This window comes from Blennius ocellaris (genome assembly GCF_963422515.1).
Source record: "Blennius ocellaris genome assembly, chromosome: 2".
NCBI classification, from domain to species: domain Eukaryota; kingdom Metazoa; phylum Chordata; class Actinopteri; order Blenniiformes; family Blenniidae; genus Blennius; species Blennius ocellaris.
Window position 1 is genome coordinate 7,299,788 of NC_137651.1, and position 144,179 is coordinate 7,443,966.

Consider the following 144,179-nt stretch of genomic DNA (forward strand, 5'->3'; position numbering starts at 1 on the left):
CCAAACCTATTAATATGTAATAAGCAAAGGTACAAACTATAAGAAACTGGTTGCATTCAAATGTGCATATATGGGAACACACATTAAATATGAGGGTTACTTTATGTCTGCACTGTGTGGTCTCTCCACAAAACAAATTTCACATCATACAAGCAGACACATGCTGAGGACACAGACTGAAAGGAGGAGGAGTGGAAATCACAGTAAGAGTAAGATTACAAGGATATCTCCCACTGGCATTGCAATATAATCCATTAAATAGCATTAATGCTCTTAATCTACATAAAAGCTAGTATTAAAGAATATCCTCATTGTAAAGTAGCATTCACTGTAGACTTGTTGCATCAACATGGCTATGACTCTAAGCTATGTTTGTGCTTTCACCACTTGTGATTGATCCTCATGTGCAAAATGATATGTCTTGATAGTGCCAAATCAGTGCGTTTGTGTGTGTGTGCGTGCGTGCGTGCGTGCACATGGTGCATGGTACAACTGTGCCTGCCAGCGATCTTTATGTATACTTATGAATTCACTCCCCCCAGTGCATATGCCTTTGAAGCTCAGCAGGGTAGTCTAATAGCTTTTAATTTTAATTAATTTTCCCTCTCTATTAATAACCTATATAATTCCCTAAGTGGTACCAAGTTTTAAAGGTGCTGCATTAGTCATTAGCCAATTGCTGGGTAATGGGAAGGCTTTGTGCTGGTTCAGCAGAAACCTGAAGTTGGCAAGTTCATACCATAATGTCTAAATAAGCCTCGGAATTTGAAGTCACTGTCTTCAGGGACGTCTACGACGAGGAATGAAACGTTGATAACAGCAAAGTGTATGAGTGAGAGAGGCTATGACAGGACCAGAAACTGTACAGGGGAAAGGTTACAGTAACTAATATACTTCTTCTGGCTCTTTATTACAAGTATACTAGATAAAATCTTTGAACTCAGTGGATGAATCACTTTTAAATTTAATTTATACGATTGCCAAAAATATAATGGCAGCTAATGGTCTGCGTTTTCTGCATCAAACAAAACTGCCTGCAGTGATTCTGGCAGTATATCTCCAAACTTTCTTTTTTTGGCTCTTGGTGTGATCAGTAGGGATGGAAAATCATTGTAGTGGCGCTTATAATACATCGCTCTATGTGTCCAGATGACACGGGACTAATGGACTGTTAATAAAAATGTTGTCAGAAATATGAAGTCATGGATGAAGCTAAAGTATCTAAAGCTCAAAATGGAGAAGACAAAAGTGAGGAACCGTCATAAATTTCAAAGCTGATGGGGCGAGGTGTCAAAGAAAAAAGTATTTTATCACTTCAAATGCACTTTCAGTACAGCCATTTTTCTCTCTGAGCAGCAGAGAGAGGCACACCCTCATAACTAGAAGGTTAATACACTCTGATGCTCTCAGTCGGGCATACCGCAGAAAACAATTCATCAGCTGTGGTTCATTCAAAAAGTCTTTGCCTGAGTGTTAAGACCAAAATGAGAGTGTCACTACACTAAGTTGCTGTTAGTTGTCATACTGATTTTCAGATTCTTAGATTAGTGCCTAAAGCCCAACTTCGCCCTCCACCTGACCAAGCTTTTAGCTTATGAACGCTCACAGACCAGCCAATTCTGTTTTGCTCATCCAAGTCTCTGAGAAATGTTATGGGCAATGTTTTCGAGGTTTAGGGTTAAGAAGGTGTTCTCTATAGTTCTGAGAAGCTAAGATATATCTGTATAGTAAGCAAAATGCATTCATTCAAACTTAAGACTCCCTTTGTAGAATTTATTGAGAACCTGAAAACACTGACACAATAACTTCAAACAGAATGAACAGCTGCATTTGGTTGACTGATGAACAGTGTTATGCTTTCTATACCATATGAAATGTTTTTTTTTTATTATTCTGCATACAGTATAGAAACTCTTCAAATGTCTATTTGTGTCTATTCACTCAGTGTGACCATGAACATGCAGGTGTATAAACCTGAGATAAGTGTAAGATATTGATCTTAAACCCTTTTTTCTGGTCTTGGGATAGTGATACCTGGGTTGTTTGGTTGTTTTATTGTTGTTTGTATGTTGATACATAGTAATAAATAAAGTTTTAAAAACACAAGCTCCTGAAAGACAAACAAAAATGTGCTGATTATACTCATTTTGAGTGAGATTCTGAAAGCAAATATAAATACCACACATACATTTCAAATACGTTTAGTCTTTTACCCTGATTTCTATGTAATGCTTTGCAAATTAGTATTTTAGTTTTATTTACACCTTGATAATATGCTAATCCATTTATTTGTTTTCTATTTCTTATTGTGTTTCAGTTGCCTATAGTTTTTTTTTTTTAGGTTTTATTGTGTGTATATAAGGGATGGGGTGGGGGGAAAAGGTAGGTATCACTGTATTTTTTTCTAGCCTTTATATGCTAAATAAGTAAAGTTTGATTGAATTCCAACACTTATTGATTAATCATCTTCAAATGTATTGAGATTAAAAAAAACAACATAAATTAAAGGATAAAGAAACCATTTGAGATTTCCTCTTGGTTGCACAGCTTATATAATAGTTTTAAACTGATAGTTATTACACACATATCTAGTAGATGTGTATGTTTGCAAATATTGTTTGATTGTTTTTATGTTCCTTGTGAAGCACTTTTCGATGCATACATAATCAGAAAGATGTCGTATGAGGATAATTTATTTATTCGAGGGAGCCCTATAAAAGCTTTAACCTTGTGGGTGTAAATCCTTAATTTTCTAAATATGTAAAAAGATATTTGTAAAATGCTGTTGGTATTTTAACTCTTTGTATGTTTTCTTTCCTGTGCCTGGCAGCAAAGACCTGCCTCATGCTTTCATTTGGGGGGGGGGGGGGGGGGGGGGTTTCCTAGGAATAATGCCTCTTGTTAGGAGCATTTCCTCGTTTGTCTTTGCAGAAGTGTGCCAACTAATGTACAGCAGAACATAAGGTCACAGCAGACAGACAAACAGATACCTAGAGATAGACAGACCGAAGGACAGATATATAACACATATAAATAGATAGATATAAACTATACATTTCCCCCCGCAAAGTTATACCGATCCAGAAAGTGTGTTGTAGCCACCTCACTGACCTCCGCCAGCATCTCGAGCAGTTACACTCCCACATTACAGACCCGCGCGCGCGCGGTGGGCACACAAACTTTGACGCACGGACTTTAAGCGCGCAGCAGATGCGTCAGATAGAAAAAGACTGAACTATGCGGGATATTTCGGAGTGACTACGAAGACATTTTTGGGCTCCACGGAGATAAGAAGTCCGGCGCCTGTGCCCCATGTCTGACCGTGAACGGAGCTATATTATCCTCCACCTGCGGCTCAGTTGCTGACTTGACTTCCACAGGAGTTATTTTAACACTTTTTGGCGCACGACAGAACATCGTCTGCGCCAGGCACGGGAATCAACACGTCTGGTCTGTCATTTGCGGTTTAAAAAAGTTTTCTTTGGACCAAAACTTTTCTGGTCTCGAAATAAAAAGGGATTTTCTTTCGTTGGAACGCTCCAAAGTGAAACTTTTTTTTTCTTTAACTTTACGCATGTTTTACGCACCATGAAAGGACCGGTGTTTTTCCAGATGTGGATGGTTTTATTGTTGTGTACTGTCACCGGGGTCGGGAGGGCTCAGGTTTCTTCCACTAAAGTCCTGAGGAGCAACAACAGGAGAGACGGTAAGACAGCGTCGTTTTTTTTTTTTTTTTTTTTGTCAAAAACCACACGTGAAGCTGTCTCCTTAATACAGGGGCTGATCCAGACATTTTTTAGTTAAAGGACACAAGATGTACCAAGTGTGAAAGTTTGGGAGGCACATACAAGTCAGTGACGTCTCCCCTTGATATTTACAGTACTAAATATATCGTTGTTCAGTATGTGTATTCATTTTTATTTTATTTTGCTTTTGTTGGCGGCCTTTTTTGTTTTATAAAGATGACATGTCCCCTTGGCCACATTGTCTTCTTCAACATCCTCAGTGCAGTTTGCGAGATATTTTACAGGATCCAAAGCAGATTCATTGGTGCAGAGAAAGAAAAATATCTATGACATAGCGTAACATTAAAAAAAAATGTCTTTTCTTTTTTTTTTTTACTGTGAATCTATCCCCCATCCTTCCCTCCCTCGCCCACCACCATGGAAACTCCGCCCCTGGTTGAATGCTTGAGTAGTTTGTATAAGACAGAGTTTGTCCTGAAAGCACCCCAGGGTCTAGATTTGTTGTGATCCAATGCTCAGCTGTAACATTGATCTAAGGGGATCAATAATGCCTTCAAGATATTTAATTGACCAACAAATACTGCCCTTGCATTGACTGATTTTCCCGTGGCAGCTTGCAGTGCAGTGCAGTCATCACTTTTCTTGGACAGGTGACTGACATGGCTCGTTGTAAGTGCATGGTGATTAAATTGAAAGCTACATTTGAAACTGTAAAATATAAAAGCGTGCATGCTGTTTATGTCTCAGATGTTTGGGTGCTTGTGTCCTTTTTTTGTGGGCGACTGCACTCCCTTATTTAAACTAAAATCTGCAGACTTTCTAAACCTCTTAACTATATAACTTCCTGGAGGTCTGTCATGCTTACCTTTCACTTGGCCCAAGGGCTAAAGTCACTGTGCTGCAAATTTGATTGGACACACACGAACATGCAAGCATGCAAACACACAGAGGTTGCTTTTGGCTAAAAAGCATTGAAATACCACTGTATTAGGTTCTAACTTGGATGGCGCCCCTGAGGCCTGTTTTGCTAAACACACCTGTTAAATAAGAGGAGGGACAGGAGGTCATGCCTTTTTCAGTCTGACTGTCCACACATTTAACAGCCTGCACATTCCAGTAAGATTGTTATCAAACCTTATGGTGATGAACTAGTTTCAACATCTTAAAATCCTGCAAGACATCTGTAGAAAAATGGATTTAATATGAAGAATACGAAAGAGTGGCAGTAGCACTGCCACACAACAGAAAGACAGGGTAGAAAATAAGTGAATGATGACAAAAGAAAGGCTTGTTGCAAACTAAAAGTTGATACTTCTTAAAGGCAACAGCTGCACCAACTGTCATTGGCCAAAGTTCCAAATGTGTGAGAAGAGGGGGGAATAATCCCGCCTGCAATATCAAATGAAAGAAGTATAAAAGCTTCATGTTTTATTAACAATAGAATTGTAAGTACAGTATGTTACGTTTCCCAACATCTACTTATTCAGTTGAAAATCTTCTTGGCAGTTCCTTGTATTATATGAGACTTCCAGAATGCACTTGAATCGAAATACAGTATTTGCAGATGTAAAAACCATCAACCACCTGCATTAAATGAATGTTGTAGAATTGAAATGTATTGCATAACCGTTGTCCCCGGACAACAGTTATAACGAAGGCATGTTTAGATCATTTTGAACACATAATGCAAATGAATGGTTTTCAAACAAACCCCCCAAAAAATTATTCCCCACTTGGTGTTAACTTGTAATGATTTGACCTGTGTAACATCTACTTAACCTTTCCAACAGTTTCCTACAAATTTCTGATGGCAGTGTTATTTATTTATTTATATATTTTTTGTTCTTGAAGTTGATTTAAGAAAAAGTGTTTCAAGGTGCCTTGCCTTTCCAGTCCCTGCATGCTTTGTGTTCGTCGCATACCGATTCCTTTGTTCCTGCATCCATATATTTGGCAGGAATACAAAGTTTTTTCCCCAACTGCTGTTTCAAACATTTGATTCCTTTTGGGGCAATAGTGCTCTTTCTTCTACGCCCTTGAAGGTTGGCTTTCAGATTTTAGAATGTCTTTGAATTCATTTTTAAATCATTGCCTTTTTGTTGTAATAAGGTCATTTCTTCTCTTAGATCACTTCTTTATCTTTGCAGTGTTTGGTACTTCACGTGAACACCTGCATCAATGGGTTTTTATACCTGCAGCAGAGCTGAAGTAAAAACCTCCTCTATGGCAACAATACTTGAGATTTCCGTCATGACTTGCATGAAATCAGCTTTATGAATTCAGTATTAAGAGAAACCACACAGAGTTGTTCTCCAAGCTTCTATAGTAACATATGAATGTACCACATGCATGCAGAATTGATGTAAAACTGGTGACATAAAAGCTTTTTCTCTTAAACCCATTTAAAACTACAGATATATGCCTACCAATATCATGTTTCATATCAATTACTCTATTTTTGGTACTGACAAAAGTGTTTTTTTTCATGCTTCAATGTTTAATTCCATGTAGGAGGAGCAATGCCAGTCAGGTACAGGATTTTTAAACAGAAACAAAAGCAACAACTGAGTGCAAATGATGCACAAGCTCGAGGAAGTGTAGGGAGACAAGACGTTTGCTGGGGAAAATAATTCAAAACATCTCATGTTGACATCAGGTCATATCTTGCTTCGATGATCCAACATTATGTCATATCTGGTGTCAACAGGCCAGACGTCAGAGGCACAATAGCATTGAAAATCAAGGCAAAAAAAAGAAAGAAAAAAGCGAAAAGGCCAACAGCTGCACCACTTCTGAGGTGCTGCTGGCTGGTGGGAACTGCAGTTGTGCTTTTGAAGGAATAAAACCGTGTGACAACAGCCCACAACAAAACATCCATAATAAAAAGCTATGTTTGCAAAAAGCAATACATTCCAGTTAATATTATACTGTGCCAAAAAAAATCAATGTTTAAAATGTTAATCATGTTTGTTTTATTATCTTATATATATATATATATATATATATATATATATATATATATATATATATATATATATATATATATATATATATATATATATATATATATATTGAAGTAATTCTAAGATTGTATTGGCATTATCAGGTACTCACATAAGTACTGGATATCACCAAGTACCTAAATGTCAAAGTGCATGTTTCGTACTCAGTAATTAAAAGGTTTTGTTGCTGCACACACAACATGTGCACAGTTGTCTAACAAAAACACAGTGAGACAATATGAACAAAAACAAAAAGCACTCACACAGAGATACTAACCCAGGCCGCAATCACACTGACTGATCTTTGTAACTTTTAAATGAAGCTATATCAATGCTCAACTTATCATTTATGAACCAAATATGTTTATTTTTAAACAGCCAGCTTTGATAAAACTGCTATTAACAAGAAGCTCACATAGTAACTTTGCTCAATACTGTTGATTGGTGTTAAGATGGGAAGTTATTCAATAGAGATCCTCGTAAAATGTTGTCAAACCAATTATATGTTTTGATAATATCTTATCAGACTCACACAATCAAAATCTTTCATCTCTTCATGAGTTGAGTGTGAAGCCGACTGGTGGCAGCTCCTTAATCCACTGCATATCAACAGTCATCAGATCATATCTTTATTTGTGTATACGTATGTGCATTTGAGCGTGTGTTTGTTTTGTTTAGTTTTTTGCCTTCACTTTATGTGGAAATTGAGCGCTTAGCTGTGTTATTTGATTGACTGGTCCTGATTAGAGTTGTTTCCATATCGAAGCTCTGCAGCTTTCGCTTGTCCTTTAACCACTGCGAATGTGCTTGTGTGTGAGCCCTGGTGTGTTCCAGTATGTGCATGTGCGGGTGCATAAATGTTCTGACAAAATGTCTTGGCTCACTTCGAGGAATTCCCCTCAAGGTCTTTTTTTTTTTTTTCCTGTGTTTGTTCAGCGTTTTTTCCCCATTCTTTTTGCCTGCTGTTGCAGTGCGTCTATGTGTGTGTGTGCATTCAAAGGGCAGGGTTGGGGTGGAGGTTGGGTTTAGATGGAGTGACAAAGTGTATTTGTTGGAAAGGAAACACAAACAAATACACATGTAAATACAGAGAATAGAGTCGCTACTGTTTGGGCTTTCTGCTCTTAGTAACTTATCAGCTCGAGTCAAATGAGCAGATGACCCAGATAGCAGAAACACAGATAGATGGGCCCCCCACACAGAAATTCCATAGTAAAACATCACAAACTGTCATTCGCAATCAGCAGTGTTGAGATAACTTGGGAATATGCAAGTACAGAATCACTCAACTTAAAATAAATAAAACAACAACCTGCTTTCCTGCGCCAGTTTAACATAATTTTTCATTTAAAATGTTTTCATGCCTGTTGATGAATAATATTGTCACAATTAATGACTTTGTCCAAATAATGGCAATGTCATTTAAGCAATTTCCTGTAACAGATGAATATAGTTATAATCTCTTGTTTAAAGTGTGCAATGTACATTAGAAAAACTTTACTGACAATTTATCCTTGACCTCACATGTATGAGAAACATGAGTGACACACACACAAACAGAAAAAAAATGGAGGAAAAAAACATGATGGAGAAACATTGGTAGTGAAAGTAAAATGTATGATAATATTTTGAACCTATACATTTTTACAGTCTCGGAGCAGGCAAAACTCATTGCATTTTAATTGTATCTTAGTTTTTGAAACATTTTTCAAGTCATGTGCTGTCATCTGTTTAATGCATCACTCAATTAGCCATTACCAACGGTTCCCAGCGACTTTCCAAACGGGGCTTTGTTATTGCAATAATGGTACCTTGTCATTATAGTGTGTCACTGGTGATTATTACAGCAAACAGATAATTATGTTTGGGCTTAACCACAGCGCAAAACAAATTTCCTGCAAACTTCCAGAATGTTTTCCAGCTCTTGCCACAATCCTGCTATTCCAAGTAGTGTCCTCTCGCCCCCTTTACCTAAATAAAGTCTTGGACCAGCACAGGCATACTGCGCTGCAGCGGCTCAGTGCTTCTCATATATTGAGTTAGTAGGGATACGAGAGAAATGTCTTACCCAAAAGGGTCAAAAAAGTAACTTGTTAAATGAAACTCAACATTTCCTTTGTTAACAGGTTATAACATTATAGGGTGGATAACACACAATATGATTAAATATATACATCAGGGTTGTGGGGTTCTGGAGCCGATCCCAGCTCACTTAGGCCTGGGGCAGGATATACCCCGAGACAGGTCACCAGTCCACCACAGGGCAATCAGACACACTCACATTCACACTGGCAGGACATTTAGGGTCAACGATTAACATCACATGCATGTGGGAGGAAACCCACGTACACATGGGGAGAACATGCAAATTACTTGCAGAAAGGCCCAGCCAGTATTTTAACCCATAAGATTCTCACTGTGAGATGACAGTGCTAACCACTGTGCCACCTTGCAGCTCATGTTAAAGTCTCAGCTCTATAAAGGTCGTAAAAGGCCTGTGGTGTGCAGCTTTGTCTAAAACGTTAAATAACTTATGACCTGATGTGTCAAGTGTTTACATAGAAGAAGCCTGAGTGGTCTGTTGTAACTGCTGTCTTTGATTAAGCTTTTTAAATGATGAAAATAAATCTGAAAAGGATCAAAAGATATGGATTTTACATGAAAAAACTATTAATTTGACAAAACAAAGGAAAAGGGTTTTATAGTGCTTTATAGAACAAATGTCGACTTGTCGGCAGTGGAATTCAAACCTGTGAATCTCTGAAATGAAGCCTGCTTTGCTAACCTCTGCCAAATACTCTCGGCAGCAACATAATATGAATAGAAGTTAAGAAAGCTTACATATCCCAGGGTTATCAGGTGAGCAAAACCATACCCTCATCTTGGATAGAAACTTGTCAATATTCATTATATGTGTCATGAAAGTCCGATTAGTTTTCGACTGCAACTCGCTGCTCCAAACAGAGGATGTGACCTCTATGCTTGGTAGTGACAAAACCTCAATATGTTTTATTAAGAGTCCAGGCATATCCCTTCGATTCATCTTCTTCTTTCTTCCAATAATTCTTCTCTTATCTGTCGCCTTTCTCTCTCAGTGGCGCCTTATCAGTCCCTGCCTTGGTACGTATCACTCAATCTCTCCAGATCCTCCACTTCCAATCGCTCCCTTTCTGATTTCTGCCTTTTATCCCCACATCTTCCCTCCATCTGTTTCAGCTGTTTTTAATCAAAAGCTATTTCATCCTTCTGCCTCGTGCACAAATATAATGCGGCAAACTATGTTTCAGACATGCACACCAGCATACTTCAGACCAAACAAAGGTACCTGCATAGGGATAATACATCCAGCCAAAGTTAGCCTGTAATGATGTTGGCATTTTAGCATCTATTGTCCATAAACCTGAAGGACAGGCAAACAGTTTTTGAACGTGTATGCTGAGATAATGCATCATGAAAGTGAATATACTCACAAAAGCATGCTTGTGAATCGAGCAGTGATTTAATTAAATCGTCACTGTTTTAAATAATGCACAGTGACACAATGAAGTAGTTTGCCCAAGAAAATGATTAAAAACAGTTTAATCAACATTGGAATGGTGTTTTAAATGGTGTGTGATGTGAAGAGAAACTGGGGTTCAATCACTGTTGTTTGATGTCACTTGATTTCTCTGTTCTGGCTCTGATCGGTGTAGTGATTCATGAGAAGGTAAAAATGATTCAAATGTTTTTGTTTCCTCATATTCAATAGAGGGGTGACAGCAGGGAGGAGTGTTGCTGAGGTTATTGGGAATCATGAGTCACATTGAGGACACCCGATGCAGGACTGCTCCCCTCCCACCCCTCCAGGCTGAGGCATGCAAACACAATTGCAGGATCTCCCTTTCAAGGGAATCCCCAAATAAACACTTGTCACCCCACACATGCATATACACAGCATTAGCCAACATAACCCCACCCAAAATGTTTGGCGGAGAGTCTTTTCCTCCCTTTCAGACAGGAAAATAGGGAGGTGACTGCTTGGACAGCACTAGGAGCATGTGTGCTGTGTGTGTGCTACACAAGGGCAGCAACACGTCTTAGAAATTAAGTGGACCCAGGTGTGGATTCATGTACTGGAGAAGGACAGGCCTTATATGGTGGGTCAGAGGAAGGAAGCTTTAAAAAGGGCAAGAGAGGGAAAAGGTGTGTAGACAGAGATATGCCAAGTTAAAAGATATGTCCCTCCACTTTTCTGCCTTGTCAGCTTCCAGAGAGTATTACCGTAGTAAGTCCAGCAGCAAGCCAAATGGACAGAGCATAGACGAGGAGATGGAAGGAAGCAGAACTGATGGAGAGAGTGGAGGAGAAAGATAAGGATTTCTGGAGAGGAAGAGAAGGCCCAAGTTGAGTACCAAACATAAGAAGATTATCTGATCTCAGTATCTGATCAAAATAATGCCAAAAGGAAAAAAAATAGGTTTCCAGGTTAGGTTGTTTCACTCTTTTACCCTTTAACTCGAATACATTCTACAGCGTTGTCATCACAGAAGAAAATGAACGTTTTAATGTTTTCATGAGACACAGCCATTTTCAGTTTTTAGACAATGTTACATTTGATGCATTATTCTGGAAATGTGAATATTTGGTGCCCTGTCCAGCAAAGGAAAATTATCCCACGTTACAGATGTAAAAAGCCTGGTGTAGTCACATCCTCATCTGCTTCAATTTACAAAGCGATGAGGATCATCACGGTTCACCATACAAGTAATAAAGTCTTTAGTAAATTTAGCATCACATATAGGTTAGGTATTGCACAAAGCAGTAATAGTATCACATGTTAGTAACACAAGAGTGTACTGTGTTACTATGGTAAATATGTATAACTATCCTGTTAATTGTGTGTGGCTGCACTCTCTTCCCACAGTAAAGAAACCATGTTTTGATTCAAAGTGGAGTCTTCATGTTTTTCCTGTGTGTGTTTAGGTTATCTTTGGGTACTTTACTTTCCACCCACAGTCCAAAAACAGAATTGTCATGTGATGTTTTGTAGTCTAAACCTGAGTGTGTTTGGTTGTCTGTCGCAGCCGGAGAGTTCTCATGAGCTGTCTTTCACTAGGATCAGCTACAGCATGGTCTCACATGACCAGAGGTTTAATCAAGTAATTTTACTCGATTTAAGTGTTCTCTGAAATTCTCCATGATGTGCAGGTCGAGGACAACAATGTCAAAGCAGATGTTGACTGTCAACAGTTCCAGTATAGAAATCACCTTGAATATGTTGAGAAGAGAAGATCAAAAAAGTGATGACAGTGAGTACATTCAACCTGTGCAGGCAGTTGATCCTTGTTCTTATGGTGATATTTTTGTTCTGGGCATCTCTTAAGGAGATTTTTACTGTCAGATTTGCTGAAACTTGTTCAATCAATCAGGAGATATTAATGATTAAGACAAATGTAATTTCTTACATATTTCTTTCCACTGAGGGTGCCAAATTAAGGAAACAATAGTTTAATATTCTTAGCTGGAGGTGGTGGTGTACATCCATCCATCTTCAATACCACTTTACACCACTTATGGTCAAGGGGAAGGAGTCTGGAACCGATCCCAGCTGAATGGGTGAACAGACATCCTGCCAGTCTGTCACAGGGAAGATCTTGGGAGGAAACCACAGTATGAATAAAAACCTCTGGACGCACAAGGAGGACATGCAAACTGTATACTTAACTAGATTAAAGTATTGTAGATATGTTCCATGAAAACACACTTTATTTAATGTGCTTTTCAATAAAAAAAAAAAATTATAATTACTTTTGTTACTTCGGAAGTCTTTATTCTATTTAGTATGTTTGCTAATTTCGAATATTTTAAGGATGCTTTAAAAATGTTGGCTTATTTATTGTTACAATCATATTAAACGACACGAGGACATAAAATATTTACACATGTACTTTTCCTCTTTGAAAAGAAGATTGTGATTTAATTGTTGTAGGTGTAGATAGTTGTTCAGAAGTGTTGGGGAAATAAAAACCGACAAAGTTATTTGTACTGCAGTTACTTTCATTAAAGAGGCTTTCTTTTACCGACGACCATTTTCCCGAATGACGTGACGTGAGTTACACAGAAGAATTGTTAGCGACTGGTGTGTGCCGACCTTCTTTGGCCGCAATCTCTCAAATTACCAGCCAATAAAGCACTTCTGAAAACGAGCTGAGCCGGGGACACGTCGGAGGGGAATTAGCGAGCAAGTGCGAGAGACGGGGAGACAGATGTTTGGTCCTTGTAGAGTTTAGGCAGTCTTGGCAGCAGAGTCAACTGAATGCCACTGGCTGCAGATAACAGAGGAGCAAAATACAGAGGAGCAAGCAAAGGAGGTAGAAGGTGTACAGAAATAGAGACAAGATCAGAATGGAGAAATGAAGAAAATGAGTCGTTGATGAAAGAGGAAAAGATGAAATGAGTAAGATGAATAGAGTAAAATGAGGAAAAAGGGGAAGTATAAGTATTTGGAGAGGACAGCGGAGAGTAAGGAAATGGGGGATGAGAAGAACAGGTGAGGTGAGGTGGAGCCGGGTAAAGCAAAGGGAGAGATGCTGTACTCTGCCAGTATATGCAAGGTTCACAAAAAACGCTGACTGGCAGATGAAAGAAAAAGCAAGTGAAAGGCGTCGACCAGCGCGAGATAAAATGAGACAACACAAATAAAGTGATGGATATGAAAAGAGACAGAGCAAAGGTGTGAAAAGAGTGATCCAGAGTGCAGGGAAATGTGAGTGGGAGGGGACTGCTGAATAAGCAGTGAGAGGCAAGTAAACAGGAGATTGAACCATCAAGATAACACATATGGAGAGACAAAGTTTGAAAGGGTTGAGGAAGTTGGTGAAAAGAGTCATAGCACACCACAAATGCCACTTACTGATTAATGAAAATGGAAGGTAATAAGAAGATGAAAGCAGTGTGTACTGTGCGAGCTGTCCACATCGCCTTGATTCTGACCCTATAACAGCAGTACATGCTTGGGGGAAGAAAACTGCTGATCTATTTGTGTGTTACAGATACCAAGATAAAGAGAAGGCTGTGTTTGTGTTGGATAAGAATAGTGGTTAAGTGCAGGGATACTTCCTGGCCTGCTTGTGAAAATAGCACACGGAACAAATGAATTGTCTAATTTGACTTTTGTTGCTTCCAACTTGGCTGGTAAAAAATACTTTCAGCTAAAATAATGCAGATCATACGTTCACCAACACATAGACTCACTACTCACTATTAATTTATAAAATCGAATGTGATTCTTTACAATGGTGTCACCATAAATTCTTCCTTTATAAAAGAGATATTGTGTTTTGCTTGAGATTATCCTGTTTGTGTTCATTTAACTCCTCATTTTTGGCATATCTTAGCCAATGTAAATAATATCACAAGTATGTCTGCTGAGTGTCATTCTTCTTGCAGGAAGGCCTCAACCCCAAAGCTGATACCAAATGAAATGAATCAGTCGTAAATTGTGTCCTGTGACTTGTCTTAGCGATTCATTGATTTAAAAAGAAAAAGCATTAAATCTCTCTTCCAAACATTTGGCAAACTTTAAAGTCTCTGAAGTCATTTTCACACTGACCTGGTGACTTGCTGAGTTGGCAAGCAGGTACTGAGTGTGGATGTGTTTGCTTGGTATTGTTTGCAGCGCCGGGCATGTCCACCTTTCACAGCTTGTAGCAGGTCAGACTCAGACAAGCAGCTGTATCCCCAGCGGATGCTGTAAATGTGGACCTGGCTGAATCATTATCATAAAGTTATTGCAATGCAAGAGAAAACATCAGTGTAAGACACGGGTATATAGTGTGGAAATCAAGACTTCATTATATCAGGTGAACATGTTATAACTGATCATTTGGAGCGTTGCAACAAGGATATGGGTTTTGATAAATACAGGAACTTAGGTATATCACATTAATGTGAAATATTAAAGTGAAATGTCTTTTCGACACAAGATGATATGTGCAACTTGATGTGGCTTTCATTATTAATCCATTTCCCAAACGCATCATTTTATTTCAACTAACAAGTAAAAAGACAAGTTTTCACTTGAAAATGTTGTGGAAACACGGAATTAGAGATTTGCTACAAGTTGTTTTCCCCCAGATTTTCCTCTCTTCTATCAGACCCCCTCCACCACCACGACAGGGACACTCATGAAGCTCTCCCCACACACTGTTATTTATAGGACTGGGCTAATAATCAAGTATATAGCCAAGTGGTGGAGTTTATTTCAAACATCACCAATTTGGAGCTATTCTGGATTTGAAGCAACAGACACCAAGAAAAGCTGCTCTGCAGGACGTGTCATGGTGTCGCTACGACAAGCGGAAACCAATTTCCACTTGTATTTACAGAAAACACTGCCAATGGACTTGGACAACATATTTACGTCGACCCAGTTGAGACCCAGTTGGTCGAAGCTGAGGAGGTTTCCATAGTCTGGTGAGCAATACAGATGACTTAATAAAGGTACAACTATCGAAAATGCAAGAATAATGATATGTATGCTGTGTTCAGTACACAGAACACGTTATGGTGGTTTACGCGAAAAGATTGCCCACAGCAATGTATTTGCGGTTTAAAGAAAATCATCAAAAAAAAGGAAAAAAGAATCAGGGCGCTTCTGCTGGTCCGTCGGGAGGAAGAGATTTTCCATTAAATTCTGAGAACCATATGCAATAGATGTGTGTTGCAGGTGTGGTTGGCAGCAGATTGCATGATACCACTTCACTTTATTGTCTTCCTCCCTGTAATAATTCATCTCCCAACCAAACAATGTAGACACACAAAGCAATCCTATACAACTCTGAGGTCTATGGGATGCAGTTTTGTCTCAAATGGCATCTAAGTACAGGGAGTACTTTCCTCCCTCACACTCCCATCCATTGTGAGGTGGAATTTTTCCAGTGAAAAAAAGAGTATTTCTCAACTCGAATATAGAAAATCATGCAGACACCAGAATTTACAGACTTAAACATATATTTAACATTACACATCATACAGTATGTCTGACACTTGCTTTGTCCTGATCTGCAGCATTTTGACTTATTGTAACTCATATCTTTGTTTATCATTGTTGGCACAAGTGGAGATGTCAGCAGCTGAATTAACACTGAAACTTTATATAATGTACTTTATCGTGCCATACACTGCAGTGCTGTTGTACCCAACTACATTAATTTTTTTAATCTCTTTATCAGACTTTAACATTAACTCCTGGTTCACAGCTTGTCAAGATTTTGATGAATAGTCATTCCAATAAAAACTCAAATTAAATGAATGCATCACCATGCAGCTTTGTTGATAACCTCACCAAGAAGCCCCTTTAGGTCTGCTGAAGCATGAACCCACCCAAAGTTCCCATCTTTCTGTTTTTATATAAGTATCCAATAGTGAAGCCTTGAGTGTAAACACAGCAAGTAAATAATGTTTTACTAATACAGTATTTCTTCACTACTTGCCTGCATATTCATTTATCCACTTTTTCCTCACCATCATAGCTTCCATCAACCAGATATTTTACAACAGAAGGCCAGGATACTGCTACTGTTCTTTTGCGAGCATTACATGCCAAATCTTCCATTTTATGTTGATGTTCAGTCATGTTTTTACCATTTTCAAGATAAGCGATCTCATTTTTGTTAAGCACCGTTAAAGTACACGAATAAATTCGTCTGTGAACACCTGCGGCATTTTTATAGCTAAAAAGCAACATTTAGGAACTAGAGTACCTTCATTTATTTATCATGAAGTTCGTGAGGAATAACATTTCACTGGGTTACATGTTAATGCTAGGTTCTGAATGTGGAGAACTAAACTAATAATGTCCATGTGACAATTGCTGATTATTATCAGCAATTATTATGCTGACAATTATGCAGATGCTGCACATCTGCATAATTGATTTTTTTTGTCCTTGTATCTAACTGGATGTTACTATCATTGTAACATTGGCTTATGACAACCGAAATCATCAAATGCTGAAAGTCACATTACAATCAAGGTGAAGAATATTAATCCCAAACCAGCTGTTTTAACATGGTGCATTCACATTTTGAATAATGCTGTAGTGAGTTTCCAGCTATGATTCCTTTTCTTACTGTCGCTGCAAATTCAAGACATGTGTACTTTTTTTTTTTTGTATAATCCCTGATGATTATGGCCCAGTGGTCCACAGGGCTGGCAGGATGAAAATCCGAGCTGCCAGTGCAGTGTCTATTAAAAAAACAACATTAGACTTCATATTTACACAAAGAACTCTGGTGTATAACAATGCCAGTGAAGTTGCAGCTGGTGTGTTAATTACATTGATATCCCCTCAGGCAAGGTGGGACATTGAAACTGCCTCTCTGAAGAGATTGTGAGGGACATTTAGAGGATCTGTGGTAGTCATTTGGCAGACCTTTAGATTTTTGTTGAATAGAAGAGAGAGATAACAGATCTACATCACACAGTTAAAATGTGTATAAAAAAATATGCAAAATTACTTTGTATATTCTTTTTTCCAATACCAGTTTGTTAGATTATTTTTTGTAGCTTTACATGCAGGTTAAGTTATTTTTCATCATGTAAAGGCTCTCTCTGCAGCATCCAGTCCCTCCACTGATTGAAGTAAATGCCTTTGTTTTTTCTCCTGCTTCTTCAGGCTTTCCCCCTAAAACCTCACCTTATTGTGATTAGCTGTATAACTACAACATTTATGGTTAGTCCGTATGTATAGACCACATGGCTATTTAAAAACATTGTAACAATCTGACATCTGGACATTAAATATTGGAGAAAAAAAGTATAATCTTTAACGAGTAAAGCAGACAATGAACAGTCGCTTAGAACTCAACAAGATTTAAATTGCTCATGACACTATATTTCATGTTAATTTTATAGTTTTCTTTTATTATTTTCCCATAACAAATAATTCTGAAAGGCATATTTGCCTTCTTTAGACATTAAATGTTGACATTTACCATGTTTAGAATTTAGCGCCATTGAAATACAAAGACTGTGGAAGAGTGCAGAAGAATGATGGAGTGACATCACGGCAAGAACACTTTCTCTCTGGATCAAGCAGGAATAGCTGTGTTGTATTGTTGTGGTGCAGGTTTTTGTAGATTCTCTGTTTTCATTTTTTATTAAGCCAGCTCGTTGCGTGGCAGAGTTTCGCTCGAACACAAGCAGATGTAGTAAGCCTGTTCACAGTTCCTGAAGATGTTGTTTGAATCAATTTCAAAGAATGGATCAGCTGTTGTAGTATTACACTAAAGTAAGGTACAATGAGCAGCCATACCGCTCGTGGGAGCTGGTGCAGGCTGAGGGTCCTGCTCTGGGCTCACAGTGCATCTTTTTTAGATTGTGAGAGGTAATCCCCACCCAACACACAACCACACACAACCACACACACACACACAACTCTGCACGCATGTTGTTCATGCTGTTTAATTATTATAACCCCTGATTACAATAATATATTAATATTTGCTAATTATAGTTATTTATGCAACAAAATGATTGTGTTTTACGGCTAAATGAATTTGCCACTGAAAACAAACAGTTAAAATAACCAAACCAAAGAATCAAAGAACACTCTTGCCACAAAAAGGAATAATGTCATACTGCTATCCAGCTATGCATTACTTTTTAGTTTCTTTTTTTTTTAATTCTTCCCCACTTACAGGTAGCATCGGGCTGATGATGATCTCAGATGACTTGCCAGCTCATCGCAAGGCAAACATGACAATCACTCTTCTTCATAACTACTGGAAATTTAGTGACACTAATAAACTTCAAGCACATTTTCTCGATGATGGGAGGAAATTGGAGCACTTTGAGAAAATCTAGGTACTCACAGAAAGAAGATGCAAACGCTACACTGAAAAGTCGTATTTCCAAAATGTGCATTTTTTATTCTTCTTGAAATTAAACTTGCGTTTGGGTGTCCTGACAAAACCTTTCCTGTCACTCACAATTTGGTTTGCCAGAGCAAAAAGGAATGAGCACCTTCCCACAACAAATCAGATTTACTGCAGACAATTTGCACAGCAGGTCAGTCAATAAAACAAAAAAATTACCAGCCTCAAGTTTGTTTTTGTTTTTTTTAAGGGGACAACACAACAAAGGCAGTGCAGCGTTGAGCAATTGAGTCATCCGTTGTGTGTGCAGGATTATCGACGGATCCCCTTTAAGAGTGAATCCTCAGTGTAGTAGTTAATAAGTGCAGGTGAATCGAGAAGGTGAAGACACAGAGGAATCACAACTTCGGTATATTTACCTGCTGAAAACAAAAAATGAAGTACAAGATACAGATCCCAGAAAATGGTATGATGCCAGTTTGTTTCTGCGAGCAGGGCAAAGCGAGAGTGAGAACATGACAAATGTCAAAAGTGACACTGCAGAAAGATGAGAGTGGGAGCTGCTCTCACCCCAGGAGATTCGTCCCTGCTGAAGGAAAGAGATAAACACTGTGTTTCTGTCTTTTCTGTGTGTGTGTGTGTGTGTGTGTGTGTGTGTGTGTGTGTGTGTGTGTGTGTGTGTGTGTGTGTGTGTGTGTGTGTGTGTGTGTGTGTGTGTGTGTGTGTGTGTGTGTGTGTGTGTGTGTGAGACAAATCCTCTGGTGCACTGAGAGCTATGTCTTTGTTACTCCGACAATAGTGCTCTGACACAAATGAAAAGGATTCCTTTTTCCTCCTCTGTCAAACACTTTTATCTTTCCTTCTCCAACTGTCAGCGTTTCTCCCCGTATTTCCCTCACACTCTCTGATTCTCCATTTGTGTATCTCAGCATTTCTCCTGCTGTCTCTCTCCCTCTCCTCCTGTCTCCTCTTGTCTTCATTAGCTTCCCCTCCTCCCGTTTTCATTTCGTCATTAACTCTGAATTTTTGGTGTCTGAGCCACAGTGAGGAGGAGAGTGTCACAACCGAGAGAAGCTGCGAATACAAATACAGAGCAGAAGAGTAAGAAATGGGGACAGGGGACATGGATTGGAGGAAAAGGAGAAGGCATTGTTAGTTGGATATCAAAGGCCAAAATGAGGGCGAGTGGCAGACAGTCATGTAAAAAAAAAAAAAAAACAAGCAGAAGAGAGAAAAAAGTAGAAGAGGAGGAGGAAAGAAACAGATGGAGAAGAGTGTTATGCACTACCATGGAGCCTGCAGCAGGATAAGTGATCCCAGTGGTAGATAGAAGGTCAGATACACACTGACTGTAATACCACTACTTAACCTTGGTGTATGACTACACTCACACACACACGCACACAATAGTGCACTTCACCACTTGCCTCCTGACAGACAGGCATACAGAAATGCAAACCCATACACACGCAACTGATGTGAGGCAGACATACTGAGAGCAGGACAGATGTCAAAACATCAGCATCTGCTCAGCATCACACACATAACGCTCAGAGCAAACACTCACACAAACGTATATTGAGCAAACAGCGTCCAAGCAACCCTGGGAGGGATCAAGGCTGATTTTTTTTTTTGATACGCTTGTGCTATCCCAGCTGGGACTTTGGCGCACGCCCGCGCGCACACACACACACACACACACCCAGCATTAGCCGGATACCACACTTTCTCATTTAGTTCTCAGAAACTTAATAGTTGCAGGTATTGGGGACATAAAGCAGCAGAAATATGCAGCTTAGAAATTTTAACCTATTTGTTCATGTCAGTCATCAAATGTACCTTATGTAGTTGCTGCTTCACAAGGTATTAACTCGTTCTTTACGAGCACGCATATATCCAAGTGTCAGTACTCGTGTATATGTACTGTATGTGTGCAATGCAGGGCTAATTGATTGTCCTAGTCAGCCCTGCTGTTCAGACTGCAGTGGCTGTCAGCAGGAGCCAACTGCTTCTCTAACAAGCTCCACAAACACACACATTCATGCTCGCACAAGCATTTACATTATGGCATAAAAACTCACATGCAAGCATCTCAAGGGTTGCCTGATATGCATGGCATTTTAAGAGATATTCTTGACTTTAAATGACAGACGTTAGATATGCGTGGATGATTCACTGATCATTTTTCACATGTGGCACCAACAGAAGCTCAGCTCTCAATAAAAGTTTGAAGAAGTCATTACAAACGAGATGAATTACCAGTTTTTAATCTGTTTCAGGAACAGTGACTGAGTTTTGGATGCCTGCGGAGCTTTAACTACTGCTGTTTCCCAAATGATCTTTGTTCGTACTGTTGTATATACAGTTTCTCAAATACCATGGAAGCTAATGCACATAAAGAGAGCACGCTGCATTAAGCCACACACACTTTACAAGTGCTCCCGCTCTAACAGGGAGGGTATTGCTGATGAAGTGTCGGTAAATACACTCCTTCACAGTGGAAGAGGTTACACAGGGACAAGCCCCTCTCATCTCTCATCCTATGGCTTTCTCTATCCTTCCCCTCCCTCAAACCCGCCTCACAATCTGTCGTTACAACTTGAGCTGGCTTCCCACACCTATCTGCTTCCTCCTTTTGCTTTCTCTCTTCATTTGCAGTCATAGATTTTTGGTTTATCATCCATTCACCCATTCATCTCTTTCTTCTCCATGTCCTCTCCTTTGTCTCTGTGTCTTCTAACTACACTTTCAGAGGATTATGTTTTAGCTTTTTCCTCAGAGGCTTGCTGTCAGATCCTGTCCTTTCAGCAGCACTGTGATTTTATACAATAACCTTCTTGTGCTGATGACGACAGGGTGTATTTTCATTGTATGGCTGTAGAATTGTCAAACAATGCACGAGTGATATTTGTGTGTTGTTCATTATCATACTGTGTAAAGTTCTCAGGGTAGGAGGCATCTCAAAGCATAAACTGATGAATCAACTTTGATAAGGGAAGAAATGTCTTCCAAGATAGAGGAGTAAGTCCAGTTGACCATTTACAATTTGTTTTGAGATTTCAGTGTTTTCAATGGTACTGGGAAACTCATTTTCCATATGTGACACGTGAGTCTACGATTGGGCTGCCGTACCACGGAAGTTCAGGGGGCATGAAATTATATATGTATCAATAGTTTGAGGTGAAATCAAACAAACTTGCTATCCAAAAAAGCTGTTGTTGTAATGAATGTGTTGATGTCTGCATTGATTATACATTTAAGCTGCAAGCTCCCAATTCGATTTTTGCATGGTTATGTTTTCTGCTTTCCTCCATGTTTATGCCAAAGCCCCCCCGTGTCAGCTTGTGCGTCCCGCCTCTGCATTCGGGTCTCAAGGCTGCCACAGTGTCTCTGCTGACCTGTCGTCGGTGCTGACTCAGGCATTGCCGGTCTCCCCCACCTCTGCATTATTCAGTGAGCTTAGCCAAGGTGTTAAACAGGAGCAGATCACAGCAGAGGATGGGAGCATGCTAAGTGGGCTGGAAAAAAATTAGGAAAATGTAGAGACGCTATAGCTTGGCAGTGCGACACTGAGGTGAGCTTATAGAAAGAAGACTAAAGGTCTTTCTTGTTTCCAATCATAGATGCTTCTTCACTTGGATTTAAGAATATAGATTGCTGACGCTGGCTAAAACACTCAAATCCACAGTAAATGGGTTTGTATTTTTTCTGCTGATGAATGAATTTGGTCCCTATGCAAAACTTTAGAAATGTATCAAAAGATTTCAGAGGCATTATAATATATAAAAGCAAAAGTATAACAAATGTGCATATCTCAGATCCAGCATCACCATGCAAGAGTAAATCAACACAGTGATTCAATACAGTTTCAATGCTGGACTTTCCTTTGTTTTTACAAATATGACATTATTCTTAGTGTACGTTGAGATCAATTGGAAAGTTACAATTTTAATTAAAACTCTCTGTTGCTCATAATGTCAAATTTAATTTGTCTCCATTACAATATTTACACACATCACAATACATATAGTTCTGAAAACATGTCTTATTTAAATTAAAGTTATAACCCTCATCGATTACTTTTTATCCCTATACAAATTTCAATTGTTTAAAGGAAAATATGTACTTTTAAACAACTGTACATACACATACATATAAATACTAGCAAGTACTTATTGAAAAACATGCTGCGATTTACAAGAACATCTTATCATTGTCACTTTACAGCCACATATTTTGTATGTTTACTAGCATGGAGCAGATCATCCTTCTTCTTACTATCCATTAGGCTAATTTGCCCCCGTCAACAGGTGTTCCGTCACAGATGCCTGGGAGCCACTTTGCAAAAGTTAAGTGGAGGTTTATGCTAATTGAAAGCCCAAAAGGACTCTTGAAACCTGCTGGTAAAGATGTAAGGACCAGCTAGAAAGCTCCACTGCCAGAGGAAAAATATATATATATTGTGAGTCACTGCTTTCCAGTGAGGTTTGGTTTTGTTGTTGCCTTTGAACTCGACGGAAAAGGTGAAATAATGATGACTTCACACAAATCGGTACAGATCACACCAAAGCAAGGGAAGCACTTTCACAAACATACAACATCACTTCTCAGCCAGAAAGCGTCTCGTGTCTTTGCTTATTTATGAATCCAACTTTCTGGTGGTGCCTTTACAGTGTTTGATGTGTAGAGGTTTCTTGGGGCTTTTCCTTGTTTTATCACAGTACAGTATAGTGTGGCCTTACTCAAATCAACTACACAACTTTTCTTTCTTGGGTATGGCCCTATTTTCTCACTTTTCCAACCTCATTTGTCCTCCTGTACCTCACTCAATTCACTGTCCTTCATCCACAATGATTTTGTTTTAATCTTCTTTCTGTCTAATTATTATTTTGACTTGTCTTCAACGGAATTTTGTCCTGTGTCGCCACTTCCTATTCCCGGCTTTGCGAGGTCATTTGCGTTGAGTCACAGACAGCCTTATAGCTCAGTACACATTGCTTTGGTCCTGTCACAGCTGTTTGTCTCGTCTCGTCTGTCCGTGTCACAGGGCATGAATTACTTTCAGCTTCAAAGGAATATGCACGCCCACATGTTCACGCACACTAAATGCACTTACAGAAAATCTTCAAAGTTCTCAAAGAGAGACATGCCCCCCCCCCCCCCCCCCCCCCCCCCGAACACCCACACTGCACACAAACTCTCATGCACATGCTGACACTGTCGCACCCACATTGAGAGACACAAAAAGGGTAAGGCCTCCTATGAGTGGATAATGGAGAGAGATGAGCACCCTACAGTGTTTTGGATTGTACTAAAATTGGCCCCAGGCAGGGGGTTATAAGGACAAGTGCTCGGTCATAATGAATCTTTACTTTTACTGCCCCTTTGCACAATACAATTATACACAGATGGAGGGAAAGATTTGGGGATGGGAGAAATGGGGGCGTGACTGTCTGATTTTACTGTCATTTCACAGCAAGATTAGTCAAGATACAGGGAGAACAAGAGGTTTTTTTTCTTTCTTTTTTTCACGTGGGTAGTAAAATGTGTGAGTCATTGTCTATACAGGGGACCTTCAATTTTTCTTTCTTTTTATACCCATGTGATGTTTAAAAAAAACCGCTGTGTTAGTTTCTTTAAAGAGTCTTTTGACACCCTCAATACAGTCAAATTCCTGGCCCCAGCACTTTGATCTCGGTTAACTCCGCCTCAGTCAATCTCCATGCTTGTCATTTTATCTCTTTGTCCTCATCGCTGTCGTGTTTGTTTCTAGAAATCACATTCTTCTTTACAACTATAACATGTTCCTCCAGACATTTCTGAATCAGCCTCTTTTTCTCTGAACCAAAAAGGAGCCTTTGATTTTATACAGTTGCTCATTAAGATAATAGCTGATAATAGATTTAGCACTAACAAGGGTATTGTATGTATTTTGTATTTTGTATTTTGTATTTTTTGTATTTATTTTGTTTCACCAAGCTTTTCTCTGTCTCTCCTCTCCTCTATCCTCTCACCCCAACCGGTTCGCAGAATGCCGCCACCTCTGAGTCTGGTTTCTGCAAAGGTTTCTCCTTGTTGAGGGAGTTTTTCCTTTCCACAGTCGCAAACACACCTGCTTGCTCATGTGGATATGTTGGGCTTTTCTATTTTCTCTATAACAGCAAATTAGAATGACTGTAAAGTATTTAAAAATAATAATAATAAAAAAAATAAGATAATAGCTGGAATGGTGATGTATAGATTAAGACTCAAAATAAAATCTTTATTCTATGGATGATGACAATACAAATCATGTTGTAACCAATGCACCCAAGCATTTAGGACTCAGGCATCTGGGAGGCTGTTCGTCTCGTCTCTCTTGCCGTTTGTTGGCAGCTATTGCTGAATGCTGATGTTTGGACATAGGCTGCTAATGTTTGTGTGACATGTAATTTTAGTTTGATAGATTTGAAGGGGAGACCAGAGAAAACGATTGCCGTAGTCCAGACAGGAGGTGACCCAGGAGTTGAGCTCTATGGCCGTGCTGACAAAGACAATTGATGTTGCATGATGTGATTGATGTGGGGTTGAAATAGTAAAGCAATATCAAAGTTGACAGCACGGCTCTTGACCTGAAAGGAGTGGGAAACAGAAGAATCTTAGCATTGTTTAGCAGAGTAGAAGGAAAACCAAGATTTGATGTCCTTGTTCACAGCCACAGAGGAAGTTGGATGGAAGGGTGGAGAGGTGGAACTGGGTGTCATCAGCAATAAAGCCGTACAGTATATTGATGGAAAATATGCAGATAGACTATGAAGAGAATTAGACCGAGGACACAGCCGAGAGGAACACCAGGGGAGAAAGGTAATAGCTTGGAACTCATCCATCCATCCAGTGTGCTCAGAGAGACTTGATTTGAACCAGTCCAGGGATGTATAAGATAATTCAATGGATGCCACTGTGTTGAGGATGGAGTGGAAGGAAGTGTCAATGGCTGCACTCAGGTCAAGGAAGGATCACAGTGGGTGAAAGTCCAGTCAGCGGGAGTCAATAGGTCATTGGTGAGGTTATTTTGATGAGGGTTGTTTAATGAGCTCATACCTATAAAACTGATTAAAAAGAACCAGCATTCATTGACCATCAACATTTGACTGATTCTTACCATTTTTCTTTTTATCATATATTCATGACCACCTGACCACTCGTAGATGGTGAACAAACTAATACAACAGCAATGTTGTGGCTAATAGATGGGCATAAGGTATATATATTTCTATATATGCCCACACTCATGTACAGCGGCACATTCGCGTACAGCGACACACCCGCAGGCCTGTTTTTTTTTCTATAATTCATGCGTATAGACATCCCAGCTGCCTCGGCACATATGTAACTCTCAGCTGAATGCTTATGTGGCCTGCCTAATGTACTGGACATGCCGACCCATACCCTCTCCTTGACCACACATTTTCCTTCTTGACCATCTCAATAGTTCGACCCGAAAGCAACTGAAATGCTGCTCTCATCTCCATTCTTTATATATTCTGCTTCCCTCACCATGCCATCACTCCACCCCAGTATCCAAATTCTTACTTTTATAAGAGATTCCAAAAAACACATGCAGCTTCTTTGCCGAAAAAAAAAAATGAAAGAATCTAATTGGTTTTTAATAATGAGGAGTCAGGAAAAGAATAAGCTGAAATGCATGAGTGAAATATCAACCAGAGCAGGACCGTATTACAGTGGTATTTCACAATTATTTTCAGGATATTAGCACAAGTTTGTCTTAGTCCCATATGCATTCCAGCATGGCAATATATGTCAAATATTCATTAGTTTAAGCCAAAAAAGTAAAAAAAATAATTGAGACTAAGTGTTTCTAATGTGATCAGAAAGAGCGCAACACCAAAGCAGAGGATATGGTGCAGGATGGAGAGAACATGGCAGGGGAATTGAAGGAGAAGAGAAGAGATGTTGGGCGAGAACCGATGCTGACCAAAGCTGACACCCCTCGGCATGCAGTGTTCACCCCCAGGGCAAGTGTGTGTGCGTATGTTGTTTATGTCTTTTTCATGCCTCCATGCTTGTGTGAGCGTGACTGAGAAACAGGGGAGAATATTTAAAGCTGATTTGTCATGAGAGAGTGGCAAAACAGTGGAGCCAGCATCGGCTTTGATAAGCGCGTGCACAACACACACACACACACACACACACACACACACACACACACACACACACACACACACACACACACACACACACACACACACACACACACACACACACACACACACACACACACACACACACACACACACACACACACAGTAACTGTATATAGGCCTCAAGCTAACATTTAACCAGATGGAGGCTTTGGTTATTTCTCTCAGGGGGAAAATACTCTGAGGGCGACACCGACCCATATATAGTGACTAGCAGATGTGCACATACATACCCACTATACACAAACACAACAAAAGATTGACACACTCATGTATGGACAGCCGGACACACACTGGCATACATGCTCATGGTGTTTAGAAACAGTTCCATTGCTAATGGGAAATGTTTTACGCATGGTTACCAAACACAGATGAATAAACACTTCAGTCAATAACCCAGAATAACAGCGAGTGGATAAGTTCTAATAATAACGATATAGAGGGTTGTTTTTTTTTGTTTCCCTTCCAAGATCAAAGTTCAGCCGCATTCTCGATGATGCTTTTGAGCCAGTTATTGCCTCACAGTATGAGTGCCTTTGGCCTAAGTTTATGCAGCATACAAATAACTATGTAGAATGCTGACTGCTTTTTTCGTGTGTTACTTCTATGCATGTCAGACATTTTATGCATGTTGTGTTTGTACTTGAGGCGTGGTACCATGGATTGGACCAAAGCAGCACAAATTCATGTGGAGAGAAAAAAATAAATCCCACTTCAGTTTACTTTGTGATGCAAGTATGTAGCAAACTGATTCCTTTTATCACAAACATCTGTATGTCTGGCTAAGTATGATCATGTTGTTCTGGTAAAAGTTGGTAGATAAAACCACCTGAGAGTGTGTGATCCACATTAAAACAGTAAATAAATCAACACATTGGCAGTATTAGTAATACAGATATTCTGCAGATGCTGACACACACACACGCACGCACGCACACACACACACACACACACACACACACACACACACACACACACACACACACACACACACACACACACACACACACACACACACACACACACACACACACACACACACACACACACACACACACACGCATACACACATGCCCTTTCAGGCAGCTCCTGGTTCAATCTTTCCCAAGGACACTTTGACATGCACTGGACAAGAAAGGGGATTGAACTGCCTACCGCGAGACTGGAATACTATATGCTCAACTAACTGAGACATTGCTGCCCCTGCTTAATACAGATGCCTTTGGCCCATGTTGGATTGATGCCCAAATTGATCTGCATTAGACTTTTGAAGTGGAACCAGACGTGCTCCTTCACTCTTGTATTAGTATCTTGTCACTGCTGACAGGATTTGGCATTTAAACCTCTCATAACCATAACTGCAGGTGTGTTTGTATTTGCAACATTTTGAAACTGACAGTAGGCAGAGGAGTTAAGCTTTACATCCATATATAGTCATTAGAGTTATTACAGTTCAACTATCTAATCACAGAAAAAAGTTCCATTTGTCAACATCTGTGACACCAGCCTCTCAATCATTGAAAACACACAGTAATATTGAATACCTGATATATAAAGAGGGAGAAATACACGTAAGCATTGCATGTTGAACAATGTTTCATCAATAAAGAGAAAATAAATCCAGTGCAGCAAGAATGATTGTAGTTAAAAGGTTTAAGGAGCCTTTTTTGACTATTTGCTAGGTTTGCTTGATTGGATGTCAGCATTCCTATTTCCACTAATTTCCTTTCACAAGTAATCACACCACATTGTGTTAATTCAGCCTAACCGGTCAAATTGCGAAATGTGTGGGTTTCATTTTTGAGTTGCCTCGACAATCCAGTTCCACCTGTTTCCATTCACTGTGCTAGATTATGCTGACCATCTCCTTAGCCATAACCTCAGATTAAGTGGACAGATCCAAGCTTGTTCGGAACCTTGTCGCCTCATTGTCTGCCAAAAAAAAAAACTTTACATGCACATTAAATTTATATGGATTTTATCACATTTGTGTAAGAACTTTGTTTGTAGAATCAAAATGTACGAAACCCTCATTCTACAACAATATAAAACATCTGCTTCTTAAGATTAAGAAAATAGGAAATTAACAAAGAATGCAAACAGAAACACTGCATTTCTCTGGGGAGTGTATTGCTGCTAAAAGTGAATGTATGATGTACGTGCCATTACCTTGTGTTGTGGCTTATAAGAATTCATTTTGAGAAGATGAAAGCCAGACAGGATATGTTAGACAGGGAAAGGCAGATGTAGGAAATGGGGCCACCTTGTTATAGGTAATGTCCTGTGGGAGTATGGCTCGGAGTGGGAATGTGATTATGCAGACTGTCACTCACAATAAGTAGTTTCTGTTGAATAGAGACTTGGGGGGGGGGGGGTTAAGTTCAGTATTAGTCATGAATCTAGTCATCTATGATGTTGAAAAAGCAATATTTAATTAGAAAAGCGGTTGGAAATTTCATCTTTTTCTAATTAGCTTTTTTTTTGTGTGACTTCAGGATATTATCTGGTTGTTGGGGGTTTTTTTTCCAGTGAAGCACCATGCTGCTGGATGATTAGAGCGTGATTGGCGCTTGGATCAGAAATAGATCTCAAAGCCATGAAGAACATCACACCCTGGCTTTAGAGGGGGGACGAGCCAAGCTTAATTAGTCAGGATTTTATCCACACACAACCTTGCAGCAAATACAAATACACCCATATAATCGATCAGATTTTTTATTTATAAGCGCTCAGCCACAAACACTTTAATATGCCCCGCACATACAAATCCAACACAAAGTCACGAAGCGTCATTGTCACAGTTATTTAGGTGTCAGATCAGGAGTCTGAAAGCTTAATTGCCAGAGTGAGACATGCTATGCATGTGTGAGATACAGACTGAGAAAGTGTGAGTGTGTTTATATGCAGGCTGAGAGTCAGATCGTCTTTGATATTGTCAGCACAGCATTACCAGAATATCAACTTTCTGTCATGGTTTGTGGGGATAAATATTAAAATGTAGGTTTAGTGCACAGGTCCCACTATGCACCAAGTTTTAGTGACACAGAGTTCAAAGTTTTGGGGCTTTGATTGGAAACACACATACAACATGGCATCTTTGGTTATCAACACAATTAAAACAAAGACATTCAAAGCCCAACAAAACATGAAGACTGAAATACATTTTAGCACATTCAAATTTAAGCAGTTAACTAATTTGTTATATTCAATAAGAGATCTCTCGGATTGTTCATGATTGTACATTGTCCATACTTTCTCATCATTTGAAAAGCATTACCATATTCAATATTTTTTAAATATCTCTTAAAAAATCCCACTGACTGTACAAGTTTGTGTTTGAACAACAAAAAAAAAACAATTTTATTTTTTAATTTAAGAACATTTGGAGCAATCCCATCCAAAGCTGTTCTGATTTGTGGACTGATGATTAGGAATTATTCGAAATCCTTAAAACAGGATGAACATTGAATTAGTTACCTTGATTTATGAAAATGCATGAATAGGCTGTAAATATGTAAATAAAGGAAATAACTCAGTCATCAATTTAAGTTACAGTATTACATGGACTGACAATGTGCCTCATCAGAGGGGGGCTAAGAAACATTGAAACATTCTGCTGAATGGGGGGGGGGGGGGGGGGGGGGAAACCAGATAGGGCTAGACCTTAAATGGTGCATTCTAATGCATTCTGGACGACTAAATACAGCATTGTGACATGTAGATTTTTCTTCTTCACAGTAATATATTTCCTTTCGTCGATATTTTTGCTGATGTAGCCGATATATTATCTTGCTTCGTTAAAATGTTTTTTTTTTTCTTTTAAGGTTAAGGTTTTTCTTTGGTGATTATTTTCACTTGTAACTGTACCTGTATTTGTACCTGTACCTGACTCTCCTCACTTCAGACTTCACTACATGTACTTGGTGATGGCCCCTGTAGTTGACACATGACTTCTATCTGCATCCCATTCACCTGTAGACTGTGAACTCTGAAATAATTTCTATTATCATCTTATTAGTTCTTAACTGAATATTAGATGCTTATTTGTTATCTGCATTCCACCTGTAACTCAATCCCAAGGCTTTAGCATGTCACAGTCACGCATTAAACTGATGATGGAGCAAGCGTGATTGTCAACACTTATATCAAAATCAGCATTTTCACAAGAAATAATATTTTATTCTTCAATACAAAAACATGAATAATGTGCAGTTATCCAAACGTGTAAACATTTTGGAAATGAAAAATTAGATGGATCATATGAATTGACCAATCACGTTGCTTTTTACTGGGCATAATACAACGGAAGTCAGTTGTGGGATGTGTACTCGAGCCGATAATTTGCTCTATTTTGGCCAAAACATCATACGTTTTGGCCTAGTCTATCTCACAAAATAGATTTAGCTCCTAATGGGACTTTCAGGTAAAATACACAGAAAATTGGCAGAAGCAGCATCAGACTAATGTAACTAAAATTGAGACTATTTTGGGGAGATGATTTACTTGAACAACATGTTCTTACATGCCTGGTTAAATCCAGTGATAGCTGGTTCCACATTTTCATCTTCATGATGGATGTCAGAGCTACCAAATCTTCAGCTTGTAGATTATCTTTTGTACATCTGTAAAGTTCATATTTAAAATCATCCTGATTTTTGTCAAAAGTCTTAGAAAAATATTGTTTATGTATAATTCAAACAACCCCAAAAAATGTATTTCCAAAAGAATCTTTGAGGAAACATTTATTTAAGGCATGCGCGAGATAGGAAATCACAGTATTTTACTGCATGGCCAATTATTTTTAATGCATACGATAAACCCACAGACTAAGTTGTCCGGTAGAACCAATATTTATTTGTTATAAACCATACTGTTCCGGACTGGGTTATCCAAAAATGGTATATGAGCGAATCAAAGTCATCAAACCCCCAGTGGACAAAAAAGAAGCAGCAGTTACTTTGTAAAAAATAAAGAAGAAACTCACTGCAATTTTTTTGCATTTCAAGCTCTTCTGATTACTGTTGTGAGTCAAGTTTGACACAGCTGGTCTACATTGTAAAAACCATTTGTACTTTAAAGTAAACCACAGAAATTGCATGCAATCACTCATGAAAAACGTAGGCGATCTGTACTCGCATGTTTTTATGTTGACTTTCAGCCAGTGAATTGTGCTGTAATGTGAAAGACGTGCAAGAGTGATGCTGAAGTATTTTGTCTTTCTAAGGAGAGTACACAAACCTGGCTAATAAAAACCTGCCATAAACCAATACACTATCAATCGTGGCTCCGATCTTAATTAATGGGCATAAAATATAGATACATCACATATGTTGGCATTTATGGCCTGGAATATGCATTATGAATTTAAATATATGTGAATATTTTACAGTAATTTTATTAAAATGCTCAGCTCTGATGCAGTTGCTGTTTAATTTTAGTTGCAGTGGGCTGAGGTATAACACTGAATAAAAATTTACCAGATCCCCCATATAGTCTGCTTTGCTCTCAGATGTAACAGCCTGATCTTAAGTCTAAAATAAAATCCTCCCGGATACAAAACTGCCAGTTTCTAGAGCAGTTATTTTTCTGTACAAGATCTTCAACTCAAACTCTTTGCTTAATTATTATATCATTTGCATTAACTTGCAGAGGTGTCACTGACATCACTGCATGATTTATATTAAGGTCAATGGTGCGAGTGTGGAACAGAATCCTAAAAATCTCCTGCAGCTCCAACATTTGCATTTAAAAAAAAAAATCATTTTAGTGTATCGCTTTTTTCTTAATGTCTACTCATACATTTAGCCTGGGTTGGGGCATCACACACACACACACACACAAACACACACACACACACACACACACACACACACACACACACACAAACACACACACACACACACACACACACACACACACACACACACACACACACACACACACACACACACTTTTATGACTGAGTGGACCGACACAGTCAGGCTTCTGATCAGCAGGGTGGAAGAATTCTATTACAAACATATTCTGCTCCAGCACACATATACACATTCACATGTGTCGAACGGCCCAAAATTGAACATACATGCTGTCATACATTACAACATGTAACACATTCTTAGTTGCAGTCGACTGCTGAAGCTTGAATTTAAAGAAGGTGTGGCTGCTGAGGGAATAGAGTGGGATCGACGGAAAGGGGCAGGAGGAGGAATTAAGTGAAGTTTGCAGTGAAGAGGTGGAAGAGAAGGCCAAAACTTCATCATCATCTCTCTCGGGGGTGCAGGCTGCATTGCCTTGATTATGCATTCAGCTCTCAAGCAAGAAAGAAAAAAAAAAAAAAAAAAACACCACTCAGAAAATACAGCCCTGTCAGCCGACTTCAGCACAAAGCCTGACCTTCTCCCTGTGTGTGTGTGTGTGTGTGTGTGTGTGTGTGTGTGTGTGTGTGTGTGTGTGTGTGTGTGTGTGTGTGTGTGTGTGTGTGTGTGTGTGTGCGTGCGTGTGTGTGTGTGTGTGTGTGTGTGTGTGTGTAATTTATTCTCTAATTCTCAATAAGTCAACACTTGCATTTTGTTTCGTAACTCAGAATTAGACTCATGATTGCATTGATTAGACAGGATTAGATATTCAGTGGCTGTGATGGTGAAGCTCATCAGTACTGATGAGCAATTACTATACTGTAATCACAACTTTCAGCAACATAGCTAATAAGCAAATCCAAGTGACGGATAGTTTTAAAACATTTTCCCGAATCAATTGGTGAAATAAATTGAAATGCAATAATTGACAGATTTCTTTTATATTGAAGTGTTCTAGAAAATGATGATACTAAACCAATTAATGTCTTTTTACATATATCAGTCTGACAAATCTGATCGCGGGGAAAGAGGTCTTGTGTGCATACTGATTCTATGAGTTCAAACTACATTTTTGATGTTACATCACAGCACTTTTATCTATTTATTTGAGACTGAGATTGACACTGACAGTCAATTACTGACTCCAACATCTGCCCATATGTTGCCCTATCTGACATGAATACAAGTCGTGGAATAAATGTCTGAATTCAGAGTTCTTGCAGATTGTTTTCACTTTTAATTGTGACTAACTATAGCAGAATTGAAAACACCCCCCAAAAAAAGCTCTTTGTTATAAGATGCTGTGATTGTTTTGTCAACCATCACAATTTGTTCCTCTTCATTCGGTTTTCATGTTTTTACATTTTTAAGACTTTTTACACATCAACTTTGAGAATAAAATGTTCTTGTACCCTAACCCTCCACCCTTTACACATGAAATGCTCCACTGCTCTTATACAGTATCGGTCACATTTACAAATGCACCCATCTGTTTTATAAACTGTGGTGAGAGTTAACTGTGGGCCACACACTAACAATCCCAAATCACCAAATTAAAAGAATATGCAAACGTCACACAGAAAGGCCCCAAAGTATGGACTTGAACCTGGAATAATTTAGCTGTGGGATGAAAGTGTGAACCACTATCTTACAGTGCAGCATTATATATGAATAAAACCTATCTTTGTATTTTGAGGTGTCTTAATTTTTTGCCTTTCTGTAAAAATGTTTATTGATTGATACTTAACTATTGTTTGTGCATGTTTCTGGTATGGTGCTCATTATTACTTGCACCAGGACTAACTGATTAGTTGTAACCACTAACACACAGCAATCGTCTCACTGCAGACTTGTACCGCAAAGACGAAAACGTCACTGTAACCATGGTGGGCGGAGCCATCCACAGTCCACGCTACCCCAACGCCTACCCTCGCAACCTGCTGTTGTCATGGAAACTGCTATCGCCACCAGGCAGCCATATACACCTGGAGTTTGACGTACAATTTGGCCTGGAGGAAGCCGACAACGGAGTGTGCAGGTAAAAACACTAAATCCAGAGAGATGAAAATCACTGGCGTCGATGAAGGAGAGACTAGAGGATTAAAGGAGGAGATAAAGCAAAGCGTGTGCCAAAAAGTTAAAGAGTATAAAACAAACCTAAAAGAAACATGACACCTAAAAAGAAGAAAAAGGGATTGAGATAGTGTGCAAGGCCCAAAAAGAAGAGAGCGAATTACAAGCAGCGACAAAAGCAGAAAAGTCAGACAAAAGGAGCAGTGATTAAGGAACGAGAGCGTGAGATGGAACAGGGAGACGATCGGATATTGTGACAAAGAGCACATGGAAGGTTTATTGGTGCAAGTCGAAAGAAAAGTAAAAATACATTGAATGTATTCGCTAATGTTTTGGAATCATTGCGTCAACAACTTCAAGGGCGTTAATGAAAAGAACACTGAAAAGCGTTTGGTAGAGGAATCACTGTAAGGGAGATGGATAGCTAAAGTTTGCTTTCTTGGCAAGAAGTGTAAGAAGTTTGTCCTTGAGGGCTGAAGGGAGAAATAGACTTTTTAATCCCCATATGCAACTCGGCCGTCTTTGTAAGCACTTTCCTAAAAAGACAAAGAGAAGCAGTTGGGGGTAAAATAAAAAATAAAAAAGGGAGGGGTAGAAAGGAGAAACAAGCCTTGCCCACTTTTTGACATCGCACTTGTCACATTAAAAGGCATGTTTAAGTGCATCTTTTATTGTTGGTTGAGACATGTACTTCAGGGACATTTCAGCAAAGTTATTTAAAAAGATAAAGAATAATTTGCTGTTGTCAAGCACTATTGTTGCAGAACGGTAAATACTGCTGGGTGAGATGTAAAATGGGTCTCATCTACTTCAAATCGGCAAACAGAAATTCTGCTTCTGCATGAAACCGTCACGATGGTCATAAAACAAAACACAACACAACAATGAAAACTGGGGGAGTCATTGCTTTGTTTCGCTCAATGCTGTGCTGAGAACAAGGACCCACCCTAACTCACCAGCATCCCCAGGCTTAGGCCCCATTTACATGATGTAATTCATATTCATATAAATAGAAAACATTCTGAATATTTTAAGCGTCTGTTCACACAACAGTGTTTAGAGCCACTATGAAAACGTAACTTTATAGTTTAGTTTGAAGTTATAGCAATCTAATCGCATCATCTGTCCATACGAATTACAGTGTACTTACCATTGTTACTGTTAATAGCATATTGTTCTCTGCACACATGTGCAGTTTCATTACATAAACAACCAATATCACCAACTTGTGGCTTGGCATGCCAACCACATCATTTCAGCTTTTCTGCTATTGCCGTGTAAACACAAAACTTTTCTGAAGCAACAACGCAGAAACAATATCATGTAAAGTTGGCCTCAGAAAGTGTATTTTAAAAGAGTATTGATTTCTTTTTTTAATTTAAATGTTCTACGTTAACGATGAATCTAAGCTGCATTTAGTTTCTGTGGAGGAAAATAAATACGTTTTCACAAGTGATCTGTCATCATGTTGGAACTCTCCAAAACTTCCCGGTGTCGGACTCCCAGTTCGGCAAGGTTGAGATATATATCACGTATTTTTACAGTGTGATTGGAATCTTTTCCACCTCCCACTTACTCATGAGCCCACAACTAGTCTGATCGGCAAATCAGTCAAAGTTAGGATACTAATGTATTTTTCTAAGGTGAAACCTGATACAAAAGAAACATGTCAGAAATGCCACTGTAGGCATGTTTCTATGCCTCCTTCAATAATCGGAAACCAAGCCTCAGGGTATTAGAAAAATTTGCACTCTTGCTCTGACATCGGCCGTCGTTATTCTTCCTGGCCGTTATAATGATGTATTCGTCAAAGTAATTGCCGAGATTAGACACTGTGATATTGTCTCACCCAGCAAGAAACACAATCAGACAGGTTGTAAATCACACAAAGTTTAGCAAGATTAACAAAACAATTTATTTGGAGCACCCATCTGAAATGACTAATAATTGTTCATGGCAGAAGAAAATAGCAAAACGTGAAGTGAAAACTGTCAGTAGACTGTGATGGATGTTTGATGGGATCCAATTATATGACTGTATTTCATCCCTGAACATTCTCAAGCCTCATCAGTTAAACTAGCAAAGTCAGATACCAACAAGAGGAAAGACTGAAAATATATAGCCATTCTTCTTAACAAGAAGATTTCATCCATCCTGTCCAATCATACAAATGCAAGAAAAACACATTTCGCCTTCCCTTTTATACTCTTGACTTAAACTTTTTTATTCTTCAACTTTCATCGCACGCATTCATTTGTTTCACCATCTCTTGTCCTCTCGCTCCAGGTATGACTTTGTTGAAGTGGAAGACCAATCGGAGACCAGCACTATAATTTGGGGTCGCTGGTGTGGGCAGAAGGCACCACCGAGTCTCAACTCAAAAACCAACATGCTCAGAGTCACCTTCAAGTCTGACGACTACTTTGTTGCTAAGCCGGGATTCACAGTCTACTACTCCCTGCTGGTGAGAGACCTATACACGCGCACGCACGCACGCACGCACACACACACACACACACACACACACACACACACACACACACACACACACACACACACACACACACACACACACACACACACACACACACACACACACACACACACACACACACACACAGAGTTGTCTTTTATTTGAGACGTAGCGTAACAGTGACTAACCGTGTTACCTGTACTTGATTATAAATTACCTGAAATGGTGGAGATTAAAAAGATAGGTGAGGAAGGAGAAATGAAGAGGAAGGATCAAGTAACACTGTCAATAAGTGTAAAATGTGCTCCCCAACTGGTCTTACCTCAAACAGCATTAGAGGAAAGATGGTAGGATGAAGGGAGGAGGCAAGAGGTAAGGAGGAAGGACAAACCAATGAATAAGGGGATTAGCTTTTTCATTCTGTCAGAAGGAGGAAAGAAGGAAGAGAGGGACTCTGATTTAAAGATGTTTTCCCACCCGATAATCAGAGGGGAAATGGAAGAAAAAGAGCAGCCGAGACTGAGAGGCATTTAAAGACGTGTCCTGTCTTCCTCTTTTTATGAGTGCAGAAGAGAAGAGAGGCTGCATCACAGACGGGGTTGAACTGGTGCCAATGCTTATTATCTTCAGAAAAACAGAGAAAAATAAGGGGTATGAGCACAGATGGAATAATGGCTAAAACGAGTGAATGAAAAAGAAGAAAGAGGGGCTATAGTGACTGATATTCTTTAAATTTGAGTGTCATTTTTTGTGAATTCATCTGTTCTCAATACTGCATCTAACAAATGCTCGAATTGATCCTATGGCCTAAAAGCAGGGAACGACCCCATACAGATTCCACATATTGCATCACAATGCTGCATTGAGACACACCAACCCTTGGTTGGACTGTGGGAGTACGCAGAGAAAACCTAAGGTATCTATGCACAGGGAGAATATACCAACTCAGCACAGTAGGGCCCCGAAGAGAAATATCCAAACAAGTCATGTGAGGAAAAAACTTCAACCAAACGCCTACCATGTAGCCATTTAAATTTGAATTCCATTGATAAATCGTATAAATACATTCAACACGATTTGTTGTCGCCATTCATACAAAGGCAAATCTTTCAGCCAATACATGAACCTAATGGGCCCTTAAATAATTCAACCAAAACCAAATGGTATCAGTGTTGCCACTTTCAAACTAATATGATCAAAATGGAAAATCACTTAATCGGATGTTTTCCAAAATGTACCTGCTTACCTTCTACTGCCAAGTAAACAACTTTCTTATCTTCCACTCTCAGACTCGCTTCTGCCATCCCTCCCTCCTCAACCTTTGTTATTTTTCCCCTGGTCAAATAATCACACCTCTGTGCATTTAAAACAGAATCCAGTTCTTGAGGCTTATCTCATTTGATCAATTTTACCTGTTTTTTTCTCAAAGAGCTTCTGTGTTTCAGTGTGTGTCTTTCTATCTTCTGAAAACACATACACACAAATGCGGTTTTCCCCTCCAGCTAGTCTGAAGCACCGTGTGTGGCTTAATTTAGCAGGTCTAATTTGTTCTCTCCAGACCTGTCGAACAGATAAGAAAGGAGGAGGAGAGGAGGCAAAAAGAGGAAGCGAGGGGTGAGCTAGACGGAGGGAGGCAGAGAGAGAGCGAGCAGAGGCAGCAATGGAAGCAGAGAACAGGTGTCTGAGATGGTATCAGCATGTCAGCTAATGACTAAAACAACCTGAACCGGGAGAGACAAAGAGAGAAAGAGACGGAGAACAAAACGAAGCACACCGAGGTGGACTCAACAGAAGAGAGAAACCAGAAGACTAAAATAGAACGGGCTTCTACAAAGAAAGAAAGACCAATACACAGTACTGAATGAATGTTAAATATGTCCCATGTTTCAGGTATTACAGCAATACAGCCATCACCTGTGATATAGTTTAGGTTCATGTTACCTGTCAAGACTGAAGCAGAGAGGCAAAACAAAAGAAGTTTGCATGTTCAGTTTATTTTGCATTCTGGACTTTTTGAAATTGGACCAATTGATTGAAACATTTGTATGCAACAGATAAAACGTCTACTACAATGCTGTTTTTCCAGTGTGATTGTCCAATTGGTTCAAAAGCAGTGAGAGAAATTCCTCTACTGTGCTTTCTTAGTTGTGATTTGTGTGGTAGATGTCAGTTTAAATGTCAGTTGCATAAGGGTGTTAATCGATTTCGATCAAAATCTTGACAGCATTAGCTATTCAACAAGTATCCCATGATAACATTTACACCTCCAAAACCTATACACAGTAATCACAATAGAGTCTGTGTTGATCTTCAAAAGCTGCCAAGTTTCAACTCGTCCTCACATCCAGTCCAGTGGTTATCTGCATTAATACCAAGAGCCAAACTATGAGTGTAACAGGGATGACTATTAAAACCTAATTTTACACACGTCACAGATTAATTGATCACTCTAAACTGTCTGTTGGGGCGAATGTATCCTATGATCGACTGGTGATCTATTCAGGATCTGCACTACTGTCCTTCATCGTCATTTGGAATCTACTGCCAGCTACAGTGACCCTGTCTTGATATAGAAGATGGATAGAATTACGTTTACCCACAGCAACCCATGTGAGCATTTACTTTTACTTCTATTCCCAAAGAAGTTAATATTTTAATTTGAAATAAGACTCTAAAGAAAGAAGTACAACATTCATTCTTGACTGAAAACAAAACCTTGTTTGATATATACATGTACATCTTCAGTGAGGATGGCAGGAGGCACACTCAATGCCCCAAATGGAACCATGGTGAGCTCACTATTAACTGACATTGCCAGTCAGTAAATGGATAATCCATGTGAGCATTGTTAATAGACCACCACCAGTGTTTTAACTCCACTAATCAGAACATTCAACCTGTCTGTCGATTTGACCTAATCACTGGTATCCCCACTGACCAGTTTTTTTTTCTATTCCGGGATTTTGCACCTCCAATGGGGTAATGATACATAGACATCATGTGGATTTGGCCCTTACTGCAATGGCAATAAAATCAACATGAGTTCAGGCACACCTTCAGTATTTTGAAAAAAATACATTCAGTATTTTATATAATTATGTTTCTGTAATACTCTTCTCCCTTTTTGTCAAAGCTACTTTTGGACATTTATATGACTCTCAATATTTGTGCTCTGCAGGCTGGAGTGGGCCTCAATTCTGATTTATTTGCAACCAGAAAATCTCACGTGGTTGCAATGAGATCTGGCTGATGGGGTTACATAGGATAGCTTTTGTATTCCTAAAAAAAGACAGAGTTTTTACAAAAAAACAAAACAAAACTGTAAATGAAGCAAAATTGGGTCAACTAAATTTTAGACTGAGTCTTATTGTCCATCAGTCAATTTTGTGTTTTGGCTCTTGCAAAGAAAAAACAATCATGCACATTGGGTTTGAATTGAGAACTACACTGACCTTTATGTCTGAATACAGCTGCTGTACTCTCTAAAAAAAAAAACCAAAGGCTCTGAGGCAACAGTCTAGTCAAACAGTAGACTCACTCATTATTCATGTCACTGTTTTCCCCCAGAATTGTTCTTCTTTGATCCCTTTCAAATCTTGTTTTCAGCTGGTGTGATTTATCATCTGCAGTGCAGGCTTACATGAAGTAATGAGTGCTTTTGATTGCATAAGATAAACAGTTAAAGAATTGTTTGTTTTTTTCTTGTTTTATAAAAACATAACCTCGAAAAGGGGTATACGAGTCCACAGATCTGCCTCATTACATTTATTGTGAGCAGAAGCAGTTCAGAGTTGATATAGACTATTGTTTCTTTCTGGGTTTTTCAGTCTTTTCTTCCAATATTGATTTTAGTATATGAGATGATAGAAGTTAAACTTAAGTGTCTGGAGCGGGTAGTCCATTGAAGTCCCTTCAGTATAGAGAATGTTATCTAAGATAGCTGATAAACTTCAGTGTTTCTCAACCAGATGAAACATGACTCCAGATCAGAGGACCAACTTTCCACAGGGCTTGAACCACATTGTCCCCCCTTGACTCTTTTACCCCACACCTGTCATCTCACATCAAGTTGAGAGTTTTGGTTAAAAGATAGATTACATGCCAGACTCTGCAACTGCTTGAACTGGAGGTCATTTTATTAGCGCACCAATTCCCACAACGTAAAATCCTCGAGATCACAGGAGACTAAAGGCCAAAGAAAGTTCGGTACTCTGGGGTCCTGCCGAACAAAATTACGTCAATTTCTTTAGCTGATGTACTTCGGTGCCGCACTGCCGAAACGTTGGCACTGCCGTGTGCTGCGCATGCCTGTTCCAGATCGTGAATGACTATCAGTCATATTTGAATCATATTTTGCTTGTAACCTCGAATTATGAGCCCTGCAGCCCGTTAACATATCAGAGGACAGACGTATGCGATGCACCTGAACTGCTCCTGCACTTAAAACCCCGACCAACACCATGGCTTGGTCTCTGAAACTGTTCAGAGAAATTCAGTTCTGAAAACATTGGAAGAGCGAATTAAGCCGTACAGTTGAAAAGTTAAAATGCCGCTTCACAGACCTGTGCCTGCTGTGAGGGAGCGTGGCCTGCAAGTTCATCAGCTTCTTCTTGAAGTATGAACCTAATTTTCTGCTGTTTTTGTCTGTTTTAGTAACTGTATAACATTTATTATATGAAAGCTGCTTTGTCCACAAAACATGGCCCACCTCATTCTTTAAAAACCACTGGAAACCTACTATTCAATAAAGAAAACAATTGTTTTTTTCATTAATAACACAGTAGATTTTACATAATGGAAAATGTACCAAATACAATGTATACATTCAAATAGAACCAATATATCCTCAGTACCAAAGTACATATAACAGTGCACTTCAATCTCTGCCTCAGAGCTACATGCAAAACTATTTTTAGGGCCTCCAACCTGAAAATTAGTTTGGACTCAGACATACAGTATATGAGCCAGCATAAATGTGGCCTGTGTGATTCATCTACTACCTCAAATGTCCTCTGGCTGGAAGGCAGATAACTGCTTGTGAGGGGTAAAAGTCGACGGGGAAATAGGCTCGTCTGCCTCGCCATCCTCTACACACTTAATCCTCAGCTGCTCCAGTGTCCAACTGTGCAAAATGGAGGTTGAAAAGGGCAGCTCCCTGATGTCCCCTCTGCCAGACCGTTACTGTAAATAACAATGTAGTCCCTCACCAGTAGTGAATATGGCTTGAAATATTACAGTTCCCCAACAAAAACAAATGCTGCTTCTTAAGTCACACCCTTCATCACCATATTTCAGTTTCATTGTTGAAATAACAAAATTTTTATGCTTGTAATCAGTCTTCTGTAGATTAACAACTTGGGTGTCATCAAATTTAGCTTGCGTTGATGCGATAAAACTTTGCTGCTGTTTTTTGTCAACCCAAATGACACTACTCCAAAACTGCATCATCATACCTGTGAAAAATGAGAGCAAATGAAGTTGATGACAATTTTTTTATCGGAATAAAGTAAAATGATTTAAGGGTTTTGCAGTGGTGTTGTGGTTAGCATTGCAGCTTCACAAGGAGCAAAATCCCCAGTTTGATTCTGGTTTTAGGGCCTTTCTTAGTTGCGTTTTTTTTTTCACATTCTCAATGTGACTTTTGTTAAATATTTACCAGATATCCTGCATGTTTCAAAACTGTGGCAGGCTAAGGACAACAGACCTGTGATAGTTGTTGTTTACACAAGTATTTATTAACAAGAAACATTCTCACAAGTACGCGGTTCGTAGAGGTCTGGCCGTGCAGGAAGAGAGAGATTCAATGTGTACAAAGGTCCCAAGTTGCGGTCCCCCAAACGGATACTTCCTGTGACTCATGACTCACTTCTGGTCCTCTCACGGCCAACATGAAGTTTATTGATAAGAGATGACTGTAGGAATATGTGCAGATGGAAAGACAAGTGAAAGCCCTGTGATCAACATATTTTGCCTCAGAGCCTCTGTGACCCTCAGGTGGAAAATGTTGTACAAACATTTAAACATCTAAACACAAGGGGAAATTATTTGTATTTTGGAAATGTAATTATAATATAGTGGAACAGTTGAAGCACATACTCTGGGTGAAACTGGGGACGTTGATTTCTCCACTCAGATGCAAGCTGTAGTCAGACTTGATGGCTCACTCTTTTTAGCTCTTTCAAAGAAAAATGCATTCAAACCACAAATCCATTCATCTATCTTATATACCGCCTTATCGAGCATAAGGTTGCAGGAAGATGGAGTCAGTCCCTTTCAACAATGAGTGGAGGCAGGTCACATCTGGGACTGGGTCACCGGGGCATCATGAGTCAAATACAGAGTGACACAAAGTATAACACACACTTACATTCACATCAATCAGTAATACAGTTACCAGTACATCTGTGGAAGGAAACCAGAGTACCTGGAAAAACAAACATGTAAACATACTTGGGAGAAAAATGCCGACTTTGTGCAAAAAGGCCTCCCAGCCCAGGAAAAGTGTTTATTCAAGAAAGACTTTCTGTATTTACACATGCACAGACACGCAAATAATCCCTGTAATGTCAGTAAATGTCAGTCATTCTTCATTAATTTGGCCAGATGTGAAGCGTTTGAAATTGTGAAACGACCTGCGATCCAAAATTTCGAAACATGCATTCACTCACATGCTCAGTCATGCTTCCATCACTGCAGTGGACATTACACTGAGTCACAATCCCTGCCCGAGGGCTTGAAGCCGAACCATAACTTCTCCTTACCAAGCTCACATTTACCACAGCCTCAACTCTGAACGTCTCTCAACAAAAGCTTGAATCAGGGTTTTACTTCACGATATCACAAACACTTACACACACACGCGCATACACACACACACACGCACAGACAAGCTTTTACAGGAAACCTTGTGAACTCATTTGCAGCTGTTTGAGGTCTGTATTTATGTGTGTGAGTGCATTTATCCAAAGTCCACGTTCAACTTTCTGTTAAACACACACACACGCACGCACGCACGCACGCACGCACACACACACACACACACACACACACACACACACAAAGTGAGGGCACTATGTCTTTGAAGTGCAGTTGAGACAGATTTACTGCTCCACATTGACTGGAGATGGTATTTAAGATTCTTCAAGGAGAGGAATTCAATACCCAGTACGATTTTACGTGTGTGTTTATAAAGACGGTGATCCCACAGAGTGTGTGTACTTCTGCATGCATGTCTGCATATGTGTGTGTATCTAGAAAAGAAGAGCAACACAGAGCACAAAGAATAGTTAATAGGCATGTCAGATATATCAGTGTAATGCCACTGTTTAAAAATTCTTCAATCACAGTGTAGATTGCTGACTCACAGACAGAGACATGCTGCAACCAGTTTCATTGCAAAACATTTGAGGATTTTGCTGAGTTTTATCATGTCAGCCAGGCAAACAGACAAGCTGAATTTGCTTGGTAAACATGTAGAACGCTCACCTTTATTGTGTGTCAGGGAAGTGACAGTCATATCGTCCCACTGAAACATGTAATAGTTTGTTTTCACTCAGTTTAAATAGTAGTGAGAAGCATCCATGTTTCCACCTAAATCCACTCTATACCCATCTATAAAGAGCACTGAACTGATATATAGAACCTCTTATTTTTAAGTTTGCTTTATTGTGATCTTCTAGCCTTCCATGATAGTTTTTAGTAGCCTGAGCACACACACCTGTCACAGTAATTGTACTTTTGCCGACATGTAGGAATATTGAGAAAAACACACAGAGGGAATATGTGCTGTGGGAGTGCTATACAATCAACATCAAAAGTGCATTTGGCCTGGTGTTTGTCTCTTACAAACAAATAGACTTCTATTTCGACACACAGAAAACCACAGACACATCTCTGGAGTGAGCAGGAGTGAGGGAAATGTCTGATACCACTAAATATCACAATACTAAGTTTGCCAATGAGGTATAAATTCACAAAATGGTTTTAATCATCTCAAAGCTTAGTATTTCTGAATTCAGCCATCAGTTGCTTGTTTATATTAGGTATATATGTAAAATGCACTTTACATACATACATTCTAATTTCCCTGATATCGTCACAGTACAACTGGAACACAGTTCCAGTTGTACTTTTATCTCAAAACTATAGCACCGGAAAGCTTCATGGCAATGGGCACTTTTGTAGGAAAAAAAAACACATATACACACACCCACGCACACTAATGTTTTTATTGACTAACAAATTCACACTTTGCTATTGTTTCCTTGTGGTTCCTAATCTCGTGTGTGCTCAGCTGATCATTTAATTGGCATTTTCTGTTCCATTTCTGCAGTATGACTCTCAACCGCCTGCATCCAAAAACAACTGGGAAGCTGTCACGATGCCCATGTCGGTGAGTCATACACAGATAAAAACACTTTATGAGTCCGTGAAAAGCATGGATTCAAATACCAAAACCTGCTTTTTAGATGCATATATACCAAAGAAATGAACGCACATTAAATGGCTTTGACCTTGAAGAGCAGAATAATTATGCAATATTATTTTAAGCTAATATCACGCGGTACTTTTGTAGCTCTTTAGCAAACACACAACGAATGTGCCGGCCAACCCTGGCACCCAACATGTAAGCGTTTTTGTAAGCACTCTCAAAACAATGGCTGCACTAATAATTGAAACATATGGTTCATTTGCATAGGCCATCACGCACCCACACAGCATATATGTATGCATGCATGTAAAGTGTTTCTTATGCATGAAGCTTGAAATGTAAAATGACATGCTTCTTTATACTAATGTTTTCATAAGTCCATGTAATAAGTATAATCTGTGTGTAAGAGCAGCCATTGACATATGTGATCATAATAATTAGTGCGCACTGGACTGTATGATAGTTTTTCTGCATGGATTCATACTGGCTATGCTGTATGTATGTGGGAGAATGTGTTTTTTGCATATATATATATATATATATATATATATATATATATATATATATTGTATATATATATATACTGTATATACACACATTGACATGTCATTTCCTTTGAAGAAAATATATTTGTTGGCCTTACTTTATATTCACAGCTGCCACATTGGTTTTCTCATTGATTTATGCTCATTTTATCTCGAGGTAGTAGTGGTTTGAGTTGGTTGTAGTTGGTTTGAGTTGGTTATTTTACCACCGTGGTTCCCGGTTATATTTGGATTTGGCTTCACCACAAAGTGTGTGGAAATTATTACAGGTGACAAGGTGGTAATTTCATAATAATTCATTTAGATTTGTTTTATTACAATATTCAGTCGTATGGTTAAGTCCATAATGGATTTTATAAGACCTAGTATCACTGTTTATAAGAACATGCAGTAGCACTTAAATTACACTTTTCAATTTATGATGAGGACCTTTGTTAATTTAAGATGGATTGCTGAATATTAGATAATGTAAAATATTTTGTGAAGTAAATTGAGGGATTTGGTTCTAAATACATCAAACGTCATATTTACAATATGGGACAGGTCTGAAACATGAAAGCATGTAGAGCCACCTGCTAATTATTTTAGTTGCAACTGAGTAAAGGATTTGTGGATTACCCTACTATGGGTAACATACAGTATATTTATATACCACTGCAATCATTAGGGTGGTCAAAAATATAGGCCAAAAAATAAAGAAAAAGGTACTTCTATTGATTATGGTACCACCACAATGTATTCCTTTTGGCATTCTAGTGATATGTGTGAAATTTCAGCTCAATACCTTCAGATGTAGAGGTGGCTCATCACTCATTAAGTTTGATCATTTTCACGTAAACTGCCCGCTTCGCGGCGGTTATACTCACACACAAATGTGTTGTGGAAATGTTGTAAGTACACTGTATGATTCAGAATTCATATCAATTTGATTAGTTTGCATTTTGGAAGAGGAAGAACAAATATTTCATAGACAATATAGGAGTGTTGTACACTGAACTGAATAAATTTGCAATGAATTTCCTAAGTAAGCTGTTCCATTAGTAAATTGAATGTTTTTGGCAATAAAACTTGTTCGTCTTTTTTTGTCATCACCGAAAATATGGTAACATTTTGAAATTTCAAGGCAGATGACCGCATCTCAACATTATTCAACTGAAAAAAATGTTTTTCGACGTTTATGGTAAAAGGAATAGAACTATGGAGTGCCATCAATGATTTATTGAGTTAAGACTTTTTTGGACCACCCCAGCACTCATTTTTCGGACCTTTATTACCAGTATGTTACCACCAAATACTGAAAATTACTTTATATGCATGTTCTAACATCAAAGTAAGATCATATTTGCAAACTCAGTTGGAAAATTAATTTTCAGATAGTTTTTCTTTCGAACCTTATTTTCTGCTTGCACACTGCCACTGACTGAAAGTCAGAGACAGTATAGAGAAAAGTTTGAATTGTGATGTCAAGTAGTTTTCAGAAATGTAGCTCTTTTTTAATTAATCCTTTACACGTCTTCAGATATCAGAATGAAATGTGTTCCTGGAGTTGCTTCAGTCAGTGTATGTCTTCAAGATAAACTGTTGTATATCTTCTCATGGCTTACTTGCCCATTTTCTTTGACCTAAATGGGAGTTGACTAATGAATGAGACAATTATACAGTATTAGTCTTGCTTGGCATAGACATTTAAATAAATGATTACCTCCTATCTAGATAAATAGCCCACGGCGAGATGAGGGCAGTGGCTTGTCAGGAATAATCAATTCCACAACTACAATTTGAATACTTTTGTATGCCAATTATACTGGTAATATCTATTGTTGTGGGAAAATCAAAACCTAAAAAGATTGATCTTCTTTTAACATTGTCCATTTATTCATTCATCCATATTCTTCCCTGCTTTCTACATCGGTCTACAGTGATAATATGAAAAGTAGGGGAGCCCCAAACCGTTATGCCCCTCTATAGGGTGTCCATTGCCTGGGGGCCACGTTTGGTTATCCAAACAGATTGCACTCTCAGTATGCTTGCACTTTGTGGGTGATCAACTGAGAATAATTGATGACGTGCAAATAGAAGTCTTCAGACATTAGTATTATGTGTCTTGTGTTTATAATGGAAAGATTGGAATGACAGCAAGAGTAGGTGCCTTTCATGTCCAAAATGAAATGTGATTCAACGGAATCAGATGTGTGGATGGAGGGAAATAAATGAACGGATTAGGATAAATATCTGAATGGAATAAAGTCAGGCAAAAAAAGAAAATGTCATATTGGAAAAGAAACAAAGGGAGGAATTGGGAAAATGTGAATTTACCGAAGAAGAATTGCCAAAGAAAAAAAATATCTTCTATTAAAACATTGCAACATAATCTATTATGGAGGGATAAGTGAAGAAATGTCTCTCAGCACAAAAACAGCAGCTATCTCTGTAAAAGAAGGAGGTGATCCAATTATTCACTTCAACCTAGTTCAATGCAGGTGTAATCAAAACAAAGCACTGGAGATCACATTGTGTGTAATGAATCAATCTAATAGCATTGCACTATATTGTGTGACTTGATTGAATTGCCCGATAATATATATTTATTTCGGTAATTGTGTTGAGTGGACAGTTGTCAGATGCGATCATCATCGCAAACAGCAGGTAGATCAGCCTCTGTGGGTTTCCATACAGTATCAGGTTTGTTTTTACATGTGTAAACTTTGAGTGCAGCAGGATCAAAATCTCTCCTCGACCGTACTTGTAGTCTTGTTCCAGTTGGCAGTGACGACCCTGAGAAGGAACGTCATTTAAGCAGCTTGTATCTGCAAACATACTTCTTGTCATGGCCCAAAGTTCATGGCCACAGGTAATGGGTGGAGGTGTAGATTCACTGGTAAACATGGAGCTTCCTTTTACAGCTTCGTTGCCTCTTTGTTACATCTTCACCACAACAATCTGGTACAGCAACTGCTTTACTGCCACCAGTGGGCCGAGTCAAATGTACATGTCAACATCCAAAAGCAGAAAGTTCAGTTTAACATCCTCGCTCTTTTTCTTCTTACATTTTGTCTATGCTCCCTCTATTAATGTTGCCAAAATAAGACATCAACGTATTCACCAAGTGGGGTAAATTAAATCATGGTTAGCACTCTCAGCAAGGGAATTACAGGTCTGATTCTAGGCTAATGGTTCTCATTCATCTGTGTGAAGATATGTTACATACAGTATTTCAAATACAGTGAACAATGGTTACTCCAGGCTACTTATGTGTTTTGCATATTGTATATGCATGAATGACTGGAAGATATTTCCTTCACTTTAAACATATCAGTGTTTCTTGTTTTCATTACACATTGTGTCATTTATAGTCAAATATTAGAACAGTACCAGCAGGAGTGGCACCACCTAACATATTTTGAGACAGAAATAAATAGAACAAATTGCTCCATTATGAAAGAATATGCTGAAATGGTTGAAACAAATGGCCAAATTGTCCTCTATCTTCATTGTTGGTAGTGTAATGGAGGAAGGAATGTTAAAGTGATTCAACCAAAGAAGAATTTGTCAAAAGATGTTATAATTTAACACATGTACAAAATAATGAATTATTTAATTCTGAAACCCAATTTTACCGTTACCTTTTAAACGTTTGCTCTTCACAGGACGTTGGTGCAGGAAAGATTCCAGTGGCGGTCACAGAGGAGGTTCCTTTCTCGCTTGAAGATTTAGACAGAACGATCGCTGCATTTGACACTGTGGAGCAGCTTCTCAAAAACCTGAACCCAGATACATGGAGACAGGATTTGGACAGCATCTACACTCAAACACACATACTTTACAGATCCAGGGCATACCATCTGGCAACCAGGCATAATAAAGGTAAGTAATACTCACATTTTATAGGGCACTAGGGATTTAAACCTTCATGTGTAAGCGTTTAAAGACCTGTGTATTGCCCATAAATTTAACAAATATCTACATCACATTAAAAGAAAGTTTCGTTTCAAAGCTGATAGTTTAAAACAATACGGTCAATAGGTTTGTTAGTTAAAAGCATTGTATTCAGATTCAGTAACCACATTGTATTTATTAGCCATATTAGTATTTTTAATGATAATTTACTCATCCACATTTAATGTTTTCTTCAACTATCAATAGCATGCTCAACATGTTAACTTCTACTGGGTAGAAGTAATCAATGGTGCAGTGTACTGTAGCGCCACAATTACAAGTTTCAATTAATTTACCCTCTCCTAATTATATTTAACTTTATGAAACAGAGAAATGGCTTGTATTAGGAGTGAGAAACTAGTAAACCTAAATCCTAGTTTTGTGGATTTTCTTTTGCTGTTTCAAAACAGGCTATTTAATATTTAATAGAAAAGGACTTATAAGGATCAGATTATCTCATTGTAGGGTTTTGTCAGTGAGATCACTGAATTGGTGTTACATTAAGGCAATCATGATTTCAAACTATTTTGTTGTTTTGCAGATGTTCAGAGTTTTTCACATTTTTTTCTTTGCAGACTGGTGCTTGACATGGTTTTTGGTAGCTCGGGCAATAAAGGGGGGTTTGAGGGCATGAAACATTGTGCTGAGCTAAAAAAAAAAAAAGTGAAACTTTTAATTTGAGAAAACCCTTGTGAGAAATACATTTACTGTCAAGACAAAAGATCAGTATGTTTGGGGGGGGGGGGGTTCAGATTATGTGTAAAAACAGCAAAAACAGTGCCTGACTAAGTTGTTGCATCATCAAATGAACATTTTGCCCTTTAATGGGTGTCACAGTGAGTCAGAGGCAGATTTAAGATGAGACAGGACCAGTTTAGTGTGAAGTCACTGCCAATGACCTGGAGTACCGCAGGGGACAGATTTAGTCCTCAGGATGCACATATTGATTGAATCTCTCTGAGAACACATGAAAATGAATATGCTGAATATCTGATGTATGCTTCTCTGTGCATGCGTGTCTGCATGTGCCTGTGCTGAAGTGTGTGTGCATGCCCGTATTAAAGCATTCAAGCTTGTAGCTGGCATTTCTTTTGATCCAATCTCCCTCACCTGTGCATTCATTCCTGCATTTTTCTGTCTTTTTACCCAAGGGCTCTCCTGTTCTTTTAGTAAATATTTGTACTTGACAGCAAATCTATCTTTATGTATCGGTGCATGTTCAGCTGTTCAGGGCTCTTTGAGGGGGCGGCGTATGCGGGGACTCTACATTGTTTTTGCAGGTCTACCCTGAGCTGCATAGGTGCTGCGGCTCTTTGATGCACCAGTGTGGCTCTCCCTAATTGGAAATTCAACCTGTGTAGCGGAGCAGAAATTTGCCACAGTCAGCAGCATAGCTTTGTTTTGATTAAGACACACACAGGCGTGCACGCACACACATTCCTCACACGCAAAGGCTGACATCCACCTTTGTTCTCATGAAGGACGGCCTGATGATAATATTAATCACGGAGCTGTAATACACACATTCAGCCATACAAAGGTATAAGTTAAAATGAGCTATACCAACTCCCACAAATAATAATCGGGAACGCTGCAGTAATATCTATTCTGGATTTTTCAAACACATAGACACTGCTATTTTTTTTTTCCTGTTGGCCGGAGTGTGAGTGACAGTTCTTGCAGTCTTTCTTGCTCTCTCAGTCTTACTCTTCCAGCACACTGACAGAGTTCCACACCACTGCTTCTGTGAGATTACACTTATTCCCCTTAAACAGACACAAGCTCAGCCCTGCATGTATCAAGACACGCACTCGCACATGCACGCACAAACCTGACATAAACAACCATGTTAAAGCAGTGCCTTGCATCCTGTCTCATGAAAATAATTTGCAGATGAGCATGCATACATGCTGAACAGCTTTATATCTGCCCACCAGAGTAAATGCTTTACCAAGGAAACTTTAGTTACACTAATTAGCCATCAAATTATGAGCACCAGTCCAATATTGTGTAGGATTCCTCGTGTGCTGCGCCATAGGCAACAAACTCCAACTGCAACTGCAATAAATTTGGGGCCATAAAGGAAACTTTCACTCTGAACAGGTGCAACTCTAAGCTCTAAGCTAATTTACTAATATGGGCTGGCAGAGCTCTCCCTTCAAGATGCCATACCTCATCCCATTAAGTATCACAAATACCAGAAACACCCACAAGATTATGACCACCTGCATCATTCTTTAGTATTCTGCTCCCCCACGAATAAACTGCCGTGCACTGTGTATTTCTCCACCTTTTAATCAGAACCAGAAATTTTTTTTTTTGCAGCAGTTTTAGCTCCCAACATGCCACTCATGATCCTGTCACTGGTTGAGCACATTTTCTTCCTTGGACAAGTTCTGATAGATACCAACCACTGCAGAACCACAAGAGCTGCAGTTTAGAAGCTTCTCTGAACTAGTCGTGGATAAAAATTCTGCCTTTGTCAACCTCACTCAAATTCTATCCTTTCCTGCTTGTAACACATCAGTTTTTAAGATCAAATGTTCACTTGCTGACTATTGCATCACAGCCACTAAAAGCTGCCAGAGTTATTGTCTTTGCCAGTGGGTGGACATAATGTTGTGGCTGATCTATGGGAGCACATTGGGCTTAAAAAAAAAAAAACAGTGACTTTACAATAAGAATGAATCTCATTAAAAAAGGTAAAAGATATAACAGCTGAAGAAAAGTCATATGTGTATGCACATAAACCGTTACATGCAAGTTTGAAACTTTGCAGGCCTGCATTACTAAGACACAGACAAATATAGAGAATGATCATTTACTTCTGAAAACCCAAGTTTTGTGGATTTCCTTTCACTGTTTCAAAACAGGCTTTTGTATCACCTCATTTACATCAGTCCTCACATCACCTTGGGACGTTTAAACAAACACAGCCAATGTTAGATACATTTTATCCCTCTTGGCATCTGTATAATACTGCTGAAGCAGAGTGGAGGTTTTTAATGCATTTCACCTTTTTCCAAGGTGCATGGAGAAAGAAAACCAGTCTGAAGAGATCACGACTCTGACAACAAAAGTTCTTGTTTACTGAAGGCATATTTTGGTTTGTAGCTAACAAGGACATGTTGAGCCTTCGATTTCTGTCACCAACATTGAAAACATTGTGTTCAACATTGCTTGTTTGAAGTGACATCACCAAAGAAACACATTGAAATTCAATTGAACTTACTTATTGAAGAAAAAGAAACATGTATCTACGGTATTTTCCAGACTATTGAGCACACCTGAATATAAGCCACATCGGCAAAATTTAAAAAGATAAAAAAGGACACATATAGCTCACACCTGAGTATAAGTTGACGTTGTAACAGGGCAGGAATTTCACTGTTGAAATATGGGAATTGCTCATATTTTCATAAATTCCCGCAAATTGGTCTTTCTTTGTGCTTCTAGTGCTAGATTGTGATTTTGAGGAGGAAGGTTTCTCAGCCAAGGAGTCCAGCAGGGCGGCTTTACGTGATGCACCTGAACGCATTACTCATGGCTGTCAGCTGCTGGAGTTCTGCACCACGGAAAGCAGTACAAGACGAGGTCACGAAGAGCAGAAATATCACTTTTAGGGCAAGTTTTTGAGAAGCAGAGGCACTCAAAACAGTATGTATCGACATGCGGAAGTAGAATCTGGCAGGATGAAGCCTGTTAACTGTAAAAATGCATAAATTAGCCGCATCATTGTATTAGCCACAGGGTTCAAAGCATGTGAAAAAAGTAGCGTCTTATAGTCCAGAAATAATGGAAATTAAGCGTATGCTTGATATGAACTATAAAAACTGTGGTTGCTAGCCCTTTTTACCAGAGTTTCTCCCGATGGCTGCACTGTGGACAACGTCTGCACTCTCAGTTGCCAAAACATCACACTGAAACCTCACACTGGAGGACACAGCCTTCATCACTGACCTACAAGTGCAGGGACCTTTATTTAAAAGCACTAGGCAGTCTGCCAGGTGTGCTTTGAATACTAAAAAGTCTCTTATTTTGATTTTCTTTGACATGACCAAATCTAATTGTGACAAACTCAGTGAAGGCAAAGTATTTGGCCCCCACTAAGAACTCCAGTGCCTGTAGGGGGGATTAATAGATCCCAGGTTCAGAACAACTGCTCTCAATCACTCAGTGGGATTGCTTGATGTTTCCTTCAAATTTTTTGCATCTTAAATCAATGAGTTTGTTACATGAGTTTCAGCATTAATCAATGTAATTCTTGTTTCGGGAAACAATAGTTTTTTTGAATTAGTATTTTATGTTTTGTCTTTCTATCATTTCTATCATTTAAAGAAAAAGCTATTTTTTGTTGCACAATGGAATATTAAGTTGGCCATGACATGCCCATCATTATGAGTATCATGAGATTTTAGATCATGGTTAGTATCTTAATCTCAAGCACTTTATTTTTGATAATACACACATTGTAAAGTGATTTTCCAAGTGACAACCTTAATGCACACAAACTTAATAGGCAACATACACTCATGTGTCTTCATTTAACCAGAATATACTCGCACAGATATAGAAAATCGACTTTGCATGTCGTCTGACATCAGCTGTGTCTGAGACATGATCCCAAGATGGTTACAATTGCAGCCCAGCCATAATTTGCCATATTTTTTTCCCATGTTTTATAGTCTTGTCAGCTTCCCAAATAACAAAAAAGCCCAGAAAAGACAGCAAATAGGGACAATTTTACCACTTAGAGGAAGCTATAATCAAGCCTCTTGATATAAATACCATGACTCCTACCTTCACCTCTCTTTGTGTTGCCGAAGCAAATGATCAAATCGTCCTTTCCGTCCTCTATTAGATTTTTTTTCTCTGTGGAGACGTTAATAGCACAGAGCTTTGCCTCAATCAGTCAGCCCATACTGTCTTGCTGCCAGTGTTTTACACTGCTCTGCACAGAAAGCTATAGTTTACCTGATTGGCTAATGAGACTTGGTGGTAAACACATTACATTTCCAAGAGTGTCTTCACACACACAAAAAAAGCCTCCTTCAATCTTCAACAAGAAGCTTTGCAACAATAGCAGGAAATAAGGCAAGCCTGTGCATACACTTGTGTGATTTGGATTAATTTAATTTAAATTTGAATTGAAACAAGTGCAATTGTTCTGTACATTTGATCTATGTGTGGACGTGTGATGATGGCTATCTTAACCCAGGTGCACAACAAAAGAAGCCGACTATGAAAAACAGTTCAGACTTTCATGCGCACTCTGGTGCGGTTTCATTGAAACCACATTAATGTTTCACCAACCATGACGTTTCACAGACAGCAATCATAATATGTGACGAGTTTAAGAAATTCTGTATCCTTCAAACAGCTAAGAAAGGAATTGCTGTCCAAGTTGTGTGCCCTTTGTATATTTTAAAACACCTTGGGGACTTGGTCGAAATATCTCCAGGATAGTACCCTTCATGCATTGCTTTACATTTAAGCCACCCTACAGCATCAGCATTAAAGTTATTAAAGTGACATGATTCCCTTTCTTTACATCATGTGCTCTAATCATTGGAAAACAATCCAACTCCAGCATAAACTACTGCCCATCCATCCATCCATGGACTGTTGGGGTACCACAGGAAGAACATGAGGCATGAGTGCTAACTATTTCTGAAATAAACCCCATCTTTTTCACTTTATGACCAGGAAATAAGATAAGCATTGTTGCTTATGTCATACTCTATTTGCTAAAATACTCTCATCATACTCACATGCCACACTTGTCAGGCAAAGGACCCAGATGCTTCCTAGAAATTAAAAGCAATCTTTAATTATGTTGAACCATTCGCAAATCCAAGTTATATGTAAAGCACAGCAACAAGACACCTGGTGAACAGCGACAGGCCATCCGCAACTTGAGACCTGAACCTGGACAAAAACAGGAACCAATTAAAGTAAGACGCAACAAGCAGGACAACATGAGAAGGAAATGTTACACCAATGGAACCAAGAGAGAATCTCATATCATAAAAATCAAAACATAAATGGAGCAAGTGTTACATAATACAGGAAATAATACTTTGACAAAGCCATATGCACAAGTCATTGATATGTTAGAAATATCTAAATTGGGGGTCTGAAACCTGCTTCTCTTCAGCTACATGGGTCTATTTAGCCTTCCTGAAGGGCCACGTTTAGATCTCTCTAAATAATGTGGAAATAAATATGTGTTATTTATTTTCAATTTTGCTGACAAAAAAAAAAAAAAAAACAGTTTCTCAACTGAAAAGTTTGGTTGAAGTGTTTCAATGAGACCAGCCCACAACAGGTAATCAATGTTGAATTTCCAACTGCACCTTTTGGTAAACTAACCATAAATGAATCAAAATAAAGAAGATTTTCAGGTACAAACTGAGCATTTTATACATCACGGGCACACTGTTTAAGACAAATTAGAGAAGCTCAGCCAGAATGAAACAGTAATGTCTGAAACAGCAAAAAACTGCTTAACCAGGTAAAATCACTAATGGTTAAAACAGCAACAAAAAAAAATGCTATGGCAGCTGAAAAGACTGCTAAAACCAGTAAACCAGCCAACATGGCTGAAACACTTAAAACCTACTAAATATATCTAGCTTTGAATTGAAAGTTCAGAGGGAAACTGGAATGCTCTTATCAGAGCCCTGGAGACAGGAGATGGTGGGAACAAGGAGCCGTGCAGCTGGCTGAAACATGTCATCATGGTTTACTTGTGAAAAAGCCTGATATCTTCTAATCCTTGTTCCTTGTTCACTGGTCCTCCAACACATGACATGAATGGAAACCCCCATGGCAAAGATTAGTTTTGGTGAACAATTGCTTATTGATCTTCCGCAGTGAGTAGGTTTCTGTCGACCCCCACAGCACTAAGGTTTCTCTCTCTCTCTCTCTCTCTCTCTCTCTCTCTCTCTCTCTCTCTCTCTCTCTCTCTCTCTCTCTCTCTCTCTCTCTCTCTCTCTCTCTCTCTTTCTGTCTCTCTATCCCCCCTCCCACCCTTTTACAATGTAGTCCGTGAAACAGATTTGTTGGTGTTACACTTTCAACCTGTACAAGCGATTTCTAGGCCCCTTCTGTTGCATGACTGGTTTCCCTTGTTAGCCTGTGGAGGCAAAGCTTGAAGGCAGTGGTCACTTGATCTGGATGGAACCCAATCTCACTGAGATGCACTGCTCCAGTTAACTGCCAGTATTGATCTTTACGAGTTGCATTTGCTTGTATTGGACTGTAAAAGCCTATTGTGCTGAATGAAGTGGAAAATCTGGTTTGCCTTAAAAAAAAAAAGAAAAGTGATGCAAATGGTCATCTCATTCCTCACTCAAGTTGTCTAAACTTGCTTTATAGAAAAAAATCAACCAACATCTGTTATAAACCCAAAGGGAGAGCCGACCAATGATACGCAAAAGAAAATCAATTGTCGAACAGTGCGATGAGTTGAGACCAATACTCATGGCGTGCACGCTCCTCGGCTCCAGATGTTCCTCTCCGAGGGGCAGTTTCTTCTGACCAAACAGGTTCAGTCCACCACCACTGCCTAAATGGTGAGTCTCATGGGGTTTGAATGCTCAAGCTGCCCCTTTGTTTGATTAGTTCACTGCCTTCTGCCTGTACTTTCTATTCCGACAGAGGACAGTCGCACTCTGCCATAAAGCGCATCAGCAATCAGTTGTTGTCATATTGCTTTTACCAAGAGGCTGCTCATTTGCCCTCCTCTATATGGGTTTCTTCAGGGAGAGAAGTATATGTGTTCCACTGAGCACCCCCTCATGCTACATTGGAGCATCATTATGAAAATATATATTTCCTGATGTGCTCCATGTTCTCACTGTGTTTCAAATAAATCACACTGGGGTGCAAAAGGCAACTTAAACTTATAATGATAGATTTCCCTAATCTTCATATTTAGCCGTTTAAGTATCCAAACTAATCAACTTCACATGCTGTGATATGGACCACATCTGTTTTGATGAGATGTTAAATTATGACTATATATAGAGAAAGATCTTGCTGTTTTGTGTGAAGGTGGATTCATGTTCCTGTTATTCTGCTAATAAAGAAGAAACAAGTGGATTATGAAAAATAATTACTGATTTGAAACACACATTTTAAGGACAGAATTTCCAAGGACAGAAGCAAACCTTGTTAACATTATAAAGTTGTGTGACTATAGTGTTAGAGTTTGAAATGAGACCCATCTAACCAGCATGAGAAGTGTTTTGCTCTGAGGATTTTAATGTGAAAAAATTGAAGGACAAGGAGGGCTGGTTTTATAAATCAGCATGATAAGCATGTGTCTCGGCTGTTGGAGATTTATGAGCAAGCCATCAGTTTCAGAAGATGTTGGTCTTATCACAGAAACATACTACATATGCAATTCAATATCATACATAACTTGAATCTCTGTGTGGCCTGGTAATCTATTCTGAGTGAACCCTGTTCTTGACCAATAGTATGCTAGAATAAGCTCCAGCACCCCTGATAAAGATCAAATGACATTGAGGATCAATGAATAGGACAGTTGAAATGTATATGCGTATTTTGAAAATTTACTTTTTTCTATGCGTTAGGATTAACATTTTGTATTCCATGAAAACGTCCATGTTAGCCTACGCCATGTTGGGTCAGCGGTTGAGAGTCTTTGTTAACAAGAACATAACTATGATCCAGTTGGGATCTAAAAATGTATAAAAATTTTGCAACAAGTTCCATAACTATTTTCTTTTAACTGGTGGAGTGGAGGGCCACAAACTGAAACTTTAATAAAAAAATAACACAAACAACTGGTGACTTGTCCGGAGTGTCTTTATCCACAGTCAGTGCAGACTTATTCTGGCTCCTCTAACGTTGATAAAATAGTACAAATGGCATATTGGCACTAATAGAATATTGTCATTAGTCTGTTAGACCTTGGTCACAACACAATACAATGGTGTTAATGGCCTAAGTTGCCACTTTAGAGGAAAACTGATATTTGCAATGTTGCTTGAAATGGCAGAGAACAAAAGGTACAAACAGGATATTATCTCTGTAATGATTTTACTCACAGCAGCTTGTGAATACAGTCTTCACCTTTCTGCTTTCATTTTCATTCACTTCACATTTTTAAAGACTGCACAACTGTTTCACACTGTATGTTTAATCTATTGTGTACAGTATATCAGGTTAAATCACAATTTAGCAGGGTAATTGCCACCCTTGGTAGAGATAGTGTGTTGATTATTATCCTGCTGATGAGTGCAATCAGAGAGCAGCCAGTCTGTCACTGATTGTGGATTACTTTTCTTTCATCTTTTCTCTTCATCTTTGCGCATCTTTCTTTTTCATTTTCTCTCATCCATCATTCAAACTACCTGTGGCCCATCTGGTGTGCTTTTCAGAGGTAATATTAATGCCCCACTGTAGGTATTTTGCAGCGGTGCAGTGTTCGTTTTCCTCTTTCACTTTATCTGCCGATGAATATGACGGCAATATTCATGAGGTTTACTCCATAAATTCCACAATTTATGGAAGTCAATCATAGGCACTCAGCAGAATCAAAAGTTGTGTTTGCCAGCTGCAGTCTGACCCCAGTCAAAAAAAGCAAACAAAAAAAAAACATGTGGGACATATTTTTGAAAATGTGTAGACATAAGCTGCTTTTAACCCTTTCACTCCTGTCTTATATAGGCTACAACAGAATGACCATGTCATCACAGACAAGATTCAAATGCAAAAAGAGACCTAAACACTACAAATTGAAATTCTGCAGCCATAAAAGCATAATTAAATCCAGTCATTGTCTCATCAGAAGGTTAATCCAGAATCCAATGCTGGTCTTTCAATTAACTTCGTTCATATCCCCCCTTTTGCATGTCAAATAATGTGTTTGATTTTCCTGTAATGACTTTTGAACTGATCGCAACGGGCCTCATAAACACGGTCATTCTTTTTATAGAGTGATGACATGGAGAAAGCCTGTAATCAATACATTCAATTTCCTGTCACTTGATGGCCACTGCTGGTTTTTTTGTTCTTTTTTTTTAATCCTCTCTTTGTGTCTCTTTCTTCTATGTGTCCTTTCATCTCAACTGTCATTGCCCTATTGTCCGCATAGCTGGTAATGGTTTCTCCACCTCAGAACTGTTGTCAGTCACACAACATCATGCACATTTTACTGTGAATCAAAGCCGCCTCGCCCTATTTAGCTTCCTCTCATCTTAGCTCGTTTTCTGTCACTTTGTGATACCCTTCTATTATGCTATGAATCAATAGATAAACAATTACTAAACTGCTTTGTCTGGCTCATCCTTCACTGGCTGGAAAATGTTATATTGTGTTGTTTTGTATGAGATATTCATCTATTCATCAAGCCTACCTGCTTTCTCTATATGAAGTTATACTGGCAATATAAAAACACCCACACATCCTTTTTTCAGTCATGACCTGAAGTTCATAAGCCCATAAGCAAGTGTGAGTATGTAAACTGACCAACAAACAGATATTTGCATTCCTGCTCAGCTCCCTCTTAACCACTATAGTCCAGTGTAAGGAAAACATTACTGCTGCAGCTGGATAAAACCTGCTTCCAATCGCACAATCTGTATACCCAACAAAAAAAAAATGAATCAGTCGACAGTCTGGGAAATATGAACCATTAATAACTATTCTCTCTCATCTCTCTCACTGTCCAGTGGATCTGAACCGCCTCTACGACGACGTCAAGCGGTACAGCTGTACTCCTCGCAATTACTCTTTGAACCTGCGCGAGGAGCTGAGGACAACCAACGCTGTCTTCTTCCCTCGATGTTTGCTGGTCAAACGCTGCGGGGGCAACTGTGGCTGCGGAACCGAGAACTGGAACAATGGCTGCACCTGTCAGGCCTCCAAAACAACACTCAAACTCCACGAGGTGGGTTTTTATATCTAGCATTAACATTCGCTTTTCTTTTTTTTTTTTAAGTGTTTTTGGATTTAGCAGGATTGTTCATGGGAGACATCTCTGACTGACGATGAGAGTGAAGGACACTTCGAGATGAAAAGTTAGGATCTGCCATAAGTAATTGTAAACACATTGAACATCAATGAACAACTAAACTAAAACTCAAATTCACTCCAAAGTTACCAAAACAATTCAATGAGACGTTGAGAAATCACAGGTTCTTATTTATGGACATGCAGGCCACAGATATGCAGTTATGCTGTCACATCAATTTGGAAAAAGACCTCTGAGGAATCTTTCCAGAACATTGTTGAATCTGTGCCATAAAAACTTTCGACAGAACTGAAGCCAAAAGGACTTCAACCTCGTAGCAGCTCATGAGTGCCACACGAACGAAACCTTTTTGTGCGACTTACAGCAATCTAAGTTAAAATACATGCCATTATCTTTATATTGTGATAGGATTTTCCATGAATCTCATAAACAGTAGCTCCTTGATGTTTTTTTTTATATAGGCTTTGATATCTAGAAATTGAAGACAGAAATGAAGGCTCAAGGGGCCAAAGCAATCGTCATTACACAATTTGTTTTACAATTTTATAGTCACAAAATCTAAATAAATCCAGGCATAGTAATAGTAGGAGTATATTTAATACAACCAAACCAAACACATCTAGTGAAAAGTGAAAGTACAGAATATTGACAACTTGATTAGTAATAGCTTTTCAAATGTTTGTCTCTATTATGTAAATTTCCCATTACGGTTCGTGATATTTAGCACCTTGTGTGGGAGAGGGCGCTTTGTCACTGGCAGAGAACTGGAGCGGTTTGGAAAGTAATTATATTAAGGCCTATGAGGGTTTTCACAGTTATCTGTCATTTCAAAACCTATTCTACACGTAACGTCTTAATTAAAATCCAATGTGAGGGCAGAACAGGAAGCTGAGCAATGGACCCACAAATACATTTTAATCCATCCATCCATTATCTACCGCTTATCCGGGGCAAGGTCGCGGAGGCAGCAGTCTAAGCAGGGTTACCAAGACTTCCCTCGCCCCAGACACTTCCTCCAGCTCTTCCGGTGGCACCCCAAGGTGTTCCCAGGCCAGCTGAGAGACATAGTCCCTCCAGCGTGTCCTGGGTCTGCCCCGAGGCCTCCTACCGGAGGGACATGCCCAGAACACCTCCCTAGGGAGGCGTCCAGGGGGCATCCGAAACAGGTGCCCGAGCCACCTCAGCTGGCTCCTCTCGATGTGGAGGAGCAGCGGCTCTACTCCGAGCTCCTCCCTGGTGACTGAGCTCCTCACCCTATCTCTGAGGATGCGCCCAGCCACCCTGCGGAGGAAACTAATTTCAGCCACTTGTATCCGGGATCTCGTTCTTTCGGTCATGACCCATAACTCATGACTATAGGTGAGGGTAGGAAGATCGACAGGTAAATCGAGAGCTTTGTCTTTTGGCTCAGCTCCTTCTTCACTACGACGGACCGATATGTCTGCATAACTGCAGATGCCGCACCGATCCGCCTGTCGATCTCACGCTCCATCTTTCCCCCACTCGTGAACAAGACCCCGAGATACTTGACCCCTCCTCCACCTGTGACAAGGGCACTCCACCGACCGGGATCGGGCATACCACCTTTTTCCGGTCGAGAACCATGGCCTCGGATTTAGAGGCACTGATCCTCATCCCAGGTGCTTCACAGTTGGCTGTGAACTGCGTCAGTGCACGCTGTAGGTCCTGGTTCGATGAAGCCAACAGAACCACATCATCTGCAAAATGCAGAGACGAGAACCTGTGGTCCCCAACATTTTAATCTGTTATAATATTGTATTTGTTGGGGAATTTCTCAAACCCTGAAGGTCCATTCTGTTGGACTTTCACAAATATTGAAAACAGAACTGGTGCATTTTTATTTGAAGATTTTTAAATGCTGCATTCATTAAATGCTGCTACAATAGTAATTATTGTGAGATTTTGATGTTTCAACTTTGTGCCTTCACATTTAATACCCTTTCACTTTAGATTTATTTTTTGAGTGGTTGTTACGTATTGGGTCACGTAATCTGTAATTTCGGGTTTTAATTGGTTAAAACGTCAATTGTCACTGGAGTTTTACTCATCACCATGAATATATTAGGAACATTAGTTCTAAACTTCCCCAAGTTATCCATCCATGCAGCCAACAGTTGATTATTTTGTCTTCACAGTTTTGCAGCTGTTACTGACTTCATTTGTTGATGTTTTTTCAAGTGGAAATTTCAATAAATAGCCTGCAGTTCAGGGATTAAAATGGATTTACTCATTACATGTTTTGGACTTTTTACTTTCTTGTGCATGAGAATCATAGCTCAAATGACAAACTAATGATTTTTTTTATTTAATTTTTTTTATAAAGAGCATAACAAGGCATGCATTCATGCCTTTGCTGCACATTGTGGCCTTTCCATTAATGTGGCAACGTCTATTGAAATGGAGCACTACCGACGCATGTTAAAGATTGGAACAAAGTGATACAGGAGCTTTTTTCAAACATAAAATGTCCATCGCATTTTAGGTGCATATCCGAAAGGGATCCAAAACAGTAGTGTGTAAGTACTGGAGTGAGTGAGGGAACAAGTGAGGGAGAGAGAGATTTCAGATGCGGCGTAGAGGCAGAAGCAGGGAGAAATTGGGCGTGCAGAGGCAGGCACTGAATCAACAATGAAGCAGCAATGCACCAGCAGCCTCACAGTCTCCCTCTGTCTCTCCATCCCTTATTTCCTCTCTCACTCACTCTCCCTCGCTCCCTCTCTCTCCCTCTATCACTCTCTGCTTGTCTCTGTGGGCTTCCATCATCCCTTCATTCTTCCCAATTCCCATTTTCAATTTATCCCTTTGCAATGCACCATTCTTGTTCTTTAAGCCTGTCATTCATTCTTTTTCTTTCACTTCCCTCCATCTCTTTGTGTCTTTGTACTTCCATAGCTTCATTATTGAAACATGGTCCACAGGGCTGTCTCTCTCTCTCTCTCTCTCTCTCTCTCTCTCTCTCTCTCTCTCTCTCTCTCTCTCTCTCTCTCTCTCTCTCTCTCTCTCTCTCTCTCTCTCTCTCTCTCTCTCTCTCTCTGTCTCTCTTTCTCTCACTGGTAAAATCATACAATACGAATTTAAACAAAAGTGGGATTTAGATTGCAATTTCGTGTGCTTGTGTGTGTGTGAGAGAGAGAGAGAGAGAGAGACAGAGGTTTCTTCAGTGATTTGAGCTTTAAAAAAGCATGATTACTCACACTATTGTTACACTGTTGGCAATCTGTGACATACATCATAAGCAACCTCACTTCAGGGAGCAAATTCACGGCATCGGTTGCTGAACAATGTGTACTCCCGTTCTGTTTTCTCCATTACAAGTGACACCTGTGAACAATATGGCCACCTGCAACAAAGTTAGTTTTACTGACTGATTCTCACTGTGAGATCAATTCTAAACCACTGTTATAGATTGTCAATGTAAACAGTGTTATTTCAAGTTGTTGTAAAGCAATAGTAATAGTACTATTATAATATTATAATAGCAATAGTACATTTGTGCTGGGAATTTGTGCCACTGCAGATAAATGTGTTACTAACAACTTAGACAAATTTCAAATAAATTGACATTTTAGAATATAGGTCAGTGTCTATATAAGTGAAACACCACTTAAGAGTTTCCAAAACTCCTGATGAAACAAGAAAAAGTCATGAATAAATATGGGATCATCTGTGGAGCACCTGGTCATAGAAATACAAAACGCCATTCAAAATGTATCAGAATCAAAACTGAACAGGAAAGAAACAATCAAGATTAGTGGAAATTTCAATGTTTTACAGGGTTTATTTAAGAACCAGGAGGCAAAGTTTTCCATTATTGGCTGGTCAAAATACAAGAACAGAGTCCATAAAACATCAATAAATCATCATCAATTATACTTAACAGTGTAATTCTAAATGTGTTTTTAGTTAAAGCCAACTGACTAACTGTGGACTTTTCTTAGTAACTATAAATGAAACAGAAACACTCTCGATAGCTTTAATCAGGGGTGCAGTAGTCGCATGTGAACTGCTGGTGAACTGAAGAAGCGTCAGGAGTTATGATTCACTGTGTCATAACTCTGTGCAATCATGTCAAGAAATCCTGGTTGCAAAACTAATGACTGACAATGAAGCTATTTGAGTCATTATTCATTTTTTTATGTGTATCATCCCTCCATCTATTCACCCACCACTTTATCCTTTTGCAGGGTCGCGGAGAATGTGCATGTGTTTATGTAAAAGTCATTCACATGACTGATGGAACGACTGTACTTAGTGTGTTTTTGACAAAGTAATAATGCCGTGCCTTCCTGGTTGCAGTATCTGTGACTTGCAATAATTTTCTGGAGGTGTATGCTGCACCACCAAGTCTCTTGGCAAAGTGTCCTGGATGTTTCCCTCCCGGGAACAATTTCAGCTCCAAATTACCCAGAACCATGCGAGGAGGTCTGAATAAAAATGAAATAACGCTTGGATTCCAGTGTCGTCAGTCACGATTAAAAGGAGGACGAGGGACAGGCTTTCTGTGGCTTCTAGTTTCACAGTATTTCTCACAGTATTTCCTGTCTCATCTTTATTTTGACTTCCTTCACTTGCCTGAGTGTCAAGTTTTTGTGACAGATGCGATTTCTCTCAGAGGGAAGCGTTCCTCTTTTCAGTCGGATTCCCGTCGCGTTTCGTCAAGACTGATGTTGTTTGATTTTTTTTTTTTTCTTCTCTCTTTCGTATTCAAACTGAATTTATTGGCATCAAGAAAGATAACTGCTCACAGCACATTTGTAGTCCACCAACAACTCCAGGAACAGATTTGTTTCCACCCAGACTCTCCTCCGTCTCTTCCAGGTGCTGAAGTACGCTCCAGAGACTGGTCTGTATCAGCGCAACAGGAGGTCGCGAGTCCGCTGGGTCATCGACGAAATCTTCCTCACGCATCATGAAACGTGCGAGTGTGCGTGTCCCTCCCAGCCGCCTCGCTGAGACGTGGCAGCGCGCCCGCTTGGAACTGTTTTCAATAAGTTCTACTTTAATCCGTTTTGCAGCAAAGAAGGCAACAATATGCGGCTCCTGTCATACACCATGATGTTTGTTCATGTAAGCAACCCCTCCCCCCACAACCAAACCTGTAAATATAAAAAGTGATTTCAGTTGATGTTTAAAGTCTGTTTGGATCTCATCTGTTGTCTTTTACCTTTGTGTGCTCACTATAGCGATGAACTCGTAGATCAAAATAACTAAAGATCCAAACCAAAGGTTTCGAAAGTGTGTGATGGGCCTCACCTGGGGGCGCCAGAGGAGAAGGTCAGGGTCCAGTCAGGGCGTGTGCCTTTTCCTGTTTAGTTTTTCAACTTTTAATATTTGACAATGCATATTTATAAACAGAAGCTGAGGGTAAATGTCTTTTTATTATCACATACATTTTAGAACTGATTACAGTTCAATGCAAACTCATTATGCAACACTTTGAAAACAAAAAAACTACCGGTATTCCAAAAAAACCCAGCATGAGGTGTTTTTCAGGTGGGGCATTTCTGATTTCTTAATCAGACTCGAGATTCTCTTGAAATTGAGCTGATTTTGAGAGATGGACACAGTCTTGTTGTTGTGAGACTTGGCATTTCACAACCTGAAAACCACAAATGTTGAAAAAATACAATTTTTTTTTACCACATTATAAAAAACTGAACAAACTTCCTGAAGGTATTTTAATCACAACTTGATCAAACTGAAATTGAACCAACTGCAACTGCTCTGTAAACAATATTTGACTCACATCTAAAATGTGTATATTTGCACTTAAAAAAAATGTTTAAAAAAGACTTTCAAGAAACTTTAGGCAACTCTTGTGCCAGGAGCACAAGCTGACATGAGCGAGTGCAAGACAGAAGCAGTGAGTGCGAGCGGATTGGAGGAAGTTTACACCAGAAGTTTGTCCCGATGTGAAATTGGGCTAACTGCAACCCTCCAGATCTGAACTGCACACTAACACACACATAAACAAACAGGATCACCCAAGGCTTCCTCAAGACTAAAACTAGACATTCGGAATAGATTTTTAGGGCTCATTTGTTTTTAATGTATTCCTGTTGGGATGTATTATAGTCCCTTGTGCCGTTATATTCGCTCTCTCTCGCTGCTTTCTTCTCTCACACTCGTTCTTTCTCCTCTCATCACATCAAAGGGGATGTCAGATCAGGCTGCCACGTTGTGCCCACTTTTCTGAGCATTCCTGGCATTCCAGCTGTGAAGCAGCATACTGCTTACACGAATAAAACCATGATCCCCAGACCTTAAATGCTTTACACAGGAAAGAGAGACACAAACTCAGGAAGAGAGACAGAAAGGGATTTGTTTGTTATTTTTGTTGGGGGTTTTTTTCGGATTGGCGGCTGACAGACAAGAGACAATCAAGCCATCTATATATTTGCAGATTATGGCCACTTCAGGAGGACAGCTGACAGAAAAGACGCTTTCAAGATGCAACACATAAAAAACTTCTTCTCGTATAGCCTCTTTAATCAACACGTTCAGGTTTTTCTGTTCTAAAAACGCACCTATGTAACACAATCTGAGCAATGCTTGTGAGATCTGTGCAAATTGCAGTTTTGTCCTTGCAGCAGCTCAGGAAGAACTCCTTTTGTTTAAGGGGTGAAGGGTCACCAACAGTCTGTGAGAGCTGGCAACAGATACGTTCACATGAATGATTGACACATCACTGTGTGTGTGTGTGAGTGTGTGTGTGTGAGTGTGTGTGTGTGTGTGTGTGTGTGTGTGTGTGTGTGTGTGTGTGTGTGTGTGTGTGTGTGTGTGTGTGTGTGTGTGTGTGTGTGTGTGTGTGTGTGTGTGTGTGTGTGTGTGTGTGTGTGTGTGTGTGTGTGTGTCTGTGTCTGTGTCTGTGTCTGTGTGTCTGTGTGTGCGTGTTTTCTAGATGCTATCAAAGCTTTTGGAAGTGTCAAAGCCAAGAATTCTAATTAATTGCCAACTCTTTCAACCCGATCCATCTGTGAACAATAAAAGACAGTGTCATCTGTCAACTCTTCATCACATTTGTCCAAACACTCACTTAGAGGCTGGATTTATGCATGGAATTGTTATTTTACATGCTTGTTTTGTTCAAAGGACTAAAAGAAAAATGGACATTGCGACTGTTCGTAGGCTGCAGTGAAACTCGATCATCTGTGTGCTGGCAGAATTCTTTATACCCGTGTGTGCGCTGTAAGTCACGGACTGTCTCTTGGCGGGTGGAGGATAGTAAACACTCTTAAATACTGAAAAAGTATGTCGGGTTGTGAGATGGTCACATTTCAAGAAATTTATCACAGAGACCATTACACACCCACACACAGCTGTTGTTAGCTGTAGCTCATGTAAGACAACAAAGACTTCACATACTGGGACCTTTTGTCTTGTGAGGACTGCTGCTGCCTCTGTGTGTTTCAGAAGTGAACCAAATGGCCTGTTACCATAGCAGAATCAACTCTGGACCAAGCACATGTCACTCTTCCAAGATGCGTTGCTAAAAACTGTACTAAGCCCCCCAAAAAGTTATCCTACAAACACAAGAAATTGCAATACGTCACTTTCTTTCATTATAAAGTTCAAACATTTAATTGGCTTACAATGGCAAACTCAGGATTTTCTTTCCACAACCTTGCATAAATGAACTTACGTGGTGAATATGAAGATTCATGGGGTTATTAGGCTTACAAGGACACATGCTTGCTATAAACAGAGTCCCCTTTAAAAATCCCTGGCTCTCACTGATTTCAGGATATTTTCTGGACAATCTCGAATTTAAAAAAATAATAATTTAATTTAAAATGTTGGCCCTCAAATTATTTGCAATTCTACAAGTAAAAGAAAATGTTTTTTGCCTTGATTCTGTGATTTTGTCCATGATAGCGTCATAGAATTCAAAGAGCCACACATTGGAGCTTATGAAGTTGAAATCCCTCATTTATTGCTTAGTTGAGAAAAACATTACATCGTGGCGAAATTATCTGACAACCTCTTCGTCTTTTCAGTGATTTTGTCAAATAAACCATTCCACTAAACTATTTGCTTTCTACATTTTTCACACGCAATCATAAAAGTAAATATTTGAAAAGAAAGGACATTTAAAGAAGCACACTGGGCTGTTTGGAGACACTTTATTGACTTGTGTTGTTCATTTAAATTAATTGCAAAACGTACATGTTGTAAAACTGATGATCCGCGTATGCACTTGCACTTGTGTGTGTGTGTGTCTGTGTGTGTGTGTGTGTGTGTGTGTGTGTGTGTGTGTGTGTGTGTGTGTGTGTGTGTGTGTGTGTGTGTGTGTGTGTGTGTGTGTGTGTGTGTGTGTGTGTGTGTGTGTGTCTGTGTGTGTGTGTCTGTGTGCGTGCATCCTGTGCCCTCCAGTTTGTTGGTGTTATCAGCACATTCCACTGTTGCGTGCTCCAAAGTGACATTCCTCTTCTTTCCAGCAAGCTGTTTTGTTTTCTCCCCCCACTCCATCACAATAGGGTCCTCACACAAATTCCAACATCAAACATTTCACTGGTCTTTTTCACGACACCTCAGCACATCAAACGCACACAGGACACATTTGGGAACATTTTCAAACAACCTCACTTTCAAGCTGAATTTTTTTTTTTTTTTTTTTTTGCTTTCCTTTCAAAGGATTTAAATTGTTGTGTTGCCACATTTCCAGCTTCAGTCAAAACTTGTTCTGTTTATTTCAACAAACAAACATCGACCTGCTGTGCTGCATTCAGACAAAAATATTCATGACAAAACTGTATGCTTTACCTAAATAATTTATTGTGTCTTTCTCTGTTGTTTTGATGAAAAATATCAGATGGTTGGTTTTCGATAAAGTATTTCCGAGCATCATTGCCTCCTGTGTGTTTGTTGTCTATTTCTGTCCCAAAAATAATATTTTGATGTTGTATTTGATTGAGTTTGAAACAACAGCTTGTTTGTTCACCTGTGAGCAGTAACAGGAAATGTAGTGTGTTAGTGGATACCTTACACTTGGAGAGATATGTTGAGGGAAAGCTAGAGTGGCAAAGTGTGACCACAAACACAAAAGAGGGCAGGAAGGAGAGAGGACAATAGAGGAATGGCGCCAAGGTTGTAGTGCTGCTCAGCTGTCAGATAATGTCCAGAGTACATAGGTCACCATGGGGACCACAAATGTGCTTTTAAACACCGCGTATCTGTTGCAAGTTCAGGGTGGATCATATAATTGTGTCAAATAAATGTCTTGACCATTGACAGTCACTTTGCAGAAGCACCTTTATCGGGCCGTGATTCGCTGAGTCAGCGGCAGTGCGACTGGCTTATTTTTGGTAATTTTGATTGTGTTATTCAAGCTTTTAGCCTGTTGTGTGGCCAATTTTCACACTTTGTTTGTGCCCCTCTTTGCATACACCCATAAATGGCACTACTTTATTCACTCCATTAATACAAATACTGGAAAAATATCTCTCAGTTTAGTGAAGTCCAGCTCAACACCTCAAGATAGCATAAACCCAAAACATTTGGTGATCTCACACAAAGTTAAACAGGTGGCAGAGCTGATGGTCTGAATCATGAAAGATAGTACAAGTGGACAAGTGTTTAATCTAATTATAATTGTTTTACACTACATACACAGTATATGCAAAATTTTTAATCCCCAATTAACCTCACATGTATGTTAAACTACAGTATGCGCTGATTACCGCTTCTCACACATGAAGCACACTTTAAGCACATCCACAGCTGAACCAAATTGATTTACATAAATAGACATAAAAATCTAAAAACATGGGGTGCGATGAGTAAAATACAATCAGATACAAATTTTGAAAAAATGGGAGCAGACTGTCAAGCTGGGCTAATAGCCAAGGAATAAAAATGTTATTTTAAGATAGGTTTCAAAAGTTGGCACTGAAGAGGGTTTGCCGGATGTACAGTGGAAGTTCGTTCCATAATGGGGCAGCAACTGAATAAGTTCTGTCTCTTCTGTGCTTCCGTTTAGACTGCAGTACCTCAATATGCTATAGTCAAGTATTACTCCGATGCACAGTGCTGAAGAAAAACTTTTTTAGCAGGCGTGGATAGAATTTCCACTTATCCACCAAGTGAAACTTTCAGGAAGGCAATGACACCAAACACAAATACACAGCCAATGCCATGCCATGAACAGTCTTTAGTGTAGAGAAGAACAGAGAGTCAGACTCAACAGAGTGGAGTCTGAGTGTGGTCACAGGGAGAGATGGACGTATTTCATCAAACTTCTACAGGAGGTCTGTGAACCGTTCTCCAAATTGTTTGAAACTACTTTTAAAACAATATGCGCAAGTGTAGTGAGAAATAAGAAGATGCAGTTTGAAAGGCAAGTCGTCACCATGACTGTCTTCGTTCACGTTGCACCTTGTGAATTGTGATCTAAGAACATAATTGATCTTCAAACATGTGTTTCACACCAGCCTAAAATGTTCTACTGTATATTTGATCACTTTTTGATTGTTTTCAAATGTGGTTGAGTAATTCCTTTTAATTTTTAGTTAGTCATTTGGAAAGAATTGTCGTGTAAAACCTTCTCAGTGTGCATTTGCTCAACATCACAACTGATTTACAAATAGTTTTCAGGTCATACAGACCTAGTGGGGGTTAATTCAACTTCACTGTCATTTCAGAGAGCCTGTGAGTCTCGAAATTATGTTTTGAATGGTTTTGTTTTCAAGAAAAGTTGAGTGAAGTTTTCAATGGCAGCAGTGTCACACATGTATTGTTTAAAAGTTGCTGTTATGATGTCCTACTATGCGAGCCTTCATCATATGGAGTGTGCGGTTTTCAGATACACTGGTATGTGTGTCCTTTCATTGAAATCATCATTATCTCGCAGACATGAGACAGTTACAATCGCACTTCACACGGCAGATGACGCCTTAGGCACCTTTTTCAAACCACACGGTGATAATATAGTGAAACGAAAACAACATCAGTCACTCGCTTTGAAAGAAGATGGTGACTGTAATCACAAGTTGCAACAGAGGCTTTGCTTTTGCAAGTGGCAATATTGCTCCGCTCACTACGAGTTGTATTTCTCAAGGCTGTTTCCTGTCCCAGTTGTTGCTGTGGCAACCCTTCCTGAGCCGTTATCGTTACAAAGCAGTCTTCCCCATACAGCCAGACGGTCACATCCCGCAAGCTTCCAACCAGCCATACATTTGTCCGTCCATCCATCCATCACTGACTGAATTTTGAGTTATCCTGAAAGAGAAAACAAATTCAACAAAAACTGAATCAGTCCCTGTGTCCGGACAGGAAGCATACCGAGGGATAAACAAGAGTGACCAGAATTAGGATTAGGGTTGAGAGAGAGAGAGAGAGCGAGAGAGAGAGAGAGAGAGAGAGAGAGAGAGAGAGAGAGAGAGAGAAAGAAAAAAAGAAAGAAAGATTTGAGGTCAAAAAGAGAAGTGACATGTTTGTTTGTTTGTTTGTTTGTTTGTTTAAACCAATCATTCCCACACAGCTGTTTTGTCTCTGTCAGCAGCTTCTTATCTTTTCCTTGTGGGCCACACACACACACACACACACACACACACACACACACACACACACACACACACACACACACACACACACACACACACACACACAGTGATGGTACTTTATTCTCAAAGTGTTGCGAAGTGAAATAAATAAATATACTAAGATCATGAAGACGCTACATCCAGTGTAACAATAGTGTCAGTAATAATGCTTTTTTTTAAAGCTCAAATCACTGAAGAAACCTCTGTCTCTCTCACTCTCTCTCTCTCACACACACACTTTCACACACTTTCACACACACACACACACACACACACACACACACACACACACACACACACACACACACACACACACACACACACACACACACACACACACACATTCTCAAAGTGTGGGGAAATGAAATAAATAAATATACTATGGTCATGAAGACGCTACATCCAGGGCGAGGCTCTGGTTGTGCTGACTTCTGCAAAATCCCGAAATGTGGGAATCTCATCTGCGTTTGTGCGCTTCCCTAGTGTGGTGGGCAAGAGGTTTTTGTGGTAGTCTACATGTTAGAGGGGCGAGCTGGTGATCGCAGACCTGCAGGTTTAAATCCTACAGCTGCCTGGTTTCCACTGTGGGTCCCTGAGCGAGACCCTCGTCCCACAACTGCTCCCTGGACACTGCGCAGCAGCTGCCCACTCCTCTCTCGGGATGGGTTAAATGCAGAGACCAAGTTTCTCTGTACAGTTGTATATATGAGACAAATAAAACCTTCTTCTTAAGACCATAGAACACTATCTAATGGTATAGTCTATAAAAGACTGTCACTCCTGATCTGACCTGATTCAGCTGTCATTCAAATATCCGCTCCACATTTATCGGTTGTCCTTATGCCATCATTGTACTTTTTTCTTTTTTTTTAAAGCTCTGGCCATGTTTCACATGCAGTGCACGTTTCCATTATTTCCCTCTCATTGACTTCTCATTCTTTCGTTCATCCTCCTCTCTGTTCCTTTCTTTGTTTTCCTTATCAGAACATATCACCACCCTGCAGTTACCTGGGACACCAGGAAATGAAACCATGAAAGATGTGAGAAAACATCTGAAGACCTTTATTCAAACTGTGATATCTCTCCCCAACCACCCTCCATCCCCTGATATTTTTTTCATATTCCTTTTGTTGACGTACTTCCCTTTCCTTGATTGAGTTTAAGTTCATGTTTGGAGGCAGTGTTAAAGTGTTTTCAATCTCACCGTCATGTATTAGTCATGCAAGAGACTTCCGGCACACATAATAGCTCACTGTGCTGTCAAGTTGTTTATATGCTTTTTTAGCTGCTCATTGCATCAAAAGGCCCGCTCATTTCTCCAAACTTGTTAAAATGGGAATCCTGATGATGTGCAGGTATTTGACATATCCTTAATATTGTCTTTGATCCAATAAAAAAAAAAAATCTTTACTCAGTTTTGAGAAAAGTTACTCAGTGGATATTTTGTCTCGTGTATGAAGCCGAGATTTGGTTGGTTGGTTTTTTTGGTATCAAGAAGTACCAGTATTTTGAAGCCTCGGTCCACCATTATATTGTTTTTCCAAGGAAAGGGGGCCTTGGACGCCTGTTTACCCTCTGGAAATTTTGCCAATGATAGGTGTGAAGGAAGAAAAATATAGGAAACCATCCAGAAATGAAAATGCAAAAAAACTTAACCAGATTAAACAATACAACAGAAGTAAGCAGAGCCAGTGACATTCAAAACAATTTTTTGTGGTACATTTGAACTTGAAACTTGACAATAAGCTGATCATTTCGGAGGACTAACCATATGTGTTGCCACATGCCATGCTGCAGAATGAATGTAGTGCTAGTCAGAAGTAGCAGCTGGTACTTTCCTAACCAAGTACTCATCTCACAATACACCCTGTTTGGACAGTTTTTTTTGTTATATAGATTTTTTTTTATTTTCAAACATTTCCCAAATTATTTAATGTCATTACTGTGTATTTTGTGTAGAAGTTAAAAGATACATTTTTTATTACTGAAATAAAAGTCCAGGGAGGTCAAAGTCCAAAAACCAAAGAGCAAAACTGGTAAGCCTGGGGCGCAGGGAATGGGACATTGATGAAATGAACTGACACAAATCATTGATGCACACAGTTGCACCTACAGGGAATGTGTTTATGGATTGTAAGAGGAAGCACGTATGAGTGCCAGAAGAAAATCTGTGGAGTTACAGAAAAAAACTTGGAAACTCCACTTTATATAGTCTTATCTTGGAAGCCAATGGCGGTATTATTATGGTGAGTCCGCCCCCACTGCACCACTGAACGGCCTTTTGGTAATCACCATTCTTTTTATAATGAATTGAATTTCTGCCATAATGAGCTGATGGACCTCTCTTGGCTTTCTGGCCCGACAAATCTGTCACAGTACTGTTATAGTATGGTTCTCCTCAACAACACATTTAACACAGTAAGGCACTCACTGGTGCTAATAAAATGTAGGAGAAAAAGAAGAAAATATTAACCATCCATGGCATTTTTCAATTATGGAATGCAAAATGCCTTTAGCTACAGTTTAGTCAATGATGGCTCAAAGATAAAGACTAAAAAAGGCATCAAGAGATTGTTATTTTTACCCCTGTGCCTTTCAGGGTGGCCACAGTCACAATGGCTGTGTGTGTGTGTGTGTGTGTGTGTGTGTGTGTGTGTGTGTGTGTGTGTGTGTGTGTGTGTGTGTGTGTGTGTGTGTGTGTGTGTGTGTGTGTGTGTGTGTGTGTGTGTGTGTGTGTGTGTGTGTGTGTGTGTGTGTGTTTTCTAAATGAAGTCTTAATAATAAAGTGCCAAAAAAAAGGGTTCATATCAGCTACTGAAAGAGTCAGCCACCCTCAGCCATTGTTCTCCATCACATTTTAAAGCCAAGTGAAAAACAGGCACGGGAAAAAAAACAGTTACTCTCAAAGGATGATCTCAGTCAGGGTGGAGGCTCATTGCAGTTAATTAACCCGGACAATGTTTGGATTGGAAAGATTCGGATGAACTGGGTGAAACGACAAATGGGATGAGTAAGACGGAGGCTACACTGAACCAAGACGGAGAGAACCGGACAAGGAGGAGTCGAGGGAAATGAATGAAGGGAGTTGATGGCAAGGAAGGAACACAAGCACACAGAGAAAGAGGGATTTAGAAAGTCGGCCACACATTTAAAAAGAGACACATGGACAGATGAGGAGGAGGAGGGGAAGAGTTGATGAAGTCAATGAGGCATGTAGGAAAGAATGGCGAGAATATGACCCTTAACAGAGAGACAGCACTGCCCTACATCCTTTGAACAAAACAAACATGTAAAATAACAATTTCATGCATAAATCCAGCCTCTAAGTGAGTGTTTGGACAAATGTGTTAAAGGGTTGACACTGTCTTTTATTTTTCACAGCTGTATCTGGTCGAAATAGTCGGCAGTCAATCAGAATTCTTGGATTTGAGGCTTCCAAAAGCACGCATGCACGCACGCACGCACGCACGCACGCACGCACGCACGCACGCACGCACGCACGCACGCACGCACACACACACACACACACACACACACACACACACACACAAAGCTGACATGAAGCAGAGATAGAAACCAATCTGTCCAATAGTTGTGTTTTTCTTCCTTTAAAAAAAGTCAGTCTTGACATTTTTCCTTTGGACCATTTCCGTTTCCTTGATAATTGAATGCACTGTCCACTTTCTCCATTGACATGGTAACAAGGTTTATTTTCTTTTGTTGTTCTTGTTTTTTTATGGCGATGTTGAGTATCTTCAAGAATGGAAGGCATGTGAGAGAAAGTTTGATTTTAATCCCTTTCCCCTCATTTCTTTGAGCTTTTTTCCTCTTTGACTTGTTTTTCCTTTTTTTTTTCTCTCATTTGCAAAATTCAGTCAAATGCATTCAGGCATAGACAGTCATCTGCCCACAACACACACATCCCAATCATCTCTCCGTCCCTCCCGACCTCCAGCCCTTCCTCCTTGTCCCTTTGCTTCCACTTCACCCTCTTTTCACACTACATTATAGAACAGCTTTCATTTAGGTATGAATATTAGATATTTCTTTTGAATAATGAAAAGCGACCATATGTGAGGAATCTGCAGACACAGGGAGAAAAAGGACAGTCGTTCTTGTGGGTCTTCACTTGCACTTTTAAAATAGTCCAATAAAAATGACATTCTCAGATCCAAACTGTTCCATTAAATAAATTATTAAGTCAAAGTGCAAGTCGAGAATTGAGGCCTGTGTCTTTCTATACACCAGGGAGAAATGCAGCTTTGTCCATCAAGAACCATATTATTTTAGAAGGACTGGAAATATAGATAAATTAAAACATTATGGGACAATTATTATTCATGCTGAAAACAATTCTAAATCGGAAGAACATTTTAAAATCATTCAGTTCCTACTTTTATGAAAAAGAGAGAAAAATTTTTGAATATTTTGGTAATTTCATGGAAGGTAAAGTTACCAGCAAGTAAAGATTTGTTTGCAGTTGTGAGTGCTCATTTCACAACAAGAAACAGCTAACCGGTTTGCTCCATGAAAATCTGCAGGTGAATGATTAAAAACACAATCATCAATATATGCAAGGTGACTGATATAATGCTCGGAGAGTGGGAGCCTTTCCCACTGTCCAGTTACTCATGGAGGCAGCATTATTTGGGTTTTGGTTGTCTGAAAGCAAATTCCTTCTCACTGACTCAGAAACAGAAATCTCTCTAAAAAGTAAAAAAAAAGCTAAATCCAACTAAGAGAAATGAAAACAATTAGCTCATGGGCCAGAGGCCAAAATGGTACTATCTGGGTGGGCAAAGGCTACCATATATTTTCTGAGAGCTAACAGTCTCAGGTGTCTGAAAATGAATGGAAACCTTTTGAACTTAGTAGCTTTTAGAAATTACAGCTCGGCAAAGATCGGAAATTGTGAAAAACTGTGAAAATGTAAAATTGCAATAGTTCAGCATGCAAAAGTGATATACATTTGCACTAAATGCCTGTGTGTAGGTTATTTGATATGAGGAATTGATTTATGGCACTCTATCATTAAAGGTCAAGGTCAATGTAAAAAAAACAAGCAAAATTAAGGATATGACTTCATTTAACATTTTCTAGATACCACCACATATATTTAATAGCTTCAAACGATTTTTGCTGACCTGTAATTATATTGTAGTTGTCATGCATTTCCATACACCTGAGACTGTTCGCTTTCAAAAAATATATGGAAGCTTGTGGACTAACTGAATATCATGAATGAAACAAACAAGAGTATAGACACAAGCCAAAAGGGGTAAATGGCACAGGGCTGGCATGGATCCGGGGCAGACCAACATCAAGGAAGAGAAGAGAAATGGAGGAGAACAGCACCACAAGCACACACTTTGCACTGTGAGGGGAATGAGACACAGTGATGAGGAGATCAGACAGACACTCAACACAAAGGTACTGATGCTGTGATCGTATGCAAATGGTAGATGTGATGAGTCCCACTTCCAGGGGGAAAAAAAATAAAAAATCTGATCATGGTTAAACTGAAGCTTTACAACTGGGGAGCTTTCATTCAACATGAAAAACGTTTTCATGAAAGTTAAGAAATGTACAAAGTTTGTGCACATTTAGGTTGAAATGTGCAGGAATGATGCAGGATTCAGACACTAAGAAGACAGACAGTAGAAGACACTGTAGGAGTGTAACCACCGCGCTGTTTGTGCCGGGATGGAACGGGGCCGATGGGTTTTCATTCTGTCCCACTGACAAAAGTTGTGAATGGTACAAAAAAATTGTTTTAACCACGGCTCAGAATTGTCATCATCCCTTCATTGAGGTATCTAGCACAATGAAATACACAATGCCTGCAATATTTAAATATTTAAATATTTTATTGGCCATAATGCCTCTTGTTGTTGTTTACATCTGCCGCTTTGCGCACACTGGTTGTTTTGTTAACTGGGTTTATTGAAACGTCAGCACGCTACACAACTGTCTTCCAACGGGTGCATGTGGAAAGCCGGAGGACATTCCAGCGGGAGCTGGACGCTGATGTTCAGAACGAGAACGTTTTGTGAGCTGCGTCACAGAAAAAGGAGGCTGAAGGCTTTACTGGACGGCTGCCTGAGCTGCGGCCGGCGTTCTTCACCCAACAAGGTTGGGTCTGGGTGCGCTGATCAAGCCAATCATCTTCACACACGCATGCACACAGACAAACATACATGTTACATTTCAAAAGCTTTCCATTTCAAATAAATTTTTTGATTTGATGCCCATGTGAACATAAACAAAACTGGGTTAAAATACAATCGTCTCCAGGGACTTGGACTGCAGCTGTGATCGTAGCCTTCGATGTTTTCCTGCTCTGATAAACTTGGTACAGATGAATGCCTCCACAGAGGCCTTATAATGATCCACTCATTTCAGGCTGTGTGTTGGAGCAGGGATGCATCTCATAAATGTAGATCACAGGTTCCTCAGAATGAGGGTTGCGATGTAACATATATACATCGATTTTAGTGTGTCTGTGCTTTTTGAAATCAGTCTGGTCAGAGGCCACAGTAAAAACCTCATCTGTGGAGTTGGCTGAATACTGTTGCATGTACATACAATCCTTTGGTTTCTGACAGCTGCTGCTTGCCATACACCTGCACAGGTATAGCTTTAAATGTTACACCAGAAACACAAACAATATTAGTGGAGTGGAGTCGGGCAATTCTCCTCAGGGGTGTAACACTGTAGCTGCTGTAACCTTTATGTAGCTGCTGTAACCTTTATGAATTCAGACTACTGCATGTATTCATCTACTCTTGCTAAGATGTGTATATATATGAACTGTACATGAAAATTAAATTGTTAGTCCTATGAGCCTTAAGCTGCCAGTCACACTCTCCTACCTCAACACGTGAGGTTGCTTGTGAGCTGTGAGTCACTTTTGAGTTGTGAGTCACTTTTATACAGTAAGTATAACTGATTTCAATGTAGGTGAATTCAGTGTTAGCCAATGCTATCCAACTTTAACACCAATATTTGTCTGCATATCTTATCACATACGCATGTGTTGGACTCATAACTGGAGTTATAAGAAAAGAACAGACAAAGTTTTTCTTAGTTTCTCAGAAGTCAGGTTTGAGAAATTACTTTTGTAGCAGCATCACATTGGAAGGGAAAAGGGCAATGGGATCAGAAAGAAAAAAGAAAGGAGCAGGGTACAGGAAGAAACAAATAACGCGAGCCCCGAGGTGCTGGAGTCACTTTAATTTGATGAAAATGATTCACTGCCGTGTCTGTGTGTGGGTGCAGTTGCAATAGGTATTACTTATAAAGTAGTTCATTCTGGCAGAAACCTTGTGCTGCACTTTATTCTTACAGGCTACTCAATAACCTCAATTACCCAGCGTACAAGAGCTTCCACACACATGCTTCCCTCTCTTTAGAGAATATTACAATAATTTCAAGCAGGCTTACTCTCACCAAAAGTTGCATAACCCAAAACTTATGTCAGTCTATTCATACTTCATATCCCAAGTTACCCAATTTACAGTCAAAGGGAGTTGGACAAGATCCCATATAACTGCAGGCAAAAAGTACTGTACAGGCTGGACACCATCACAGGCACTCACTGCTCAGAACAATTTACAGACACAAATTAAATGAACATTGGAAGAGAACATCTTGAAAAATTCACAAATGCCCAGGGAAAATATGCAAACTTTGCCTAAGCCTTGAATAGAATCAATGTCCTTTCACTGTAAGTCAAAAATACTAATCATTGCCCACGGAAGCTCCGAAATGCCTGAATCCCCCATTGAGCCTGGATTCAGATGGTTATGATTTGACGTATGCGATGTGAAATCAGCAGGGGAAATTGTTTTACTTAAGGATCACTGGTAAAGCTTACACGGCCAAGGACTCAATCAAGAACAATCCTTAAAGAGCCTCGAGATACACATTTACAATATATAGTTTCCCAAGGGTGTTTTCCTCTTGTGAACAGCTCATCTTCATCAGTTCGTTTCTGTGCTTCACTGTTCATGAGGCAGAGGATGGTGTCTGGGTGAATGTGTGTGTGTCTGTGTGTAGATGATCATGAAGTAAAGTGAGCTTTCACTGTTGTACTAGTAGTAAGCAAAGGTTTTCTGTGTTGTGAGAGTACGCAATTCTTTCTGTGTTTAGGGTCTTTACATGACCCTGGTACAGTATCCTAGCAACCTACTGGTCTGAACTGGAACTGGCATTTGTGACCTTCTTATATAATGTCTGACCATGCAATACAAATGTATATAATAGCAATTGTACTTATGCACTTATCAATTTATCAGTATCAGAACACACACAACCATGCAGGTTTAGTCTCAAATGAGATGAAGTGCTTTACTTACGAAGTGGCATATTATAATCAAGTTTGTTTTCTTAAAAAATACAATCCTCTACATATGCTTACATATACACACACACACGCACACACACACACACACACACACACACACACACACACACACACACACACACACACACACACACACACACACACACACACACACACACACACACACACACACACACAATATGATTACTGAACAGTGACTCACAGCTGTAAGTGGGAACACAGGCATGATTGCTATTAAATCCACATCAGCCGGCTCTATATATACGAACTGTACATTAGATTAAATTGTTAGTCATATGAGCCTTTTTTTAAACTGCCAGTCACACTCTCCTACATCTCGCCTCCATCAAGCTGTGAGGTTGCTTGGTAACTATGAGTCAACTTTATTTAAGTACACCATATTTCAGCATAGGTAAATGAACTGTTTCACAATGAAACATTGAACAACTGAACTGTACAAAAGAGACACACAGAACTTCAACATATCAACATACTATATCGGCCAACATATTTCCTCGCACACATATAAAATTAAGTGACATCCCATTCTTTAACCATAGGATTTAATATGATGTGTGTCCACCCTTTGCAGCTACAACAGGCTGAACTCTTCCAAGAAGCTCACTGTGCATCAGATTTCCGAATGGAGAAGTGTGATTGGTCACTCCAGAGAACACGTCTCCACTGTTCTTGAGTCCAGTGGCAGTGAGCTTTACAACACTGTATTTGATGCTTTGCATTGCACTTGGTGATGTGAGGCTTGGATGAAGATGCTCAGCCATGGAAACCCTCCATGAAGCTCTCTACGCACGGTTCCTGAGATAATCTGAAGATCACATGAAGTCTGGAGGTCTGTCAGTATTGACTGCAGAAATTGGGCGGCCTCTGCACATGATGCGCCTCAGCTTTCACTGACCTCGCTCTGTTGTTTTAGGTGGCCTACCACTTTGTGACTGAGTTGCTGTTGTTCCCAATTGCTTCCACTTTACACTAACAATTTTTTGTGGAATATTTAGTCACAGGAAATTCCACGGCTTGACTTATTATACAGGTGATATCCTATCACTGGACCGTGCTGGAATCCACTGAGCTCTGAAGAGTGGCCTATTCTTTCACAAATGTCTGTAGAAATAGTCTCCATGCTGAAGTGCTTGATTTTACACACTTGTAATCAGGAAGTTATTGGAACACATGACTTCAATGATCTGGATAGCTGAGCAAACATTTTTTGCAATATTGTGTACTTTACATTCATTCTAATAATTAGGAACACATTTGCAGACAGTTTATCAGAACTGTTTCACAAATTCAATGTATTGAGAAAAATGTGCTGTGAAGACACAAAACTTATTTTACACCTTTCTGCAAAATTTCTTCTGCCATTTTCTGTTGTTTTGATATTACTTCAGGTTCAGAAAACATCACACATGGCCACGGGATGACAGACAGTTAAGAGTTGCTTTCCCGTTTGACACATGACCATCCATGTGAGGAATATCAGAATGAGTGATGAAGAAGAAAGGGAAAATCAATGAGGTTAGAAAGGTTGACTTGCCAAACTCTAAAGCTGAATTTAAGCTAATGGCAAATCGCCAGATAGACTGAAGTGCAGCCTTGCGTATGACTGGAAAATCATTTGCATGATGTCGCTCCTTTATGAATGCACAGCAGGTACACGAGAAAGCGCTTCAGGATATGGCCAAAAAAAGTTCCTCATCAAGATTCAATGATCACAGTCTCAGAGAAAACAACCCACTGGATGCAAAATGCTGGAAGGAGTCAATGAGAAAAACCTCATGCTACAATAGTCGAAGAGAAACAAACTAATGGAGTTCAAGTCCAGTGTACTGTGGGCTGCAAAGAAATACCATCAACTTAGACAGAAAAAGGAATGTGATGAAAAGAAACCACAAACTCAAAGCAAACCACATAATGTGATTGTTACTTTGTCATGACCTGACCATTATTATCATTCAGGAGTCAAATGTATACTCAGAGTTGAGAGCACAGTAGTTACTCAAATGATTTGAAAGAGCATGCTAACCAGAATTTTAATATTCAGAATTTCTCTCTTGCGGACACATCGACAGATAAGGTGTCGTCAATCTCGACTTAAATGAGATGATTATGAGAAGGTGTAAAGAGAGAAACAAGCAGAATTGACAATAGGGGACAGACATAACAGGACTAAAAAGAAGGAGATGAAGCAAGAAAGACATTGGAGAAGACTGAGGTTTATTCAAGGAGGGAGAATGAAACACAAGGAGGGAGAATGAAACACAGCAGGGATCAATCAAAGTGAGCAATTGGGTAAGAGGGAAGATAAAGCCAAACATGGACCATGGAACTAGACATGCACTTGAATAGCAATATCAACAAAAACATAATCTAGTCATGCAACACAAAGAAATGAAATAATGGAGGATGGATTACAGTAACAACAGACTGTTACATCTTGAGGCCTTGGCTCCTTTTTGTTTGTTCATCTTCTAATTTTATTATTATTTAATATTAAAGGTTGGGGACTATTAGTTAAGGTGAGTGCATTCCGGTCATTGGGATATTTTCGTAATTAATTGTTTCCGCTCCACCTATACATAGGCAAGTTTTCACACTAATTGTCTCTGGCTCATTCAGTCCAACGTGTGCTCCCGCCATCAGCTGATCCAGCTCGCTGTTTAGGACTTCCAGATAGCTGGTAGGTTTTTTTCTAGGTGGCTTCAGTAGTTCTTTGGTGTGGCTGGACCGGAAGTCCTGTTCTTTATTATTATTTTATTCCAGGTCTAGTCTGGGTTTCTTTTTTTCTTAGCCCGATGTTGTGCCATGTACAGGGTTGGGCCATTGCCACACCTGTTTGTTTGTTTGGCCGGTCAGTTGTGCCGACCTTTATGTTGTACCTTTCCCGTTTCCCTGTTTGTTCATTTTTAGGGACAGGTGAACAAGGGTTTTCTCGTAAAAACCAAGAAGAGAAACCGCCAACGAAAGTTGAAAATAAATCTGTGTAAAAAAAGTATTCTTTTGTCTCCCGTGTCCTGAAGTATGTCCCCTCCCTCTTTGGGTTGTAACACAGACACAAAACAAGATCAATTACTAAATTACAAAACACTAAGGCAGTGATGTTATCATAAAATAGGAGAGAAATGTTTGACCTCCAAAGTCCGACTCCTTTATTGTGGAGTCACAATTTGAAGATATTCCCTCTCAGAATTTCTTGAGAGACACAAATACTTTATCCAGTACTTATAGTAGAAAATAATTTATGGCAAACTGTAAGAAATTCCTTCAAGAACATAGAACACAACAATAATAGAACCCGCATAAAGACATCAGGATGAATGGATAAACCCAAACTATGATGCCTCCACTCAAAAGACACTGTCTGCAAGGTTTAAGATTCAAATATTTACAATCTGGACTCCACATTAGAACATGAGCATCATGATGTTACTTAGAAAGGTGGCTGTGAGCGCTTAACACCCCAGAGGGATTTGGTCCTCCATATGGAGGAAAAACAAGGCTAAAATAAAAGCACTTTCACCCAGGTTCATATTCTGGCAGCATGTCTGCCTCACATGGAGCTACAAACAGAGTTGGCAGAGCAAGCAAGCAGGAAGACTGCCAATCATGAACCTGCAACTCCCACAGGTTGGTCAGGATGGTTGTTTCACAGGGAAGGGGCAGTCTGCTGGGACACAGCATGACGCCACTCCTTGCTATGTATCTGAGCAAGCAACTGGTGGTCAACTCTTTTTAGATGAGAACTGGAAATGGCTTCTGTCTGTTTTGAATCCTTATAGAAAAGCAACGTTATTTGATCCAGGCATTTCGCAACACTTATTGCTGGCCAAAAATCTCTACATTCTCCAATTCTTTCTATTTGAACTCCCCGTGTCCTGTGAAATGCATTAATCATGTCACTTTTTTATTTGACAACAGAAAAACATTGAAGAATTGAAGAATAAATAAACATGTGTTGTAAAATGTAAAATAAAACTTTTTTTTTAATAAAGATAATACCAGGTATTGAAAAAGAACATCCCACTCTGATGGTTTTTGTAATCAAGTATTTGCAGCAGGAATAATTGGTTGTCAGTCTGTGAATTATACTTGATTTTCCTTCTTGTATGTGCACATGTGAAAAACCCTTCACCAGGGAGATTCCATGCAAAAAAACCAAAAAACACAAAGCATGAGAGTGGAGGCGACATAGCTCAACTTGAATCATGTAAAATATGTACACATGCACAGTCTCTTGTTTTGACAGACAACAGGAACGTATTCAAATCTACAGCGCGATGCAGCTAAACAGATTAAAGTAGAGATGAATTAAACATGAAATACTGAACCTCATCTTTTCAATAACAAAATAAACAAATCCCCAAATCTTCAGCTGGATATTAATACTGCAGAAATAGCAGTATCAATATCCAGCAGAAGAGATCTCTTTAGGTCCAGAGCAATACAACAAAATACAAGATTACACTGTATGTAAATGAAATGACACAAGTATAGAAAACAGCAAAGTTAAAGCCTTAGATATCATTGTAATAAATCCCTGAAAATGGAAAATCATAACTTTTTGAGTGATATGTTTTGAATGAGAACCTGTGAAACCTGAGTTGCAACTCGACTTGACTGACATGCACTGATGACAATATATAGCAGTAGAACTGCATTAGCACAATATTTTCAGAATGACCTGCACTCAAATTATGTAACAAAACATTTCAATAGCAGTCTAGTTAATAGCACCAATGCCTTCACCATTGAGGCTGGGCATTATCAGGCATCAGTTGAAACCCACTGCATCAGCATGCGGTCCGACTCTGGGTCTGAAGATCTCATCATGTTACCTTACAGCAGTCAGGGTCCCTCTGGCTCGCACTTCCTCTCGCAGCCCTCCAAGGATTGTTGAGTTGTTGACCCCCCCACCCCATCTCCTGGTGGTCTGACCTGTCTCCTGTTATCTCCTCCATGCTCCTTGTGCTGAGAGACTCAGCAAGGCCTCGAGCCACTACATGTATGAATGTTCCATCCTGGAGAAGCTATCAGGAAGCAAATTTTGTGTACCCTTAATTTTTTTTAGCTTTGTATTTCCCCCAGTTGTTGGTATTATCATGGAATGAAAAAAAAAAAAAAAAAAAAGCTTTAACATTGAATGTAAAGGTTTTACTCAGAGAATTCCTCTTCACTCAGGGGCTGTCTTATCACGTTAAAGTACAGTACAACTCATGAAGGTGAAAGAGTGTGTGACTTAGCTTATAAAGTGTCTGAGCAATGAAGTAGACAATATATATAAACTGCAGATGGAGAGATGCTTGTGGTTTTTGCACCAGTAAACATACTTTTGCATTTGCGTTCCATGACTCGCTTGTTAAACACGCAACTTCTTCTGCTGTGGGAGTGTGAGCTCCACTGCAGACCATGTTGGTATTTATAGTTTTGTTGAAAAAAACTAAAAATAAAACAATAATTTAAACTCTTGATGGATACAAAGTGCAAGATGAAGGTAAAATGTTACTTGAGGTTTCTCCAATGACATTAATTTACATTACATTATATTGATGACACCTATATTTATTTGCGTGGTGTGAACTGTCCTCTGGTCTGTATCCTGTTTAATATATAGGGCCATCAAAATCTGATTGGATTGCGTCAATCAGCAGCCATCCTTCAAAAGGACAACCTGCCTTCATCACGCCTCTTAATTATTCCCCTGGAATGGCTTCACCGTCCTCAGGTTTGTCCACATACGGTAGACTTTGATTTATGAGAGACTGTATGAGGTCCATGTCTTTGTAACTTGGAGCTTGAATCAAACTGATGTGTAGGCTTTTTTCCCCCACTGTATTAAATGAAATTGATTTTATTGAAGCAAGAAAGTTCTGAGTTGAATTTTAAAATGGAAGGAATTCCGGTTTGTTTCTACAGTTGTAAAACATTCTTTTTAAGTGCATTTGCATTTTGTTTGAATAACGTGTCTTGTTTCACTGAGTTTGCCCTGTGAAGGACTGATGAGCTGTGTAGCCTGCCCAGGCTCCATCCCACAATAACCAAAAGTTTGATGAAGATAAAGGATAGAATGAAGGATAATGGATGTATGGGTGTTTGATACGAATAAACACATAAGTCTATGTCTTTGTATTTTTTCCCTTGTTGAGTATCCTTTCACAAATCTCAAAATGTTTCCTTCCAAACAAAACAAAACACCTCTCCTTCCTTCCACGAGTGAGGTTAGAAAATTCTGTCACAAATTTACAAAAAAGTCCTTTCACAAGGTGTTCACTGGAGGGAAAAAAAGCAGAAAAAGGAGCTTGGACTGGAGCAACCAGAATTAAAGATCCAGCAGCAGGCAAGTGACCGTGGACGGAGTTACACCCGCAGCTTCTCCCGCATTGTTTATGCTAAACACAGTTGACTCGCTGGATGTGAAGTTAGCAATGCTTTTTATTGCTTTCCCTGTCTGCTTTTTCAAAGCACAGAAGTTTTGTGGACAACAACGGGGGTAAGAGACCTGAAACATCTCTCTGAAAAATGCAAACAGCATGAAAGTAGCTGTCGTCATCTTGACAACAGCATGAAGCTAAAGTTTTTTGGGCAGAGTTCGCATTGCTGAACAACTACTCTGAAATTAGACTGATTTTTGCACATTTTGTCACACTTGACAATCAATCAGTTCTATCCACTGTATCATTAATAATCAATCAGTTCTATCCACTGTATCATTAATAATCAATCAGTTCTATCCACCGCTCTGTATCATTTGAAGACAAAAGTTTGACATATGAACATGGAGCCGCTGATTCAGTCGTGATGTTTCACTGGAGAAACACATCTACAACACTGCAGCTTGGCTGTTTCTGATCACGTGGATCTGTAAGTCTGATATTTGAAGATGTTAAATGTATGAGATGAATCTGGCTTCAATTCTCCACCTCATAATCAGCACTGTCAGGTTCCCCTGTCTCCAAAATGTGCATGCGTAAGGTTCAAAGTTTGTGTACCAGTACGCACATTCTCCTGCAATTTTTGTTATTTTTAAATCACAAACTTTGCATGGGAAGTGGCGTATGCATCTTTTAAGACCTGTTTTGTGTGTAAGCAACCTTTATAAATGAGGCCCCTGACCTTTAAATTCACAAGATTGTAATTCAGTTTTTTACAAGAAAGAAAACAAGAAAGATCAAGTTTTATACACATTGAATCCAAACAGAATTCACTAAAAAAATATTGTATGGATGAAGCAGCTCCAACCAAGCCATTCCCTCCAGAATTAAATGAAGTATTTTCAAAGCCAAGTCTGGCATGACTTCACTTGGTGAATAAACCCATGAATACCACCTACATCTGTCAAAACTTGCTTTTTTCTCTTAATTTAAAAAGCATCTTGTTAAGATCAGGGATGGAGCCGATCTGATCCAGTATCGGTATTGGGTTCCGATACCAACATAGTTCAGGGATCGCAAATTTCCAGGTCCTTCAGGGGTCCTCAGTTAGTTTTCTTCAAGGACCAAAATATGACCAGAGTGTCAAACAAAGGGCTGCGGGTTTTTTGCACTACATCACTAAAAGTTGTTTTAATTGCAGATGTTTTAACTGCAGATGTTTTAACTGATGTTACCATTATTACTATTATTATTGTTGTTATTATCGTTATTATTAGTAATCGTAGTCAAAGTGGTTGTAGTAATAATTTAAGCCCGGGATTTTCAAAGCTTGTGTTGAGGGTCAGAAATACAGGGAGAAATTTACAAGTTTGTTACTTTTTAAATTCCATAATTGTTGTTTCAGTGTTGCATTTAGTTCTTTCTCTCATTTCATCCATTTATTGTTTTTAATTGTGGTCTGTTGTATTTGAAGAAAAAAATGCCACCTAAATTAACTTATTAGTACTTTTGTTGTATTTTTGGTTATAAAACACCAGTTAGATTGCCAAATAAACAAAAATGAATGAATTCACTCATCAATCAGTGAGAAAACAGACAGCGATGGGATGAGCAAATCTCTATGATGTATCCTGTCGTCTCAATCCTGAGGCCAAGATGTTGCATCAGAAAGTCTGTTTCTGGATTCTGTTTCTTTAAGTCAGTGATCAGAGGTGAAGAACACTCCTCCGCTGAAACCTCCGCTCTTCTTGTTGCAATATTATCTGACAGTGGCACCTGCTTTAAGGTGCATTTACACATCAGCACGATGAGTTACCAATATCATGTTCCCGTCATTCCTGCCACATTCCTGACGTTCTTTATGTGACTCAATGCATCTGAATCGAGTTCTTAAATGGGCGCGACATGATGATGAGGTGATGCGTTATACAGCGTGACAGCATTCGCGCCGCTGCAGCATCCTCCTCTCTGTGCAACTATATTGAATTTATCTGAATGCTGAGTGCTCTGGAGTGTGTGCACTGTACAGCAGCTGATGGTAGAATAACTGGGGTGTGCATGGAGCCATATATTGTCATACGCAGTTGCTGACCTTGCTTGTTTTACACCCTGAGCTGTCGCACCTGAGACGGTGATTCTCATTTCCTCTGGAGCGCGGTGCGCCCTGGGTGGCTGGACACATCTCTCATAGCAAAATCTACATGTAAATATAACAAATTCTCCCGATTCGCCACATTCCTGACACATTAATGTTAGAATGTGACGATACGCAACGGCGCAGAGCAGCCTGCCGCTGCGTGCAGCTGTGCGCATTAGTTTGCCACACCACGGAACAATAATGACTGTGCATAGTGACTCATAATGATCATGCCATCGTTGCATGCTCTTACTTGTAATGCATGATAAAAGGTGGCGACTGTCCGTGACGGCGCATGACGCCTCGGCACTGAATCATAGAATTCAGGTCAAAATCGTGGTCTGTGGTCAGGAATTGAGATTCGTGCCAAACTTGTTGTCGTTCTGTGTAAATGCACCTTTAACAGCTCCACAACTGTTTTCTTGCTGTTCTCGTCGTGACTTAAAGCTTCATCAACCATATTAATTGTGCATTTTTTAATGAACTTGGCAAATCAGAAAATGGTTTCTTACTTATGGCAAGGTTCCAAGAAACAAGCGATGATGCGCTGTTTCACTCTCTTGTGCCAATGTGGACATATCGGAGACATGAAATGCTTGTATGATGTTATGTTTTCAATTTCTGTTTTGCAGCTGTGGAATTTTGGAGGGTATTTGGCATAAAAGCTGGCGACATGCAGAAAGTTCAAGTGCTGCTTTAGAAGACCCACTTTGCTGACAGCTCTGGTCTGCCTGCAGATGAAGCACTGACCGGTAATATAAACCTAAACTGTTCAGTCCAGTCAGAGTTGAACTGACGCTTTTCCTGGCCGACATTGCACTTTTTCACGCTGCAGGTCATGTTGTTTCTTTGTTTAATTTTGACTAACTGCTCAATGATGGGTGGTTTCGCAGGGAGTGAAATTAAAATCCATCAACGTCCGAGTGGAGCACGCATTGATGTAATTACATCAGATGTGCTCAGACTCAAGGCCCTGACTATGGTGTGGGATGAGATCCGAACAAGGTAGAGCAGTGCATTTCTTTCCCCCACAAATTCCACTTTATTTCACGTTGATGTGCAGCTAATGGACTGGCACGGGCCAGGCAGTTGGCTCCCATTGAGTACCCCAGCGACTGGTACTGTAGGCTACTGGAAAGTGAAAATATTAGTTATAAATATATTATACCGTAATTAAAACAAATAATCAAAATTAGTATTTCATTCATTTCTATTCAGCCTTGGGTTGCCTACCCTGACTGCACGTGATTGGGTGGAAGCCCCCTCAGCAGGGTGGAAGCCCCCCTCAGAGAGAGAGAGAGAGAGAGAGAGAGAGAGAGAGAGAGAGAGAGAGAGCGAGAGAGAGAGAGAGAATACAGGCCCCACATACAGCTTATCTGCAGTATGAAAGGAAGTCTGCTCTCTGACACCTCAGTGCGACCGACCACCATAACTCATAACTCCCCGCACACAGAGATGCATACACACACACACACAATAGATATTGCACCTAGATAATGATGAATGGATGTACCTACGACCACACACACACACACACACACACACACACACACACACACACACACACACACACACACACACACACACACACACACACACACACACACACACGCACACACACACACACACACACACACACACACACACAAGTCCAGACGGCGTGCCCTGAATGTCCCCCAGCTACATTATTTAAAGTGAGTGTCTTCGAGTGCCTGACCTGTTTTTGATGATGTTGGTGAAAACTGCCAGACTATTATTCATGTCTGTGGAACATCCTGACTCAGGAACAAACATTTCTTCATATTAGTCAAAGATAACGTGCCTAAAGGGGGAAACGTTTTCTTTACATAGGGATTCTTGTTTCTTGCTTTTGAACTCTTGGTTTCGATAGAGTTAATCAGACCCAATGTCCAAGTGTCGACACCCAACAATGAAAAGCAGTCGGATCCCAAGTGTAAGGTTGCAAGTTTGATTACCATCTCCAGCTCTCCACGTGCTGAAGTGTCATTGAGCTAGACACTGAATCTCAAATTGCTCACAATAGACTGACATGTTACAGCTTTACTTCAAGGACAATGTATTTGCACCCCTAATGTTGAATAAAACCCACTGCTGTTGATTTTCAGTGTGATCGTCAATAAAACCAACTATCTTTAGCTTGCAAGAAGTCAGTCGGTCAAATGCTAATGTCAAAAAAATATAATTTAATGACACTTTGGTGCATTTCAGCAGTAAATAAATCAAACCTGAAGTATAATCTATGCACCCTTTGGCCAGTCATTGACAAGAAACATTGTCTCTCCATAATTCATAAAAATTGCAGCTACGATGAAGCAGATGAAATATGCTGACTAGGAGACAGTATGGCCATCCTGAATGATAGTGCTATATTTCATACAACGATGTATCGAACAAAATAATGTCATACATCCAACTGTTATCAAAATGATGCCGGCGGTGTCTCAGGTTTTGCATCATAGTGCATCATTTTGATGTCTAATTATTTGCCTGTTGAGGGATTTATGGTGTAAAAGAATAAAAAAAAAAAAAAAAAAATCCCACTTCATCAAGGTTAGAGTTACTTTGTCTTCACGCTGTTGTTCCCAGTCAGTCATTTCATCCATTAAAACGGTCCTTGAATGACTCCACTAGCTTCTTTTACAAACTACAAGTGACTTCGGGATTACTTTGTTGGGCTCATGAAGCAGTGAATTAATTAGCACCATAATATATGTTATATGCTTGAAAAGTGTGAAGAGCTCTGGTGTTGTCCTGTTGAACCAAAAGTCGGAGCATAATCCACTGCTTTTATCTTCTTTCACTGTCCTACTTTTGAATAAAGAATGAGCTTAATAATTGAATCGTCTCATTATAACTAAGCACTTGTGAAATAATCTACTTATTTCAACTTAATTGTAGTGTTCTTTTTTTTCATTTACTTATTCTCACATGGTACAAACCAACTCTGGAATACGATAACTTTGTTTATATAGAGGACAGAGTGAAAAAGGACATTATTTTAAATCCTCAACCACTACTTATAATTTCAGCTTTTCTAGAAAACGTGACCGGCAGACGGATTTGGGGTGGACTTCTTTCTTGTTAGGGACTGTTTAAATCTTCCCCTGAGAGGATCCACTTTGCAAAACCATGAACATGCCACATAGAAACTTTGTAATTATATAAATCCTGAACTATTATTGGTTAGTTGGTTTTTTTTAATGAAGGATTACATGAGCATAAAGAACGACTGTTACACAGGCATATTTCGATCAATTAAAGCAGCTTTGCTCCACAAGAGGTAAAACAAACAGGTGGAATCAAACAATTTTTGACTGTGGATATATCCGAGTTCTCTTGTGCAATTTTAATCGCACATATTTGCATGGAATGTACAAAGGAATACAATTATTTTCCTGATTCCTCTGGTCTGTTTTCGGGTGAGTAAAATCTGTCTGAAGCAGGTACATCCTCATGGTTTGATAGAAGTTGGACTCAAGACACCAAATGTTGCAGAAGCACATTTTAGTGGAGCATGAAAAACTTAAAACCAAACGACCAAAATTCACAAAACAATCCCCTCGAGATCAGAGGAACTAATGCAGAGACACTCTAAATCAACCCACGCAGATGAATCAACAAACCAGAACACACTGAAGATGCTCAATGTAAACCACAGCCACCAGGTGAAGACAATCACACACTCAGACACGGGTGAAACACATCAGGGCAGGGAACAGCAATCAGACACCAGCAAGGTTTCTGTAAATTATTATTTTTTTGATGATCTGATGTGAAAAATGTTATTTTGAAATCGTGGAAAGAAAAATATCTTTTTTTGTAAGATTGAGAGTGGGTGGATGGATGGAGTTTGGGGAATAAGATCATATAGCCCATATCATTTTAATTCTCTTTAAGAATCTGATTCTTTGATGGTAGAAACTTAGAGGTAGACCTCAGAGCTGTGGAAGCATGTTGTGTAAGTAAAACATTTGTGTCAATATGACAGCACATGTATCAGAAATGAACATACGGATGGGCCTCTCATGCTAGATTTTAATCTATCCCTTTTACCTGATAAGGGTCATTTATATGCAAATAAAAGAGGAGCAGTCATCGTGCTGGTGAAAAGGGATGCTTACTTTCAGGAAGCACATAATGATCTCACTCTATATATTCATGATATTTTACACAAAACATGCAGACTGAGTGCCACAGCATCTTTAAAATAAAAGCGAAATGCTGCACAATCAACCTGAAAGCACAGTTGTTGTTGAAATAGTGCGTGTGCTGGTTAAATAATGACAACTGTGTCTGTCTGTCTGAAGCAAGTAAAGACACCTGGGAACAACAGTTATTTCTGCTGGAGCTCTGAATGAACAGTAGGATAGTAGAAAATATCTGGGTTGAGACTTCCTTTCCTTCACAGTGATCACTGTTTGCAGTTTGATTAGCAACCTGAGCAGAGAGGATTGAAGCGAACACGTTTGTAGGACAAACAAACAATTCCTGGCAACGTGCAGAGAAATTTACAGCTACATTTCCTGGCCAAGGAAAAACAATAAGCAGAAGAATCATCCTCATACTGATCAAGTATAGGTTACTGGAAAAGTTACTTCGCAAAAAAGTAGTGGGTGTTGTTCACTAGTTCATGAATATAAAAGCAAACAGGCAACTAATGTGCTTTATTAGTTATAATCTCCTCTGGTATTTCAGATATTCTGATAAATTGGACCAAGCTGTGTTGTTTTCGTGCCACTGTAACACATTAGCTGATTTGTCACTGTGGGTCAGTCTAATGATTGATTCTCTCATTAAGTTCAGCTGAAGTTACATCAGTGCACATATGTTATTTTGTTGTTTTTGAGTCCGTCATTATTAGAGTTTGACATTTTCAAATTGCAAGCAATGCACTGCACAGGAGGGGATGTTTTTTTGTTTTTTTAGCAGCAATGCAAACCTCAGTATAACACCTGTTCCTGAAAGAAACAGAATAATTGAATGAAAACCAGAAGGAGGGAAAACCAAACAGCTGAAAAATAGAACAGGTACTCAGTACAGCGCATACCTTCGTTGATGTGACATTTCTTTGCGTAACCCAGTTAGCATTGCTCACATGTTAGCTGTAAGCTCATATCGATGCTGACCAGCCTATCAGATAGCAACATCACCATGTGAAACACTGAGTGGGGGCGCACAGATAAACCATTACCAAAGTCAATGTGCTCACACTGGTGTTTCTGGGTACTTGCTGAACCTAGAGTCTACCTGATTCCTATCAGGGGCTTAATCACCTCTCTGCCACAAGTACATACACATAAACCAATTAATAAATACAAACATAACCTTTGCCACCAACTTTCGTTGGCGAAGGAAACAAACTACACACATAAAGCTACTGTAGCTCTTACAGCTCTTATATATTGCAGCACCTGTGATGAAAGAAGCCTGGGCTAAAACAAAGGCACTGTTTGCGAAACAACATTTGTGAAATCACAAAACTTTCATTGCATTTTGGGTGCCCGGAGCCACTGAAAATTAAACTTTTTGAAAACAACTTTAAAGGTTGAACGTTGCATGAACACAACGGCCGAAGAAATAAGTTCTTCAATAGGAGTACATAGAATAACAATAACAGCAGCCTCCAGAGTGTCATGCCTCCTAGTCCATATTCTCTTGGGACTTGGCAATTCTACACTTGACAGTCACTGCAATAACAATCCAACTTGGCCGTCTGCCCTCTGCATGCTCACCATTGTTAACATTTATAGCGTATCGGTTTCTGCTGCATTTGTATGATTTCATTACAAAAAGAACCAACAGTGCCAGCTCATGGCCCAACAACCTAATGACATCATTATTTAGGGTTTCTGCCAATTCCATGAAAATGGACATATATTTTCAAATGTCACCATGTAAATGTGAAACTTAACAATAACAATAACAATAAGTACGTGTTTTCACTTGAAATGGTGTGTAAACAGGGCCTAAAGCTAACAGCAGTATGAAGGAGGATAGAAAGAGACAGTGGCTAAACAATTGCTTTCATGTTCGACAAAAGTAACAAGCTCACGGAGAAACTTCAGTAATCAGCTAGTAGCATGTTACTGTACCAAACATTTTTATGTCACGTCATGCTGATCTGTGCACTGTCATGGAAAATAAACAGATGAAGAGTAAACGAAAGATATGTGGACACTCTTCAGGCAATGTGTTTTCATACATATAACCTACAAACAGTAACATCATGATGCTTATTTCAAATGTAATCGAATTCAAACTATAAAAATGTTAAAGATTCTTGAGACAAGTTACAAGTTCTCTGAAATAGCTTTAAGCAGTATTTCAAAAGAGCTCATAGCACAAGTTAAAAACAAGGATTCATAATACAACATGAAAACATACACATGTATGCGCTTAATCTTGCTTCAGCCTTCTTTTGCAGGAATTACAGCATCCACGCAGTAGAGCAATACTCTGGACAATAGCTCACAGGTCCTGCATGAGAGTCAGGTCAGATCAGTTGGCCGGCCAATCAAGTCCAGTCACACTGCAGCCAGCAAAGCAGCTGTGAGTGGTGTGGCACTCTGGGCCGAGTCTCAGTAGAAAAGGGAAACAGCATTTCCACGAAGCTCAGACAGGAGGAGGAACTGTCCTGAAATCTGCTCATTGATGCTGCTTTGACTTTGCACTTGATACAGCACAGACCTCTGCACAGAAACTAAGTGGAGAAGCTTCCTCTCATCAAACCAGTAAACTGCTTCCAATGCTTTCAAATGCTTGAATAAAAAAACTACCAGAGGACACATTTAGTTTTATATCGCTCATTCATAAAGTCCAGCATTGTGTCACATGTATTTTCATACACATATAAACACGTGGGAAATGTTCCATCCAAGAGCTTCAATAACACCCTGCGGCTGCGCTGGAAATCATTTTTGCAGTATCCATTTAGCGTTATTCTAAATTTCAAACGGGGGCCTCGTAATCGAGCCGGTGAAAGCAAGATGGAGGAAGTAGGAGTCTGACTTGTGTGAGTAGGAGTGTTGAAAGCATTTTGAAGCCATTAACACAATTTTCTCCCTCTTCACAGCCTTTTAAAATCAATGCAGTCTGACACTGTGTTTCTTCCAGTGCTTTGACTGTGTATCATTCGCAGACGGAGAGAGTGAAGTCATGCCGGATGAAGATGAGTCAACCTCACATGTACACTCCTCCCCTGAAGTAGTTGTCATCTTCCTCCGTCTAACGCTCAGTCGTTTTTCCTCCTCCACCTCTTCATCTGTGTCTTTGACTCACTCTAAAGTAGATTTGAATGTTTTGTTCATCCATTAGAGGACTTTCCTCTCTTTCCAAGATTGCTTTCTCCCATTTATTTATTGTCTCCATAGTTTTGTGTGTAATTCTTTTCTGACTCAGAACTTCCATTAAGCTCCATCTCACCCTTGTCTCATTGAAACCATTTTACTTTCCATCTGACTGATCTTTTCTGCTCTCTGTCGTTACGCCTTGACTCTGTTGTATTATTCTGACTTTTATATAGGTAACCCTCTGGTTCATATCTAATCTGTATCTGCGATGTTTGATTGTCTCACTGCGCCTGGCCTGCACTGGATAGTGGGAATAAAAAGCTTTAGCATCTTCTCTCAGATTTGAACTAAAGTAAATTACTTTGCTTTGCTTTTTCTCTTTTTTCTCTGCCTCACTTGGAGACTGAAAATGTAATGAAACCTTATATAAGTTTTGGGTTCGAACTGAACTCTTTTGACACTTTCAAAATAAACACTGGACTTCAATGAGTGAGCCAAATGATTGAGCTAAAATACTAAATATGTTTGGTATTCATGCAAGAACAACAGCCTTTATAACGGTGCTACACATTTCTGTACAAAAAACCTGATTTGGGTACATTTTGATTTGTATATGGTGAGATTTTCAATCATATTAAGAAAAAAAGTGGCTCAGTAGTGCTCAAATTTAACAGTGTTTTCACGTCTTATGTAAAATTGCATTATAGTGTCATCATACCCCCCCCCCCCCCCCCCCCCCAATAACAAAGAAACTGTGCTCCCTGCTTTTGGAGAAGAAAACCAAAAAAAATCAATGACATTTGAATTCATTCAATAATTTTTCCACATTCTAAATAAATCTGTTACTATAAGAATTTTACTTGACTGTGTTGAAAGGGAAGTGGATCATACTGATTAGCGCAATAAATATGAACAGTCTGTGTGGATTACTTCACTGTAACAGGATCCACAGGTGTCTTGACCTGACACAACCTTAACTTCACCAACCTGTCTGCTCCAGATCACCTCACGCTCTCCTATTGGTTCATATTGCTTTGTCAGATTGCGTCTGTCTGGGTGTGGGGTTTATCTTCATTAATGAAGCATGTTGGTGACTGAAATGCTCAGAAAATCCTTCACAGAGCCCAGTGCCCTCAAGAACTGCACAGACACAAATGAAGAATTAAATTATTTCCTTGTGATATGGACTTGTGATATGAGAACTGGTAGGAATCTGGATCAAGGATCAACAGAATTGAGAAGTAAGGTTAAAGTACTTCAGCATTATTATTTTTTTCATTAGATTTGTTTCTATCCCTGTTCTCATGCCGATTTTCTGTTTTCTGACTTTTCCCCTTTGTCCTGCAAATTTCTACAGAAATATCTCTACGACACTCCACACTGTTCGGTTTGGCTCAGAGGAAGACTGAAGATGCCAGACACCATCGTTGGTGGAACAGAACCTCATTTTTATTCCTAGGTAAAGAAAAAATCGAAATGAACAAAAATGTCCAAGAGATCACAGGAGAAGAATCACAAATGCTGGAAAGTCTGAACACAAAAACACAAACTAAAACGCTGGCCACACAGAAACACAGACAGACTGGAGGAATTAGACGAGATACCAAGGAAGAGATACCAAAGAGCTCGAAATGAGAGACAGCGTCAAAATCTCAGGCCACGTTTCCAGATACCCAAGTATTTGAAAAAAAATTTGATATTTCTCTGCGTTTGCACATTTACACATAAACGCAGCTACGACTCACCACAAACGAGGATTCCTGAAAACTTTGGCCAAAGTGGAGATTTAGAAAAACTCTGTGTCTCAGTTTGCATCTAAAGGGGGGCAGGCGAAGATTTATGTTACAATTCGTGATGTGGTGTATTTTCCAGGATTCTGATTGGCTATCATGGCTTCATGCTTCACACTACACTGCCCCCTACAGGTTTGGCATGCTCATAGCAGCTCTGAACCAGTTGTATATGTGGGTCAGTGTCAATTAAGATTTTTTGGAAAACGCAGAGGAGGAAATATCTGTTTTTGTAAAAACCTTCATATGTGTAAACGTAGCCCCAGCTCCTCTTTGAGGAGTATGCATATTCTTAATGCTGGTTTATACTTGACGTGTCCACAAGCTCCACGCGGCTTTGTGCTGCCGAATTACGTCATTTCAACCGCCACGCTCCTCCGTGCGGACCTGTTCACGTGTTAGAGAGTACTGCAGTGGGTATTTTTCCTGTGAGAAAAAGCTACTGCAAAGGACCATTACTTTGAAGAAACATTTAAAACTTGGATATATTCTAATCATGAAAAATGGACAAGGCTGTCAAAATTGATGCATTAAAACAGATTAATCCACCATCAATATTGTCAACCAGTCCCTTGGCCCTCTCCATAGGAAATTTAAGTATAAAAAAAACCCCAAGATGAAACATTAGACCTTTTTAAGGATGCACTTCCAGCTTAAAATACCACATTACCATAAAGCAATTCTGCTGACTGTTCTCCTCTTGGACTATCTCACCAAGTTAGATTCTCTTCATACCTGGCTGAAGAAGGCATGACAGGCTCACATTAATGTGGATAAATAATTGTTTTGAAAAAGAGTTTTTGTTAACATGAACTTTTAAAGGTATTTAATAAACACATTAAGTGCATATACAGTATATATATATATTCGCTTCTTTCATGGGTCTGTTTGCTCATACAAAATGAAACATGATTAATATCGATTGAAAATGAATGGTACTTAATTGTGATTAATCCACAGCCACTCTGTGATTAATCTGATTTGAAATTGTAATAATTTGACAGCACTAAAAATATAAAAACAAACAAAACATCTGAAAGGTTTTCTTTTTTAGGGATATGCAGGTTGCAGCAACATTTTTGTGTTCCTCCAGACAGATCATTGAAAAAAAGCTACAGTGGGACGAGTTTCAGTAACGCTGATGCAATGCTGACGATACACACGAAAGTCAAAGATAACAGTCTCTCGCTCTCTCGTCCTTTAAAACACACACACACGCACACACACATACACACATACACACATCACTTATGAGTGGTACGGCCACACACATTAAGTTTTTCTACAAATATTATTATTGCATGCAGAGACATGGAGAGCGCGTCAAATGGGAAATGTGAAGAAAGAAAAGCAGAAATCAAAATGTTGAATGTATTTGCTGAGAGGAGCCGATTATCATCCCTTCATTAAAAAAAATAAATAAAAAATTGTCCAAAATAATCCAAGTGAAAACAAAGATACGCTTGTGAGCCTCTTAATCATAGTCAGAAATGTGTTTTATATTTTGAGGCACTCAGACCACTCAGTGATACAAAGAGCGTTCTGGTGTGAATCATCTCCACTTGAGAGGAAGCTGAAACTACTGTGCTGTGGGAGGTGCAGTCACACCTCGCAGTAAATAAATTTGTGAGGGACGATTCCGTTGAAATTGCAGGGGAAGAAGCACATTCAGAGGTGGTCTGACGCTACGACACGAGATTAAGAATAAAAGAGTTCGGATGTAATAGAAACCAGCGGCAGATCATGAAGACAATTTCTGGACACAGATGGGGGCATGTACCTGCCAATGGCTGATATTTATAAAGAAAACAGACGCTGTGTCGCACTGGATGCAAACAGTTTGAGAGGATAACAATGCTGCAATCAGCAATTATTTGTCCTCGATTTTTCTTTCGTCTTTCCTTCCTTTGGGGATTTGCATGAGTCAAACCGGACAGTGTGAGGCCACGGTCTCTCTCAACAGGCAGCCATTCACTGCTTGATTGTTACCACACTTCTCTCGCCGTGCCTCAACTGCAGCCAAGGTCATGATGAGTCATCAAAAAACAAAATGGGCTCAGGTGAAAGGAAAAACATGATGAAAAGGCTGTTTATTGTGGTGCAAAGTCCCCCACTCTGCACTGTCACAAACATAGATCTTCTTTATACTTGCAATTTGTGCATTGACAGGATGATTGAGTTGCCCTTTTTTCAGTAAACCTGTTGAAAATTGATACACTTTGGTTGCAGACATTACAAAGTAAACATGAAAGTCTTGCACTTTCATCTCAGTACTTTACACCTCCAAGCCCCCCAGCACACCGGGGGGGCTTTAATATGGGAAAAGTTATGTCAAGACAAAAACCACAGAGATTCCTTTGCTTGAAATAGCTGCATGTTGTTTATCAGATTATAAAAAGTTGCGAGTGGCTGTTCCGACGCACACGAATCTGGTGTCTTTGCATATGATCATGAGCCACAAACAAAGAGCCTCTGTGAGCAGGGACATCATCTCCACTTCAGGTGCTTGTGCGTGCGAGTGTGATTGTGTGACCGGGCGGGTGATCCACGGTTTGTCTAAGGGCTCGTAGACAGGCCCCGGTCATAAATCTGCCCGGCCGTAACCACGGTGATTTGCAGGTTCAGAGAAACCATAAACATCGGCACTGAGCGGCCCGCTGCCCTCAGAGGAGACTGAATTAAGTGGTGAGTGTGTGTGTGTGTGTGTGTGTGTGTGTGTGTGTGTGTGTGTGTGTGTGTGTGTGTGTGTGTGTGTGTGTATGAGTTTGCTCAAGGGCATCCCTCGCTGCAGATGAGAGCTGAGTTTGGTGATTGGCCGAGGGTCTGAAGGGGTCATTAATCTATGCCGGTCCATTGGCTGTGATGGCGGAGGGGAGGGGTTAGTGCAGCTGGTCAGTTAGCTGCTGTCAGCTTTCTAATCTGGAACATTTTTCAATATTAGATGCAGTGCACACCATGGCCGGGGCCAGACTGGATGCGCTAAAAATGCTACATTTCTCTGTCCTGCCTCTGTAATTTCTCAGTGTTTTTATTATGGAGGACAGTTTCCTGATTACAGCCCGGTTTAAAGCCAATTATTCAAGACGAAAGGGCCCCTCTGACCTATAGGTTTGACAGCTACAATAAAGTAATGTGCATAAAAGTGAAGGAGCTTGTTCGACGGTACCTTTAGGACTTTATTTAAAATTATATTTAAGTAGTATTTCTTACTTTTTGTTTGTTTTGTAGAGGGTACTCTCGAGCTTTCTCAAATTACAGATGCAAACAACAGCTTTTCCTTTTCCCCACAGTGAAATCTGATTATACACAAAAAAGCAAGTTTGCAATTGAGGAATAAACAAAAACATAGTTCAAACTAATCAAACAAAAAATTAAACATGCCGAGGGATGAAGCAGATCATGAGACAGATGACCACCTGGACAGGTAATACTATACAAACTGACCACTAAATGTGGGCCTGAATGGAAAAGTACTAAGCAGTGGCGGCTGGTGATGAATCTCTTAGGTGGGGCTCGTCATTACCCCCCCATGATGAAACATTATAGTTCTTTGAAACTGCTAGTAATAGAGAAACATATTAAGGCTCTTTTATTTACATACTTATAAATACATGTTTTGGCACTGGTTTACTTCAAATGATAGTTAGTGTGAGTTTAGGGAAACAAAAAGTGTATTATTCTTATTCTTATTCTTATTCTTATTCTTTAAACATTCCTCTTGCTTCCACCAGGGACACCCTCTATTGACCAGCCGCCACTGGTATTGAGACGAAGGGAAGTGAAATCCACACAATCAAGACAAGATTACTGCATAAAATAAAAGACATGAAGGAACTTATAGTTCACATTTAAAACAATACATCGGGAAAAAAATAAACCACGGACAGACAAAATAAGTCAAGAATTCAAGAGAAGCACATTGTCGAGGGTGATGAAGCAGCTCTGAATAGATGTGAAGACCGGGCTCTGTGCTCTCAGGTATAATGAGGAAGCATGATAAACAACCTGGAGCAAGCAAGGAGAGCAGCAAAACTTTATCTATGCCAGACTACTGGCTAAATTTGGTCCTATGTTGGTGGCTTCCTAAATCAAGCCATTGTCACTGTGAGCTCCTTCAGAGTCATGACTCCTCACTACAAGGCAAAACAGACTGATTTACTGGTGATTTACGTTTCATAGTGGGAATTGATTTAGACCGGTGTCCCATCCTATTTAGTCTCATTTCATTATATATTAGCTGACTCTGCCATGATAGCATCTTGCCGCCAGGGTCAGTGAAGTGCAGTACTGTCCCTGAAAATGGGAAACAATGACTTAGTGGTGGACAACTTTACTAACTTTAAAGACTGAAAGACTTTTTCACTTGGTTCCGTTTCTGTGACCATGTGCTGGTAGTCGATGTTAAACTGGAAACACAGCAACATGCCAGGGGTGAGATCATGCACTCATTAGCTGAGAAGAGCTCCAACTCTTGAAAATGAAATGTGTCTTTATTCACCCCAACACAGACTTCCCCTTACAGCCACAAATCAGACAAACCCGCAGATCTGAAGTGAAACACAACAAACCAGTGAGTTTATTGTTTTACTTCAAAAATCTTTCTGCAAGGCATTTTAGAAATGGTACAAACTGAAAAATAAAATGCATTTCTCCCATCATTTCATTTGTTTGTATGAGTTTTAGAGTTCATTTTACATGTGGGAACTATGGGAGAGCGTCATCCCTTGAGCTGTCTAGTAATGCTAATACTTTTTGAATCACAGTGCAGCCAGAGATCCTCAGGCGGACGTCTCCAAACCATATCATGGGCTTGTTTTGTTAGCAAAGGTGATTTTTGGGGTCTTTCTTCACAGTTATTTAACTCTCTGCTCATATATCTCACGTCAGGGCAACTTTGTGCCGTCTACCAAATCTTGTGCTCCAACTAAACTTTTACCTGATGGTATCTTGTTTGGTAATTCTAAGAACATTAATGTAGTGCATGCTTGAGTGATGTCGTGATTAATTTGAGCACGACAGAAAAAGAAGCGATTTTTGGATGGCTGAGCCTTGAAGCACCTTGACTGTCACAGAGCAGCGTATCAGGGGACAAATGCTATTTGTGGCCAAATGTTGGAATCTGATTGATCCACTGACTGAAGCTCTTCTGTAAAATCAATGCAGAAAACAACTTGTAGGTGGTGTCGGGTCAATGACAAGACATTGATCTACGATGAGGGGGAAAAAAATAACTAAATAAAAAAAAAAACATTCCACTGCAAATAGTTCCCAGAAGGTTCAATATCTGGTATAAAAGTCTCTGTTGCCTTCAGATTGATTTTTAAATAATGTAAGATAATAGAAACACTAGGCTAGATAAAAGCAAACCCAACACTGAGGAAAAGATCCTCTCAATAAGAAAGGATGAAACAACCTGACCCCAAAACTCTGAGGCTGGCATAATTTCATGTATTCAGTCTGACACAGTTCTTCAACTGAAAACAACATATTTGTTCAATGTTGTTTTTGCTATAGAAACAACATTGCTCAAAAACAGAAAGATGTAATGAGGCTTGTTTATCATTGCTTTAAAAGTTACAGAAGACACAGGGCATGGAGCCCTCCTTCACTGAACATGAACCCTATTATGCTCCTGACTCCTCCCTCAGTCACATACAACATGCGTTGTGTTGAATACATGGTTGAATCAGGACTTTCCGATGCCAGTGAGATCGATTTTATTTGAAAGATCTGGTGAGACCATACACATAACTGCTTGACAAGTACACTTATGATTTCTATGCTGCTATGTAATGCTGTAAATGATCATGGAGGGATGGTGTGACAGTCTGAACCCAAGCGAAGAGTTGTTGTTGGACTTCTGTATGGATTGTCCATAACAAACACCATGTTCACACAAGGACACTCATAAGTTTATTTGGTACCAGAGCCCTTTGGGTCTTCAGGGCCTTGTTCACACAGGGGAGTCCTGACTCAGCCAACAGGTTTTGGCAGTTGGTGGTCACAGAAGCAAAATCTTTCACAGAATTTCAGGAAGGCCATGGAGAAGGAATTTGGTCAGCTTCAAAGAGGTGCACACATTCACCTTTCCTTTATTTGTTTTTGGTATGATTTCTTCTCAAAAATTGAAGGAATCTTTTTCTTGCCTGAAGCTCCGTGGTGCCCGCAGTAGAGGCACACACACGCTTTGAAAAATCACTGGGAACGTGGTTTTTCTATCTGCTTTCATTTTATTGAAACAAGTGAACAACAAACAGCACCTGGGTGATCTGACCAACAGCCGAGGTCATCTGTAGCACATCTGTACTGACTGAAAAGGCTTTTGCAACAACTGCAATCCTGCCGGAACTGACAACTGAAGAAGTTGACATTAAAAGGGTATTGGGCAAAGTGGAGAAACCTCCAATTAGATGTTTTTAAGCTGCTGTGTCAGGCCACAACCAAGGGTTTAGAGTGTGTGAGTGAAGATGCCTAGCATGTGCTCTGAATACCATTTTCCAAAGAGGAGGTGGTTGGAAGCCTTGAGAAAACACTAAGAAAATACAATCTCTTTTAATAGATTTCAGAAGGGGTTGATTGGTATTTTACAAACTTGGTAAAACATAAAATCCTTGACTACTTGAAGTACCTACCTGAATAGGTGTATCGGAAAAGTTCTCCTTTATTGACAAAATGCAAAATCAATTCCTGCCCTTGCTGTTTTCAGAGGGAAAACTGTTTCACCTAATGGACACTTCTGAATCTTTCAAACTACAGTCAAGCTAAATAACCACGAGTACTGGTGATCAAAATAAACACGAGAGCTACTCTTTGTGTACTACGTTCAGAAAATAAAAAGTGGTCACTGCAAGAAAATCTCTCTTGAGCTAAAGAATGAGTATGAAATATTTTTTTTCCACAGGGTGGCAAACACCATACTGCTCCTCCTCTGGGAGGAGCAGTTGAGGAGCCTCTGGGTCACCTCCTGTTAGATTACCAGGCACGTCCAACTGAGAGGAGGCCTCGAGGTCGGCCCAGGACTCGCTGGGGAGACGATATCTGGTTCGGTCTGGTAGCAGCTGACCTGAGGAAGTTGCAGGGGATGGAGATGTCTCGGATTCTTGCTCTCTTTACTGCAACCGCGACCCCCATACAGACTGAATGGTAAAGAGGGTGGATGGACAAACACAGATTTTATGACTGAAAATGACAAAGCTGTAATGAAGAGCAAAACACATTAATCAATTTAGTTTTATAAAAGACATATGGAGCTACTGCAGAGAGACTGAAAAACTGTAGGTTTCAGGCTAAATCTACCCCGTACCACTTTGTCTGCTTGAAAATATCCTGAAAACTGTTTTCCATGTTGGCATTACTTTTCTTAAAACCGTGACTACAAAGGCTTGTCAAGCTTGCTGGTTGTTTTATTCAGGTGTAGTGATATTATGGATTGGGTATGATACTATATATTATTTTGGGAGTGAGTGGAAACTTATCTGTTTGGCAAAACTTCTAAATCTCCCTAAGCTTATGAAACTTATGGAAATGTGATGCTTTCTGTTAAAAGTTTTCTTGTCACAAATTCACCTAACAAGTAAGACACCAGTGAGTTAAATGGAGTTGTTTTTGACTTCTAAACAATGAGGCTTGAAAAGCTCACTGATATCAAAGGATTTCACGGAAATAGATGATGCAAAAAATACCTCATTATATATTTGAAAGTCCTATGAAATGTGTGTTTGTAATCAGACATCAGCATTATCTCAAATGTCTCATAAGTAAAAAAAACAATGTCTCTCAGGGATCGTGTCTTATCAGAATAGAAAATGCAATAATCCCTTAAATCTGCAGGGAGATCATGAATGTGAGTAAAAGATGGTGATGAGAAAGAAATGGTTTCAAAAGCAAAGATGCAAAAGAGAAAGAAGTTGCTTAAAAACAGGAGAGGTGAGAGACAAAAGGTGACACAGTGAATGCTATGACAGCAAGCATGAGACTTAAAGCAAAGTGCTAGAGGGGAGTAAATATGTGGAGAGTGAATTGGGGCAAAGAAGGAAAAAGGGACAGCAATTCCCCAGAAGTGTGTTTGTGTCTCCTGAGAGGATCACAGATTGGTGAGATGAGTGACCTTGTGGTCATCTGTCTGCCCCTTTGACTCTGCTGGAGGCAGGAGATCTCTCCAAGGGAAGGACACACACACACACACACACACACACACACACACACACACACACACACACACACACACACACACACACACACACACACACACACACACACCAAGAAACAAACTATTGTACAGTACTGTGAAGAGAACATATGTGCGCTCCCACATTTTCACTCACACATTCACACATATGAACAAAGGCATAAAAACAACACAAAATCTGTATTTTTGCACAGTGAAATAAGACTGTGTTGTTTTTGGGGTTTTTGTCTCATCAATAAACAAGTCTCATACTACACCCTGCTAGTTTTCACTGTTCAGCCCTGGTGGCATAACCACAGCAAACCTCTATATTTTCAACTTCCACATGTTCCGTCTCCTGAGGCTTTTACACACACGCACAGTATGTTATGCATGACGTTCACATAAGAAACGAAAATGTGAACATGTTGTGCTCTGGATACTTTAAATTAAACATGTCAGAATATTCCTCGCTTTTATGGGTCACTGAAGCAAAAAAAAAAGTGGACACAAAAAAACCGTTGTCTCAAGGTCCATGGCTCTGGAGATGTTTGGTCTTTCAAACTGCAGAGTTTCCCAGACTTTTCTTTCTCTCTCCCACAGCTATATTTCATGTGCCGTTATGTGCTTCTCACAAAAAGAAATACACATATATTATAAATATATGAGCACACTTGAACTTTCAACCTTTCCTCGATGGGTAAAAATCCCATGCAATTATTTTAATGGTCACCGGGGATCAAACTGTGATCAGCAGGTGCAGGACATTATGACCGAGCCTCCTGACACTTTGTCCAGTTTATTGTGATGTACACCGATCATCCACAGCATAGAACCCTCCTGCTTCATACTGCAAAGGTTTCCTTAATGCTGAAGCACAGCGGTCCCCAACCCCCGGGCTGTGGACTGCTACCGGTACATGGGTTGTTTGGTACCGGGCTGCACAGAAAGAATAAATAACTTACATTATTTCCGTTTTACTTATTATCCGACTCTGAACAAGCTTTTATTTTGAAAAATTACCGAATTCTCTCTGTTAGGTTAGACACATTAGCGCTGATATTAAACCCACAAGCTGCAAAATGTGTAAAAAAAAACCAAAACCAGTTGTCTTTGGAAAGTTTCTTTGCAAAGGGGAAAAGGCAGAGTGAGGAGACAGAAGAATAACATAAAAGTAAGTAGAAAGAAAGACATACAAGTGGACAGTGATTCACATTTATTATTATATTTGCAAAATACCACAGTTTGTGTTCGTCGTATCATTTTATTTTGTTGTATTTATCTGCCACACCTTGAGGCCGGTCCGTGAAAATATTGTCTGACATTAAACCGGTCCGTGGCTCAAAAAAGGTTGTGGACCGCTGCTGTAGATCACCCACGAGTCCTCTGAAATGGGTCTTTACAGTCAGAGAGAAGTTTTAAATCCTATCAGTTTGGTCCAGGAAGGGGGCCACATGGTGATCTCTTGCTGCATAATGGGAAAGTGCCGGGTTCACCTTAACATGCAGGTTGAGACTCTTTGGATTCGACTTGATTTTCAGAGTTCAGTGCAGAGGTCAATTAATCTCCCCGTACTCATGAAGATGAGCAATGAACAATATTTTGCTGTGCAGCGGGGCTCATTATCAGGCTTACCGGCAATCAATTGATGAAGGAAAATCTGTCGCCATGAAAGCCAGAAGCCAAGGTTTGGCTGTAATGGAAAATAAATATTACTTGTAAAGTGTGACATAATCTCAACAAATCACCACAGAAGATGTTTTGTGGGATCAGATCATAGTGTCGCTCAATGAGCAGGTCAGTAATGATTCAGTGTCCACGGTCCTGTCACTGATTCACTGGGTTGCAAGATCTTTCTACAGAGTCTGGATTTGTGAAAATGCTCTGGCCCATCGCATCGCTGACATCATCACACATGTTCTTTCTACCCGTTTCAAAAACTGATGGTTCACTTCCTCCCAAATACATCCCACTGTATGTCAGGTGCCATCACAAAACAGATAATCAATAAATTCACTTCACCTGTCAGAGGCTTCAGCTTTATCGGTACACTGTCTCATATTGAATGACAGAGTAACAACAAGGCCCATTACAAGAGTAAAGAATCACAGATTGCTGGATTCACATCTCTCTCTCTCTCTCTCTCTCTCTCTCTCTCTCTCTCTCTCTCTCTCTCTCTCTCTCTCTCTCTCTCTCTCTCTCTCTCTCTCTCTCTCTCTCTCTCTCTCTCTCTCTCTCTCTCTCTCTCTCTCTCTCTCTCTCTCTCTCTCTCTCCACACCTCCTCCTTCACTCTGCTTCCCTGCAGTGTATTTTCAGCACGTTTTCCTTTCTCCTCCTGCGATTGCTGTAGACTGTTAGCATTTTCTCTCACTTCCCACCCCTGAAAGCCCTCTCTGCTGTGGTGGGACATACTGTAGCGCCAGGGTGTTTACGGGGGAGAGAAGCACACTGAAGGCAGTGAGAAGCAAGAACATGAATTATCCCTGGAAGCCCCCGAGATCATGTACCAGTCCTACAACAGTACAACAGATCACACAACAGTTTCCTCAAACTTGTGACACAATGACAAAAAAAAACGGCTGCCACACATATCCAGTTTTATCATAATCGCTGATGTGTCTCACTTTTAACTGATGTCATATTCCACTTCAATATGAAAATATCAAACATTAATAATACCAGTAAAAAAAAATTAATGCAGACTAAGTTAGGCCTGTTCTTTGTGACAAATTTCTCAGTCGACTGACCTAAACTTTCGATGTACAGTTTATAGTTCCGTGTTTTAAACATCGTCTGTAGAGAGGACACATGTACAACTACATGTAAACGTAGAACCATGAAGGTATACATAACTTGTCAATCGTAGGATCTGGGTGTTCACTGTATTTAAAATACATTGCTCTGACACTACACTGGATTACTCATGTGTGGGTTTGTGATCAGGAATCTAAACAAACAGTGCACAACAGCATTTTATCACAATAGTTTCTCATACCTGGCATGCTAATTTGTGATAAAGACAAACTCTATAAACACATTACCGTGGAAACAAGCCCCTGGCAGAACCATTTCTGTTTGTTGCTGCAGCGCTGACGTTCATTTTCCATCTCTGCCTACGAGATTAGAAATAATCAAAATGTAAGGAAGAGTCATGAAACAACACATCCAGTCTCAACAGTGTAATATTTTTTTAAACGCTTTGGTGGATTGCTGAATGACTCGGGGGGGAATAATCAGCCTCTGGAGCTGGCCTTTCAGCGAGGTTTAACAAATATGCCAAGTGTATGAAAAATGAGCACGTTAAAGGTGAAGGTCAGAGGGTTTTTCGAGTTATCTCATACAATAAACGATTGGAGACAGGTGAAAACAAATTGACATTCAAAGCATCACTGAAAAAAACATATTTCTCCTTAACGGTTTACCCTCCAGCTTGTTTCTCGACAAGTCACTACTTGTCCATCCATCTTCCCCTTTGACCTCTTCTCTCCTCCCAAACTCTGCCACCTGTGACACCCTCATTTTCCTATCGCTCTACTATTTTCTTCCCATTGGCTTTATGGCTTTTTTTCCACTCTCTCTCTCTCTCTTTCACTCTCTTTATCTGTCTCTCTTCTCTTTCTGACCCAGAGGGTCCTGTTTTGCTGAAATCCAATCCCCTCTCTTTTTTAAACCCGCTGTTCCATTTCACTCCCATTTTGTCACACTGCTGTGCACACACAATCCCCGCTCCTCCCTCATTCCAACTGTTTTCTCTGTCTTCACAAAATGCACACGAGCTCGCAGAGAAATGCGCTCATGCACTTGCACACGCCAACAAAGATTTGCACAACTGCATAAAGGCAATCTAGGAAAACAAAAAAAAACAAAAAAAGAGGATTTAACTAGGCCATCAATCAAAATTGATGCACCTGGTTAGATTCACAGATGCACACACACTTTGCAAACTTCACACCCTCCCTGGAAGCACTGTGGCCATCCATCACAGCCTCACTGACTCTGCTCAACCTCTACTCAGAAGCAATCACACAGAGGTTAGGGACCGACTTGAGGAGAGGAGGACCACCGTTTGCTTTTGGGGACGGGCATCGAGGCGTTTCATGCCTGTAAAGCTCGTTTCAGCAGAACTGAGCGCGGAGCAGTGAACTGAGATCTGTATTGTTTACTGTTGAACAGTTTCTGACTGCTGATAGTTTGTGATTGAGGGGCAGCGCAGTTGCACACAGAGACACAACCCTGTGGTGGCGCTCTGGAAATATAATCCAACGCAACGAGCTTTAGACGCAAACCTCCGTACATGTTGTCCCCACACGTGTTTTGGCTGATTGACAAACTGCGTGTTCTTGTACAGATACATGGTTTCTTTCTGTACTTTGATGTGTTTTTAGCACTGTGTTCTGTGGCGAAATCTTTCATAGTTTTTTATAGATTTCTTTTAGATTTGAGAAGTGTCAAAAAAAAACGTTCAACTAATGTCCCTCATTTTGTCTTTCTGTCCAAAGTCTGATGTCTCGTCCTGCACTCGCAGGCTTTCACTAATTCTGCATCCAACAGACATACATGTGCAACTCAACATGTATCTCCTCGACACTAAACGCAGCGCTCACTTGGACAACGGCTCAAACCGACGGGCGTTGGTATCACGCACGCTGTACAGCGTGTCAGCTAAAATCTAATCTGGTGCAAGCTCCCTCTGGTTTGAAGGAGAAAGAAATTAAATTATATGGAAATGACCTAAGTTTCCAGCATCGTTTCACGGGTCTCAGCAGGAGTTTGGAGCGTTTCATGAATCACCATGTTGGAAAAAGGAAAAATTATAACGACCAACAACACACATCCAGGAAATGCAAAGGTTTATCTTGTTTTTTATTGAGAATAATTTAGCTACAAAAAACACACATGGAACATCTGTATATCGAAATGTAACAATTTGATATTAAAACAAAGCTTGAGTGCTGTCAAACTCATTCATGAATATTTAAGGCAAGTAACATTATTTGAGAGGAACAGCATGCAAGTTAAGCAGAATGGAGCTTCTCTCAGACTGAGATTTAAATAATATTTTGCTTATAATTTATTCAAAATTTCCCTGCTCTTCCATTTTGCCAAGCAATTTTCAAAAAAGCAGGAGAGAACTGGTTTTTCATGCAAGTATTAATGTTGTTATGAAAAGAAAAAAAGGGAAAGTACAAAGTCACTTTTTTTTTCTTTGGTCCTGTTATCTTACTCTGATCCATTCCCCATGATGTAAGTGACAATGCCATAAAAATGCTGAACTTGAACGTTTCCGGCCAATGAGCCAAAGTCCTTAAATAGTAATGGATGGTGTCAATATCAGAGAAAGATATTTGTGAGTGCTCATAATTTGCCCTGAATAATCCTTTTCATGATGATATGATCTGTGTGTAATATTTGCCCTCATAAGCTGTGGTCCCACCGCGCAGTATCTTCGATGTCTACGTGCATTTCGTGCGTCCCAAAAGTGGTGGATGATACAGAAAGATCAGCCCGCCATTGAGGTATCCAGCAAAATGGAACGGTTCTCATAAGGAGGAACAACAACACAACCGTCTGGTGATTATAGTGAGGATATGATTGTTTACCATAATTTCCAGACTATAAGCCGTTACTTTTTTCAAACCCTGCAGCTCAACAATGACGTGGCTAATTTATGGACTGTTACGAGCTTAATGCCAGCAATACTTGGATGATGCATTCAGGTGCATCATGTAACTCCAACCTTTCTTCTTCTTTTTATTTTTTATTTTGTTGGGTGCAGCTTATGTTCAGGTGTGCTCATTAATCTGTAAATGATGGAACTAAGTGTGCTTTGTGCACACTGGATGTTGAGACTCAGTGGGCGCTGCTGTTCAGAATGAACTGCACCCCGCTCCACCCCGGCACGGAGTGTGCTGTGGAACCGAGGCTAAACAAAAGCTAACAGCTGTTCACTGCTGTTTGAGGAAGAGAGCCGCTCCAGTCTGTATCCACTGGCTGGGATTTGCGCCACAGGGGAGGGAGATGTGTGTGACCACCTTCACTCTCTCTGAGCTGGTGTAAAGAGGCAGCCAGATGCTCTCCTCAGATGTCGCCGAGTCAGCCGCCGAATTCTGCAATCAAACGTCCAAGTACAGTTATGCAGAATGGGAAAAAAACTGTGATGATTGTCTAATTATGTAGTCACTTTCTGCACACGTTTATTTTAGTGTGCAAAATTGTTGCCTTTTTTTTGTTATAGGCTAGTTTTCTTCTCAACATACATACATACATACATACATACCTGTGTCACCCAGGCCATACAACATGGTGGGACAGCAGACACACTGGCTGAATCGTGTTGGTTCTCATGAAGATGGACACCGTCAAAACCACAGCCCTCCAACTGGAGGCCTCCAATCTACAGGTTTGAAAAAAAAGAAGAAAAAAAACAGAAACTGCATTAGCGGAAACAAAACCAAAAATAGAACCAGAGGAATTGAGTAACACCTTGGGCATTTTGTTAAGGAAATGGTGAAATAAACAAAGAAGGGAAATGCCAGGACAACTTTAGAAAAATGTTCGGAAAGCTCAAAATGTGAATGCTGTGAATGCAACTCTCACATGGGACATTTCCTTTAATAGAAATGGTAGAAGCCGCATGCCACACATTGTATTCAGCAGAACTCATTTCAATAACCATGAACCAGTACGTAAAGTGTCAAACTCCTTCACACCAATAAATGGGTGTAGAGACATGACTTCTTTTCTTTGTAAAGAAAAAAAAATACAACAAACTTCAAATTGCAATACCAGGCAACGCATCAATCTCATCCGTGAGCCCTGAGTTCAACCAGCAAACATTTGCTCTTGGGGTATGGGCAGAAGCTATATGCGACATAATGACGTTACAGAACCTACTGGACGAAACCAAAAGTCTGTACATTGTTACAAACACAGGGACAGTAAGGGGATATATGGATCCTTTCTGTAGACAAATACAACTGTGACAACTAAACAGAGTGACAATGGAGTGCTCTCTGTAGCCTTGTTGTCGCAGTAGGCAGTGTGTCAGGCTCATAATCTGAAGTGTCAGTCTCTGCCATGTACTGTACAGTCAGATACTATTGCATCTCTTTCTGAACAACTGTGACAACTAAAAAGATTTTCCACAGTGACATTCAAAGCCAAGTTTACACCGAGGCAGTCTCATAATCTGGACACACTAAACTAAAGAAGATGGCAGAAGCTGGATGCCACAGACTGTTATGAAGTCAGCAGATGAGCTTTGACATTATTGAAACTGTAAGACCTCGGGGTGTGTGTGGCGCTCCCAGACATTTAAATCTAACTCCAGCTCTCGTTGCCAGAAACTTGCATAGGACACAAACTTTGATCAATATTAACTTAAATCTGTTTTGATATTTTAATGCAAAGTTTAAGTATTCTGAACGAATTACATTTAAACTACTTTGCTTGCAACACTGAATGGAACTGAACCTAAACCAGTTGTTCAATTCTAAATATAGAAAAGTAGGAATGAGGAGTGCCACTCTGCAACTGAAGGATCCAGTAAATATTTCAAAAGAATGAGATGCATATTGCTGCCACCTCATGAACTAGCCTGTTCTGAGCGTAGATCATTAAAGAGACACAGAGTGTGTCGTGCCATTGAATTCAGTCCAGTGACTCAGGGATTTTGCTGAGTAGGCCAGACAACAGAGGGATCTTTGGCATTAGATCAGACATAAAGGAGGCAACTGCTAAATCACCATGATCTGGGAAAGAACAAGTGTGTGTGTGTGTGTGTGTGTGTGTGTGTGTGTGTGTGTGTGTGTGTGTGTGTGTGTGTGTGTGTGTGTGTGTGTAAAATGGGGGCTCACAACAGTTATCCCCATTCTTTTCACTGTCAGATGTCTGAGAATTTCCTTTCCCTCACCGCAGCTGCAGTCTCTTCTTCAACACACACACACACACACACACACACACACACACACACACACACACACACACACACACACACACACACACACACACACACACACACACACACACACACACACACACACACACACACACACACACACACACACACACACACACACACACACACACACAAACGTTCCTGTTCTCTTTGTGTCAGTTAACTTAGGCCCTGCTTACATGACAATGTTTTCAAGTGAAAATGCACAACTTTTGCTGCAAAACTTGGTAGTTTTGTAGTTGAGCATCACCCGTAATAGCAATCCAACTTGATCTTCTGTCCATACAAATGTCTGTGTACTCCCATTGCTTATGTTTATAACAAATTGCTCTCTGCATGTATGTATGTGCTGTTCCATAAAAAAAACAAAAAAACAGCACCAACTCATGGCCTGGCCTGCTAACGACCTCGTTTCTGCTGCTGCCAAGAAAGCAGACGTTGTTTTCAGAACATTGCATAAATATGAAAACTTTCTGAAATGAAAATGTAAAAATTATGTGTTTTCATCTGAAACGTTGTGTAAATGGGGCCTAAGTGCACGTGAACTCCCTCCGCTTTGTACTGGAATTCAACTCTTGCTGAAACTTATTTAAGCTGAAGACAAAAAAAAAAATTATACCACTCTTAACTCAGAGAATGAAAATAAAAGGATTGAAGACAGGAAATGTGTGTTTCAAGCTTGATCGTTTTAAGCAATTTTATCCAAAATAAGTAAGTGCACAAGTCCTGGGATGGCTGATGTTGAAGGAAGCACTTTCATGAAACAAAACTTAGCGTGTTTATTGCATGTTATTCTCTCTTGCAGCTACAGTACCTCTGTCTCATCTGCATCTATAATCTACTTTTCATTCTTCATTTAACTCAGGCCATCTGACAGTTCACTGTTTGTGTGTATGATCTGTGCATCATTGGGTTGTTTACTACCTTGACTTGCAGTTTGGCCTGTGCAATTGGACTCTTCCACGAAGACATGAACACCAAGCTATCCATGGAGCATCCCATTGTCCTACAACCACATAAACATTATGTTCACAACACATTTTTTTGAGCATTTATTTAGTCAAGAGATCCACATTGAGAATCTTTTTTTTACAAGTGTGTCCTGAGGAGCTTTGGGGGGACTGTTTCCGTGTTACCTGGCAGTCTCCTGTCTCAAAGCATTGAGGAAGGTATCAGGGTGGAAGAGCTCTGATAAATCGAGGATGTCCGACAGCAGAGCCTGTCTGTCTGCACGCTCCACCCAGCTCTGGAGAAACAGGCACAATGAGAGAAACAGGGGAAGATCCATGTACCTAAACCTTAGCAAATAACAAATAAACGCATACATTGGACATAAAAGTGGTTTCAAACAGAGATCAGGAAAAACAATGCGTGGTTAATTCAAAGAAAAAGAAAAGCACACAAATGTTTCCATTTTTTCAGTGGAAAAATATGACAAAAGAGGTTCAAAGTGTGAAAGATGATGATCAAAGTGTTTAATCTCTGATTGCATGACTTTTTGCAAACCATACAAATCACAAAGTATTGTACTGTAGTTACCAATTGAAATTACACATCCATCTCACTTTTGAACTTCTGTCAGTTATCATGTGTGAGACATGGGTGTAAAAAAGTAAAAGTAAAGCGTAAAGCCGATAAAATGTGTCTCATTGAGGCATGTTTAGGTGAACACACAGTTACATGCATTTAGCATCTGTGATTTATGCAGAAAACACTAACAGATGACACATGCTTAACAGAAGATATACAGACTCCTGCAAAACATGATGTGGCTGCAGACAGACCCCTTTAAGCCGAACCCAACATGGGGATCTGGCTGTTTTATTCAGCTCCATCTACTTTGATCAGGTAAGCAGCCTCTCTTTACGTCAGTGCAAAAACTATTCGGCTCAGCTCACCCCTATAATATCTCACATCGCCACCCTAATTCCCTGTTTGAAGGTTTTATTTTTATACTTCGCTTGAGAGTGTCACAACTGATGTCACTGCTCTTTGTACACCGAGCACACAATCTATGAAGATTTAAATGTGAATGGCTGCAGTTGTGCGATTTGGACCGGAGAAAAGTCCCATAAGATTACAGTCTGGGCTCTATTTTGCATTTCTTTATCGAACAGGTAATCACTTCTTAAATCGACATAGAAACCAGACGACCCTGAGGTCAGCTGCAGAGAAACTGTTGACAAGCAGAGACTGAGTCAGAACAGCAGATCCAATCTCTTACATAAATGCATTCATTTTCAGCATCAGTATATGCTGATTTTAGACAAATGAGAATGAGCATTATATCAAGAAACGTATACCAAAATGTAGAATAGATTCATATTTGCAAGGAAGTGCACATGTGCACAGTGTAAGGCAGATGTACATCGAGATCTGTGAGGTATGATGAAATAACTCAATCGCTATCTATCATGATGTGTATTTTTTCCTGATGCTTGCTCTGAAGATCGAAAATCATCCTTTGTACAGCATGAAGAAACCAGAGTTTTGATTTGTCAACCTTTGAATATTTTCTTTAGAGCCTTTCATTCACAATTCGCAGCTCCACAGAAGTGAATGTATCCTAACATTTATAGGATTTCCAGTTTAAAAGCAGCATTACAACTCGACCAAATACATCCTGAGTCTGTGGCCCATGTATTTGTATTTAAATCTTTCCTGTTCTCACGGTTACACGATTACTTCCCCAGCAGACCAAAAAAAAATATTGTCCTTTAAAATGTCTTTTAAAATCAAAGCAAAAACAGAGCTGTCACCTTCCAAACATCAAAGGTGAAGTTCAAGCTATTAACTGAAAACACAACATACACACTTTGTGTTGTGAAATGCTGGATTTTTCCTTATTTTTTTCAGATGGAACATTTCCACCCACTCTGTCTTCAACTCTCTCAAGCTTTTCTGCCCCTGGCTGCAAACTGTTGTGTTATGGGAAGAAAAAAAACAAAAAAACAGTTAAAGCTTGTCGTCATTATCAACCTGAATTTTAACGAGATTCAATATCAAGATGTCTACAACATACAGTTCAGTTCTCCGAAACATTTTCAAGTCGTTATATTAACCAAATGAACTGGTGTGTGCTGATCATGTGCACACGTGAGCATGAGCATTTCAATGTTTTCAAGGTCATCCTGTGTGTCTGGATGCACCGTGGCGTGTTTAGCTCTTTATTCTCCAGCAGCACGGCACAGTAGCAGCAGCAGCAGCAGCTCCACACCACTCTGCCTTTATTAGGCTGATTAGGTAATAGAACACAGACACTTTGCTAACAGAGATATCGCTCAGTGCTGATGGGCCGAAATAGACAGCTAAGGGCAGTGGAGCCTCCAGATAGACACACATAAAGACAGATGAAGTACAGGTAGACAGGAAGAGTAGCTGATTAAAAGAAAGTGTGAGGCAGGCATCCGCACTCACACAAACGCACACTCACTCACAAACAGATGGGTCGGCAGGCAGGCCGGCGGACAGACACACAGAAGCAGTGAGGCTCGCCCACATGGATAATGAAATGCGCTCACACAGAAATAAATAATTTCTGAACGTGTGAGCGTATGTGTGTCTTCTCGTCTGCCAGAGCATATTGAGGTAGGCGTACAGTCAGACACAGTTGAGAGGAGATGGAGTAGTTTGTTTTTTGTTTTTTTTTCCTGGCATCCACCTCAGGCTGACACTTCCCAGAACCTCCTGCTTTTATATTTGTTATGGAAATCTTGTTTTATTTATATTATAGTATAAATGGTTCTGATCAATACTTTGCCACGATCCCTCAATGAGCCACAACTTTGAAGTGGTACAAGCCGAGCTGAAGGACTGCACCTCCTCCCCATAAATCCCCATGTCTTCACCACGACAAGGAGAAAGTTCCGGTGGACAGGGGTGGCAACCCAATTTTCCCGAGGGGCCACATGAAAAATAAGACTACTGTGGAGGGTCGAGACATAAGCAGACTTCGGTTTCACTCAATAAGAAAAATTTGCAAAAAAAAAGCCGTTTGTGTCATGATTTTTTATATTCTATTGTTCTCAGGCTTTTCCAGACTTTGTCTCATCATGATTACATTTTAAGTTCAATAAATAAAGACTATATTTTTTCATTGAACTATGTTTGTTTTACTGTGAACCACTACATTTGTGAGTTAACATTTGTTTGCTCTGCTCGCCAAGGTGTGAGACACAAGGTGTGAGACATATCGTAACCAATTGTGTAATAATGGCCAACAACGTGAACATTTTGATAACTGGCCAATATTGCAAGCATGATGTATGGTCAGGAAGGACCACAGGGACACATGTGGCCCTCAGGCCCTATGATACTCAGGTCTGCTGTAGACGACATGTGACAGATGGATTGAAATAGATCCATCACTCATTTTGTTGATGAGAAAAATTGTTGGGTATTTTTGAGATGTTGTAATTGGCACTATGTTGATTAAAATACAAAATAATTGCACTGTGTTCTATAATATGTAGAAATAAAGTATTTTTAGTGTTACAAGAAACATTTAAAATGACATAAAAACACATCCCAATATGAAAACGAAAAAAATAACATTCAGTCCATTACAAACCCATGAACATCTTTTACAGTGCGCTCACATGACGAAATAACAATTCTAAGAAAAATGTATATAGTCTACATTATACAACAGAAAAGTGCAACCCACGTTAACACCTTTTTTTTTAAAGTGTAAATTAACAAGGCCTGTTGTCACCTCAAACGAATCAATCACTCAATCCACAAAATTGCCAATCATAAATAAATAAATCAATAAACTTAAATTCTAACATCTACTCTTTGCAGTCAAAAAACTACTGCACCTTCCTCCTCTGACCAGCTCAACCTGCAGGTGCCCTTCATCAGACCTTAAATAACCTTAATTGCAGGCAGCAGCTCAGACAAAGGCAGACCATTAACCAATCAAATCATTCCTTCTCTATCGTTTTTTGCAAACATAATCTACCCTATTATTTCATCTTCCATTCATTCTTTGTTGATTCACCAAAACTAAACAATTCTAACTTGAAAACTCTCAAAATGTTCACGGCAAAAAAATGTTTTTGTATTATGGGATGTATTCAAAACTTGAGTGCTCAAACATGAGGCAATTTTTACAAATCTATAAAAAGTAAAGATTTGTGTTATGAATCGTGGCTCATCTACGTAGTTCACAATAATTCAGTGTTTGCAGGCCTTGTGTTATTGAGTTAAACAAACACATTTTTTTATTCATTCTTTCATTCTTGTGTATTTATTGCGTCACTGATAAAAAAAAAGAAAGAAACATTAATGCTCAGTATACATCAATGTTTATCACAATGTGTTACCTGTATGGCGAGAGCCCGTGTTACCACAGCTCGGAGGTACTGCAATGGCTCCTCTGGACCCTCCCATTTATTCTGCCATGTTAATGGACACTGAATGAAAACAGAACAGTGAAAACAGTTATTTAAGAGATAAAACCAAGTTGGAAATCAAGACATATACAAGCAAAACCAAGACTGTGATGCAAAGTCTTGTCATTTTCTGCAGTGAAGATATTGTAATAGCTGATTGATGTGCTTCAGGCAGGCTGTTGAGTGGTAAACTCAACCTGCTTCTCTGTGTTCTTCGAACAAAGTTATTCAGCCAGAAAGCTGCAGCCTAAAGGACTATGGTTATACCAGTGAATTCACTAATGTTTCCCTTATGAGTCTGTGTGATTATTTAAAAACATATCGTTGCAATCATACAATACCTCAATGGTTTGGCTAAAAGTCCATTGTTTCTCTGTATATGCTGCATATTTATTGATTTTATGATAGATGAAATATTTAGAGGCTTACCTTTTACTCTTAGCTGTGTGTTGTTAATTGATCAGAAAATAGATTTTGATGTTCTTTTAAATTCATATAATAAAACAAATTATTCAGTCTGTTACTGAAGCTGTTACACAGATATGATAGAATATAAAAACAAAGAAATCCTTATCTCTAGTATGTGTATATTGGAGAAACACATTGTGTTTTATTTGCTCCAAACATTTTTGAACATGAAACTTTTTCTGAGCAGTTTTTGTTTGTTTCCCTAAAATTAACTATGAAGATAAAATGAATGAATTCAGTCAGTACTAACATGCTAATTACTACATCTCGCACTAATATCAGACATTTTTTAACCTTTAATCATTTACACAAGACCCCATGTCTTAATATTAATCATCTTTCTACTGACTCAAGTCATTGGTGAAATTTCTTTTTATTTTACAGCACTGCTGGCTACACTTTTCTGATGGGAAGCTTGGGTGGTTTCCAAGTATGCAATTATTTTTTACTGCACAGCTGAGGAGAGCGGGGCGGTGGGGCTGATCTCTTCAGAGCTGTGCTTGCCATACTCTCACAATATTACAACCCGAATGGTCTATTCTCTAAATGCATAAATCACATAACTGCCTCATTCACTTTCTCGCCCCGGTCAAAATTGGGATTATCAGTAATAGATGCTCATGAGAGAAACTGGAACACATAAGAACACTTAACCCATCATCTGCGAGTTGTACATGCTTAACCATATAGGGCAGTGGTATTAAATGGTCAAAGTATATAAAGGATTTCATGCCACCAAGTGTTTTATCACTACTAAACTGCATTAAAGAGAAAGCTGTACTTCCAGACACCTTTTATGAACACACGTTTCGCCAAAAATATTATACCTGATCTGATTGAGTTGTTTTTCATCAAATGTAAATTAGGTACCATCCTTGGAATTCCTTTTTTTGGTTTTTTGTTTACCAACTTGGCCCAGTGAGTCCTCGGAGGATTCTGCATGTACATGGGTCTTGTCGAGTCGGGGTAATTTTTCACCAATGCAGGTGAGGCTACTAAAAGAGTCTTGAAGTCTGGTCCAGGCATTAAGGGTGCTTCGCAGACCGACACCACCCCAAGCCACGAGTCACAGGACGCGACGCCCACCGCAGAGAACGGCCGCAAGCCCAGAGAACCAGACCCAGCCCAATGCAGTCAGCCCCGGGGAACCAGTCCAGTCAAGCCCCCCCCCCCCCCCCCCCCCCCCCCCCCCGAGTCCAACTCACCCCATGGGGGCACCTGTAGTACCCACCCACCCCCACCATCCCAGCGTGCAGGAACACATGTTTTTGTGGAGACTCAGATACACAAGAACACAAACTCCTCTATTGAAAACTCGTGTTTTCCTACAATATCACTTATGGTATTCAAACAATAACATGCAAAATTAATGTAAAGTTAAAATGTGAGCATGCAATTTATCATGCTTTGTGCAGGATCAGTTCAGGTCGCTGCAACCCAAGCTAAGAGTGCACTAAACAATGGATGGTTGGAGCATTACATAGCAATGGATACTGATGAATATATATATCAAACATTGTTATTATAATAATAACAATATTATGACAACTATGCTGCTTTGGTATTAGAATCAGAATTCTATGGAGTCCCATAAAATTATTATCACGACACACAAACATCTGGCAGGATCAACAAAGAGGTTCATGTAAATTCACTAACGAGAAAAAGCCATCTCCATGGAGACTGCTGAAAAGATAAGGTTATAAAAATTATATTTTTTGGATTTGAGCCACTTCAGTCTGGTTTGTTTCAGTTCATCTTCTTTTCTTCTGTACGGGAGCTTTGCCAACAGAAACAGAAATATTACAAACTGGGGTCACAAAAGTCTCCGGGTGTTTGATGATTCATTTAGGACAAGTGGGTGTGGGTTGAGTTTTGTTGCAAAGCAAACTGTGCAACAGCATCATCAGAAATGACAGCTGTTAGTGTTTGTGCATAGTTTAGTAAATCATTTTAAACTCCTGGGAACATCTATTTATGACACAATAATTGAGGTCTATATGACGCCCTTTAGAGACAAACATCATATAGCAAAAAACTGTTTCCTTGAGTCATACTGAAAGAAATCTATCACAAGCCAAGGTAACAGCTTTGCTGCCCTTTAAAACAGAATATATCTGCTTGAATAATAAGTAACCCATTAAATTGAATTTTGGATTATGCAAAACACAACCCACAAGAAGATCTTACAATACGCCACAGGGGAAGAAAAACTGGGTAAGGAGCTGTGCTTACTATGTTGGTTCATAGGAAACTTCACTTAGGAGGTTTCAAACAATGGCCAGTTAGTGATAATGAACTACAAGGTGCCATTGAAATAATTTCTTATCATCGGCTGCCTAGTTTAAGGGAGACACCATGGCAAGTCATTGTACCTTGTTGTCATAGACTTGGCGAGGGGAGGTGCACGGTTCTTCTTAACACAGCATAAACCTTACTCTGATGGTCACATCAGGTTTAATACTTTACTGAATAACACAAAAACCTATGAAACCTTGAAATGGCATTCATCAAGACAAAGGTTATAGAGTGTCGACAAAACCTTCAATGAAGGACGTTCTGATTACCAACACTATATATCCATATTCTACATATCAATATCTGCAAAAATCTATTACTTGACTATATTTGAAACCCCAAATTCTAAAAAAAATGCTTCCACCTATTGCCCAATTGTCAGCAGTATCAACTCTCTCACAAACAACATCGCTAAACGAGTCGCAAACATTCTGGGTTCCTTGTTGAGCAAGACCTCCCACAATCATAAATTCATAGATTTTGTAGACAAGGTCTGAGGCTTAAAACTAAACACAAATTAGAATACTGTATCCTTTGCCGTGCCCTTGCATTTCAACTGCATTCCCACTAAATAAGCAGTCTGAGCTGGAAGATGGTAGTTCCTCCATGGTAACACTTCCTGACGGACCCAATCTCAGTCCAGATCAGATTTGTCAATTACTTAAACCATGTCTTAACACGACCTAAATATTTGGATAGTAAATGTTACAGACAGAAGGAGGGAGTTAGAAGTAGATTCCTATACAGGCGCAACTCTAAGTCGCTAGTACAGGCATGTGGATGACTCTTGGGTAAAGTCAAAACCCATGACTTGCAAGCTTCTAATCAACATCTCAACTCAACTTCATGAGGAAAATTGTCAACAAAAGAACAGCAACCTCCAGACAGAGTAACAACATGGCGGGTGAGGAGGCAAAGTAAAACAAATGGAATGGCATTGTAATTCGATGTGTCAGGCTTATCTGAGAAACGTAGACGGATCTTCAATAAACATTACATCCTGGTGTCTTTAAAACCCAGTAACACATTGGGACAGAAACAGATAAATCTGAAGGTATGCACACCACAATCTGAGAAAAGCAATTTGGTGTTTGCCATACAGTGAAACTAAATAATCCTTGAACAAATGCGTGGCCCAACACAGAAGAGCTAACTGCTCAGGTCCGAAATCAACTCTTTATCAAAGTCTCAAACGATACTCACTGTCCTTTGAAAACAGAAAGGTAAATATTCTCGACAGAAAAGACAGATACTTTGAGAGGCATAAAAGAAGCCATCTCTGTGAAAGAGGAAAGACCTTTTCTTAACAGTGTAGGAAGTTTACACAACTATCTCCCCCAAATTTCCAACATTGTTCTTTCCTCACTAGCAAATAAAAAATAACTCAGCTTTAAAAGGTCATGATCAATTACAAGTGACCTCGTTTGAACCTCACGTGACTCAAACAACTTCAACAAACGTTTGCCAAAACACAATACAGTATCGACCAGATACATCCTGGGTCCAATGATCCATTGACAAAAGAAACCTGAGGCGATTGACATAAGAAAACCATTGGTGGCAAACCTAAATAGCAAGTCCAGTTGACCAGATTTAACTGCTTTAATATAGACTTGGCTTGTTTTTACACTGGATGCCAAACCATTGGTTGTTTCAGTGTGAGAATGATGTAAGGAAAGCTGCACAATGAGACAGCGGTTAGAGCTCCAGTGACTGTATCCTCAGTTCAAGTCTGGTTGGGAGATTTTTGTGTGAAATTTGCATGTTCTCCCTGTTCATAGGACTCCCCCCCCCCCCCCCCTACAATCCAAAAATATGTGTTTGAGGAGAATCTGTTCTGGGCGTGCCCCGCTTTGACCTATAGGCTTCCAGGAACAGCTGCAGCTACAGTGAGCAGGAATCTTACGAAGGGTGGATTCATTCATTAAAAATTAAAAAAAAGATGAGCGGTGAAGAGTGTTGTCAGGTGGTTTGGAAAGCAATGAGGAGAAGACTCAGTGATTAATATGAAAACAGAGGGGGAAAAGGAAAGCAATGAGGAGAGAATCATGCCTATGGCTTCCCTCGGGAGATTACAAACAGAAGAAGAGAAAGGTTGAATACAAGTGTCTGCTTGTGTCCTTTGTCCTTTTTGTCCTCAACAGAGCTTGGGGCGATAGAAGAATACATACTGTGTTTATTGGTTGTCTCCGTGTCAACTTTATATACTGTGTATGCTGCTGCCCTTGTGGCTTCAAGGACACTGTGGTTTGAGAGAATTGTATATTTTATGGGACAATAAATCAACGAGCCTGCAAGTGCAGAAGAACTGATTTTTCATTTAAAATATGTTTCAAACACCTTTTATGGAAGGAGAGCACATGAAGTTGTATAAAAACAATGACACCACAGCATCAAACTTATTATTTTACAAACTCTCTGTAAGTCGGTGTCTTTCCCTTTAATGTATTTCCCTTTGCTCACTGTTCCCACAGTACTTACCCCACAGTACTTACCTCTTGATTTAGTAAGGCTGTTGCCAATTTCTGGACATCTGGAGTTAAAAGTTGGGTTCCTCTGATGACCTTGCTCAATGCAGCGAGAGATTGGTGGATACCCTGTAAAAAAAAATGGAGTTTACACACAGAAACATAGTGCAAAGCTTGCATATATGTAATTGGAGTCTCCTGCGATATGTTGTCATTTTGCTGCTGTGATCTAGCTCACAAGGAGTGACAGGCCCTGGGGCAGGTGGGTGTAGAAGATGGAACAATCTGGCTTACTGTCATTTGATTGCAGTACCTTCCATAAATCATTAATGAAAATACTCACTGATAAAGCAGTGACTGCAAGGAAACCATAATGCAGCACTGTCAGAACATTTTATTCAGTGAGATTGCTTCTCTAGTATGTAAGAAAGTCCTCACATGATCAAACTGTTCATCAAGACCCATTGGTGTCACATGCTGATATATTCTTTACATTTAAACTTCATCTTAATAATAATAATAATAATAATAATAATAATAATAATAATAATAATAATAATAATAATAATAATAATAATAATGGCTTGGATTTATATAGCGCTTTTTTCAGGCTGACTCAAAGCACGTACAGAAACCATTATTCATTCACACCAGTCCCGCCAGTGGTGGTAAGCTACGTTGTAGCCACAGCTGCCCTGGGGCATGCTGACAAAGGCGTGGCTGCCATTTTGCGCTAACGGCCCCTTGAGACAACCACCATCATTCATGCACCCTCTTATCTTATACATCTTTATGCCAAAGACTGTGGAGCATGTTAATGGTTAAAAGAATACTAGCTACAAACTAGTTGACAAACCTGCACCATGCGAATGGCGTTGTACTGTTCCAGAGCGATGAATGACAAGACCGGAGACCTTTGGCCTTCGGTCGGCGGGTCCACCTTCTGATGGATCAGGTTAGAGCCCTGATAGAGGGTATGAGTGGAGCAAGACAACATGACATATTGGTATATACATGAGAGAGAAAGGCTTGATATGAAAACCCTTTTGAAATGTTCTAATCTCTATCTTTATATTGTTTCCAGGTGTGTTGTATTATGATGAACCAGAAGATGTCCTTTTTTTTTATCACTGACACACCATGTAGTCTTATCCAGTGTTGAAAAATATAATTAAAGTATTAAGTGCCTTTTATTATAAAGAAATACTCTTAAATTAATCACAAATGTTTGTCTATTGTTCTGAGCTTCTATAAGCTTCACATCAAGAAAAAAAAAAGATAACCCCAAACTTTATTTCTTCATGATAGTCCTTTAGTACAGTGTGCTTGATGAGTTCCTCTAACTCAACCACCTGGCACTAAATAAAACCTGTGAATCATGCTGCAAATCAAGGGAACACTGTTTACCTTAGAAACATGAGACATAGTCAAACTACACCAAGTGTGTACAAAATGAGAAATCAAATGTGCACAAGTGCTGTTTTTGTATTCTGCTGCATATATCCCCCACTGCACCTCCACATTAATTTGCTTTTGCTGCATCTACTCGGCAACAAATCCAGACAAAAATGGAGAGAAGCATTGTCAGACTGTGGGAGGGAGGAGTGGAGACAATGAAGAGTGAGAGATAAATGAGACGGAAACAAAAAAAAATAAAGCTGGTAGGAGGGGATTCAGCTCCACCACGGCTCTGCTATTGTCTCTATACAAAAATGAAACTGAACAGCCAAGTAAACATTCATAGTTCTGTACAGACGACATAAAGATTTGTCATAATAAATACAGATAATCACACACTCACTGCCACCCTATGTGTCTTACACACACATGCACAACACAAAATCATGGGTACACTCCTTTTGACCAAAACAAAGCATCTTGTCCACACACAAAGTAAGATGAAAATAATGAGCCCACGTCAGCAAATTCACACTCACACATTCATTGACAAAGGTACACCAAAAGCACACATAATTATGATTATTACTGGATTGTTATTCAATGAAACTGATCTTGTGATAAAAATGCTGGAACAAACGTGGTCAGAAATGATCCCTTGTAGTACAGAACAGCTCTGCCTGCATAAGAGTGTAGATACAGTTACATGTTTTCTCAAGGAAATATATGACATTTGATGAATTCTGTTGCACATCCACACAACTCTGTTTTCTACCAAGACTTTTGAAAATGATGTAGATCTTTGTTCCAGTGTGAAAAATGGAAGAGTTGAATTTTCTCAGTTAGAAAATGACTTTTGTAAACACTGATGCCAATAATCAATATTTAAACCGTGATATTGTACCATCAAGTCTGATCATTCATTGAAGACATACAGATTCCTAACTCTTATGCCCTATTACATTAAACCCATTCTCGAAAACAACTCAGAATGTCAGCATTGGTTACCTGGGGTTAATTTAACATGTATGCTGATTACACTTCCTCAGTAATTAATTGTTTGAATGCATAAGGATAGAACTCTACATGAAAAATAAAAATAACGTACAGTAACTGTAAGCTGCATCTGTAGAACAACAGGTTCTAATTTAGAAATCTTTAGGGAATGGGTTGAGGAAACATGCACAATTTCAACTCAGAATGTCTTTTTTTTTTTATCTGTTCTGATTTAAAAATCTGCTTAACCCAAATAGTCTTTGTGATTTTAAAAAAATAAGTCATCAACTACAGACAACAACATGAACACAGCTGGAACTGTGCGAGAATGCTTGTCAGGACAGAGAGAGAGAGAGAGAGAGAGAGAGAGAGAGAGAGAGAGAGAGAGAGAGAGAGAGAGAGAGAGAGAGAGAGAGAGAGAGAGAGAGAGAGAGAGAGAGAGACAGAGAGAGAGAGAGAAACAGGGAGAACATGAGAAAAAGGGAGAGAAAGGTGCAAATGAAAAAATTAGGCAAGCATGTGTGATTTACTGCAGAGGGAAAAGAAGAGTGGCAGAGTGAGAGGAAAAGACAGGAATATGGTAGCTAAATTATTTAATGTAGAGGTAAATGTCCTTTAATTTGAAAAGGTGCCGGTCTCCAAGCAACAGGGGAGAGCAGTGCTGTCTGCCTAGTCAATCCAGTTGCCATTACACCAAATGTGCTGGCCCTTGGCTAGCCTACAAATTTCCAATTATCTCCCGAAGCTTTTAATTTGGACTAGTTGCTGCTTCATGGGCATTGTAAAAATGCTGCGTGATTGGGATCTTAAAAAAGCTTACACTATTTAAACCAAAAGGCCTTGTGGTTTCAAAAGATGGGAAGTGAGGGCTGTGACAAATTCAGCAGTAGGATTTTCGCTCGTACTTCAAATCTACAACCTTGCACCTTTCAATATTATTGTGAAGGAAGATGAAATCAAAAAAGCAACTGACCTGATTAAGTTTCTTCCATAAGTTGAGGATCGGTGAAAGTCCATTCGACCAAAGCTCCCTGTCAAACTTTGAACCTGTTGCTACCGAGCGGCTGAGTACTCTCAGTTGTGAAATCACCTGTGGGAGGAAAAAAAAACCAAAACAAAACACACAAACTATTCAACTCTGAAAATGTTTTTATATATGTTGAATACATGATGAATACATGTCACTTCATTAGAATTTGTGTGCAGAAAAAAACAACCTGCATTGTGATAACTATACTAAAAAGCATGTCAATATAAGTAGATGGCAAAACGATGAATAGTTTTGTTAAAAGCACAAAAATGTTATTAGTGAATATTTTGAAAGCACAAAACCAATGGTGTAATAAGAGTGGCAGAATATATATTAAGACCTAAAGTATATGAAAGTATAACATTTTAATAAGCATGAAATAATTATAATGTGACAAAAAGTAGCAAATCCAACAGAGTTCGAAGCTCTGTGAAGGAGCCACATCTGAGACCCCCTGACATATAGTATATTATATTAACTAATAACAAAATAAACCACCAAAGTGGCAAAATGTTTGCATTTCATGAAATGTCATTGGAATTTCTTGCGTCACAGCGAACACTGATTCAGGTCCTACAAAGCTGCAAGTGAAAAAAGGCCCGACCCCCAAACACATCGCTAACAACTCCTTACACACCTAATCAAGCATGCTTAGCCTCGAGCTTTGAATCCAGGATAGTACTTTTATCTCTACAGTGTGTTTGTGTGTGTGTGTGTGTGTGCATGCGTGCGTGTTTCTATCCATCCGTGTATTGTAAAGAAGGCAGAGTCTGATAAATGGCTTTCATTTGGTCCAGCAGAACTCTTTACCAGCACCTGCTTTATCTATCCTGCTCAGGAGGGAGAGAGAGTGTATATGCATGTGCTCGTGTGTGTGTGTTTTCGTATATTGACAAAAAAGAGAGAGAGGAAACGGGGGAAGCGACGGGGGGGGGGGGGGGGGGGGGGGGGGGTGGTAAAACGAGAGGGATTGTTAATCTGGGCTCTTAATGAACATTGATAAAAATGATGGCACCTGAGGGTGGAGATTTAAGAAAATATCTTTTTGTTCAGTATGTCAAATATATTAAAATTACCCTTATCGTAACCAATAGCCATGTGAATCCTGCAGTTACTGATATAACCAGCTGGGACAGAAAAAAAAGTAACTCACCAAAATAAATGGGGGGAAGCCAAGTTTTAATTGAGGGCTACGACTTTAGCTAGGGCTTTTACTTAATTCAGTGTAATCCACTATCGAGAATCATTGTTAATCAAGGCCCTTTTTCTCAGGGTCCTAGAGACACAACTAAAACTCCAACTTTGAGTAGAAGACCAAGCCCACATTCTATTATATCTGGTTATTGAGTATACTGGTATCCTAACTGACACAAAAGAAGACGTTATTTATTCAGGCAAGAAACTGAAAGATTGAAAAACACGTACTGAGGTTTTGCATTATATATACTTAAAGAACATTATGCACATATTCAACACGGCTAACGTTATGTTTGTAAACCCAAGGGGTCTCCCCGTAGCCATTTAGGAGTATTCTGACTCATGCAGGGTCATTTGCACTAAGCTTGAGCATTTATTTTAAATGGGATCCTCCAAAACCACAGGCAGCCCCTTGGGCTCTGATCAGTGAAGTGTGTACGTGGTTGAATGCCTACAGACAGTGACAACGGTCTATTGGGAAAAGAGAGGGCATAAATTAAGGGAAAAGAGGGAGAGAAGAGAGCGGGCATGAAAGTGACAGTGACAAATGACAGCAGGAGGGGAGACAGTGACATATGGGGCAGATAGGTAGAGAAAGACACACACACACACACACACACACACACACACACACACACACACACACACACACACACCCACACACACACCCACACACACACACACACACACGATGAAGTAGACTATACTGGTGAATCCAATGATCGGCGGAGCAAACTGATAATATGAATCAAATTAATTGTTCGACTGTGCACACAAGCCTTAATGGTTCCTGGAATTTGATGGAGATAATTACTCACAGACACAAGTAGACATCAACCATATTAAAACAATTTCAGTTACCCTGTGCTGTTATTCCTTTTGCTAAATTCCTAGTCTGCTTCCAAGAACTGATGTCATGAATTTCTGTTATTGAAAAAAGGGGTAATTTGTTCTTTAAGCAAGTTACCCCTTGGGACTAGATAAAAACTTTGTTGACATGATTTTTGTTAATCAACCAGGGTTTGTAGGTTTGTAGGTTTTCTGGGCTAACAACCATATTGGGTTGTGAAAATGACACCATGACAAGAGTTTAAGCAGAACAACAACCAGATCTTGACTTTGTTCATATGAGAAGCAAATGTGTTTTTACAGTTTTACTAACTGAATGAAAAGAACACTGGAGTTTAATGTTTAAATTACTCGACACACCATGGGAGAAACCAAGTTAAGCATGTGTACACTGCAAACATACTTGTTGTACTTGACACATCTATATTGTGTCTTTTTGTCTTTTGTGGGTTTCCATAGCTCGTACCAATTCTTCTTGGTGCCATGTTCTTCAACCCAGAATGATTAAAAACTGTTCATGAATTTTAATATCAGTTCACTCGCATGCACACACAGTCACAAAAGGCCAAACTCGGGGGAAAAACACACACACACCCATTCAGCAATATCACAAACAATAACTTCAGAGCCTGATGTTGGTGAGTTTGTGGGATGGGCACAACATGCAGAATGACTGGAGTTATTTCCAGTGTTTGTGGGCTTTCATAAAGTTGTATTTAGTTTCTTAAGTAATCAGTAAGCAATTGTGTCCTTTGCAGCTTCCCAGAAAAACCAGTGTGTGGCATGTGATGTCTAGACTGAATATTGGAAGGTTGTAGGTCCACTCCAAAAAGTTGATACTATTAAAACTAAAAAAAAATCACTATTTTAGTCTTTAAGTATGCATGTAGTTTATACAGTTATGTAGTGCTTTGTGATTATACATTTGACAGGTTTATCGCTAATCTATATATTATCTACTGTATATATTTCAGTTTCTTCTCACTATATTATTCTTGATGGTCCTTCATATTCATTTCAGTTCAAATTTTAATTCTGTTTATCTTCCAATTTTTACAATATGACAAACATTTCTTAATACATTTGTATGGGGGTGGGTGTTAATATAGTATATTAGCATGTGTTGGAGGTAGTTGTGATGATCAGCTCTCTCCATCGGGAATAAAAAGAGATTTGGTGTCAATGTGGATTTCTATGTTTTGCAGTGAGTTGTATCACAGTCTGCTGTGACCATGACACATAGTACACATATTTACACTGTGATGCAACTTTAACTGCTTATGGACACCAACCAATCACAGGGAGACAGACAAGCATGTTCACAATGAAAAGCTGTGGGCAATGAAGGATGACAAATTAACCTTACATGCATACTCTGAGAAGAAACTAGAGCACCTGAAGAAAACCCACATACACATAACAAGCGAACTCGACACAAAAAGGCCTAAACCCATGGCCATCTCCCTATGAGACAAGAGCACTAACTATAACACCACCGCGCAGCCACAATCACATAACATGTAAGACTAAATTATTATGCCAAATGCTGCACTTATGTATTGCTGACTTGCTCTGAGAAAGTGTCTTTTTCTTTCAGTTCAGTTCACGGGACTGATGCACTTAAATTGAAAATTAGACTCTCTCTCTATACATACATACATACACACACACACAAACACACACACACACACACACGACCCAGGGCTATATTATGTCAATGACAAAGTGAAAGTTAAAGTGAAGTAAAGTATATTTCAAAGTCAGAGTAAGGGTTAGAATAAGCTAGGAAGTGGTAGGTGATGTGAGAGTGAGGCTGCAGTAAAATAATGTCAAAGTGTCGTCCTTCAATATCAATGAATGCACAATTTTGTGTGTGTGTGTGTGTGTGTGTGTGTGTGTGTGTGTGTGTCTGTGTGTGTGTGTGTGTGTGTGTGTGTGTGTGCGCACACGCACTTGCGAGCTGATGATTCTTTGGGAGGATCTCTCTATGTTGGCAGGTAGACCAAAGAATGCCGGCCTGTCGTCCTCTGGGAGATTCTCTATCACGCTGCGGTAGTCCTGACAAATGCAATCACACCCACGTCACACACAGAAAGTAACCACATGCACAAATAAGGAGGGGAAAAAAAAAGATTAAAACAATGCTGTCTTTTCAAATTTAAAGCCTTCCTAACAATACAGCTTTTCCTGTCTAAGTAGCATATGCTATCAAATAAAAGGTAGAGTCTTGAAGCTTGACTGCAGGGTATAGGGGGAAAAAAAATGTGTAGTTAAGAAGATTTGACGCAGCTCTATGCTATCCAACAATATTACAATCGCTCAAGGTGTACCTTAAATGTGTTAAAACTGAAACTCATCTTCTACTTACAGCCCGATGTTAAATTGTACACACAAACCATAAACACAACCCAAAGTACTAACAAACCAAAGCCAGTTGTTTTGTCTTGTGGGTAAATGATGGCATTTATTTGAGGCTACTTTACCCAGCAACCTATAATGAAGCGAAGACAACACAATTTAATGGAACAATACAGACCCAAACTGCAAATAGGAAATCTAGTCATGCTTTGGAGCATTAATTCACTACCTATTCTCTGAATTGTTTTTCCTGTGTGCTAATGCACCTGGGTCTATTAAGGGAGCCACGCCAACAAAAAGTTTCGACTTCAGCTTTTAAGTTGCAAAACAAAGCACAGTGCTTCCTGTTTAACATTCCTCAGTAGAATCAATTAGTGTCTTAAATATCTAAATGAGGTATGGCCGCAGTGCTTCACACAGCATCTATGCCATCATCTACAATATTGTGCTTGCCAAAACAGCCATGCTCATGAATCAAGCTGAAAGCCTACCATTATGGAACAGGAGTTTGGGAGGCTGATTTGAGGTGGAAAGAACCGGGTTCCTCCTCTACTCCTTTTTTGCCCGGCTGGAAGGGAGGAGGAGAGCAGGCGTGCAGAGAAGAACTGCTCCAGATAAGAGCGTAGGATGCGGAGGTCGGAGGGGTTGTCGATTCGTCCGCCGTAGATGGCGCTCTCCAGCAGACCGTGGACAAACTCCCATTGGAACTGTTTACCGCCTTGAAGATGTCAAGACAAATTGTATCAAGTGAGCCATACACATGGCAAGTTAGTGCACAAAGGCTGTTGTGTTCAGGCTTATGCTCCTCCATGAACAGTAATGGGCTGGTTACTAACGATTAGTACTTCCATACATTTCCTACTATATAAAGATAATGGAGTGCATTATCGGGAAAAGGGAAAGGGAAGGCCTACCATTGATAGTGATGGGTTATGTAAATTAACTAATAAACTGTTTAAATTGAGATTAAAGGTATGTAACTGACATAATGATCTGTCATACCTTCAAACAGCCGGTCAATGATCTCAAATCCAGCCCGGAGGTCCGACATAGAGAACTCATAGAACTTGGTCCAACCCTGGATAAAGCATACGTTGTGTGTGTGTGTGTGTGTGGGGAGGGGGGCAGACGACAAACACAATGAAGTTATACAAGCATCACAACATGTCAAGTTCAGACTGATACTTCTTTGATCGAAACAGTAAGTAACTGATTTCAAAAACCTCAAAATAGACACTGAAGTAGAGATCTGATGCACCATCAGTCATGTTCTCATTTCCTCCCACTCTTATAACTCTGTATTATCTAATAAGTTCTTATGGTTGTCATGTATAGGGGACATGTTTTTCAGTAACATTTCAGACAGGTAAAATAACTTCAGCTCACTCATATCATTTCACTTGGCAAACTTAGAAGTGATACTTTTCAGATACAAATGTGTACGATTCAAATCATAACACCTGTAGATGGTAAAATAAGGTGAATAAATGAAAATTGAGGCAACCTTTTTAATATTCAGTCCTGTGCAAAAATTTTCAAAATTCAAAGTGAAAGAATAGAAAAACAATATTTGTAGCAGCTACCGTTAAATCCTTTTTGTGGATTAGTAAGGACTAACTTAGTAAGGAAGTTAGTTAACTTAGTAACTTAGTAAGGAAGTTAGTTAAATCATCCAGAACTAACCACCGATCAGATGATTTAAATCCTTCAGCCTCTGTATGTAACCACAGACAGACTGGTGATGGTGAGGTCAACAGTCTGTGGCAACCATACTTTCACTCCTCAGCAGCATTTGTGGCTGGACGGTTGACAGTTCTCCTACACGCTAATGAGGCCACTGAATGTTGAATTCCCAAATTCTTGAAAGAGCAATTGTCTTGCCATCTGAAAACTATCGGTCCACAGTATAAGACAAACCTTTCATGGGCTCCACCCACACCACACAGCTAGCTCTGCCACTCATGCCACAAATGGAGGTCTTTTACAATTGTGGCACTATTTCAAGTGGGAACAATGTACATAGAGAGGGCAACTAATGTCCTCTGTATGTAGCTTTTTATGACACCAGCTGTATGTTTGTGGTAACTGTTTGCTACTGCAGCATGAATTATCCACCAATCAAATTCCTTCATCGTGGTATTATATAAATATAATTATTTACTCTCTATAATTCAAACTCTTTTGTTGTTTGGCCACATTCGATTTTCAAATGTTTCAGGCGAGACCACTAAATGTCATTCTCTTTACATGAGATGCTGTTTGTGCACCACCGACTAACAGTGCAAGCAAGATCCTGCCCAAAAGATTAAGGTACAAAGAGAAATTAAAATTAAAAGATTGTGTCTGAAACACTTGAGAGGCTTGAGTTGAGAAAACTGTTACAGCAATAAAGAAAACAAGGAACAGTAAAAGCATGATGGCCACAACATGAAGAAACAAATGGTGGTAGTATATGGATTTTCAAGCAGAAAACTGACGGTGCTGCAAAGGAAATGAAAGAAAGAAAAATGCAATTCTGCTTCATACACACACAAGAAGCTACACAACCGCCAGTCAGAGCACAGACTGAACTGTCACCAGATATTTGAGCCTTCTTTTGAACAGAAGGTCAAAACACATCATATATTATCAGACCATATAATCAAAATGGACATGGTCCCCCTGACATTTGACATCCCTATGGTCAGACGTGTTGCAGAGAATGCACGGAAACGTATCAATACAGTGACAATTGATCACAAGAGGACGCACTTCCAAAAGCCACACCAGTGTTGGTGTGACCATGAACTAGATTGTTTGGATGAATGAACAAATGATGAACTTGATAAGCCCTTCTTGTGATGGACAGTATGCCAGCACACATCACCCAACAAATCAAGGACAAAATCAAAGCCACACTTTCAATCAGCAGTTGTAATCTGCCAGCTAATACTGGCCATCGTCCCTGAAGGCTGTAGTGAAATACTCCAGCCAGTCGACACGGCAGCAAACCAGAATTCTAAAGCTTTCTTCCATCACCTGGATGATGATGAACGTAGAACTTGGCTTGGATGCAACGGGAGGCTTTCCTCAAGGTTGTGTCATGAGTCAATGAACCATAGAACTCAGTGACAACCACAACTATCCAGTATTTGTTTTTGTTTTTTTGTTCAAAATATTTTACTTTATGCCTTCATGTGAAGTAAACGATAATAAATGCATCTCATACACCAGTGAGACTTTTATAGATATCCTCTTCATGGTGCATTTTGAATAGATACAACTTAAAACTTACAGTTGGTATTATGAGGTATTGTACCAGTCAACCTCTTTATCCAGCAGTAATCTGGTTACAGGTAAACCCAACCTGTTGTTGCCCTGCTTTTGTTAAAATATGCATACCATAACACTACCTCTGTCAAGCAGAAATAGTGCAAACAACACATACGTACAACTGCTTCAATGTGAATAATAACCACCTGTTTGTGAATTCAATGATGAGATGACAGGTGGACAAAAACCATGGAGGTATGTTCAATAGTTCACAAATGATTCCCAACGATGAAGTATCAGTTTTTCTGCATTTTATTGCTTGCGTGCGAGTGCGTTGGCACACTCCATTTGATAAATGTGCCAACATACTGTATGTGTGGGTAAATCTGCTGATTGTGCTCATGCATGTTTGACTTTGCGTTATGAACAACGTTCACTGCTTATTCAGTGAATGATTCCATGTCTAGCTCTAATGAGAGTAGCTACATTGGTGTTTATTGATTGGAACCACTTCAGAAAGGGTACAATCACATGTTCACCAGGCATAACGAGACATTAATTTTGTTGTCCTCTATCAAACAAAACAATATATAATTATTCCTGCACACAGACACACTCCTTCATGTTCGCTACCCACAATACTACATCACATCTTATCACAACTCCTTTAGTCCACCTTTCTATTTTTTGTTTCAAATGTATTTGCTTATTTCTTTTAAATAATGAAGGCTTTTTTCTGACCAAGCATGTAAAAAGGATGACAATGATGAGTGAATAATGAGAAAAAGAAAGTGGTGCAAGAAGAGAATAAGTGATTTTGGAGTAGGATAGAAAGAGGCTGTGACAGTTTCAATAATTAGGTCATTGTGTTTTTCGAATGACAGGCAACATTAGCATTTAAAATGAATAAAATAAAAACAATCACTAGAAATTGAGAGAGTGAGAGCCAGACAGAGATAGTGAGAGATTAGATGTCAAGGAGCAAAGAAGAGGGATGAAATGAGGAAAAGGGAAGCCTAGTAAAGTAGGAACATGAAGCATGAAATCAATGGATCTGGATACAAGGTTTAGTTCCTTGTGTACTCCACAGTAGGGGAAGTGACTTAGGAGAGAGTAAAGAATACAAAACTTGATGGAACATAAGAGGGCAAAAAGAATTGCGAAAGTTGCGGGAGCTTTATAACAAAACCATACGATTTTTTTCTAAGGATCCCTCAAGTACTTGGATTCACTGAGTGTATGCTTGATAGCAGACACAAAGACCTTCATGCAGTACAATGAATCCTATCACAGCTTGGTCAAGTTTCTTAAAGCGCCTCCTTATCTATATATTTTAGCTAACTGTACTCACAAGAAAACTGGTATTTATGGACAAAAGACACAGGTGAGTAGTTTTTTCCACCTTTTCACCACTTATTTACTGAGGTCTAATAAAACTAAAAAAGAGCAAGTTTTTGTGACATTTCAGAAGAATCACAGTTCATATCAATGGAATAACTGTGCTGCCATAGATGACAGTTGCTTCAACACAACAGCATGTGTCTTTTCTAAAAGTCAACCATAATGTAACAGTTGTACACATCAAAAGATCTTAGAAGTCTTAGAATCTTTGAAAAAAAAAGATAAAGTTCAGATAAAGATAAAGTGCAGTATTTGTACTTTCTCACCTCCACAATGTGTTTCGAGTGATGTCTTTTTCTGAGGCAATGGATGAGATTTACTTGTGTCACTTTGACACAGTGGGGGAAACCAGAACAAGCTACTACAGGTATATGCGATATACAGAAGAGGATTAGGACACAGACAACTTGATCTCCAAATGAGCCGCGGACAACTCGTAACTTAATCTGTACATGTAATCAAAAGAAGATTAATCGAAAAGTCTACATCATTTAAATACTCTTGTCCCATTTTAAAATTTCAATATCACAAATTTCTGACTCAGTTAGCCATCTTCCGTACCACTTAATTCCACTCAGGGTCACAGGGAACTGGGGCCAATCCCAGCTATCAGTGAAGGCTGGGTAAACGTTGAAACAGGTCAAACTCATGTACAAAACTATGGCCAATTGTGAGTCACCAATTAACCTCAAACACACATTTTTGAGCTGTGTATGTGTGCGCGTGTGCGTGTGTGTTTTTTGGGGTGGGGTTATACAGATTCATTGCGGCTCTCCCGTTAAGTAAGACATGACATAAACTGTTCTTTTTTCTTACAGCAATAGAAATCAGAGCATTAGCAAATTGTCCTCACTTTGTACAAATCAATCACTGACTGCAGTTCAGATGAGGAGATATTGTGTTCAGTCCTAGAGTGTTGAACATTTACAAATCATACACAAGTTGGAGCTTTCAAGGGTAAATCATAGGAATCGACTTCATTGTGAAAGAATCATACCAGGCGAGTAAACTAGAAATTGCTTTTGAATGGAAATTAGGAGAAAAAAGTTTTGGCATTTGACTGAACAATAGTGTTCCTTCATCGGTCGTGCAGTATTCAGCTCACAGCTGACGAAACTTTATTATAGAGTCACTCAGAGGCAGACGTTTATGTCTATAGATGTGGCATTGCTATTGAACTGCAGCCAAAAATGAGAGTAATTACCTCTCCCAGATGCAATGGGTCAATAGCTCTATTTTTAGTCGACATTTATGCTTCACTCTTCTGAACCTTTGACTGTATATGACATCAGAGGACTTGTATTTCTCAAGTACATATTTGACATTGCACACATATTGGTCATCAGGCAGTACTCATGGAGTCGTAGGTGAAGACACCACGACGAAGCTTTATCAACACGGGGGCTGTTTCTAAAATGCAGCCATAAGGTTTACTACAAAGTCACACGTACAGAGCCAAGCACACATATGCGCACACACACACAAAGCCGCTGCCGGAGGCACTGCTCCAACAGCAAGTGTGTTTCCTCTGCTGGCCAGTGAGAATCAAGACAGCCAGCCCGTGGAGTAGTTTATTTTTACTCCTTCTATGGATGTCCATAGATTAGCTGGCCAGGAACATTTGTTGATTTCAAAGACCTCAAAGTGCTCCGAGGTATTGCGGTAACCATGTGCACCAGCGGCTATTGTAAATGGTATTCATATACACTGTTGTAATCAGGAAAGAGGTAGGAACAAGAAAGAAGTTCAGTACGTTTGTAAATCTCTAAAATGCTTTTTGTGTGTGTGTGTGTGTGTGGAAAAGGCAGTAAAACAAGAAACCTCCCTGAGTTTTTTATGAACTTGTAGTTCGGTTGATTTGAGTCAAATGATGCAGCTCCAGCTTGGTGTGATGGATTTGTTTGTTGCACATCATCTGATTGGCTGGAATAACATCTGGAACAAGCCCAGATCAGTGCTTTGACCAGAAATATGTTGAAAGTTGTTTTAGTAAGCTGGATATGCTAGTTAAATACAATTAATATTTACTTTCTTTTCAGGTTTATTAAAATAAACCTGCATTGTTATTTTATTGTCTGATCTCTCAAACCTAAATACTGAACTAAAACAATATGTTTTTTCTGCTTTTAAGGTATTTTGTTGTGTCATTGTATTGAGCTTGAAATTAAACCTGGGATTTCATGATTCTCCACATCAGACTGTTAAACTGTAAGTGTGGTCACCCTTATATTGTGAACGGTTTCAATACTACAACAACTTTTCCATTTGGTCACTCTTTTAAATTGGTTGATGTTCAGATGTATAATTGTAGAATCATGACACTTCTCGTTATTCTTGATGGATTTGTGTATTTTACCTGTGGTATGTAGTTTCGTCTCTCTTGACAAACAGCGTGGAACCACGCCAGGCAAAACAAAGACTGGGATCTCGTCAGAACACCTCCTACATGCGAACAATTATCATGTTAAAAAAAAACATAAAGCCTTCATTACTTGAAAATGAAAAGAGAAGAGAGAAGAAAAGAGAAGCGACTCACCTTTACTGATCTGCTCTGGCGTCCAGGACTCATATGTTCTGAGCAGATTTTTCTTCAACCCTGGAGGAGCCTGAAGATGGTAAAATAAAGGAGTAATGGGATAATCAAATGATGAGACAGAAGGTGAAGAAAGAGGAGATTAAAAAAACAATTTCTCTTGTGATTTGAGATGTGAGCTGGTGGTCAGAGGTCTGCAGGTTTGAATCTCACTGCCATATCCCATCTTGTCCCATATGTGTATGTCAATGTCTAACTTACCTTATACACTCTTCCAAGGACTCAGCCTATATTTTGTGTTTGAGCATTTTGAGCATAATTTCTCTGCCGACAATTGTGATGAAAACAATGAGTAGACATTAACATCATTTCAGAGATTATCAGCTTTGCTGGACATGTGGTGTATCCATCTCGGTGATTTCATAATACACCCAGTCAATAGTGCATATCTCTCATCAGAATAGGCTATTTCTTTCAATATGTTGCTCCAACATAGTACTAAAGATGAGTTTAAATGGTTCTACCATCAATCAAAATGATAACACCTTGAAAACCCAGAAAATTACTTTCTGAAACCGACAATGTGCACAGACTGCATGAAGACCATTCCATTCATTATTCCAATACTGAGACGGACGCATGTCTTATAGCTGAGAAAGAATGTATTTTTCAGTCATTTACTTGTCGCAGGACTATGATAAGAATGTGTGTGAATCCATGTAAAGTATGTCAGTAAGTTTACCCATGAAATTGTGTGTGTCGAACTGCCTGAAAGGCAGACAGGCGCAAGAAGAGCCTGTTTGTGCAGCATGCTTGGCTGCTGAAGCAGCTAACCCCATGAGCATGACTTCCATCAGAAGCACACTAAGAACTAAAGCATGCATCAATAACACACAAGCTGCAGGCTTCAGCATCTTCTTACAGAGTATATAGAGCAGCAAAGACACACATGGACAAACTCTGTTCATAGATACTGACAGTCATAGTGGGAGAAAGCTCATTAAAACATAGTTGCGGTATAGTCATAGACAAGTGCACACGGCCTGTGAAAAAGTATAGAAATGTGTTTTGTTTTCACCTTGAGTAATGTAATATGAATTAGGTGAATACAATCCAGCACCAGCCTTTGCCTGTGTATGGCTTTCTACAAATACCTCATAAGTGATCTTGAGACTGGACTGCAGAAGTATTGCAGGAAATCTGGAGTGAACTTCAGCTGTCAGCCAGAGACGGAAGCCGGCTTTGGGACGCAGCACATTCAGTTCCTATGAGCAAAAACAACACTTAAATTACAAAAAAACTCCAACACTCTCATTCGTTAAAATCACGGAAGATGAACTGAGACTTAGATTGTATATAATACTTAGACATGTTATCATGCAGAGCATTAATTACAGATATTTAGTTTCATTTCAAAAAGGATGTTACTGTTGTGTCGTGGTTCAGATGTCCAATTTCTTAAATCAAATTAAATCAAACTTGATTGATAGAGCATTTCTCATACAAGGAAAATTTGCAACACAAAAGTGCTTCCTCTTTTCTTTTTCTTATTTCATTGCAATGTCACTCCATCTCCATTAGATAATTGCCATGTGACCTTTTTTTCATCATGGACACAATTCCCCCTTACTCTGATATATAACGTATATTCACAGTATTTGCGTCTGTCTCCTTTCTGTTTTTCAGGATTTCTTCCTCTCACTCTCCCTCCATCTCCATTTCCAGCTTTCCTCCCCTTACCTCTCCCTTCACATTCCTCACCAATCTCTTTCTATTCTTCTCAAGGATTTGTGGCTAAAAATAGCACGGTGGCACCTTAGGGTCTTGTGTCATCTGATGGGCTACATGCATGCACGCACGCACGTACACACACACACACACACACACACACACACGACACACACGACACACACACACACACAACACACACACACACACACACACACACACACACACACACACACACACAGTCAACTGTACATCAATGTGTTTCTGCATCATTTGGGAGACTAATTCATTATCATCTGAGCTTATATGATTACAGAAAATCAAAGAATACAAAGAATACAAGAACTGACAGCCCTCAAAGTAACCCTTTGGTCACACATTTGTGTGTGTGTGTGTGTGTGCGTGTGTGTGTGTGTGTGTGTGTGTGAGCATGAGTAATGTCTTGTCAAACACATTTCTAACTACAAGACAGATTTTAGTATTTGATAAAAACGAGTCACTATTTCTACCAGTCGGTGAATAAAGTGAATAAAATTAAAACGTTAAAGTAATAGTGAACAGACAGAGATGAATGAAAGGAAACATCTGCACTGCCACCTTAAATATCGACAAGCTTTCCCCTCAGCCTCCAGTCTTACATTTCCCATTTCTTTATTGGCCAACTGTTAGATTCAAAACAGGAAGCATCAAGGAGACAGATACCCGAAAGTGGAAAAGAAATGTGGAAAACGGCACTGGGAAATGCAGATAGACTAAGCATGGATACAGCCACAGGCAGATATTAAAACGAAGCCTTCTAACCCATTCTACCTGCCTGCAGTGGATCCGGTGATTTTTCCCAACTCTCTTCTTTTACAATCACCATATTTCACATTTTGCCCCTGCTCCCTGCCTCCCCAGTTCCCCATGTTTGCATCACTTTTTCATTTCAAGCTTGACTGCTGAGACTCCAACCTTATCGGTTTCAGTACAAATACCGAGACAAAGACACTGTTAGAGAAAGAGACAGAGTTTTAGCCGTACAATATGAGGCAGGGAAACACAAACTAGCGAGAACATAGCTGGGGCGTAGAAGTATTTATGGACAACAAATCAGGCAGCAAAGTCCAAAATGGAATGCTTGACGAAAAGAAAAGAGAGTAGGGGGATATAGAAGGACGTGTGCAGAAGAGAAGAGTTGCTATAAGGCGTGATTTAAGCCGCACAGTTGCATAGAGTGGACAGAAGGAGTCTCAGGGCTGACCTCAAGGCACAAACCAGCACACTGACAGGTGAGAGTTTGCACACACAAATACGAAACACTTATGCAGGCCAATCACAGCCAAGAATTGAGCCCCCTCCCCAGTGAGATGTGACCTGCAACACTGACACAACAGCAAAACTGAACCACAGGGGGAAGCGCACGGACACAAGCAACTACAACAAACGCACAAGACATAATTTACACCAACTAATCTAACAGGGAAGTCGGCAGCCACTTGATAACAATGTACAGAAGTCACATGAATGACACATAAATACAAAAAATAGCTTAACGCGCGCGCACACACACACACACACACACACACACACACACACACACACACACACACACTGTGATGCTCGGGGAATAAAGCGAACAAGAAAACACGGCCCTACAGAGCCAGACCAAAAGCAGCTAAGCAGGTAATATGGGCAGACAGGAGGAATGGAAAGTATGTATGTGCAAGCAAAGGACAGAAGGTCATTTTAGATATGAAAATGTAGGCAGCCAACACAACGTTGCACTTCTGTATGTGAGTAGAAGTGTTGTAATGTTATCGATGAATTATCTCAAACTTTACGAGCTGGGATGAAACAAGTACATTACGGCCCATGTTTTTTTTCTTTTTTGTTCCAGGTAAACTTCCCGGTTGCCCTTTTCCACTGACGTTTTGTCCTAACTTGAACTCGTCCAGGGAACACATTGCCAAAACAATTTATTAAAGTCAGTTTTTTTTTAACAATGGACATTTTGTAGTATGAC

The 144,179-nt window shown here is 39.6% G+C and overlaps 2 protein-coding genes across 5 annotated transcripts in view; one reads left to right on the top strand and one right to left on the bottom strand.

Moving 5' to 3' along the window:
- Positions 1-3,457: 3,457 nt before the first annotated feature.
- On the top strand, positions 3,458-66,243 carry pdgfd (platelet derived growth factor d). The gene is made up of 7 exons (XM_080512605.1): positions 3,458-3,706; positions 34,511-34,700; positions 37,022-37,199; positions 45,541-45,600; positions 49,832-50,048; positions 60,827-61,044; positions 65,968-66,243. Exons 1-7 carry the CDS (start codon positions 3,589-3,591, stop codon positions 66,100-66,102), a joined length of 1,116 nt encoding a protein of 371 aa, XP_080368731.1. The 5' UTR covers positions 3,458-3,588; the 3' UTR covers positions 66,103-66,243.
- A 45,562-nt stretch (positions 66,244-111,805) lies between these two features.
- Positions 111,806-144,179, bottom strand: part of dync2h1 (dynein cytoplasmic 2 heavy chain 1) — a gene marked incomplete at its 5' end in the record, with an annotated part of 100,662 nt that continues 68,288 nt past the window's right edge. For all 4 annotated transcript variants that reach the window (XM_080504075.1, XM_080504073.1, XM_080504074.1 and 1 more), the window contains 14 exons: positions 111,806-112,952; positions 113,123-113,239; positions 115,727-115,808; positions 115,939-116,048; positions 120,130-120,219; positions 125,460-125,561; positions 126,289-126,396; positions 128,800-128,916; positions 132,856-132,960; positions 133,752-133,978; positions 134,263-134,338; positions 140,270-140,355; positions 140,450-140,519; positions 141,601-141,711. In XM_080504075.1, the coding sequence (XP_080360201.1) occupies positions 112,791-112,952; positions 113,123-113,239; positions 115,727-115,808; positions 115,939-116,048; positions 120,130-120,219; positions 125,460-125,561; positions 126,289-126,396; positions 128,800-128,916; positions 132,856-132,960; positions 133,752-133,978; positions 134,263-134,338; positions 140,270-140,355; positions 140,450-140,519; positions 141,601-141,711 (1,563 nt within the window). In that variant the 3' untranslated portion in view covers positions 111,806-112,790. The remainder of the gene's footprint in view (positions 112,953-113,122; positions 113,240-115,726; positions 115,809-115,938; positions 116,049-120,129; positions 120,220-125,459; positions 125,562-126,288; positions 126,397-128,799; positions 128,917-132,855; positions 132,961-133,751; positions 133,979-134,262; positions 134,339-140,269; positions 140,356-140,449; positions 140,520-141,600; positions 141,712-144,179) is intronic.

Excerpts from the sequence above, each read along its gene's own strand:
- pdgfd (XM_080512605.1), top strand. The coding sequence starts at position 3,589 with ATGAAAGGACCGGTGTTTTTCCAGATGTGGATGGTTTTATTGTTGTGT. Across the intron at positions 34,701-37,021 it reads GCCGACAACGGAGTGTGCAG|GTATGACTTTGTTGAAGTGG; the intron begins GTAAAAACACTA and ends CTCTCGCTCCAG. Across the intron at positions 61,045-65,967 it reads CAACACTCAAACTCCACGAG|GTGCTGAAGTACGCTCCAGA; the intron begins GTGGGTTTTTAT and ends CGTCTCTTCCAG.